The sequence below is a fragment of the Pistacia vera genome, unplaced genomic scaffold (assembly GCF_008641045.1).
Source record: "Pistacia vera cultivar Batoury unplaced genomic scaffold, PisVer_v2 Contig323, whole genome shotgun sequence".
Lineage (NCBI taxonomy): Eukaryota > Viridiplantae > Streptophyta > Magnoliopsida > Sapindales > Anacardiaceae > Pistacia > Pistacia vera.
Genome location: NW_022196139.1, coordinates 981,223 through 1,125,401, shown reverse-complemented (window position 1 = coordinate 1,125,401; position 144,179 = coordinate 981,223). Strand labels below are relative to the sequence as shown.

At 36.3% G+C, this 144,179-nt stretch overlaps 7 protein-coding genes, 1 long non-coding RNA gene and 2 pseudogenes across 10 annotated transcripts in view; 7 read left to right on the top strand and 3 right to left on the bottom strand.

Annotated features, from left to right (window-relative positions):
• LOC116137328 (protein RMD5 homolog) overlaps positions 1 to 1,279 on the top strand; it is a 4,656-nt gene extending 3,377 nt beyond the window's left edge. For both annotated transcript variants that reach the window (XM_031423016.1, XM_031423015.1), the window contains exon 2: positions 1 to 1,279. This exon is cut by the window's left edge and continues 292 nt beyond it. In XM_031423016.1, coding sequence (XP_031278876.1) covers positions 1 to 889 — 889 coding nt within the window. In that variant the 3' untranslated portion in view covers positions 890 to 1,279.
• Positions 1,280 to 25,405: 24,126 nt separating this feature from the next.
• LOC116137403 lies at positions 25,406 to 26,113 on the bottom strand. The gene has a single exon (XM_031423091.1). The coding sequence runs from the start codon at positions 25,966 to 25,968 to the stop codon at positions 25,507 to 25,509; it is 462 nt and encodes a 153-aa protein (XP_031278951.1). The 5' UTR covers positions 25,969 to 26,113; the 3' UTR covers positions 25,406 to 25,506.
• Positions 26,114 to 64,313: 38,200 nt separating this feature from the next.
• Positions 64,314 to 72,451, top strand: LOC116137362 (annotated as a pseudogene).
• A 14,353-nt stretch (positions 72,452 to 86,804) lies between these two features.
• LOC116137361 (pentatricopeptide repeat-containing protein At1g20230-like) lies at positions 86,805 to 89,102 on the top strand. The gene is given in 5 exon segments (XM_031423043.1): positions 86,805 to 87,347; positions 87,350 to 87,427; positions 87,429 to 88,564; positions 88,566 to 88,975; positions 88,978 to 89,102. Coding segments are annotated over 5 exon segments (2,292 nt in total).
• A 1,935-nt stretch (positions 89,103 to 91,037) lies between these two features.
• LOC116137397 (phosphoglycerate mutase-like protein 1) lies at positions 91,038 to 97,277 on the top strand. 2 transcript variants are annotated; one of them, XM_031423084.1, is made up of 10 exons: positions 91,038 to 91,092; positions 92,556 to 92,623; positions 92,778 to 92,885; positions 92,978 to 93,057; positions 93,589 to 93,751; positions 95,849 to 95,923; positions 96,012 to 96,100; positions 96,696 to 96,815; positions 96,957 to 97,001; positions 97,087 to 97,277. In XM_031423084.1, the coding sequence occupies exons 2-10, from the start codon at positions 92,564 to 92,566 to the stop codon at positions 97,211 to 97,213; spliced, it is 867 nt and encodes a 288-aa protein (XP_031278944.1). In that variant the 5' UTR covers positions 91,038 to 91,092; positions 92,556 to 92,563; the 3' UTR covers positions 97,214 to 97,277. The 2 variants fall into 2 exon arrangements, with proteins under 2 accessions (XP_031278944.1, XP_031278945.1); XM_031423085.1 differs by lacking the exon at positions 91,038 to 91,092 and having other exon boundaries at positions 92,701 to 92,885.
• Positions 97,278 to 99,917: 2,640 nt separating this feature from the next.
• LOC116137371 lies at positions 99,918 to 101,623 on the top strand. The gene has a single exon (XM_031423052.1). It carries the CDS (start codon positions 100,038 to 100,040, stop codon positions 101,460 to 101,462), a length of 1,425 nt encoding a protein of 474 aa, XP_031278912.1. The 5' UTR covers positions 99,918 to 100,037; the 3' UTR covers positions 101,463 to 101,623.
• Positions 101,624 to 107,211: 5,588 nt separating this feature from the next.
• LOC116137311 lies at positions 107,212 to 107,978 on the top strand. The gene is made up of 3 exons (XR_004129170.1): positions 107,212 to 107,377; positions 107,454 to 107,553; positions 107,732 to 107,978. It is a non-coding gene; the product is annotated as an uncharacterized LOC116137311 (long non-coding RNA).
• Positions 107,979 to 126,364: 18,386 nt separating this feature from the next.
• Positions 126,365 to 128,754, top strand: LOC116137326 (transcription factor GTE7-like). The gene is made up of 4 exons (XM_031423011.1): positions 126,365 to 127,839; positions 127,934 to 128,147; positions 128,239 to 128,383; positions 128,479 to 128,754. The coding sequence occupies exons 1-3, from the start codon at positions 126,484 to 126,486 to the stop codon at positions 128,295 to 128,297; spliced, it is 1,629 nt and encodes a 542-aa protein (XP_031278871.1). The 5' UTR covers positions 126,365 to 126,483; the 3' UTR covers positions 128,298 to 128,383; positions 128,479 to 128,754.
• A 1,196-nt stretch (positions 128,755 to 129,950) lies between these two features.
• On the bottom strand, positions 129,951 to 130,898 carry LOC116137359 (uncharacterized protein At2g29880-like). The gene is made up of 3 exons (XM_031423042.1): positions 130,557 to 130,898; positions 130,416 to 130,471; positions 129,951 to 130,350 (listed from the first exon to the last, which is right to left on the bottom strand). The coding sequence occupies exons 1-3, from the start codon at positions 130,896 to 130,898 to the stop codon at positions 129,951 to 129,953; spliced, it is 798 nt and encodes a 265-aa protein (XP_031278902.1).
• A 2,542-nt stretch (positions 130,899 to 133,440) lies between these two features.
• LOC116137376 lies at positions 133,441 to 141,061 on the bottom strand (annotated as a pseudogene).
• Positions 141,062 to 144,179: the final 3,118 nt, after the last annotated feature.

Here is a 144,179-nt window from a genome sequence, read left to right as displayed (position 1 = left end):
ACTCCTGGAAAAGTTATTTAATCCTGACATATCCAAGGCGTATATAAATGTTGACTTTGATCACCACATAGTGAATCAGATAATTGCCAATCATTTTTACAGGAATGGTTTGTTTGATCTTGGAGATTGCCTAATAAATGAGGCTGGAGAACCAGAGGTATCTGCACTAAAATCTCATTTCTTGGAGATGTATAAGCTACTTGAGGCTTTGAGGATTAAGAACATTGAGCCTGCTCTGAACTGGGTTGCTGCCAACCGTGAAAAACTCAAACAAAATGCTTCAAATCTGGAGCTGAAACTTCACCGGCTTCAATTTTTTGAGATTTTGCAAAAAAGAGGACGGGCTGGTGCACTTAAATACGCCAGAACTTACCTTGCCCCTTTTGCTTTGTTTCACCTAGATGAAGTCCAAAAGCTTATGGGTTCTCTCTTGTGGGCCAGAAGACTTGAAAAATCCCCTTATGCCGAGTTGCTGAATTCTGCTCATTGGGACAAACTCACTGAGGAGCTCACCCAGCAGTTCTGCAGTCTGTTGGGACAACCCTACGAGAGTCCTTTAACTGTTGCCATAGCAGCTGGTCTCGAAGGATTGCCAACACTCTTGAAGCTGGCAAATGTAATGGCAGCAAAGAAGCATGACTGGCAGGCAATGAAGCAGTTGCCAGTGCCAGTGGAACTGGGAAAGGAATTTCAGTTCCACTCAATATTTGTTTGTCCTGTAAGTAGAGAACAAGGTAGTGAAGAGAATCCACCGATGCTGCTGCCATGTCTGCATGTGCTTTGCAAGCAATCAATCATGAAGATGTCAAAAACTAGCTCGCGCATACTCAAGTGCCCTTATTGCCCGTCTGAGGCTTCAGTGGCACAGTGCAGGCAGCTTTATTTTTGAACCTCGTGATATTTCCTTCACTTTATGAACTGAATTTTGGTGGTGGCGATAAGATATATATATATATATATATATATATTGCATTAAATTTACTTGTATATAAAAATTCTTTATACATTGATGTTTGGTTTAGGGCTGAATCACTTAGATCAAAATCTAGTCAACTTGGTTATCCCTGGTAGAAAATGTTGCAGAAGATCTAGTGAATTGGTGATCTCATTGTGTTCACACTGTAGTGATGAGATGATGCATATAAATTTCCAGTTGAAATGTGCTGGAAAATGTCTCATTCTGTAGTTGAATTGACTAAGCAAAGCACCTAGATTTGCACATTACAATATTTTAGCATTTACAGTGAGGTGAACTTCACATGAAAAGTCATTCAGCAATATTTTAGCATTTTTTCAACAATATTTGATTTTTGTTGAATAAAAATAAAATGAACCGTTACCCATGTAAATATATAATACATATCTTCATATATCCAATACTAGTAATATATATATAAATTGTACATTAATACTACTGAAACTATTGGATATTAATAACATTTTATTTTGATTTTGATTGTACATATCTAAACGAAACATACCCAGAAAGAAAAGAGAAAAATTTCTCACAAATCAAACGACGAAGATAAGTTGAATGGCGATGGAGACGAAGAGGCGGCATCACGGCGAATAGAAGTTGAATGGAGAACGGTGAAGTCGATGGAGACAAAGAGACGATAGGCAATTCGAGTGGTCGGTTGGTCGTGGAGGAGGTTTAGCTGTTTAGGGAATTAAGGTTGATCTGGGGAAAAATCAACTTATATATAGTAAGGGTAAATCAGTAATTAGCTTATTTTGCGAGGGGACATTTGTCCCTGTCTTGTCTCCTCCTATTGCGAGGAATCCTTACCCTGTACGGGGTCCCTGAAATTCCAAGGACCATTGCCATCTGTAGGTTATAAGCATGAGTGAAGACGCTAAAATATTTTTTTTTTATCTTAAAAGAAAAAAATAGGTTAGGAATGTCTAGTGTTGGGGGGGGGGTATCCACCTTTTTTTTAAGAACCAGAACTGGTTGGTTCCTTTGATTTGAAATCAGAATTGGAACCGATGGTTTCAATTCCTAAAAAGCTAGAACCGAAACACAGATTCTGGCTCTAGGTACTTAGAAAAATATCAATAATCCCCTATTTAAAAAAAAAATGATAAATAAACCCTTATAAAATTACAATATACCCTAATAGTTTTTTGAAATGACAATACACCCTGCAAACTTTACACAAACATTACAACTATTCCAATATCCATTTCAACCTCTTAAAATTAAAATTATATAACACTTTCAAGCTTTAAATAACACAAGTACAACAACATAATAACATATCAACCATCAAGTTTCATCCTTCCAAAATTAAAATTACATAACATTTTAAATACCACAAGTACAACAACGTGATAACTGCAATACTATGACTAAGAAATTTATAAAAATAGCATATGAAAATTCTTTACTCTAATAAATATATCTCCCTTATATTTTAAATGAATTGTAATTTTTGGTATATATTATCAGCAATACTATGACTAGTAAATATAGGTATATAATAATAGATAGAATAAATATAGGCTGACAAACACTTTTTATAAATTTCTCTCACAACGCTGATGTGATAGCTCGCAATTAGTCAATGGTATTTGGTCAAGCGACACCCATTGTTAGGCACGAGAGATCTATTATGAATTAACAAATTACAAATTGATACGTCGTGTTTGTGAGAAAAAGTTAGTGAGAATGATTTATGAGTGGAGAGTTAGTATAATAGTTAATGGAATTTAATTGAAGTTGATTTAATTTAGGTAGGGGGGTAGAGTAGGTGAAAAAAGGAATTACAAGCGGGGATAAAAATTAAAGAGGATTGAAGTGCACGCAAATAAAAACATGATTTTCATAGGGAACACCACCACAATGTCCGTGCATGACATGCTTATCAAAGAACGTATTGGATACTCTGCCATGCAATTTAAACTTGTAACTCTTTTTTATTTTATTTGAAGCATAAAATATTTGAAAAGCCCTCATATTTTCATGAAATTTCATTTAAATATCGGTTTCTGGTTTCTCCTGGTAGGAACTAAAACCGAGACCACATAGTATCCATTTCCCTTTTTTTTTTGGAACCAGAACCAACATTGTGGTAGCCGGTTTTGGGTAGGAATTGTAATCGAAACTCGGGTATCCAACGGTTTCGATTTTACCCTATTTTTTTGTCGACCCCTAGAGCTGGTCAAGGACTAGTCCCAAGCAAGCCTAGGCCTGGGCCCGTTTGGGACTGGTCCTTTTGGGATCGGTCCCAAATGGGACTAGTCGCTCATGGGCCTAGGACCGGTCCCAGGCTCATGAGCAATATTAGGACCCGGACCAATCCCTAGGACTGGTCCTATGGGCCCAAGACTGGTCCTAGGACCGGTCCTGTGAGCCTGGGTAATTTCTTTTCCCTCCTGATCTTTTTTTATATTTTAGAGGCGAAATGAAATTTTATAGGGGGGTTTTTAGTATTTTTTAGGGGTTGATTAGTAAGTTTCTAAAAATTTAATTAATTTGAAAAAATAATAAAATAATAAATAAATTAATAGTTAATTTTAATTTTTAACATAAATGTAATATTCACATTTCACGCATTCACGCTTTACAAATAAATAATTAAATAATTTTTTTTATTAAATTATTCATCTTCAATTTCATCGTCAACAATATTTATATCATTCAAATCTGTATTCCTAAAGAGTTCGAGTAGTTTGGGATCTTCAGGGTGCTATTGTAGTCTTCTTTCTGCATGAGTCCAATCCCGTAAACACGTTATCACTTCAATCATCTTATTGGTTAAAGAACATCTTATATCTTTAACAATCCGACCACCCGTTGAAAATGTTGACTCAATGCAATTGTAGAAACAGGCATAGATAAAATGTCACGTGCCATTTGGGCTATAATGGGGAATTGACTTTCATGTTGGTTCCACCATTGAAAAATATCCATGTCAAGTTGCTCCTTCATCGTCATAAAGGACATGTCCACTTGTAGGTAGCGATTCAACTCATTTGGTCCATGTATGTACGAGCTGGAGCCGCTACTTCCGCCACGTTCCACATACGTCCACTTGCTTGATCCTTGACGGAGGGCTGCATCAAGTTCCTAATCCTCTCTCTTGAACGTTCCACTTCCATTGTACCTGCTCTCATATAAAAAAAAAAGGCTATCCAATTTTTGTTTAAAGTCAGTCAAATAAGACGTATAATCATGTCCTAAATGCTAGCCTAACTTAGTAATTATACAGTTAACTACGTGTAATTTAAACATAGGATCTAGAAAAAGGTCTAATCCATATAAGAATGGAATATCTAACCAATATTTCTCATATTTTTCTTCCATCTTTAAAACAATTTCCCTTAAAACGTTATTATATCTATATTTAGCAAAAGTTTTAGCAATTTAAAGTAAAATATCTAACACTAAATTAGTAGTCGGATAATAAATACCACTTAATGTATTAGTAGCATCATAAAAAATTTTAAGAAATGAATAAAAAAGTGCACAAACCGCCCAATCATCACAGTTGACAACTTCCTCTGGATAGTACTTCCGGTTGACGAAATCTGTAATTTGTTTTGCAGTTAGCAAAACTTTTTCCAACATCAAGTAGGTGGAGTTCCAACGGATAGGCATGTCCACACATAACTTCAAAGGTCGAACTGGTGGCTCCTCTTGCTTACAATATTTTACTTACTCTTGCCATCTTTTATTGCTACCGCTGACAATAAATCCGATAGCCACGCGCACCCTCTCCATCTTCGAATGTATAGCATCTAAACTTGCTTTAACTATCAAATTGATGATGTGGCAAACACATCTCTGGTGAAAAAATTTGCTCACCACGTGAATCCAATCTCTTTTCAAATAAAGAGATTGTCGCGGTGTTAGTAGCTGCATTATCAAGCGTTAGCGCTACAACTCTATCAGTTAATAAATATTCTTGCAAAACTTAAAGAATTGTAAAATAAATAGTTTCAGCACTATGTTTTTCATATAATGGTTTAAAACCCATCAATTTTTGTTGTAAACCCCAATTAAGAAATGTACTGTGACAGTTAAAAAATCGGTTTTTGATCTACAAGCCCATATGTCTGATGTAAGTGCAATAGATATATTCCTAAAATTTTGAAATTCGTTTTTAGGTTTATTATTTATTTTGCTATAAAGTTTTAGTATATCTCTTCTACTTGTACTTCTACTAATAGGGGTATATGCTGGACAAAATGCAGTTTTAATCATGTGAATAAAATAAGGATTTTCAGATAAACAAATGGGAGAGTCCGTAGCAACTATGAATCTTGCTATTTCCTCTCGTGCAACATGTGCATTGTATTGCCATGTTGAGAGAGTTGAGGATTGTGAATTAAAATTAAGTTGAGTTTGAATTTGTCTACCTGATTCGGATGAAGATGTACCGGGCAACTGCATTATTTGGGGGTGCTTCTTCTCCATGTGTCGTTGCATCATCGAAGTCCCCTTTTCAGCGTCAATAATGGTTCCACAGAAATTACATATCCCACACGATTCTTCCCCCTCCCCATTTGTCTTTGGCCATTTTGATTTGGTGAAATGTCGCCATACATCGGACATGACCCTCTTTGACGATCAGGGGGTTGGACTATGCCCGTGCCCGTTGACTCGCAGCTTGCATATGTTTGGCTACACCTCGTCCCGATCAAATGTGGTTGTGGAATTGCAACTGTTGCCTCTATAGGAAATGGTGAAAATGGATTGAACCCTTCCATTTCTTCGGTGGATGGAACGTAAAACTCATTTGGGAAATCCATTATAAATTTATGATAAAATAATAAATAATTAAAATGAAAAGAAATTAAATAATAATTTGAATAAGAGATGATATTGAAAAATAGAAAATTTGAATAATATAAATAAATAAATAATATGAATAAATTATAAATATAAATATAAATTGAATGAGAATTTGATTGGAGATTTGGAGTAGAGAGATTGAGAGAATGAGAGATTGATTGGTGTGGAAAAAATGAAAGATTTTAGGGTTATTTATAGTGTAGTTTGGGGAGACGGGGAGAGAGAGGAATAAAAAAAAAAAAAAAGGTTATAAAATTATAACCTTTGGCTGGCATGTGACCGTTGGTAGCAGCCAACGGTTAGTAGAAAAAGTTAATTTTTTTTTTTTTTTAATAAATTTTGTAAAATTTTATTTTAACCCTTGTAATTTATGTTTATTTTAAAATTTATAAGGGGGTTATGTAATTGCACATGGGACTAAACTGAAAAAATGCAAAAAGATTTAGGCCCAAGCTTGGGACCTTGGAGGAGGGCCCAGTGGAGGGATCAGGCCCTCCTCTTTAGGCTTGGTCCCGTTTTGGGACCAGGACCAGTCCTAGGACCGAGTTTTTGGGCCGGGTTTTTGGACCCAATCCGAAATGCCCACCTCTACCGACCCTTAAGAATATCATAAGAAAAAAAATTAATGATAACATTTTTAAAGGAGCGTCTTAAGAAGTGAGGCTTTTTAATATTAATGTCTATTTGTAATAAGTTTTTTAAAATGAATATTAATGGAGACGAAGTCAAAGGATATTAAGAAAATAAAAATAATTTTGGTAAGTGTTGTGTGTGATTTTTCCATCAAGCTCGGAGACGTCAGAGGTAAGTGAGGTTATAGCCCGATCCAGAACCTGTTCGGCTTAATCAATTGTCTGACCTAGCATAAGCTCGTTGAAATGTAGCTTAACCTAGCATAAGCTAGTCGCGAACAATTCCTACAGATGTTCAACCAACTCATAGATAACCTTAGATCCCGGATCTCTTGGAAGGGATCAGATTGACAACAATCTTGGCATAATCTCAGTGCTCAATCATGAATATCGAAGTTGTATTTCAATCTTAATTGTAATCCCTTTATTTTCGCTCTTTCCTTTGTACAAAATCTATATATAAACCCCTCCAAAGATAAGAAAGGGGTTAGCAAATTGTTCTAGGGATATCATTGTAAGCTCTCACAACAAATATAAAAAACAGTAGACGTAGGCTCAAGATAAAAACTTGTCGAACCACTTTAAAAAATTTCTTGTCATTTTACTTTACTGCATTCTGGTCATAAATTGCTGATTATCCTTAATCATCCACACATCTGTTTCGATTCCGTCAAGGTCAATCAGATTGCTCTAGTTGGTGCAAATCATGTATCAATATTTTGGCACTAGAAGGAGAGCCTTTGCCAAATTTCAAAATTTTTGGCAATCAATTTCAGTGACCCGATCACCTAAAAATTCCAAATGGCATGTACCAGATCAAAGACCAACACAGGAAGCCACGACAACGTGGGAACCACCAATCAGGAGGTTCATCAGACCATGCCTTTAAGTCGACAACCAGTGCCATCGGTGCAATAGACCGTGAACCAGCAGGAGGTAGGGACATCGAATCCTGAGAATGGGCAACTGGTGGAGATGATCAAAACAATAGTTGCACAGGCGGTGCAACAGAACGTGGCTGAGTTAAGAAACCAACAAACGACCCCACAAGACCTTGACCAGCCACGCTTCACCAACATAATGCCAATAGGTTGGAACTCAACCGACGATTAATCTGGTTTGTCGGCACCAAGGAATGATCAACATCCCCAACACCGTTGGGTACATTCCACTCATGAACGAGAGTCTTGCGGGCAAACTAACCTTGGGAGACGACCGAGTAAACCACCCATGGGGGATGATGAAGGTAATGACCGCTAGAGGGATACTCTACCTGATCGACGATATCCCCAAAGTCATCGTGTTGGTTTTAACCCACGCTAAATGTAGGCTTAGACCTCACAAGCTCATGAGACGAGCCTCGCATGCCAATCTGGCAATAACCGATGTTTTGGTTTTAACCAACATCACGAGAAACGTATTGATGAGCATGATAACACCTACCAACCTAGCTATCATGATTCAACCTCACACATCAATGCACACAATGGAGGGTTCTCACAAGCAACATATCTATGAATTCATTTGCTCGAGGTAAGGCTGAATAGGGCCAACTAAAGTAATCCCCATAACAAAGACTTAGATCGGGTGCAAAGAATGCTTGACGACCTAAGAGCCTACCAGAACAATACGACATACAAAATAGTGAGTTCTCCATTCACGGAGGAAGTTCGCCAAGCCCCGCTTTCCTAAGGATTCAGGATGCCAAAAAGCAAGTTCAATAGGAAAGGGGATCCCAGAGACCACCTTGACTCTTTCAACAACCTGATGGAGCTACACCAGGTATGTGACTTGGGAAAGTGCTGCTGTTTTGCGATCACATTGGTAGGGGATGCCAAAAGGTCGTACAAAAGGCTCAAGGCGAACTCGATTAAGTCTTGGCAACAATTCTCCTTGTTGTACCTACAACAATTTCAAGCGAGGAGACAATTTGCAATGCCGTTCAACTATTTGAGCAATATTCATCAGAAAAGAGATAAAACACTGACATCATATTTAATGAGGTCCTAGAATGAGCAGGCAAAGGTCGCGGATGCACATGAAGAGTCGATCCGGACTTTACTAATTGCAGGAAAAAGATCACAAATGGAGTTGTGGAAAGAACTTTAAAGTGAAGACCATGTGAGCTTGGAAAAATTCTATCAAATGGCCGCTAAGCATTAGCAAGTGGAAAGCTAGCTAGCTGCCCTAGCTAGAATCTCACTAAGAAGAGCCTCAAATAGGCGACAAGATCGTCCAGCAGATAAACGAGGGGTTAAGACTACAATGACAGGGACTAGAACAGGTTCCAAAAGAGGCAGAAAACTAAAAATCGTGGGGAAAGGAAACCTTTCCCGTAATATGTAGAGCACACCCCCCTTACTCAAGACATAACTTATATATATAGAGTCTTTTGTAAGGCTAAGAGACTGCCCGCTCCAAAAAGGATGAGGGGGGCCCCGAGCAGAAGAGATTGCCAGAAATATTATCGATATCACTAGGACATTGGACACAACACCAATGAGTATCGGGCCCTAAAGGATGCCATCAAAGATTTGATACGAAGGGGCCACCTAAAAGAATTTGTCAAGGAGGTGCCAGCTCGTGAAAATACTTGCGAGCAGAATAATCAAATCTAGCAAGCCTAGACCAATAACAAAGTTTTGGTAGGCATGATCTATGGGGGTCCTGATGTTGTAGGGAGCTCAAGGTGCTCTCGCAAGCAATATGTGTGAGAGGCCAATACAGACTCGGTCCCTCGAGTAATGAGTTGTGAAAAGAAGCTACCAAAGCGGCCCAAGCAAGAGAGTGAGGTGATAGGATTCACCATGGAAGAGTGTGAAGAATCTCCTTGCCACAATCATGATGCGATCGTAATCGCAGCAAGGATCGGTAACGCTCGAGTACTCAAGGTAATGGTCGACAATAGCAGTGTAGTGAACATCATTTTCTTGGAAGCTTTCTGAGAAATGAGGTTCACAAAGCGAGACTTAAAGGTGTGTCCATCACTGCTATATGGATTCACCGGGAATAGCTTGGTCCCCAAAGGAACAATTGACTTGCCCATGACTGTAGGGGTAAAACCCAAGATCAGTACGGTGATGACATAATTCTTGGTGGTGGATTGCCTAACCACTTATAATGTCATCTTTGGAAGACTGATCTTGGATGATCTGAGTGCAGTCATCTCAGTATGTTGCCAAGCAATGAGGTTCCCAACTCCAGGCGGGGTCGCACTAATCAAGAGTTGAGGAAAGAATCTTAGAAACGCTACAATCGGGCCATTCATGCTACACTAAAATGGTCGCTCTCGAGAACCATGGTCATCGCTGAGTCCAAGCCAAAGCCCAGACCTTTGGAAGACACCATAGATCTTCACATCCACAAAGAAGAGACAGCAGTAGGGCCAACATAAGAGCTACGAGAAGTATTTGTCAGCGAGGAAGACCTAACTCGCATGCTGAAAATTGGCAGTAGTTTGAGTGACGAATTGGCAAACAATCTTTTGGGGTTCCTAAAGAAAAACCTTGATGTGTTCACTTGGGTACATGTGGACATGGTGGGGATCAGCCCCGAGGTAATGTGCCATAGATTAAACGTCAACCTAGAAGCTCGACCAATTAGACAGAAGAAAAGATGTATGGATGCAGAGCGGTCCAGAGCACTCAAAGATGAAGTTGATAAGCTCCTTAGCACCAATTTCATCAAATAAGTAAGATACCCAGACTGGCTTGCCAACCCAGTCTTAGTGAAGAAGTCGAACGACAAGTGGTAGACTTGCGTCAACTTCACGGATATGAACAAGGCCTGTCCCAAAGATAGCTTTCTGCTACCCTAAATTGATCAATTAGTATATGCGACAGTCGGGAACACACTACTAAGCTTCATGGATGCATACTTGGGATACAACTAAATCCTGATGTACCAGCCTGATGAAGAACACACCTCATTTATTACTAACTAGGGTAATTACTGTTGAAGGGTAATGCCATTTGGCCTAAAGAACGTTGGAGCGACCTATTAGCGTTTGATGAACAAAATATTCATCAAGAAAAGACAATGGAGGTGTACATTGACGACATGCTCATCAAATCAAAGGTTACAAAAAACCACATTGAACACTTGGGAGAAATGTTCAACATCCTCAAAAGATACAGAATGAGACTTAATCCTCTGAAGTATGCTTTCAGAGTAAGCTCGGGAAAGTTTATGGGTTTCCTTGTTTTTCAGTGAGGTGTCGAAGCCAACCTAGACAAGATTCAAGCTCCCTTGAACATGAAAAGTCGGTCTAACATAATACAAGTTCAGAGCTTGACAGGGCATATGGCCACACTTAGCAGGTTTGTCTCTCCAGCTATAGATAGGTGCCTATTTCTTTGAAACCCTAAAGGGAAACAAGGGTTTCAAATGGATAGAAGAGTGCGAAAATATTTCAAGAACTAAAGAAGCATTTGGGGAAGCCCCATTTGTTGTCAAAGCCCATCTAGGGCAAGCCCCTGCTGCTATATTTATTGGTATCTAAGTCCGTGATCAGTGTAGCCTTGGTACGCAAAAAGGGGGGAGTGAAATGGCTGGTATATTATGTAAGTAAGAGGTTGCTCGACGTTGAGACAAGATACCCCGAGATGAAAAAGCTTGCCTATGCACTGATCATCACCGCTCGGAAGTTGCAGCCCTACTTCTAGGTGCACTCTATACATGTGCTGATGAACTTTCCACTGAGAAAGGTAATGCGAAAGCCCAAGGCATCAGGTAGATTGATTTAGTGGACCATAGAGATGAGTCAGTATGATATCAAGTACGTCCCGAGGACAACAATTAAGGGGCAAGCTTTGGCAAACTTTATTTCAGAGTTTTCTATTAGCCTGAGGAAGAAGTAAGCCTGCTAAAGGCGAGCACCGTGGAAGCCAGCAAACCAAAGAAACCAAAACTTGACAGTTTATGGCAGTGGACCTTGTACGTAGACAGGTCCTCAAATGAGAAAAGAGCAGGAGCTAGACTCTTGCTCGAAAGTCTTGAAGGGAACCTAATCCAAGCTGTAGTCAAATTCAGGTTTTTTGCCTTGAGCAACGAGGCGAGTATGAAACAATGCTCACGGAGATCTGCCTCACCAAAGAAATGGGGGCAGAGTCTATAAAGATCTACAACGACTCTTAACTCGTGGTCCACTAGATTTTTAGGGAATATGAAGCAAAGGAGGACAAAATGGAATCCTATCTCCGGTAGGTAAAATTTGAGCTCGAGTAGTTCAAATGTTTCATTGTTCTTTAGATCTCAAGAGAGAAGAATTAAGTGGCTAACACTCTAGCTCGCCTGGCTTCAACAATGAGTCAACAAGCGACTGATTCAATTCCGTCAAGTTTCTCCCAAGTCTCAACATCCTTGTGTCACAGGAGCCAATCTTAATAACGTGGCAGAGGTATAGCTGGATGGATGCAATAGTTGCTTACTTAAGAGATGGGACAGTGCCGGAGGGTAGGAGTGAAGGTTAGACACTCCGAGTAAAGTCAACTCGATACACACTCATCAACGACAATTATATAAGCGTGGGTATAATTCGCTGCTCTTGCAGTGTGTTGATCATGAGGACACGGAATATATCTTGAGAGAGATCCATGAAGACATTTGTGGGAACCATGTAGGGGATAGGTCTTTGGCATACAAGGTGCTTTGCCAGGGGTATTAGTGGCCAACAGTTTTTGATGACACATTGGTCTTTGTGCGCAGATGCGACAAATGTCAAAGATTTGCAAATGTTTTGCAAGCTCCACCACAAGAATTAACTACTCTGACAAGCCCTTGGCCATTTGTGATTTGGGAAATCGATTTGATAAGCCTTTTGCCTCAAGGAAAAGGGGGTGTTAAGTTTGCAGTGGTCACAATGGATTACTTCACCAAGTGGGTAGAAGCCGAGCCTTTGGCCACCATCACTTCAAACAAGCTGAAAGATTTCATCTACAAAAACATCATTTGTATATTCAAAATTCCCCATACTATAATAACCGACAATAGAGAGCAGTTCGATTACGAAGACTTCAAATCTTTCTACGAAAGGCTCGGGATCAAGAAAAGTCTCACTGCTATTTATTGGCCTCAAGCCAACGGCCAAGTACAGGCTGTAAACAAAGTGATCAAGCACACCATAAAAAAGAAGCTTGATGCCCTTTGAAGGAATATAGGCTGAGGAATTGCCCGAGGCCTTATGGTCTTACAGAACAACAACCAGAAGCTTTATAGGAGAAACCCTGTTCTCACTTTCATACGGGTGTGAAGCAATGGTCTTAGTTGAAGTTAAAATTAGTTTGTTTCAGAGAGAGGTCTTTAATGAAGAAACAAACGAAGATCTTCTCTGCCTGAGGATTTGTTTGTGGCTTCACATCAATTGCATTTATAGTTCCATCAGACACGATTTTCCATCCATTTCAAAAGTAGGCAATTGAAGCGCTGAATTGAAATCCTAATACTACTAAAATATGAATTGAAATCCTAATACTACTAAAATATGAACTGAAATCCTAATACTGTATTATTAAAACATGAATTAAAAAATAAGAAATCAAAACCATAATTTTTGTAACTACAACTCCATTAAGTTGTAACTTCCTCATAGTAATAAAATTAGTTGGTCCCATCATTATGACTATAGAGAGGTTTCACTGTATATGCCTACAATAATTATGTATGAGTTTGCCGACAATTGAAGGGGAACGATACCAAACCATTCCAAAATGTTGGCGACGAAGAAATGAGGGGGAATGGACATCCCACACCTCAAGAGGGTATCAGAGACCACCATACAATGGGTGGGGGAATTTTTCCGAGAGAAGCCTCTTGAAGCTCTTAGGGAAATTTGAGGTGCATAAACTTTAGTTATGCACTCAATATCCTCAACCCCAATCAAGGAACGTGGTTCCTTTCGGGGCCTATGAGCTGGAAATTTCTTCGGTGAAAGAGTCTTTACGGAAGCATGGTTAGAAGAGCTCGAAGCATCGGGGTCCAAACTCCATACAACAACGTCCTCAAAAATCTCAAGGATTATGTCCCTAAGAATGGTTGGGCCCATTGGAGAGTTTAACATGTGATCTATACTATGGCTACTTGACGAAGACATGGTGAAAGCTCGCCTCTGGGTACCTAAAACATAAGTGAACAAGTGTCAAAGCTTGAAAATTTAGTGACCTATCCACAATTTGCTTTCAGTTCAGGCACCTAGGGTAGCTCAGGTTGAACAACAGACACTAGCGAGCTACCAGGATTTTGGCGGCCGCCTTTGTAAACCCTCCTTAAACCCAAAATCGATGGAAACACTAAAAAAACCCTAAAAAAGCCCTAAAAAGCTCAATGTGGCCATGGCAATGGCCACCCTCAACCACAGAAGGTGTAAAAATAAATAAAAGAGGAGAAATAAGCCTTACTGAAGTATGAAAGTGGAAGAAAATCGTCGTGAAGTAGGAAGAGTAGCGACGAAATAAGAGAAAAGAAAGTTTAAGAGTCTTTTACAAAGTGTGTAGGATTTTGATGAAGTTGCCCACTTTTATAATGGTTTGCATGGGAGACAAAGGGGTTGGATTCAACCGTAACTGTCAATCTATAGTGAATCTTAGCCCTCCATTCGTCGAGCAATCCTGGCCATCGGATGTGACCACGCGTCAATCATCCATGAAGGTCAATCAACCGTCAATGTAAAACCCCATTCTAATTATATATATATATATTCTCTTTGCTTTTGTTTATAAGAAGGGACTTTTCTATCAAATTTTAAAGTTTAGCTGGGGATGAAAATGAAGAAATGGAAACTATTGGGTTTACATGTAGCAAGGGCACAAAATCTGGAGGTTTTTGCAAGGAAAAGATAATGTGGCAAGGTTATACTAGAATTAAAATAATTTGGGGGCTGTTGTGAAAATTAAAAAAAAATTGTTTTATATAAATCTGGGCTGCTCGCCCAAATGAAGAAGAAAAAAAAAAGGGAAGAAGAAGTGTTTGCCGTGAGGTAGAGTGAGAGAGAAATGGAGTAAAAATGGAGGTTGAGAAAAATTTGAAGCAGATCACTTCGATCTGAGCTCGGGTAACTCATGCATGGGGGTTAGGAAGACAAATTTCTTAGTTTCTTTCTTGTTATAAAGGGTGGAAGATTGATCTTGGTTCTTTGGTGTAGGTGTCGAGGAAAGGAGTGCTTGAGACTTCGAGTGGAGATCGGTTGAGCTGAATTTTTGTGAGTGGATCAACGAAAACTTATTTTCTAAAAGCTTGATTCTTTATTGCATGTAATGTGTTAAAGTTATTGTGGTGTCTGATGCATAAATCTTGATGTGTGTGATACATAATTTTGCTTCAATTGTTCGGTCGGTTTGGAGTTTATGTGTTGCGTGTTCAGTTCGTTTTGTTTTTTTTTTTTTTTTTTGGCTGAATACTTGATGAAAAGCTGGAATTTTGGTGAAACTTTATGTTGGAAATAACATAGAATAACATATATCCTAACATAATCCCAAGATCATAGTCACCATTGCAATTATATTTGTATATAAATGAACTACAATGAATTAACACAGCATAAATACCTCTTTTCCTTATCTCTGAAGCAACAAAGTTAATCTGGAAGAAAACCACGAAGTGTATTTCTGTTTTCCAAATTCTAGAGAGAGAAAGCGTATTTTTCTTTGCGTATTTTTTTGAGAGTGACAATGAGTAACTTCTTCTAAAAGGAAAAGTTTTCCTTTTATATGGGAGCAGTTCATGAGAAACTGCCTTTGGCAGTTTCCACTTCTCATGTCCTTTCATCATGGGTGGAATTATTTTAAAACGAGTTTAAAATGAAACTCCACGGGAACTTATCCAATATCTCCCACTCACACATGATGTGACTACTCTCATATCTTCTTTAAGGTTCATACCTTGTAAATATGCCGTGTGACCATGCTACTTCGAGAGCACGTTGTCATATATTGTTAGGATATATAACTTCTCGAATTGTGAAACTCAGGTTGTATGTTGTATGCAATACCCTAGATTACTTATCACATTTTTCTAACAATCTCATTTACAAAAATATCCGTTGTATCATAATTATGTTCTATCTTTACATAAAAGTAAAACATAATTGGTTGACCAATGAATACACGTAATTATAGTGTGATAATGCAAAATCGTAATGTTCCCTTTTCTCGATTCTTGCAACTTTCATTTAACTTGCTTTTCTAGAAATGTCCCAACAGATTGAATTTATCTTATCCTTTGGTAACAGTCTAAGATAGCAATTATTAAATGAAGTTTTCAAGAAACAGAATAGAGTAATAAGGGTATTCTATGAGATTTTATCTTAAAAAACTCAGGATCTCACACAATGTTAAAGTTGAGATTTTGACTTTCATTACCCTTCTTTTGGTCAATGTTTGCACTGGTATGAATCACATGCTACAGCATTCCTCCTTTCCCATGGAGTGCATGTCTCTTTTCTTGTAAATGCTGTATAGATTTTAGTTCAGACATACCTATGTCTAACTTAGTTCACTTTACATACTTTTAATTCATCAGAACTCTAATCTGGCAATTAGACAGATAAAGTGATCATTTATCACTTGTGGTCACATTTCATTATGACATTATTTTAATTCTATTTTCTAGGTGACATTAAACATTTTAAGCTTGGATCTCTATTATCACCTAGATAATAAGCTTAAAATCGTCTCATCTCCATTCCTCGAAGTAGTGGAGGCGATTGCCTGTGTGAGAAGGCCAATCTTTAACTGTCCGACATGCTTTCAAAATACACATATTATAATATTTACATAACTATATGTTATATTAATATATAATATATATATATATATAATATATATATTTATATATTATATATATATATATATATATATATATATATATATTATATATATATATATAATATATATATATACTTCTCATGTAGTTCCATAATAATCTAAATTAAGCATTGACACTATGTTTATTTAATATGATATGACAAATGTGAACAATTTTGAAATCTCAAGTATAAGTACATCCACACCTACGTAGCCTAGAGATCTAACATGTCTATTGAAAGTATCTCTTGGTATGCTTTGTGAATGGATCCGCAACCATGTCATGCGTAGATATGTATTCATGTTCACCTCCTTTATGCCAACAAGTCTCGCACAAATTATATTTGATATCTATGTGTTTCGTTTACCATGATATTTGGATACTTAGTGTATGTTATTGCTGCTTGACTATCACAGTTTATTCTTACTGTTCAATAGCAACATTAATTATTCCCAGATGATTCATGAACTGACTAAACCAAACGCTTCTTGCACTGCAACTGAAAATGCTATCAACTTAGCCTCCTTGTAGATAAGGCTATGCATGATTGTTTCTTACTGCTCCAAGATAGGCCCCACCATTTATAGAAAACAATCCAGAGTAGATTTCCTTTCACTAAATCTCCTCCCCAATCAGCATTGGTGTAACCTCTCAGTGTAAATCTTTTCCTTGATACATAATGAGTAATCAGCTGTCCCTTTTAGATATCTTAAGATTCTCTTCATTGCTTTCCAATGTGCTTATCCTGGGTCGGACTGGTATCTACTTACCAACCCAAGGGCATAACAGATGTCGGCTCTATGCACATCATGGCGTACATGAGACTTCCAAAAACACTTGTATAAGGACTTCTTCATTTGTTCCTTTTCTTATAGAGTCTTCGGACACATTTTACGACTTAAAGTCTCGCCTTTCGCGATAGGATGTTTTAGGGTTTACAATCTTGCATATGAAATCGTTCAAGAATTTTCTTATGTATAGTTCTTGTGAAAGAGATACTAATTTTTTTGAGCGATCTCTTGAAATCTTGACTCCAAGAATAATGCAGCTTCACCCATATCTTCATCTCAAAATGAGATGATAACCATCCTTTGATTCATTGACATCCTTATCATTTCCAGCTATAATATATCATCAACATATAATGATAATATAACAAATTTGTTATTGGATCTCTTTGTATATCCACATGATCTCATTTATCATTTTGAAATCATACGACATTATCACATTAGAAATCGAATATACCACTGTCTTGAGGACTTCTTGAGGCCATAAATTGACTTTAAAAGTCTACACACTTTGTGTTCTTGACCTTCTCTAATAAAACCTATTGGTTGATCCATATAGATTTCCTCTTGCAATTCTCCATTGAGAAAGCAGTCTTTACATCCGTTTGATGCAATTCAAATCCATGCTAGCAACTATAGCTAGAATAGTCAGATTGAGGTAAACCGCACAATAGGTGAAAAAGTTTCTTCAATCTATTCCTTCTTGTTGTGTATACCCCTTCGAGACTAAGCGAGCCTTTTCATCTTCATACTGCCATCAGCTTTATGCTTGATTTTGAGAACCCACTTGTTCCCAATGGCTTTGCGTCCTTTAGGTAAATCAACCATTCCGATACTTGGTTTGATTTCATAGACTCCAATTCTTTTTCCATTGCTTTCATCAATTTTTCCTTAGAAGGCAATTGAGAGCCTCATTTACATTCCTTGGCTCATCATCATCTGTGGAGTAACTAGAAAAAATTTCCCCCTCATCTCAAATCGTCGACGTGGAACTTGTTTCCTGTTTGATCGATGTATTGGAGATTGATTGGTGTTACTCCTACTTGGACCAGCTATCATAGTTGGATCGCCAGTAGTGATGGAGGATCTGAAACTGATTCATCAACTTCCATATTGCTCCCACTAGGATGTAGTAAACCAACTGATTTTCGACAACAGAATTGCCTTGGTCTTGTGTTCTTATAGAAACAAGTCTTTACCTATCTCGCCCTTCTTAGGAAAATCGGTTTCTAAGAATGTGACATCTAGTGATTCAAACTCAGTGATGCTACCACTTTCTTGTTCTCCTATGAAGACGTATCCCTTTGAATGTTCTGAATATCTATGAAGATACATTTCTTCCCCTTTGGACCTAATTTTCCATATTTAGGGAAAGATCATGAACATAGGCAGCACATCCCCATGGTTTTAGGAGACTCAAATCGGGTTTCCGATTTGTCCATAACTCATATGGTGTATAGTATAGATTTGGATGGTACTCGATTGAGGATATATGTGGCAGTTAAAGGCATCACCCCAAAAGGTAGGGCAAGTTTGTTTGTCCATCATAGACCTCCACCATCTCAAGTAGGGTTCGGTTTCTTCATTCTGCAACACCATTTTGTTGTGGAGTTCTGGGAATAGTTAATTGACGTTCTATTCCCATTTCCCACAAAAATTTCTGAATTGATCAGATAAATTCACGTCCTCAATTGGTTCGTAGAACTTTTATCTTTTTATCTAATTGATTCTCAACTAGTTTTTAAACTTCTGAAAGCATTCTAAAGCTTCTAATTTTTGAGAAATCAAGAAAACATAAACATATCGAGTGAATCATCTATAATGTGATGAAATAACAGCCCATGTCTAGCCTCACATTCTTGGACCACATATGTCAGAATGAATTATTGCAATAACTTCAGCTCTTATCGCTTTTCCAAATGGTTTTCTTGCTGTTTTTCCAGCTAGGCAATGTTCACAGTAGTCAAGTCTACTTTTGTAAGGATCCTAACAGCCTTCTCTGCTAGTATATTCATTTGTTTTGGCCATATGGCCAAGCCTTGCATGCCTACATTCACATCATCATTATAGAAGATGTAATAAAGGAAAAACAAACATTCCTATTATTATAAGCAACATCAAGTACTATAAAACCATCAGAAAAATAACCACAACCATAGTATGTTGTTCCAAAATAAAGGACACCAGTACTGGAAAATTTAAATTAACCCAAGTTTACAAGTTCTAACACGGAATCAAATTCGCGAATATCAGGTGCATATAACACGTCATGTAGGTATAGGATTCGACCTCCACGCATGATCAATTTGCATGTGCCGATCCTTTAACTTCCACTTTTGAATTGTTACCTCATAATTCCATTTGTTTCCCATGGTATTCGTCGAAACTCCACGAAAGCACTCTTGTCTTTGCTGTGGTGTCTGTTGCTGCTGATCTACAGTCCACAAAGGATGAGACTCAGTTAGAAACAGAACTGGAACATTTAATAACTTATTTGTGCAAACAAGTAATTTACCTTCATCGGCTCGCTACAATCGCGAGCAAAATGTCCCTTGTTACCACAATTATAGCATTTCACCTTTGCCATATTTCTCTTCTTGGCAGGATGCTTTCCTTTTTCGTGTTTGAAGAACTTTCTCTTCTTCCCTTGAGCCTTATCAGTATTGCCTTTTCTTTGGGATCCACCTTGGAATTTACGTTTAAATCCCTTCCCACCATGTGAACTGGAACCAGCCATATACACATCAGTATTTGCGATACTCGCATTAAGGCGATCTTCTTCCAGTTCCAAATGATGTATGGCATCTTCTAAATTTCTGATGCCCTCATTGTGGGTAAGGTATATTTTCATATGTTCCCAATTTTGAGGCAATGATCTTATGACAGCTTGAACCTATTGTTCATCAGTTAAGACATGACCTGCATCTCTCAACTCACTTATCATGTTTGACAAATGTCGTAAATGTAATCTCATAGTATGTTCATGCTTCTTTTTATATGTGTCACATTTGATAGTGAGTGACCGGAGTTTGGTAATGGACGTACCGCCAAACTTTGTAGCAAGTGCAGACCGCATGTCCTTTGCTAATTCGTAATCCCGGTACTTTTTCATTATATCATTGTCCATGTTGTTCAACAAAGTTATGCGAGCAGTGAAATTCTTCTTCTTCCATATGTCATAAGCTGCACGGTCTCGTCTATGTTGAGCCGTGACTCCTTCTTCAGGCTCTTCCATGGTTGTAGTAAGGGCTTTAAGAACCTCTTGTTCTTCCAAAACATATTGGGTTTTCATGCTCTATATCTCATAATTGTCGCTGTTAAATTTTTCTCCTTTGTTAAGTTCGGCGACAATGTTCTTAGATGCAGATGCCAGTTCTAAACAAAATTACACGTTGGATAATGCATGTTATTCAATGCTCGAAACATACATATTCATTTAATTAATTATACCAATAATAATTGTATATTAGATTTGGAATCAAAAGTTAACAATGTCAACAATCATCATCCAAAATTTCCAATTTCCAATTATCATAGATATAATTAATTGCAATTCTAAAAATATATTTAGACACAATTATATAAATATAAATCAACATCAATTCACATAAAATTTTAAATTTTAATAAACAAAATTAATTACATTATGTAAATAGAATTCAACTTGTAATAAAATTAAAACAAACAAATTCCAAAACAACAAAAAAAAAAAAAAAAAAAAAAAATTAAGTGTACAGCCACATTCCTAAAACTGGGAAGGATCTGATAATCCTTATCCTAAGGTCTTTATCTAACTTGTAATTAACCCTAGGTAGGGGAACTCCCAGTTTCTTGTGATGTCCTTTACGAGTGGAGACTCCTATAGATGCCCCAGCTGTCCTTTTTGCACCCCAATCTATGTACTCCTTGATATAGTTGTTGACCAAACGTCTATAATTTTTATTGTCATCTTTAAAGTTATGAACTTTCAGCTTGGTCCAAACCATATCAAGGAGACCAACGAGATTAGGGTAACCAAGAGTCTCTCTTAGAACTTGGAATTTCGACTCATCTTCCTTTAATCCCCCTATCCAGACAATTTCCTGAATCTTTTCATTCACATGAATGAAATGATTTACGAGTTGCACCAACTCAACCTCTGTGTCTCTTAAAATCAATGTGTGAGTTTGTAGAGTTCTAATCATGTTCATAACCCTTTCCCTTTGAGCGGGTGTTCTAGCAACCATTGCACGTCTATAACGTAACATTTTTCTGTAACAAATACAAAAAAAAAAAAAAACTATTTATTTATCAAATAAAGGTTGACTATATTTGATAAATAATATATATACTTGTTTATGGTTCAATAACAAAATTAGACTCATAACAATATACCAAGTATGCATTTATTTTTATTCTTTACAGCAAAAGAAAAAAAAATTTAGAATATTTCACGCGCCCTTACGCATCTGTAGGAGCTTCCACGCGCCGCCTAGAAGCGGCCACGCGCCTTCAAGCACCGACAGGGAGCTTCCACACGCCCTAAAGTACCAACCCGAGTTTGACCCGTCTGACTTGTTTGACTTTACGGGTCGGGTGTTGACCGAGTTTGACTGACCCGTTTGGTCTTACGGGTCAGCCGTTGACCGCGTTTGACTGACCCGTTTGATCTTATGGGTCGGGTTTGACTAATTACCGAGTTTGACTAACCCGTTTGGTCATATGGGTCGGGTCCACAGGTCAACTTGACCCATATTTTGGTTATGGGTTGGGCCGGATAGGAATATATTGGGTTTGTGAATATAGTTAACACAAAACAAAATTAGCCCCGTGGTTAGGGAATTGGGCTTCAACCATGGAGACTTGGGTTCAAGTCGCAGCAACCACGCTGATTTGAATTTTTTTTTTCAAAAAGAAGTAAAACAGGAAAAACGACATGTCATTCATAAGGTTGGTTCAAAAACGACATGTCGGTTCTTGTCGTCTTCAACCTTTGTTCGGGTCTATAACTGGGTACCCGACCCGGAAATTAACCCATACGAAACCCGAAACTTCAAAGAGGCATATCTAAGTCATTTTAACTCCATTTTTTATGATTCAAAAACCATTTTCTTCATAATTTCATAAGGAATTTAATAGTCTAATTATCATTATCAGAAAGACAATTTTTTACGTACAAAATTTGAAAAAATCAGAACTGCATTTGATAAACCAATAACATGCTTCAACATTAACAGTATGAATTTAAAACTATATGAACCACGGCTCTGATACCAATGTTGGAAATAACATAGAATAACATATATCCTAACATAATCCCAAGATCATAGTCACCATTGCAATCACATTTGTATATAAATGAACTACAATGAATTAACACAGTATAAATATCTTTTTTCCTTTTCTTTGAAGCAACAAATTTAATTTTGAAGAAAACCACGAAGTGTATTTCTGTTTTCCAAATTCTAGAGAGAGAGAGCGTATTTTTCTTTGTGTATTTTTTTGAGAGTGACAATGAGTAACTTCTTCTAAAAGAAAAAGTTTTCCTTTTATATGGGAGCGGTTCGTGAGAAACTGCCTTTGCAGTTTCCACTTCTCACGTCCCTTCATCATGGGTGGAATTATTTTAAACGAGTTTAAAATGAAACTCCATAGGAACTTATCCAATACTTTATGCTAATTTGAATTGCATGTGTCAGCTGAACAAAAAGAGAAGCTTGCATGTTGGTTGATCTTAGCCAAAAACATTGGTGGAAAACTGGAAAATTGGGTGTCTTGTTATGCAATAATCTGACTTGTTTTTGGGTGATAATGGGGCAGTCCTGGCTTGCATGTCTCGGCTGTCTTTTTATTTATTGAAATGGTTGCTGGAAGTCTATGTGTGTATATATATACTTGCATTTGGCTGGGCAGTAGGTGGGAATTGTGCTTGGGTTGCGTTTTAATTGAAATGCTTGCTGGGTAATACATTACGCACTTATTTGGAATACCTTTGGAAAATTGATTGGTTTGTGTTTAAAAAGTGTTGGAATTTAAGGTAACTTGGGAGGAAGTGTATTCCGTATTGAGTAATATTTTATAGGAAGTATGAAATAGTGAGTCTTGGAAGTCAAAGAAAGTACTTCTCATTTATGATTGTATGACATTCCTTGGGATTAATGGTTTCTTTTATATATATGTCAAAAAAATTTGAGTGTTTTATAGTATGAAAGTGATACCTACACAAGAGTGGCATCGGACGTGCCATTCTGATGGGTTGTTGAAGAAATTCTAGATCTGGGTTAAACTGTCAGTTTTTGAATCATGTTTTTAAAAAAAAAAAAAATTGATGATTCACCCTTGTATGTGATTTTTGAATATTATGTCATATATGCATGATTTATAAGCACTTATATAATATGCTCNAAAAAAAAAAAACTTTTAAATCATTATAAAAATGAAGAGGAAATATTCAATTTTATTTGTATTTAAGTATAGGAAAAGGAAAAGAAAATAAGATTAGGGTTGGTTCGCATGAAGAGACATCTATCTAAATTCTCCTCCAAACAACAAATTAAATATATTTTTTTGTCCTATATCATTTAAAATAAAGTAAACGACTTTTTCCACCCAAATAATGGCTTAATGACAATTTCTCACCCACAAACTTTTAAAATATCATTTTATTACCCAAATTTATACTCCATCTCTAATTCTGGTATCATTGCGATGCCATATCACCACCATTCTCTTCCCTGATTATCACTCACCAAAACCCCTCAAGCTCTACTCCGGCTGACCCTGTCAATCGCCGGCAATTGAACGATTAGGGTTTGCATAGTTGCCCCTCCCAAGTCAAATTCTGATCAATCCTAACCTTTAAAATCCAATCCAAAAGACTCATCGGCATCTCCTCTTCAAAAACCCCAATATCCTAGACTGAGTTTGCTCTCTATAGTCTGTTTGCTGCTGGAATATAAATTTGAGTAGTAAAATAATATTTTAAAAGTTTGTGGATGAAAAAATGTTATTAAAACATTATTTGGGTGGGAAAAAGTTGTGAACTCTTTAAAACATTATGATCTTCAAAATTTGGTCTTGCTTATTAATGAAATTGATTTATTTTTAGTTATATATCTTTTAATAACAAGTAATTTTCAATGTTTTAAAACCCGGGTTGGCTTGACCAGTTTAATCGGTTGGAACAAGAACTGGCCACTGAGCCGGGACGGTCAAGGTGAAAAATCGAGGATAACGGTTCACCCAGTTTGACCTGCGGTTGGACTGGGGTTACTGTAGCGAACCACTAATCCAACCAGTTTTAACCCAAAATCAGATGAACTCTTATTTCCCTTCCCCAATTCTAATAGTAAACCCCAAATAAAAAAGAGTAATGCTAGTTTTACAAAGACACATACAAAGAGGACATACAAAGACAATCCCCACCCTTAATTTTCATAATTTCTCTCTCTTTCTTTTTCCGTTTTTTCTTTGTTTTTTCTTCTGGATAATGTCACTTTGTAACCCTATTTGTATAGGTCTTTGTAAGTATAACATTTTTCAATTAAAAAAACCCATATTCGCATTTGCAATTTTGTATTCGAATCTTCAATCTTCATTTCGCATACGCATTCAATATCATTTCAATTTGCTTGCATCATTCTTTCAATCTTCATTTCGCATTCAATCTCATTCGCATCCTTCAAATCTCATTTCGCGGTCAATCTCATCTCAATCTTCTTCTTGCATCATTCTTTCGTCTTTCCCTCCTCTCTCTTCTTCTCTCCTCCTCTTGTCTATCTTCTTTCTTTGGCCCTCATCAGTAAAGGTGTTTCGGCGGCCAAAGCTAGTCAGCCGGCGGAGGGCCTTGCTGCGACCAATTCTGGCCAGTCGCCTGCACTCTCTGGCTAGTCAGATCTCTGCAGCCTACCCAACGTTAATATTTTTTTTTTGTTGGTTGTGGAATTGATAGATGGTATCTAAGTGTTCAATCAATACATCTTCGGTTTGATTGAAGAAATCTATTTGTGTTTTGGGTGTTAAGAACGATGAAGAAATTGATTTGGGGTAATCGATTTGTGGGTTTGATTGAAGAAACTGATTGACTAATTTGTGGATTTGGTGGAAGAGATTTGATTAATCGATTTGTAGATTTCATCAAAGAAATTGATTAATGTGATTGAAGATGATGAAGAGTTCGAAGCTCTCTTGTATTTGTGTTTTTGTGTGTGTGAGAGAAAGAATGAGTGCTGAAGGAAAGAAGGGTGAAGTAGATGCGGAAGGAAGGGTTTATTTATTTATTTTTTTAATTTTCATGCTGAATGACGTCATCGATTCAACCCATCGACCAGTTATTAAAACATTGGTAATCTTTTATCAGGAAGACAGAGACAAAAACAAAAGCTGCAACATGATCGTATCACAAATTCAGTAATGTAATTATTATTATTAGATAGAATAGTTGACATGACATCAATCCAATTGTAAACTCATTAATCCTCATATAAAATATAATACTCTCCAAACCCTAATCTTCTGAAAACCCTAAAATTCTCTTAAAAACATTACCAGAACTTGTAAATGGCTTTTCTTCAACTTGATGCAAATACTCTTGAAGCAGTTCCTTCACCGACCTTGCAGATAAAGGATGAAAATTCACACTCCATTCACTAACAAACCCTTCAACCAAATCCCACTTCTCCTCTTCCTTAATTTTCCTCCATTTCTTCCTCGCATCCTCTTCTTTCAGACCCAAGTACTGGCAAAACTCAGTGAACAGCAATTCTTTGCTTTTCTTCATGGCTTCTTCTTTTTGTACCAAATGGGTGTTCATCTTTGCCACTTCTGTTGCCAAATCTGATGCCAGCTCCGCATCACTGAGGTTGTTCTTGGTGCATAGCATCTGGATTTTGGGTTTGGCCAATTGGGGCTGGAAGTTTTGAGACTTTGGGATGGTGTTTGGGGGCAAAAAATTGATTCTTAGAGCCATTTTAAGGTCTTGGAGAAATGGGTTTGTTAGTTCTTTTTTTTTTGGGAAAATTGAAGTTTTGATGCTGATAAGAAGATTGAAGTTGTATGAAACAACAAGAGAGGGAAAGACTTGTCAATTGTATTAGTTAGGGTTTGGAGTTTAACAGTTAAAAAGATCATTGATTTTTATTTTTATTTTTTTCTAAAACATTTGCTAACATGACATCGATTGTTTGTATATGCTATAAGTAATATTTTCTCATTATTATGATAGGATGCTCATGAAATTAATATATTTACAAAGACTTACAGAATTAAAGATTCATACATCATACATGAGATGAAATTTTCCTTTTAATTTATAAACATGAAAAAAATATTGTGCTCTTCTCTGTATGATAATCAGCCCATGATCTAATTATATTGAATAATTGTTCCATTAAATTATTTTTTCTTCCAATATATAACTAAGTGATTTTAGCAGGCAAATTAGCACATTTCTACGATAAGCATTAAGTATAGAAGTTTGCAGAATTGGGTACTGGAAATATACTTGTACAGAAGGCCCATCTAGCCAAATCATTTGTTTGAGATCCACTAAAAATTTAAGGTTGGCTTGTTTTTATAGAACAAGTATTTGTCACAAGTTCAGCTTCCAACAATATATTAAGAATGGACATGAATTCTAATTTCATATCTGTTCAAAGGATAAAAAATAATCATCAAATATATTTCAAAGGTTAAATCATAAAAGAATTGGTGAAAGGATGGTTCAATCCTGCAGTGTTTTCCAAGTTCCAACCACCTTCCAAAAAATCAGTACTTTATGTAAGGTCCAACATATCGCTATATTTGTTACAATTTGCAAAATATTTGGAGTTACCTGGCAATGGTTATAAAACTCAAATACTTAAATAAAGAAAACAGAAAGCTGCTTCCATCTGAAGATTCTATTCTCATTCATAGCACCAGGTTGAACTGCAGTGTTAGCTAATGTGCTCCGGTACCAAGTTTCTCTACTTCGTTTCTTCGACACGCATGGTAAGAGGCAGCACAGCATTTCCAGACATATCTGTTAAATTATATAACAACTTGCCTAGTCTAATAGCCTACAAAGCATTTTTAACCTAAAACATAATTGAATGCAACCCACATTTAACAATATCCGTAAAAGCGTGGTACAAATGACTAAAGAATAGATCAAACTAACTAGCCACGGTCCCTATACACATAAGTATACAAACAAATCAATAACAAACTACTTAAAAACAAATCAAAACAGTAACGGCGTGTGTGTTTATTAGTTTTTGGAGTAATATTTTTGAAAAAGTTAAGTCTGGTTTTATTACAAGCGTAGAATTTGAATTAACAAAACAACCATAGGTTTGTTAATTTGAAGCCAACACCCACCATATAAAAAAGTTTATAAATACACAAAAAACACCTCAACCACCAATTGCACGATTTTGGCACACTGCGGGAGCGTGGATAATCTGACGTGAATGCGCGTCAAGAACGAACGGCCGGCCCCCCCCGGCTGGTATCTAGAGATGGGCTGTTGATGGAGGCCTTTCTAACATATCATAGGATAGATTGGCCGTCAAACAACCAGATACTTTGGTGGTGGATCTGGCCGGAAATAGATATATCTTGTTCCAGCTATCGAGCCATGGTGGATTGCTGAAAAGGTAAGCTCAGTGCACTACTAGCTAGATCTAGCCGATAGGCGCCATTATGCACAATTTTTTTGTTTGACCACTTGCTTAGCATTGGTGGTCGGAATCTAGCAATATAAATGGATGGGGGTGTTTTGTTAATTTATAAAACTTTTTGTGGGGGTTTGTGTTAGTTAAATTAACAAACCAGGGGGTTTAAAAATAGTTGATTAGTAGGATTGATGATTTGGGAATAGAGCAGAAAAAATATGCAGTTTGGGTAGGATAGGGCAAAAAAATAATATAACAAAGGGGCCCAACACTTTAAAGGTATTGCTATAGCAAAACAATCTGGCGTGATTAGCTGTGATCTACCAACGGCCTACATATTTAGGTGCCTGACCAAGAAAGGTTTATTTTGGCACCGGTGGCAGATCAAATTATGATTTATTTTATTTTAAGGATAAGAAAAAAAAAACAAAACAAAAAATCTCTTAATATTATAAAAATGATATGGAAATATTCAATTTATTGGTATTATTAAGTATAGGAAAAGGAAAAGAAAATAAGAGTCAGGGTTGTTCGGCATGAAGGACATCTATCTAAACTCAGAAATAATGCTCCTACAAACAAGCAATTAAATATATTTTTTTCCTATATCTTTATATTTACTAAATTGAAAAATTGATGTATCCCAGTATAATTGTTCTATGACACTTTTTCCTACCAACATATGGCTTATTAAATTACCAAATGAACCTTCTAATCATTTTACCCAATTTATACTCCGTTAATTTGACTCCTAATCTGTTTGGTATCCATTGGATTCCCATACCAACTTCTCTATCTGACTTTAGGATCAACTACACAATTAACCCCTAATAGCCTTCTATCTCCGTTGACCCTGTCAATATGCTCTCGTGTAAGTTGAGCCGATTAGGGTTTGCTTAGTTGCTACCCTTCACCAAATTAATTTCCGATCAATCTGAAATCTCAAAATCAAATCCAAACAAGACTTCATCGTCTTTCATTCCCCCATCCTCTTTAAAGAACTATTAATGATCCTGACTGAGTTGCCCTCTTATAAGTATCTATTTGTGACTGGAATATAAAATTTGAGTAGCTAAAAATAATATTTTAAAATGTTGGAGTGGAAAAATGTATTTAAACATTTATTTGGGTGGGAAAACTTCTGTAAATCTTTTAAACATATAGTGATGCTTCACGAAAGTTGGTCTGCCATTAAATGAAACGAGAAAGAAATTGATTTGGGGTAATATTTGTGGGTTGATTGAAGAAACTGATGCTAATTTGGGGATTGTGTGGAAGAGATTTGATTGATCGATTTGGGGATTTCATCAAAAAATGGATTAATGGATTGAAGATGATGAAGAGTTCGGGAAAGAAATGATGGGCGAAGTAGATGTGGAAGGAAGGGTTTATTTATTTATTTTTTTAATTTTCATGCTGAATGGACGTCATCGATTACAACCATCGACCAGTTATTAAAACATGGTAATTTTTTTCAGGAAGAAGAGAGACAAAAACAAAAACTGCAACATGATCATATCACAAATTCGTAATGTAGGGTGCGTTGGTTTAGGATTTGGTCTAGGATTTTAGGGATAGTATGGGGATTGGTTATGGGGAGTATTACGAAGTAAAATTTAAAAAATTTATAAAAAAGGCCTTAGGTTTACTAATTTAACTAAAGACCCTAACATGTAAAATGACAAAAACACCCACCATCTCTGCATTGCAGTTGTCAGTTCCGGCCACACACCGCCGGAATCTGGCTGGAAATTTCGTTACGGCACAGACTTGTCGGATCTGTGCCGTAACACGGTCGTTATGGCCTTCCGGCTAGATCCATGGTGGATCTGGCCGGGAAAAGGCCAGATCATACGGTTTGTTTGGCCGTCGACGGCGGGAAAAGGCCAAACGACGACCATTTCTTTGGCCGTCGCGGACGCCAGATCTGGCCAGTTTTCCGGCCAGATCCGTGGTGGATCTGGCCGGAAAAGACCACAGCGGTGAACTTCCGGCCATTCTGATCGGAAGTTTGGCCGTTGTACAGATTCCGGCTATCACCGACGGTGGTTGCCGGAAATCTGACAAGTGGGTTGATGGGGGTGTTTTTGTTAATTTTAAACTTTTTTTTTAGGGGGTATTTAGTGAAATTAATAACCCTATGAGGTTAAAATGTAATAAAAAAATAGAGTAATATTTTGAGAATAATTTACAAACGCTATTTAAAAAATAGGATCTAGAATAGGGATAAAAATATTAAACCAAACACGCAGCCGTACATTAGTTGTTATATTGTCATGGTGATCAGCTTCGATGTTTCCTCTGTTTCCTCTATTGATATCAATTAGGACCGCTTCTTTGTCATTTTCTCCCCAGTCCAAATCAGCTATAATGGCTTCATCATGACTCTTGTCCCGACTGTTTTCTTCTTCAAACTTCACATCTCTACTTACTATTATCTTCTGAGAGACTAGATCATATAATCTATATGCCTTTAGCTCCTCACTAACTCCAAGTAGAACACATCTCACACTCTTGTCATCAAGCTTAGTCTTTTTACTATCAAGAATATGAACATGTGATATGTAGCCAAACACCCTGAAGTGATCAACTAATGGTTTAGATCCACTCCAAGCTTCTTCTGGAGTCATGTTTTTTACTGCCATAGTTGGACTTCTATTTAGAACATAGACAACCCAATTGACTGCTTTAGGCCATAAAGTTTTTGGAATTTTTCTTCCTGAAAGCATGCTTCGAACCATATTTATAATAGTTTGGTTCTTTCTCTCTACAATACCATTCTGTTGTAGAGCATATTGCCGTCAATTTTCTATGTATGCCATTTTCCTTGCAAAAATTTGTGAACTCGTGTGATGTGAATTCACCTTCACTATCAATGCAAAGGCATCTTATATATGAACCAGTTTCTTTCTCAACACGACTCTTATAATTCTTGAAAGTGATGAAAGCTTCTGACTTCTCTACTAAGAAAAACCCAAGTTTTGCGGCTAAAATCATCAATGAAAGTGATCAGGTACCTTTTCTTGCTATATAAAGTGGGGTTGATTGGGCCATAGATGTAGGCATGCACTAGTTCAAGAATTTGAGAAGCCTTCCATGTGCTCTATTTTGGAAATGGATATCTTCATTGTTTTCCTACCAAACAGTCTTCACACAACTTCGAAAGAGCTTGAAATTATGGCAGTCCAGTCACCATTCTTTTCTGCTGAAGAGTTTTCAAGCCATTAGAGCTTAAATGTCCATATCTAAAGTGCCAAAGCCGAGCTTGATCCTCTGTAAGGGAAGAAAAGCATATTTCTTCTTTTAGATGTTTCTGAGTAGGTAAGATGAACATTCTGTTTGAGGACATTGCAGTTACCATGATTAATCCTCTCTCAGGATGATAAATCTTACATTTCCCACGTTGTATGAGAATTGTAAGCCCCTTCTCTTGTAGTTGTCCCACACTTAGCAAATTATTCTTCAATCTCGGGACATAAAACACCTTAGTGATGACCTGCACAATTCCATTCACTAGTATTCGTATATTTCCTTTTCCTATCACAATCATGCTTGAATTGTCTCCTAACTTTACAGAAGGGTTGAAACTTTCATCAAGCTTGGAGAAAAGCTTATTCTTGCCACACATATGGTTGCTGCAACCTAAGTCAAAAAACCATAACTGCTCTTTACTAGCTTCCTTGACATCCACATATGCCATTAACAACATTTCTTCACTAGTTTCTGCATAGTCTGCCTTTGTCTTTGTCTCCTTGTTTGGACATTCATATTGAAAATTTCCAAGCTTATGACAATTGTAGCACTCAATGGTAGAATTGTCAAAGCTTTGTCTACCTCTACCTCTACCTCGTCGTCTTCCTCTAAATCCGCCATGACCTCGTACTCTTTCTCTTGACTGATCTTCATAAATAACCTTCAATGCTTGTTCTTCCACAACATGGCCATTCATGCGTTGTTCATGCACTAGAAGACTGCTTTGTAGCACATCAATGCATAAGGTGTCTAGATCATTAAACTCCTTAATAGATCACACAACATAGTCAAATTTAGGAGTCATAGATCTTAGAATCTTTTCAATGACCACAACATCCTCCATCTTCTCACCATGAACCCTTATCTTGTTGGCTATAGTAAGGGTTTTAGCAAAGTACCCATTCACAGATTTCCCTACCTTAATTTTGAGCACCTCAAATTCCTTTTGAAGAGCTTGTCGTTGTGCACACTGCATCCGTGTAGTCCCTTGGTACTTCTGCTTCAAAGAGTTCCAAATGCTTTTTGTTGTATCCTTGTTCAGAATGGTCTCCAAGATTGATCGATCAATGGCTTGGAAGAGATAATTCTTAGTCTTCAAATCCTTTAGTTTTGCATCGTCAATCACCTTCTATTATCCTTCAGTGAGTTATGTCCATGCTTCTGCTATAGGGATCCCTTGCTTTATCAAGCTCCAATGTTTGTTTGAGCGTAGAAAATTCTCTATGAGTATACACCGATGATCATAGTGTCCATCAAACTTTGGAATTGCTAGTTGCACAAAGCTACTTTCAGCTGCCATCCTTACTACTACACGATTAGAAAATTGTTGCTTCTCAAGTTTCGATCAGGCATATTGATAGAGCTTTGATACCAAATGTTAAGAGACCTATGTATTGAAAGCAAGAATCGGGAGAATATCTTATTCCTTGAACAAAAACTTATTGGCTTATAAATAGCCTTACAAAGATAACTAAAACATAATTGAATGCAACCCACATTTAACAATCCTAAAAACGTGGTCAATGACTAAAGAATAGATCAAAATAACTAGCACGTCCCTTATCAATAAGGAATACAAACAAATCAATAAAAACTACTTAAAACAAATCAAAACATTAATGGCTGTGTTTGTTTTATTATTTGGAGTAATATTTTTGAAAAAGTAAAGTTGGGTTGTTATTACGAGGTAGGATTTGAAATTAACAAAAACAACCCCTAGATTTGTTAATTTAGCTAAACACCCCCTATAATAAAAAGTTTATAAGTTGAAAAAAACACCCCGACCCACCCACATTTGCCAGATTTTGGCCACCACTGTCGGGAGGTGGCCAGAATCTGTCGTAATGGCGCACGACCGGCTGGATCTAGCCAGTCGTGCGTCGATATGGCCTTTTCCAGTCATATCTAAGGCTAGATCTGGCCGTCAACAACCAGATCTTTGGTTGTGGATCTGGCCGGAAGTAGATATATCCTTTTCCGACCAGAGCCATGGTGGATCTACTGGAAAAGGTTAACATCAACGCACTACTAGCTAGATCTAGCCGATAGTGCGCCATTACGCCAAAATTTTGACCACCTTCTAGTAGTGGTGGCCGAAATCTGGCAAATATAAATGGATGGGGGTGTTTTGTCAATTTATAAACTTTTTTGTTAGGGGTGTTTGGTTAAATTAATAAACCTAGGGGGTTTAAAAATAGCTGAATATAGTAGGATTGGATTTTGAGAATAGGGAAACAAATATGTATTTTGGGTAGGACAAGCAAAAATAATATAACAAACGGGCCCAACAACTTTAACAGTTATTGCCTATTGGCAAACAATTTCTGGCCTGATTAGCTTTGATCTACCAACNCTAGTTTACCCAAATTACTATTTTCTGAATTATTTACAGTTTTATCCTTTATGAAAATTACTAAATAAGACTCAAAAGTACAATTTGTAGGCAACCCATCTAAAATCAATATTTTGCTATTAATATAAACTTTCTATTTCTTTTTCTATGTCATAAACCCAAATTTTATTTAGAATACTCAAAGATGAAATGAGTGGTTTAATTTATGATGTTTGTTTCTAACTTTCAATTGGTTTGCACCATTACGGAATTTCTAAGTTAGTTATTATTATTATTATTTTTTTATTTAAAAGAAAACACATGTGATGTGAATGTGCACAACTATTTATATGCTTGATTAATACATTAAATATAGATTAAAAACAAGAGTATATATAAACAAGTATTAAAAAATCAGTAAAAATATAATGGTAAGTTAATTAGTAAATGGATGAGATTTATCTAGACATTTAGATTTATTAAAAAAATTTAATGGGGTAAATTTAGAAAGGGGGTTTATTAATGAAATATTGAAATTTCGCTCAAGTTTCAATTATTTTGGAAAATTATATGGAAAATACTCTCAACTATAACAAATATTTATGATTATGAAGGGAGCAGCCCACCCAATTCGACACTGAGGTAGACAAAGGTATGGAAGCCGACAGCGAAGCTGAAATGGTCGAGTCAAATGTAGAATCAGATACAGTCTCGGTGATGGGTTTTTTATTTTTTATTTTTTTTTGAAAGGGTGAAGCAATAATATGGATATAGCCGTAGGAGGCTCCAGTGGGGAGGGAATGGTAATCCCCTGAATGCCAATCTTTCCAATGAATAAAATTGCCTGTTGGAATATTAAAGGACTAAGTCAGCCCTGCAAGCAAGCAGAATGAAGTCCATAATCTTTTGATAGAAAAGGATATTGCTTTTTGTGCTCTCTTAGAAACTAGAGTCACCCGTAACAATTGTAACGGCATTTTTAGTGATGTCTTTGGAAGGTGGAAGTGGGTGTCTAATGCCGACTATGGGGCCAGAGGTTGTCCTATTGTGATTGGATGGAACCCTGATATGTATAATGAATAAGAATTAATCACCAAATCAAAACATATATCAATGCATTGAATCATAAAGATTAAATTACAAAATCAATATATAATATCAATGCATTTAGATCTCAATAACCCACATACTAGTTTATAAAATACTGATATTATATTAGGAATAAGACAAACCTGATTTTGCTATTATTTCTGATTCTTGAAGGAGATCGATTATTAATCAAGAAGTCTATCTTTCTTTCCAAGAATACGCAAATATGACTGATAATTTAATGAGAATAATCAATCGTACGTTTGGAAAGAGAACTTGTCAATTTATATATCAGTCTATTAGGCTCCTCCATCAAGGGCCTAATAAACCCTGTAACCCACACTAGTGGTCTTAACCCAAATCAATTAAGTAGGCTTTAAAAATAAACGATCACTAAGCCCATCAAAATATCTCATTGGATTATGTGTTTACCCGGTTTGATTAAATTAAAACATAATTCATGTTAGCCCATAATTAGAAAATTTTCCAACATTCTCCCACTTGGGCAACATGAATTATTTTTAGTTTGTTTTAATAAAAGAAAACAATTTTTGATTCTGGGTAAACAAACATTCTATTTCAAAATGGCCACTATTTTAAGAAAACAAATAATCCAAAGATAACACTTCAACCAACAATCCTGTCAATATGATTATCAATAATGAACCAAGGCAATCTTTACATCTTACATCGACATAAGATGAATCCTTGATTATAATTACTAATAACCAAATCACATGGATTAGTAATCTTGTAGTGTGGCAAGGATAGCACCCCAACAAGTGATCAAAACATGTGCTATTACCCTGTCAGTCCTAATTAAGACCTCTCTTTAATCTTTTATGCTTTAAGGAAAAGCAAGAGACGTCTTATAGCTTCCAACGAAGCTACACAACTTCCAATGAAGCTAGTATGTTTCAACCAATTATCTCCAGATACAAATATGAAACATACTTATACAACTGTCATTCTCAAGAGTAACCTTATTCTTGAAACACAATGTTGTATTTCATCATCCATATGTGCATATGTATATGTACGCAAATATATAAGAGCTAATGATCATGATCAAAATAAAATGGCATAAGTCAACAAAAAATATGTCAAACTCCCACTAACCCAAAATATCAAAAGACTTTAAAACGCCCATGTTCTATACATGATGTTTAAAACCACATGTCTTGGTCCTTTAGTTAGGGGATCAACCAATATAAAGTCAATACTGATGTACTCTACCTCAATCCTCAAATGTTAATATTAAACTATCACAATCACTTATTATGAAAACAAAACCATATGCATTCAAAGTGACAACAAAATACTTCCATACAGGAAAACAAGCAAACAACTCATATAAACAATGAGGTCAACAAACTTTAGTCTAGCCCATTACAGTGTAAAATATCTTTCACATGCATGTGACATTATATAATAACAATATCATATCATTTTTCATAATGTCATGGATCCACAAATACATATATGATATCAAGTTTATTACAAATACAAATGATATCATGTAATAGACTGAAGAAAACTCTCACTAACCTAGTGCATCGAAAACTCAAAACGCATGTTATCACATGTATATTGAAGTTAACAAGTTTAACACTTTGGTTAATGAATCTGCCATAACAACCACTGTAGCACGCATTCAACCGTAATCATAGTTCTTGACCATACTAATGAGGACATAAAATATATGTAATACTTCAAGTATTTATGCGAGACAGCCCCCAGAGTCATTTAAGACATACTAAAACTTATTAAAAAAGAATAAGACATTTGATTCAGGCAGCTCACCATTTCTAATTACCTCTCAAGAGATTAGAAATAACAAATGTGAGCATAAAACAAATAGTCTAAAAAAAAACATTCCTTTAATACCTCTCAATGATTTATACTTAGAAAACCTCCCACTGACCTTAAAATATATATAAGCATAAATATGAAGTTTAAGGTCAAAAAATTAGTGATACAAAAAACTTTACAAAAGGGCATTAGAAAACATAAGAGAAATGACATTTCTATGAAACAGATATACCCTTATGTGGAGCTCATAGCTAATAATTTAGCCTTAAAGCATTTCAATATGCTTTTTAATCCCTTTAGCTTTAAACACTCACCTATAACAAATGAGTACAACTTTATTAAGGGAAAACATAAGCTATCACAAACAATTACAATTCATAAAATCCATATTATTCCTCTTAACCTCTAATAACAATAATATTAATGAGAATTGAAAACTTGATTCAAAGCTTCCATGTGGAATATTTAACTATATCAACCTTATCAAACTTTAATAGCTTTAATAATCTTGACACTATGATACAAAGAAATAAACCTATAAAATTTAGAGTTTTCAAGATAGCTAATTTGCTAAACTTAAGTTTCCAAACAATCCAAAGATTAAAAAAGAAACTAGTATCAGCTTATTAGAAATTTCTAGCCAATGTGAGAAAAGACATTTTTCAAAATAATATAGACGAATTTTTCTAGTCGTCAATATTTCACCATACCTTCACAAGTGCAACTTTGTCTCTCAGCCATCTCAATCTGCTTAGGTGTACGAGACATAACAACTATATACAGTAGAACCTTTCTATAGTGATACTCTATATAGGAATAAACTCCATATAATCATAAAAAATTATGGTCCCAACTTGGGCCAGTTATAAATAAAAATAAATTTCACATTATAATAAGTTATAATTTTTCTAGGTTTCGTCCTAAGGAACTTGCCTCTATATAGTAATAATTATACGTATATTGTAAATAATATATGTTATGTTACATTAAAGGTTTAAGATAAAATAAAATATTTATTTAAAGTTGTTTGGGACAATGATTTATGCTTTAGAGTTGTTACCACATCTTTTATCTTGCGGGTATGTAATAAGTCACCAACATAGACACCTTCTTATTGAAACCAAAATAATTATAGTTTCTCAAGTATGTTTAGAGCTTCTTGGCACAAAACTTTTGGTATTTCCGTACTATCATCCTCAAGATTATCTCCTTACTCTTCTTGTTTAAGTCCAGTAACGAATTCTTCTTCAGTTAAAATATACACAACTTGTTACTCATTTAGATGATTGATGAAGACATTAATATCCATTTAATTATAGGGAAGTTGTTGAATCCGATCACACAATTTTGCAATGATTCTTTGATATCTATTTTCGTTACTATCTTAATGCTACTAAAACAATGAATTGAAATCCTAACACTACTAAAACATGAATTATAAAATAAGAAATTAAAATAATAAGTTTTTAATCAAAACAATAATTCTTGTAATTACACATCTATTAAGTTATAACATCCTCATAGTAATAAATTTAATTGGTCCCAATATTATGACTATAAAGAGGTTCTACTGTATAAATAATAGTTGCATGTTCGTCACAATACTTATTAACTCAAAATTTCTTTATAACCTTTAAAACCTTCAATTAAAGCTTTAAACAAATGCTTTGAAACTTTTCAAGAGTCATATATGAATCATGATATATATAAAAAAATATAGCAAAAAACCTTCCCCTTAAAAGAGATAAAGGGATTGTCAGGAATAAACTAAAGTTTTATTTATTAGAAAAAGAAAACTTTTATATGAGGAAAATTTTTAATCCTAACAATTTTTAACATCCTTAAAACATGGTTTCAAAAACGCTAAAACAAGCATGAAGAAAATCTTCATCTTAAAAATTCACATTTTCTTGAACAAGTTTCAGAGGTAGCCAAGGAAAAGAATTCAACTATATGCAGTGCATCAAGGAAGGAGTTAAACAAATTAAGCACTACAAAAATAATAAAAATAGAAAAACAATTTTCTTGTATCCTTCCTTCACACAAAAATGTATACCTTTTTATCCAGGGATCTCAATTTCAACATATTACCTTGATTTTCATTACAAATAGATTGACTCTTTAAGAAATCTAAATAAGACAAAGCTAATAAGGACAATCACACTTTTATCAAGAACAAATTCTCTTCCCCTTGAAGACAAATATAAAGATCAATTTATAGAATCTCATTTGTCTATTTATGTGTTAAAGATTATCTTTAACTAATCAACTACATAAGGAGAGTCGTATGGTAAGATGAAGAAGAAATAACTCAAAAGGAATATCAATACTTTATTAATAATACATCACCATAGGTATTATTCTTACAGGATCTCAAGTTGAAATATTAAATACTTACCTTATGTGTGGAATGTAACAAACAACTAAATCTCATAACAAACCAATCAACAATCACGCCCAACTTTCAGATAATTAATCTCCTTTAGGATGAAAAATTACCTTGGCGGTACACTACTATTGATTTACCCATGATTTCACTATAAAATACACCCCTTTGGGTAGATCACTATATAAGGAATCAACCTTCCCAAATTAAAGACAAAGAAATTTATGAGTATCAATAAATTGACTGCTTTGGCAATTACCGTTTATCTCACCCATAAATCCTTCAAACATGAAATTCATGTACATAACAAAATGCACATAAATTCACTTTAGTCATATTCCCACAAATATACAACCATTCATGCATATGTAAAACAAGAATAATAATAAATTATAAAACATGGGAATTATGAAATTTCGTTATCAATAACATGACTTATGGAACATTCTCAAGGCTGACTCAATATCTTGATTCCACCACTTAAAAAAATGATGCAACTGTTCAATATTAGAAGCAACAAATAATTAAAATAGCTATAAAATAAATAATTTATAAGTTGTTTTTCATAGGGATTCTTAGTGCATCACTATTAAGTCCCATTTGGGCAGAGAAAATGACATGCTATTAATATCTCAAGATCAGAGACAATAAATAATTAAAATAGCTTTAAACTTCATAAGCTATTTTACATAAGCACACTAGATGCATCACCATTAACTCCCCCTTGGGCAAAGAAAGTGACATGTTAGTTGTATCTCGAGTATAAAACTATAGGCAATAAATAATCAAAGTAGCTTTAAACTTTGATAAGCTACATCTTATAGGAATTCCTGGTGCATCATCATAAACTCCGCTTTGGCAAAGAAAATGACATGCTATTAGGACCCTACACATAAGGTTATCAAAATTAACTAGTGAGAACATATGACATTCAAAAGACTATCGCCCTTTTGGACAGATAAAACTTTCTAGGTCATAATTCATCCTCCACTTAAGAGGAAAATGCATGGCAATTGAAAAATCATCCACTTAAATGAGTATTGAATTTTTCAGGACCAGTGCATTTCCCAAAATTCAACCTTATGCAACCTTTAATTTTAATACAAATAATAACCTACTTTGGCAGGAAATTATGAGCATTAAAATTGAAGAATGTATCATTTTCCAAATGAATAATTTTACAAGTTTCAATGAATGCTCCGCTTTGGCGAATAATCATTCTGACAACTCAAAAATATTCTCATGATACTAAGTAATATTGCCATAAACTAAAATAAGGTATCATTTATCTAATGAAAAATCTTACAAGCTTCAATGAATGTATTGCTTTGGTGATTAAACATTCTGACAACTCTCAAAATTGTTCTAATGATACTAAATAATATTGCCTTAAATATTAAGATTTATGAGATACACACTTAATTATCTCTAACAATCTTAATTCAATATGGATTTTAATTTTCATGATTAAGATTTCATGAGATATGATACCCAATTATCTCGGACAATCTTAATTTTAATCATGTTGTATCTTAATTGCATTAATTAAAATTTCATGAGATATAATACCCTATTATCTTTGACAATCTTAATTTGACAATTGTTCCAACCAAAAGAACAATCACTCCTTATAAATTATACTCTATATAATTGTTGCACGTAGATGGAATATAACTTTAACAATAATAAAAGGAAATATGATTTAAAGGTAATTTCATCTTCAACGTACCATAATAGACTCACGCCCAACCACATGTGTCGAAAAATATTCACATGTTCTCATGCGCTTCGGAAACATCACATCATTTGTTGACATGTTCTCATACATGCTCGCATGTGTTGTCATGTGTTGGAAGATCACCTTCACGTGCCAGAAAACACAATCACGCACCTAAAAAGAGTCTCATGTGCATTCACGCCCCAGGAACACCACTCACACACTTCCACGTGCCCATACACACTATCACGCGCCGGAATATCATTGCCACTCGCAGAGAAACACTACCACGCGTCTTCATGCACTATAAAACTGCATCCATGCACCACCACACAGACACACGCACCAGCAAGTGTCACCACGCACTGTCACGCACCCCACACGCGCAAAGTCAACAACCTGGTTTGACCAAGTTAGGTTGACCCGACTTTGGTAAGTTCGAGTTGACCCGAACTGGTTGGATGGGTTAACCCAGTTTAGCCAAATCAGGTTGGCCCTTGTTGACTGGGTCAAGTTAACCCTTGTTGATTAGGCCAGTTTGACCCGCGTTACCGAGTCGATTTGTGTGACTCTTTCTGACTTTTCGGTTTGGTTTGACCCTGTCTCACAGGTTGAGTTGACCTGATTTGACTTAGTGGGGTTGGCTAACCCTAATTCTATAAATATCAGAATACACCCTCAACTTTTATAAAAAATTTTAGCCCCTAAAGGCTTGGAAAATAGCAATTTCACCCCTACAATCTGGAAAATTCCAGATCTGTATTTTTCGACTCCAACAGCAAAAAATAAGTCTTTCCACTTTCCAATTGCCAGAAAAGTATTTCTAACGGCCGAAAAAACCATATATGGGTTTAAAACATAAAAGCCCCAATTTGGGTTCCTTATTTATTCAAGAACCCTAATTTTCAATATGAACTCTAAAATCAATTTTGATTTTGATCCCAATTATAACCTCAAAAATCAGATCTTATAAACTAATATGTGCGGCTCTGATACCACATGTAAGAATTAATCACCAAATCAAAATGTAAATCAATGCATTGAATCATAAAGGTTAAATTACAAAATCAATATATAATATCAATGCATTCAAATCTCAATAACCAATATGCTAGTTTATAAAATACTAATATTAAATTAGGAATGAGACAAACCTGATTTTGCTATTATTTTTTATTCTTGAAGGAGATTGATTTTCAATCAAGAAGCCGTCTTCCTTTCCAAGAACGCACAAATATGACTATTAATTTAATGGGAATAATCAATTGTACGTTTGGAAAGGGGACTTGCCAATTTATATTTTAGTCGATTGGGCCCCCCATCAATGGCCTAATAAACCCTGTAGCCCACACTAGTAGTCATAACCCAGATCAATTAAGTTTGAAGTGTATAAGGCTTTCAAAATAAACGATCAGTAAGCCCATTAAAATATCTCATTGGACTATGTATTTACCCGGTTTGATTAAATCAAATTCATAATTCATGTTAGCCCATAATTAGGAAATTTTCCAACATAATGTTAAGGTAAGGGGATGACAGATCAGAATGTGTTGTGTGCGACCAATTTGGTGGATGAGGAGATGTATCTTCACTGTACGGTGCTCTATGCAGCTAATAGCGATGTTGATAGAAGAGATCTCTGGAGCACTCTGCGAAATCACAAGGAGTTAGTTGGTAACAACCCTTGGTTAGTGCTTGGAGACTTTAATGTGACCTTGAATTTGAATGAAGTTTAGGAGGCAGTTCAAACCTAACTAGGGGAATGGTGGAGTTCAGAGAGTGTGTAGAGGACACTGAAATTGGGGATGTGAACTAAGCTGGAATTTTGTTCACATGTAATGGCAAGCCTCATGGGGTCAATGGTGTGTTAAAATAGCTTGACAGAGTTACCGGGGATTTTAGTTTCTTCAATTGTTTACCGAGAGCTAATACTTTCTTCCTCCCTCATAAGATAAGCGATCAGGGCTACTCTAGAACATTTGTGACCCTAGGCAAGAGTTACTTTGGGGGCCTTCTAATAATATAAGCATATATTTTTCTTGCCTTTTGAGATGCAAAATCACTAAGAGAGGTGGACGACAACTTCTGGGCTAACTGGGTTACGTTGGTGGGGGGGGGGGGGGGGGGGGGGGGGGGGGGGGGGGGGGGGGGGGGGGGGGGGGGGGGGGGGGGGGGGGTGCTGCCCAGAAGAGAGGGGGAGGGGGGGGGGTTTGGGAAAGCAGATGCTGGAGAAGCGATGGGTGGTGAAATGGGTGATTTCCAATGCCAAGACTAATCGGAAAAGGATTGAGAAGTAGCAGCCCAAAAGGTATCGGTGGTCGATGATTGGCACAGTAAATGGATGAGGTATGATAGGGGTTTTGGTGAGAGGGCTGAGGGGAGGTAGATGGTGGTGTTGGGAAAGGCCAACAATGCCAAATACATGCCGAAAAGGTTAGAAATGGCTGTCACATGTGGTGGAGTTGGGTTGTGAGATTCGTTAAAAATCGGCCAAATCGAGGGCTATCAAGGCTGGGAAAACACTTGAGAAATGATAAAGTGATGATTCTGATCGATTTTGGTGAGAAAATCGACCAGAATCAGTTCCAAAGGGCTAGCAGCAGAAGAGGGGTGAAGATGATTTATGTGAATGTCAAATTTTGGGATTGAATTGGGGGTGAGTAATTTGAGACATATAATTGACTATTTTAGTCTTTCATTGTTAAAAGAAATTCAATATGTTAATTTAGAGGTGTAAATTGGAATATATGAAACTAGAGGTACAAACTTGTTATTTCATCAAACTTTGGGTGGAAATATATGTAAAAAGTTTATAATAAATTTTGGTTTTCTTGGCTTTTTTTTTTCTTTTTTTTGGGGGAGGGGGGCATGGGCCTGGATAAGAAATTATACACCATTTTCATTTTTGTAATGTATTCAAAAAAAATTATAAAGAATTTGCCTACCCCTTGAGTTGGCCCTAAAGCGATCACAGCCCCTCAGTTACGGCGTTTCCTCTTCATGTGATGGTTCATCTTACGGGACATTTTATTAAGAGGCCATATCAAGTTCAAATTTAATTAAAAAGCCATGAAGTTTGAAAGTGTTAAGTAAATAGCATTGTTATTGATTAAGGTTAATTAAACATGATTAGTGGTTAATTAGGATTAATGAAGTATTGTGTAATCTTTTAAAAATTGTAATATGTCCCCAAAAAGCCAAAATTCTTGCAAACAAACCCAAACACCTTCTTCTTCTTCCTCCCGCCATTAACGCATCTCTCCCCTAGTTGTTGTTTCTTTTAAGCTTCATCTACATCTTCTTCTTGGTCTACATCTTCTTCTTCCTGTACATCTTTGTAATACCCAAGATGTCAAAGGTATTTTCCTAACTCAAAATAGTCCTTTAGATGTTAATTTTATGTTAGAAAGCATAAAATCTAACTAAGGGCAAAATAGTCAATTCATTTAGAACGGTATGAATCAATTATCCATAGAAAGACATTAGGGGCAAAATAGTCATTTTGCCTATGGATAAGCATTGAAAAAGTCAAGGTTGAGTAGGCTTAATTGCATTTAATGGCATTAATTAAGTAATAATTGTGTTTAGTGCGAAATGACCAAAATGCCCTTATATGAAGAATTAAGGACTTATGAGTTATACAATTAAAATAATTGGGCCAATAGTATAATTTTGAAAAATTAATAAAATATTTTCCTATAAATGAGAGGAGGTTCGTTCATGCCAAGGGAGAGAGAATTTCTTCAACCTTTCTTCCATTTTCTCTCAAATCTTCTGTGAAACAAGCCTTCTCTCTCTATGTTTTAAAGGAGTTTTGCATAATTTTTCAAGGAGAACAAGATAGGAGCTTTGGATCTTCAAGTTGAAGGGTTTAAGGTAAGGATTAAAAACCCTAGTTTTGATGTGATTTGAAGATTTGAAGTAGATGTTGAGGTATAATGTTATATATGTAGAATTACGGTGTAAAAGAAGACAAATGCAAAGGATTTGTTGGAGGAATTCTTTAAAAAGGTAGGGAAAAACCTCCCATGACTTTAGGGATTATGCTAGGGTTTGTAGATTTCTATGAAACCTTAAATTAAGGCTTTAAGACATAGAATTAGTTGATGGCAAGTGTAGTTGAACTCATTTATTCTATTTATTGCCTTGAATTCATTATACATGAAGTTATTGCTATTTATGTTTTATGACTTGTTGTGTTTGATTGAAGAAAATGAAGTGTGGATGCTAATTGTGGCAAAACTTGTAGTATTGGAGGCCACATGGTGTTGAATGGTTGCTATTAGAAGTGTTGATGTGTTGTTTGCATTAGCTTACAATGTTATAACAATAATGGATGATTATGGGAATGAATTTTACACTTCCTTTAAGATGTTAAAGACTATTAAGGGGAGGTTTATTTGATCCATAAGTTGACCTATTGTTTAATTGTCAATAGGAATTGATGTGGCATAGTTTAATATGAAAAATGATTTGGTAAGCTTAGGGGTTATGTTAAACATTTTTCAGTATTTCGACCATAACTTGAGTTATAAAAATCAAAATGAGATGATTCTTGAAGCAATAGAAATTTAAGAGATAGACCTACAACTTTTTTGTTTATGCCAAAGCCAATTCATTTTAGAAATGGATGGAAAATGGCCTGAAGTATAAACTTCTGGTTAGTAAAGTTCAAGATTTAACATGATCAATTCTTATGATTATTAATTGATTATTAATGTATTATTGTAATTATGCCATGTACTAATGTTTACCCATTAGTTAGATGATCTTTGAAAGATATACATGGTCATGATGTCAATGCATGATTAATGTTATGAAATGGCATGAAGATGCAATGTAATACATGTTTTAAGATGATGTATGCGAGCAAGAGGTAATGTAAATGGATTGATAATCCATAGATGAATTAAAAGTATTAAGCTCACCAAAATATGTATTTACATGCCATAAGATGTTAGAGATGCATATAGACATGATGGAAAACGCGTAAGCATATCCTTGTATACCGGTTGAGAAAAGATGAATATATGTTTTAGATGCTAAATAACGCGTAAGCACGCCTTCCGATGATATGAGCTCTAGATGAATTTGAGGCTAGATGATATGAAGTGCTTAAGACGCTAAGAAAAGTCTGACCAGCTACACATTAAATGCTTCATATGCATTTAGTAACACTACATGAGTTATGATGTTATTTACATCATGAGATGATTTATACTCATGTTAGATGATATTTAGATGTTATATCATGACATGTAATATGTGTGTACTATGTTTACATATTTATTTGTATGTGTATGCACTGATATTTATATAGCCATGGATAAAATGATGAAAGACATATGAAATAGAAAAAGGGAAGTATACCTAGATGTAAAAGATAAGTGGTGTGTTAACAAATATGTTTAAATGAGGGTCAAATAGCAAATTTAGAATGAAATGGATCATTCCTTACTGAGTGACTAGCGCTTACCCTTTTATTGTTGATTGCTTTGCAGGTAGACCAGAAGCAAATAATGCTAGAGACAGTGGGGCTACACGTGAGGGGAGATGATTCATTGTCATCTTGATGTAAATAATGTAAATGATAAATGTTTGTGAAACACCTTTTAGAAGCTTCCACCCTATAAATATGTTTTGATTGTGTAACTTCCGGATAAATTCTTAAAGTTTTTGAAATTATAAGTTTCGATCCTGCGTGACATCTTATATGCATGTTTTGGATATTATTATTATTATCTTTACACAGGTTTTTCTAAATACAACTCGTTCTCCAAACATGTATCCCTGAGATTCTCATTGAGGGATATTCAGAGGATACCTGACTGGAAAGGGGTTTTACAATCTTCTTCTTCCTCCGTCCTGTACATCTTCTTCTTCCTGCCATTAACATTATCTTCTTCCTCCGCAATTAACATCTTCTCTGCCACAGATCCTCCTCCTCCTGACATTTCATCCAGGTATGTGTATCTCCCCTTTCCATTTTATATTTTGATTTACAAAGATTTAATGATGGATTGGGTTTAGATTATAATTTTGATTTAGTTGTTTAGGTTGTTGGGTTGTGTTTGACGTAATGGAAGTTGAAAGGAGTGAAATTTGTTGAATATTTTCTTGCATTGTGGGTAGCTGGGTGTGATAGCACCGATTGTAGTTGGAGATAACTGAAAATGTGTTCTGGATATGATGGATTGCTTAAGCGATCTGGTGTATCGCTTAAACGATCTGGTATATCTGGTTTAATGCAGCAGATCGTAGATCGCTTAAGCGATCAGGTATATGGCAGAAGATCGCTTAAGCGTTCTGCTATAAGTCTAGTGTATGGCATTAGATCGCTTAAACAATCAGGTAAATGGCATAAGATCACTTAAGTGATCAAGCTTATTTATACTAGATTGCTTAAGCGATCCAATAAACGATATACCAGATCTCTCAAGCGACTCTGCATATGCTTTTTAAAATCTTTCAACCCTTAATACATCAGTTAATATATATTTTTTTCTTGCATTATAGGTACTTGGCTATTATTAGACATGGGACAAGTTGTTTTGGGTGTTGAATATTTTGGTAAGTGGGTGGAGGAAGAAAGTTGCTAGAAGTGGATTGAGAAGAGCAAAGAAGTTATACCAATTGTTGTGAGCACAGAGGTTAGTTTTGATGAGTTGATTGATGAAATAATTAGAAGAGGTGATTTGAGTTGCTCACGTAGTGATATAGTTGTGAAGTATGTTTTAAGCAGACTTCCTGAACATTATACGGTACCTTCTGCTATATTAAAGTCGGATAAAGGTGTCAAGTTATATATGATTGATGTGGCTGATAATGGTTCAAGGCTGATTTTAAGGGTTTCTTTTGTAGATAAACCGTTGGAAGTTGGTTCAAAGGAAGGGGATAACGAGGAAGTTGGCAGAGAGAATGCTGGTTTTAATTTGAACTACGAGGGCATTGATTTGTTAGTTGAAAAATCAACAGTAAGCGGTGATTTGGGTGGTAAGGAGGACACTGTAGAAGAGGTTGGTCATGTGCAGCAGAATGAAAATGTTGAGGAGGAGGACCCCGTATATGGTCCTGCGGATGTAGAGATTTCTTTAAATACCGATTATGCAAAAGGTGTAGTTTGTGAGGAAAAGAACACTATGGTCCTTTATGCAGGTTCAAATGGGGCAATTACAGGTAGTAGTGAATCAGTTCATGTTTTTACGAATGGATCAGAGTTGCACATAGGGTATTTATTTAACAACAAAGAGGAAGTGGTGAGGAAGCTAAAACTTATTGCCGTGAGAGGTAATTTTGAGTTCATCACCAAAATGTCTAATTCATTGGTTGTGACGGTTGCATGTCATGACCGAAAGCGCAAGTGGCAAGTTTATTGTAGAAGGTTGGCAGAGTTTGGAAAATTTATTCTTAGCACATATACCCGTGAGCACACATGTGGTTTGGGACATATTTCAGGTGAGCATTAACAAGCCTCCACTGTTGTTATTGGATAATTTGTCAAAAGTCAGTTCGTTGAAGGGAAAGGTCCATCTCCTAAAGACATTCAGAGACCTGTGTGCACAAAGTTGGGATATGTTGTTAGTTACTGGAAATGTTGGAAAGGGAGATAACATGCACAAGATTTTTTGAGGGGCGCATCGAAGCACGAGTACACAGTATTAGAAGCGTACCGTTATATGCTTGAGTTGACAAACCAAGGTAGCAAGACGACTTTGAAGTGGGACAAGAATACGATGTTTAAATATTTTTCTGTTGCTTACGGTTCTGCTATAAGGGGTTTTGTAAACATGAGAAAGGCGTTGGCTGTTGATGGTTGCTTTTTGACAAGAAAGTATGGAGGTACATTGTTGGTGGCCATTGCACATGACAACGAGAATCACACATATCCCTTTGCATGGTGTGTGGTTGACTCTAAGAATGACAAGCCGTGGACTTGGTTTTTTCAGCAATTACGTATGATAGTGCCTGATAGTGATGAGTTATGCATAATATCTGATAGGCACAACCCTATAAAAAAATGGATTACCACTATTTACCCTCAAGCACATCATAGATTCTGTATGAGGCACCTTGGTGAGAACATAAAACAAAAGTTTAAGTGTGCTGGCCTCCTTCAAACATACTACATGGCAGCAAAAGCTTATTGAGTTTATGAGTTTGAGGAGCACTTCCGACAAATCCGAATTAAGGATGATAGAATTGCTAAGTATCTTGAGCATGATGTTGGTTTTGAGCGAGGCAGTAGAGCTTACTTTCCTAGAAGAAGGTTTGATGTCATGACCATGAACATAGCTGAGTCCATAAATTTGAGGTTGTTAATAGAAAGAGAGATTCCAATAGTTGCACTTTTTAATGCAATCCAGAGAACATTGTCACGATGGTTCTATGAGCGTCGTACGGAGTCAGATAATTTTACCACAACCCTTGTTCCGTCAGCTGAAAAATTATTGCGAGAACGTATGGAACTATCAAATGCACTATTTGCCTATCCTCTTAATGCTCAAGAGTTCACCGTATGCGGTATGGTCTGGATGCCGTAGTTAACTTTTAGTAAAACTTGCAACTGTAAAGTGCTTGACATTCAATGTTTACCTTGTCCTCATGCACTAGCAGCACTGAAACACCAACAAAAAGCCAGATTTTTGTTCAAGAACTTACATAGAACTTTGTTCCCCTCTCTATATGGCAAATCACTACATACTAGCTTAGTCGGAAACGATATATCCATTTTCTCCAGAAGAGCAGTAGGTGGTGCTGCTAGAGTTGGTTCACATTATCATCCATCCGCCATTCAAGAAGACAGAAAAAGGGAGAAAAAGAGTTACATGTATTTAGACCTGGCAAAACGGGCGGGCTGGGGCCGGGTACGGGTCGGGTCTCGCGGGTACGAGTCTCACGGGTACGGGCCCAAAACGGGTCGATTTAAATGGGCCCAATATTTTGGACCCACACCCTACCCTATACGGGTATGGGTGGACCCGCGGGTGCCAGTACTGTTCACACCAGTTTTAGATTTTTGCAGTTACACCCCCAAATCTTCCTAAAATCTTCATTTTTAAGCAAAATTTGTCACCAACCAAACAGAAAAAAGAAACCCACGTTTTCTCCCAAGTTTTCTCACCAGCCAAACAGAAACCCAGAACCTAACAAAGAAAAAGATTAAAAAACTTTATTGATTGTCCTTTCATTCCTCATCAACCAAATAAACCCACATAAAAAAATCTGAAAAAAGAAAAATATTATAGAAGAAAAGCAACAGTTTGAGAATGAATTGACTTTGCAAACAAGCAAAATTGAACAAATCTGAGTATCCTCTTTTACTGTTTAGTTTTTGAAACTTCTACTGTAGATTCTCCACTCTTTAGTCTTCATCCCAATCAAAACCTAACTTTGACTTTAATCACCTCCACTCCACCCACTTCCACTCCCTATGTCCCACATGCCACCTGCTGCCCCTGCCTCATCACTGATCACTGCCCTTGCCTCATCATTGATCACTACCACGAATATCAACTTCTGAGTTTCGCCTCTCTCTTCACAAATATAATACAAGAGACTTACAAAAATACACCTCAGATTATACACAACTATCGAAGATGTCTGAAGGTAAAATAACGGAGCCAGAGAAGAGGAAACTGGGGCAAAACGACGACGGCGAATCTGGGTCATAAAAAAATGCGCGAGAAGTTAACAGAGAAGGGACGATTGTGACAGAGGAGAAGCGAAACAAAGACAGGAGAAATGGCGACGATGAGTTTGAGAGGAAAAGCGGGGACGATGAGTTTGAGAGGAGAAGCGGCGATGATGAGTTTGAGAGAGTTAGGGATTTTGTGATTTGGGGCAAAAACACGGCCAAACCCCAATTTAAAATTTAGGGTATCCCTGCAAAATGAAAAGGGTAAAAACAAACGGGTACCCGTGGGCACACGCGGGTGTACCCGTTTAACTCATTGGAAAACGGGTTGGGCCGGGTACGGGTAGAAGAAAAACGTGTCTAATATTAAAGACCTATACCCTATATTTTTTACCCGGGTTTAGGGTCGACCCGTGGGTCCAGACCCATTTTGTCAGGTCTATGTGTATTCCATCAGCCTCTGAGGTTCCCCAAAGGATGAATAAGTGCTCAATTTGCAAGCAAGCTGGCCACAAGAGAAGCAATTGCCAGAATCGATCGCATGCAGATCCAGAAAATTAGGTTCGAAGAAGGATGAAATCGAGAGGCTTGTCAAGACCAACCGTTGAAGAGTTGATGTTTTCAATTTTTTATGTTTTAAATTTTATTTTTACCTTAAATAAGTCATCCTTTATATTTAGTACTCTTTTCACATGGCATTGATATGTTGATGCAATTAGGTTATCAAATTCAGGAGAAAACATGGAATTAATATGTGTTGGTGATTTTAGTTTGTCAAAATTCAGGAGAAAAGCTGGAAAAAATATGTATTGCCCATGATCGCTTAAGCGATATATAAGCGACTACATATATCACTTAAGCAACAAAGGGTTTTCCATAAAGGATTGCTTAAGTGAGACAATAAATTGCTTAAGCGATCGTGCATCTGGACAAATGTTTATACTGCCATGGACTTGATCGCTTAAGCGATTTTGTATCACTTAAGCGACCAAGGGTAAAAGCGAAGAATCGCTTAAGCGATAACATAAATCGCTTAAGCGATCGTGCATTTGGGCAGATCTTGATTCTACCTCGGACTTAACCGCTTAAGCAATCCAAAATCGCTTAAGTGACCAAGGGTAAAAGTGAAGAATTGCTTAAGCGAGACCATAAATCGCTTAAGCGATCATGCATTTGGGCAGATCTTGATTCTGCCTCGGACTTGATCGCTTAAGTGATTTTGTATCACTTAAGCGACCAAGGGTAAAAGCATAAATCACTTAAGCAAGAAAGTAAATCGCTTAAGCGATCGTGCATCTGGGTACATATTGATTCTGCCTTGTACATGATTGCTTAAGCAATCATTGATTGCTTAAGCGACCAAGGGTAAAAGTGAAGCATCGCTTAAGTGAACCTGATCCTTGCTTGTACGTGATCGCTTAAGTGACTAAGTCAGAACATACTAGATCGTTTAAGAGAGATCTAGGATTGCTTAAGCGATCCACTATAGTCGGATGACCTTTATTTTGCCTTTGACAAGATCGCATGAGTGATTTATTATCACTTAAGCGACTAAGGCTAAATAGACAGGATCTCTTAAGCGAAACCATATATCGCTTAAGCGACCAAGGCTAAATAGACCAGATCGCTTAAGCGACACCATATATTACTTAAGCGATTAAGGGTAATTTACTTTAATATTTCTTTTCTAAGTTTATGTACCATGTTTAATATAGACGTAAAAGAACTAATTTAATTAAAATATAATCATGGTCATGGTCATGGTCCTGAACTAATCGTACACCATATATGTTTAATATAGACGTAAACATTCTACATCATATATGTTTAATATAGACGTAAAAGAACTAATTTAATTTAATTTTAAAAAAAAAAATCGTTTAAGTGATATAAATAATCAAATCAATTGACACAAGACAGATTATGGTCCACTGAACTAATCGTACACTATATTTGTTTAATATAGATGTAAACATTCTACACTATATATGTTTAATATATATGTAAAAGAACTAATTTAATCTAATATAATTTAATTTAAAAAAAATTAATTAAGTGATATAAATAATCAAATCAATTGACACAAGAAAGATCATGGTCCACTGAACTAATCGTACAGTAAAAAGTGAAGCTTATTTCAATATAATCATTCTCAAATACATCATCCATATTTATGAAATCAGGTGCGTTTCTACTAACGTGTCACGCTAGTGCGCTATGACATTCATCCATATATCATACAGTTGTAACCTTTATATGTGTTGATAGAATTAGGTTGTAAATAATCCTTCTTAATTGGCCTTAATAAGTGTTACTAACCGATGTCACATAACATTAACGTTAATAATCATGTGATGTTGTAAAAATCCGAAGTTCACATTAACGTCACGCAATACAGGACAGCCCATTCCAAAAAAAAAAAAAGGGAATCTCTTAAGCGATCCTGTGAAAGGTAATAAAAATAATCTGAATACACTGGATCACTTAAGAGATTTCATTTCTCGCTTAAGCGATCTTGTGTATTTAGCCTTAGTCGCTTAAGCGATCTGGTACCGTCGCTTAAGCGATCACGTACAAGCAAGACTCAAGATCACCCAAACGATGCTTCACTTTTACCCTTGGTTGCTTAAGCGATTAATGATGATTGCTTAAGCAATCATGACCAAGTAGAATCAATACCTGCCCAAAAGCACGATTGCTTAAGCGATTCTTCGCTTTTACCCTTGGTCGCTTAAGCGATTAAGTCCGAGGTAGAATCAAGATCTGCCTAAATGCACGATCGCTTAAGCGATGCTTCACTTTTACCCTTGGTTGCTTAAGCGATCGTAGATCGCTTAACCGCTCAAGTCCAAGGCAGAATCAAGATCTGCCCAGATGCACGATTGCTTAAAAGATTTATGGTCTCACTTAAGCGATCCTTCGCTTTTACCCTTGGTTGCTTAAGCGATCAAGTCCGAGGCAGAATCAAGATTTGCCCAGATGCACGATCGCTTAAGTGATTTACGGTCTCACTTAAGCGATCCTTCGCTTTTACCCTTGGTTGCTTAAGCGATCAAGTCCGAGGCAGAATCAAGATTTGCCCAGATGCACGATCACTTAAGCAATTTATGGTCTCTCTTAAGAGATTCTTCGCTTTTACCTTTAGTCGCTTAAGCGATCGTAGCAGAATCAAGATCTGCCCAGATGCACGATAGCTTATCGCTTAAGCGATTTATGTTATCGCTTAAGCGATTCTTCACTTTTACCGCTTAAGCGATACAGAATTGCTTAAGCAATCAAGTCCATGACATTATAAACATCTGTCTAGATGCACGATCGCTTAAGCGATTTATTTTCTTGCTTAAGCGATCCTTTTTGGAAAACCCTTTGTCTCTTAAGTGATATATGTAGTCGCTTATATATCGCTTAAGTGATCATGGGTAATACATATTTTTTCCAGCTTTTCTCCTGAATTTTGACAAACTAAAATCACCAACACATATTAATTCCATATTTTCTCCTGAATTTGACAACCTAATTGCATCAACACATCAATGCCATGTAACACTAATACTAAATAAACTAAAACTCAAAAGAGGGAGAGAAGTACTGAATTGCTTTTGTATTAATCTAAAATGTGTCAATTACATTCAATGACAACATTATATACAACAAATAAATCTCCTATATACACCAAAAACAAAGCAGTGCCAGTAACCTCCATCCCCCCTCTTCATCATTCTCTTCAGCCACTTCTCCATCCTCCAAAATTATCTGGCACACCTTCAGTATCAGCACCACAACCCAAGTATCAACAACCTGATGCCTAACAACACCAGCTGATCCAATTCAAGACAATCCAATTATTCAAGACAACCCAATAAGACAACATCACATAAACTACAAAATTCTAAGTCCAACTTCCATACCTTTTGATGACAGCATCTACAATGACTTGGATTAGGTTCTGGTCAGTCAAAAAGGATCCATATGCCCATAGAAGCACTCAACAGCCCAGCGCTCCCAACAGTTGCTCATTGTTTTGTCATTCAAGCCGTCTATCGGGGTGTTAGTCATGTCGAACTCAATAAATTTCAGTGCATATGCCCCACAATCAGCACTACAATAGGAGGAAGACATTAGCATTAGAATTAGCTTATAGAACAATTGTATTATGTAAGTTTTATACAAAATTAACCTTGAGTCATTTATCGGGACGGGAAGGCGCTTGAGTGGCCACTTTCCCGTTAGTACTTCATCACCAAAATGTTGAAATATCCCACTGTCGCGCAATAGTTGCGGGAACAATACGCATAGTGGCTCTAACTCCATCTCCAACTGCCTCTCTCGACAAATACTTGGGTTGCAGTCAAGGATCTTTAGTAAGCCCTCCTCTAGAAGTGCGACAATGGTTATCTAGTGGATATCCTTGATGTTGATGATGCAGTATACTCTTTTAACCTTTGCCCAACTATGGCCATGTTTGGGCCTTTCCCCCTGTATATACTGCATGATCCTGCCATCAAAATAAAAATCATGAGGGACGCTGTCGAAGTCATTTGTGGCCAATCTTTTTTCGCTTGCCTCCTCTTGCTGCATTCTACCAATGGCCTTTTTCATTAAAGTGTCATATGTCATTACTAGCGTTTAGCCGAAGGCCACATTAGTGATGGCATAATCGGGATACAATATATCACCATTACTGCTTTGTCGTAGCCTCATAAGTGTCAATACTTCATCGATGTGCTGCATCAAATAAAAATAACATGATAAGTATACAATACCTCAAGGAAAACATAAGCAAAAATAAGGGAAAATAACTCACCGAGTCGTCAAGCCACCTGCCCATCGTCAACATCTTTTCAAACCACTCCCGAGGATAATCCCCAGTCTTGCACTTCACATAGGCATTACTTCCAGATTCATTGTAATAGGCATCGAAGAGTTTTTTCTTTTCCTCCTCTATTGGCCTATACAAATCGACCTTTAACTCCTCCGTTTTCGTTTGCCCACTTCCTCCCCCTTCCTCCATTTGCACATCCCCACTTTCTTCGCGTCCCGCCTCACCCTCCTCCATTATCACATCCCCACTTCCTCCAGCAACCTTCTTAACCTCCTACATTTTTGCTTCTCCACTTTCATGGACTTCCTCAATTTTTTTCTTCATTTTCCTCTTCTTTCCATACGTTACTACAGTGTAAGGAGATTTGACAAACTTACTCTTTTAGCTCTCTTTTCAGTTCAGGTTGCACTTCAACTGCTTTCAATACTCCACCAACTTCCTCCTCCACCCAACCAACTTTCTCTGCCACCTTATCAGCTTTCTCCTCCACCCTTTTCATCTGCTCTTCCATCTTCTCAAACCTCTCATAAAAAGTTGTTGTAATACTCTCAAACAAACCGTTTATGAGGTCAACCACCTCATTCTCCCGACCCCGATGCCTCGGCAAAGCGGTACTTGTTGTACCGATTTGCTAATTGCGAGAAGGCATACGAACCTCTTCATCCTCCTCCTCCTCTTCCTCCCTCCTACCGATTGGAGCTTCATCATCCTCGGCGTCATCAACATTCTCAAGCAGTGACCCTACAACTGCACTCACATACTTGACCCCTTCTAGATCCCACATTAGGCGATCTATCCCTTCATCTGCTTCATCCTCCAATGCCTTGAAGGATGTAACATACTCCTCTCCCGCTTCATCCAAGTAGAGGTGAGGAAGGGACGGATGACTCCCTGCAATAAGAAAAAAAAAATCAATCAAATTTAAGCCAAATTTAAAAGCAAGTGCATATTCAAAAGCTTCTTTAATCTTACCCAAGCTACTTGAATTTCCATGTCTATTTTGTCGTAATCCCAATGGGTACACTTCTTAATGTGCCACCGCAACATCCTAGGAAATTGCGGTCGCTCATCCAAAGTCTTCAGCCTCCCCCCTCCCCCCGCCTTAGTTAGGATAGGGACGACCTCATACATCCAAGCCTACACTGTAAAAAAACAGTCCATATCATAATTAAAACACATATAATACAAAAAATATAACAAAAAGCTATTAATATTTACCTGCATTGCCCATGGGAAGCCAAACAAATTGTACATGCTCGGTCTATTCTTCTCGACAGATTAACGCTACTTTAACACCATGTCTTTTCCTTGCAGGGAGTCCATGGTTAGTTGAAATGATACCCGTCCCCACGGATAAGCATTAAAGAAGTCCATGTTGCTTGCAAACTTCACCCAATCCATATTAACAGCTTTTGTTAAGTCAGAAGCCATTAGGATCGAATGCACAAACCATACTAGGCACATCTTGAACCTCTCTTAAGAGGTATACCCATCTTCTTCTTCTTCTAACCTCTCCTCTAAATCGCGTCCTGTAATAGATGCCTTCCCCCCCCCCCCCCCCCCCCGAAACCTTTCTAGCCAAGTTACCGGCTGCCCTACTTTTCTTTATTCTCTCTTACTCTGCTGCATCTGGAAATTCCCCACATCTTAAGCCTGTCATCAGGGCATATTCCATCATCCTAAAACGTACTAGCTTTCCATCCACCACGAACGACATTTTTTTTTTTTTTTTTTGGTTTTTAACTAAGTGCAATAACATATGATGCACTTCTTGCCCCCAAAAAGCTTTTTTTCAATTTTCTCCAATGTTCACAAAATGACCGAAACAACTCTCTTTGAATCGGTCTAAACCCTTCTTCTGTTCTCGTAAAATATCCATTATTCTCTTAAAAACTTGCCAACTCGACCTAACTGTCACCCTTACGGGGAAGTATGGTACCTTATCATTTACAACCTTCAACCCATAGTCTTTATAATTTACACTTCGGAAAATCTGCACAGTCCATATAAACTAAATATCAGCACAAAAAGAAACCAAAACAACTAATAGGCTACCAATTTGGGGGATATGGGCTTCAAGGGCATCTGGGAGTGGGTGTTTTTGGCCTCTGTAGGACCAACATACTTTGTAAACAAAGAAAAAGTATCATACAATGAACTTTTCAACTAATCTTTTCAAGTGTATCAGAAAAAAAAAAAAAGGAGCATCATACAATTTAAATGAACATAAAAACCACACTGCACAGCTCATTACTAATCCTGCCATCACAACAGTTAACAACTCAAAACACATCTAAAACATCACTGTAATAGCTTCTTTCTTCACTAATATACTTAAAAAATTATACAAAGATAATATATATAAGTATAAATGAAAAGTAAATGGGCCCAAATTTTTCTCTTTACTTAACATATAATCATTTACAAATACAAAATAACATATGCAAAAGCTTTAACAACGGTGGACAGTAGTGCCATTTCTCTCCACTTCTCGACGTCCATCCGACCGCTTCTCACCTATTTCCTGTAAAACATGGAAAACAATGGGATGAGCACAAATTGCTCAGTAAGTAAATCCTCTACTCTTTCATCCCCGTGACTTTCTCTTGAATTATTTCCTTACTCTATTCTTTTTCTTCTTCATTATCTCTTTGTTCTTTCTCTTTTCTTTCATTGTTTCTAGTTCCCTCTGTTCTTTTCTTTCTTTCTGTTCTTTCTTTCTTTCTTATTCTAACTAACCATGAGGGAAGTCATGGTAACATGCATGAATGAGATGCACATGCACAAATGCAAGGAAATGCAATTTCTCTCTTCTTTTCTATTTCTTATTCTGTTTCTTTTCATTTCTTTTCTTTCTTTTCTTTACTTCTTTTTCTTTTCTTGCTTGCTCAAGCTCTTCTTTTCTTTCTTGCTCAAGCTTTCTCATTCTTTCTCATTCTTTCTTATTCTTCTTTCTTATTCTTATTCTTTGATGATTGGAACTCGGTTGATGCATGGATTCGGAACCCTAGCCGTATGAGTGAGTACAGTCCTCATCTACATGCACTCTTATGGATTGTATAAATTCTTTCTTCTTCTTAGGCCACTCAATTAAGGTGGCGTGCATGTAGGAAATTCTTCTTAGTACAGCCCTCATCCACATACACTCTTACGGGCCGTACAAATTCTTTCTCTTCTTATACCGCTCACTTAAGGCTGCGTGTATATGGGAATTCTTCTTCTTGCCAGCCATGGGTTCCCCATCGCAACAACCTATTCTTTTCTCTTCTTTAGCACTTTTCTTTCTTTAATTCTTTATTGCTTTTCTTTCTTTCTCTTTATTCTTAAAGTTCTTTATTCTTTCTCTTTCTTTAAGTTCTTATGCATATGCAAATATATGCATGTGGATGGCTCATGTTTATGTTTCTTTCTTAGGTACAATTATGCAATACAAATATGCAATGTTGCACAAAATTAAGTTTCTCTACTCATGCATATGCTTCTCTTAGGCATTTCATCAAACAACAAGCATGCATACTTAAATTCTACTTTAACTATAATTCTCCTTCTTTCCTAAACCATCCATAATTGGAGTAAAACTCCCTTGAATCATCACAAATCCTGGCCAGGAAAATACTCTTCAAATATTCTACTCAAATTCTTTCTAATTCAACCAAACTTCACTTGGTCACCATCATACCAACTCCACTTCTCATGGCTTAAATCTACTCATCAAAAGCCATATACTTAACAATAGCATCATTCTCAACAATCAATCTCAAACTCATAAGCATATACATGCATATCAAATCATTTTATTACTTAAATCTTAGCTTATGTTGGATTTACTTACCTTATGCTTGAGTAAGTCCACAAGAATCCCTCTATCTTTGGTAGACTTGTTCTTTCTCTCAAACCTTAAGCATAAACTTAATAAGAATTCAACACTTACACAAATTAATCTTATAACTAGAGCAAGAATCTTTACCTTTTAATGCTTATGATCAAATCCCTATCAAAATCCAACCAAAAGCCCTCAATTTCCTTTAGAAAATTGGTGAAGAGATGAGAGGAATGGAGAGTGGAAGTGGTGTATGGGGTGTAGAGAATGGGAGGGTTTGTAAGGCTAAACCCTTATTAGCTCATATAAATAAACATTCTTTCTCATTTTGCCCTTACACTTTCTTAGAAATTCCATTTTTACCCTTTTATTCTTTACAAATACAACCCCATCTCCAATGCATTCTCCATGAAATTTTCTTAAATTTCACTCCCCACTTTTCCTGCTAATTAGGGGTAGAATGGTCACTTTACCCCTATAGAAAATTCCTCTAGAAACTTCTCAAGAAATTCAACCGAGTCTTCGCCCCGGCGAAGATTTTTCTTCGCCTCAACGAAAAAATACAGAGCATACGTCGCCGCAGCGAAGCTTATTCTTCGCCCCGGCGAAGTCTGTAATTCTCTAATTCACCAAGTCTTCACCAAATTCAGGGCAACCACACAACAATATCACCATACCAATTTAACTAAGGGCCAACAAACAATATTTAAAGGCAAATAAACATGAATAAGCTATGTACCTCAAAGTGGGCATTACAATCACTAAACTAAAACTCAACTGAAGCATCAATTGAAAAGCAAGCATTTAACATTTCTAACACAACAATCAAACTTAGTCTTCCACTTAATAATATTACCTCCACCACCATCATCAACAACATCCATTCATTCATTGTTACAAACTAATAATCTAAACAATCACTCAATTAAAACCTCACCAACGTATGAATTAAAAAACTTTCATTTCACACTTCAAGCACAACCAACAAACATTAGCATCACACCTAACAACATTAACATAACACCAGCACCACTGTTCCACATTCATTCATAGCATACAAATTCATAAGATCACTAATTTAAGGATCACCAAAATTAAGAACATTATCCTCACAACTCAGAAAAACACATCCAAATAATCACCAAAGCTAAAACCCCACCAACATATGAATTAAAAACCCTGCAATTTAAAACTTCTAACACAACAATCATAGCCAGCCCTGCAAATACAAGCCCTACAGGGCTGGCCACGCACAACGTTGCGCGCACTGTGCGTGGCCAGCCTTGCTAATATGCAGGGCATCCCTGTAGCCCCCTATTCCCCCACCTCCTGCCATCCCTAGCCCACCAAACTCCTACAAACAGCCTCCCTACGGCTTCCCTTGCCTTCCGACCCCCATCCTCTAGAACCCAAACAAAGCCACTCCACCAATACCCGCCAACTTCTCGACAAAACGCCACAACAATCATAACAATAAAACCAACTACATCTCCCCCAAATTTGCACAAATCAATCAATTTTTTCATCCAATTAAAAAAAAAAAAAAGTAAAAAACGTACCCTTTCTTCACCGACATCCTCCTCATCACCTGAATTTTAGTCGACGTCCTCCTCTTCATAACCGTTTTTCGATTCTTCTCTCTGTTCTTGTGTCGCCGTCGTCTCCTCCGCCTCTGAACCACCTTCACTCATCGAATGATCCACCGGAGCATCTTCTTCGACAGCCTTTGAACTGTTGGCGCATCCAGAGTCTAGGATTTAGAGTGAGGTTGGGTTTTCCTCCTCTTTGTGAATGTCAGCCATAGTTTTGTGTAAGGAAGCTTTAGGATCGAAAATTTGCCGGAATTAAGGCACTGTAGTCGCCAGAAATCGCAGAGAAATGAATAGTATTCGTTGATCGTTTTTTGGATATATGGCTTGATTAAGCGATTTTGAAGGGTGGGGGCTCATTTTTAAATTTTAAAATTTAAACAAACTTTCGTTAATTATGATTTTACCCACATATGTTTAAATCTTTTCAGTTTAACCCGTTTTACATATTTAATGAATCCTAAATGTGTCATGTCAGCTTTTCTAAATTAAAAAATATTTTCAAGGTCTTTTTTTTAAATGCAAACTTGGGATGTCCGGAGAGTTAAATATCCTCCTCATCTTACCTCTAAGGAAGATTTTTGAAGCATTGTTAAGAGGATTTGGGACTATGATTTTGGGGGTGTTCCCATTTTTACAGTCGTAAAGAGGCTTAAGGAGATGAAGCCTGCTTTCCGGGCCCTCAATAGAAAGCAAGGAAACCTCATGCAAAAGGTGATTGTTTTGAGAAGGAAGGTGGAGAAGATCCAATATGCTCTTGATACGGATCCCCGCAATAGTGATATTCGGGGACAAGAGGCTACTTTTTCAGGAGCTTTCAGAGCAGCCTTGCTGGACGAGGAAAGGTTCCTAAAGTAAAAAGCTAAAGTTCATTGGTTGAGTGGCCCTTTTCCACAAAGTGTTAAATTCCAACCATAATTCAAGGAGGGTCGAAAAGATTGTGATGGAGTGAGGTGAGATTGTCGAGGGTAAAAAGTTGATAAAGGAGTTTGTTGCGTATTATGAGAACCTTTTAGGCACAAGTCATCCGACAACTAGTTTGGAAGGTCTTGAGGATATGTTTGTTAATCAAGTCTCTGAGGAGCACATAACTTGTATGGTTCAGCCGGTTTCTAGAGAGAAGGTTAGGAGAGCTGTGTTTACCATTGGAGATGATAAAGCGCCGGGGCTTGGTGGGTACTCGACAAAACTTTTCACTGAAGCCTGGGGAATTATTGGTGATAAGGTCTCTGATGCGGTTATAGATTTTTCAATAACGTTAGGTCGCTTAAGGAGCTAAATGGTACTGTTATAGCTCTAGTCCCAAAGCTTGAGGTCCCAAAGAGAGCGATTTTAGGGCCAATATCATGTTGCAATGTGCTCTATAAAAGTATATCTAACATTATTGCCAACGGAGTCAAGGGTTGTTCAGAAGACTTGATTGATGATACCCAATCTGCCTTCGTCCCAGGAAGTAGGATCAGTGACAACTTCCTTCTTGCACAGGAGCTGTTCAGAAATTATCAAAAATTATCATAGAGATGATGGGGCTCTGAAGTTTGCATTTAAAGTTGATGTCCAAAAGGCTTATGATTGTGTGGACTGGAATTTCCTCCTTCAAAGTCTAAAGATGTTTGGTTTCCCTCTTAAGATGGTGAGATGGATCCGAGAATGCATCAGCACTACTTCCTTCTCGGTTTCTATCAACGGTCACCACCATGGTTTCTTTATGGGGAAAAGAGGTTTAAGGCAAGGTAATCCCTTGTCGCCGTATCTTTTTACATTGGTAATGCAAGTCTTCTCTCTCATTATTAGAAGGAGAATCCGGGATGAGGCAGATTTTAAGTTCCACCATCTTTGTAAGGCCAGGAAATTACTCGCTTGAGCTTTGCAGACGACTTGTTTCTTTTTTGCTATGGGGAACCTTCTTCTGTTCAGGTTTTGAAAGATGCGTTACTGAGTTTGCTGACTTGTATGGCCTTCACCCTAATCTATCAAAAATTACTCACTTGAGCTTTGCAGACTACTTGTTATGTTGGGTGGAGGATGTTGTGATGGGATTTTTAGAGGATGGAGCACATAGTTTTATGTTCGTATCAAGGCTGTGCTGTCCCCATGATTTTTGGGCAGCAGAGTGTTGATTTGCTGGTAATTTTAAGATGGGGTCCTGTCTGGTTGGTTGTGTTGTTTACTTATTTGGGGTTAAGGTTTCTGTCACAATAGGCATCACGAGGTGATATGTTGTGCACTGTTGGTGAATCTCTCGTTATGGTGATTGACTGGTTAATGAGTTGTTATTGAGCAGCAGATTAACGGGAATTTGCAGATGGCCGCTCAATTTAGAAGCTGGCTATGCAAGAATGTTTGAGTTGAATGCTGGCAAATAGGTTTGCTACATGTCCTGGTGTGATTTTTCTGGGGGACTGGTTGGATTTTTTTTGGGCTGCCTGTTTGGTTTTCTTTGTGGGCTCATCTTTCTTTTGGGCTGAGATGTTTTTTGCCGATCGTTGGTGGGCTGAGATCGGCATGGCTGAAAAGGGTTGGGCTGTATGGTTTTTTGGGTTCTTGTTTTGCTAAGGCCCTCTTTTTTATCTGGGCCTAGGTTGTAAAGGTTTTTGTTCTGGGCTCTTTTGTTTTTGGCTAGCCATGCCTTGGGCCTGTCCAAGATGTTAGCTTGACGGGGAGCCTCCTCTTCTGCTTTGTATTTTTTTTTTTTTATTTATTCTATTTTAATATCATTTGAAACCGATTATAGGTTATAACTAAGGATGTATACAAGCTGAGCAGAGCCAAACTGAGTATCTCGATACTCGAGCTCAGCTCGTGATAAACAATTGTGAGCTCGAACTCGAGCCGAGCTTAGTCGAGCTTTAATATTCATGTTCGAGCTCAAGCTCGCGAATATAAAATTACAGTCGAGCTCGAGTCTAATCGAGCCTAATCGAGCTCAGTACTAAATTATTGTATTTTCTCTTTCTCCACTCATTTTCTCTTTCTTCTTTTCACCTATCACCTCTTATTACCTCATCTTTTTTTTTTTTTTCTCTTTCTCCCCGTTCTCTTCTCTTTCTCCCTTATTCTCTTCTCTTTTCTTACTTCTTTAGTTAGATCTGCTCCTTCTCCTTCGTCTTTTTTTTTTTTTTTTTTTTTTTTCATTCTCCTCATCTTCTTCTCTTTCGTCTTTACTTCTTCCATATTCTGTTCTCTATTCTCACCTTCTCTTCTCTTTCTTCTTCCGCTCCTTCAGATTTTCTCCTTCATTATTTTTCTTTTGCATTCTAAGCTCAAATGGAACCGAGGATGAATGAAGGTGAAAAAGAAGATGAATGAAGTTGGATTTTTGAAGCTGAAAGAAAAAATCCCAAATGGCTTTTGAGTTTTTGTTTGAGCTTTGAAATGGATTTGTCGTTTTTGTCTGTGAATGGGTCATGAGTGTTGTCTATAATTTTAACAACTTAAAAATAAAACTTTTAAAATCTTACAAATTGACCCCAAAAGCTCGTTTAAGCTCGCGAGCTCGACAAGCCGAGCTCAGCTCAGATCGAACTCGGCTCATTACTGTTCACGAGTTGCTCGAGCTCGAGCTCGACTCGACTGGTTTCCAATCGAACTCGAGCTTACGACGAGCCGAACTCGAGTAGCTCGCGAGCTACTCGGCTCGCGTCTCATCCCTAGTTATAACTAGTCGAATGATATGTTGTTTTGTTGAACCCACGAAACAAGCCTCTAGGCCAAACGGGTTATTAAGAGTTTATGTTATAGGTTTGTATTTTCCCTTTTGCATGTAAACTGTTTGTCAAAATGCATAACTAACTGATGGGATTGTGTTTGAGGTTTTTTTTTTTTTTTTTTTTTTCTTTTCTTGGTAGTGATTTTTCTGTGGTACCACTTGTCATAAGATGTCCAGTTTGCTGTAAATGTTGAACCATAAGTGGAAACTCTTGAAGATTGTTGATTCTTTTTTACATAATGTAGTGCTTGAATAATTTGTGAATGGTTGTGGTGTTATTGATCAGACCTTGTAACAAAATGATTTCTTAAGCATATCAGATTAGTTTAATGTTTTTCAAAAGTTATTTGCCTGGTAATTGTATGTATAATATGGATATGGCACACTTGTCTTGGGTTTACATTTTTTTCCCCTGTAAATTAGCACTGTTACTTCTTTAATTCCTGGTTGCTTTCTTGTTCTGACATTAGAATGTCTGATCTTGAATACCAGAACAATGCTGCCTAGAGGAATTCGAAGCCTTGTGAATTTGCATGATTTGATTATGCAAAATTCTAATGCAAACATTATTGTTATAAATAAGTTAAAGCATCCTTGTGGTATGTACTCTACTGGGTCGATCCACCCAGAGTTCCCAAGGAAGCTTAAGAAAAATGAGCGGAAACCGTTGGTCACAAGTATTAATGAACTTAAGCGTTTAGCTAGATGGGAAAAGAAACAGCGGCAGATGGTGAAAGAGAAGATACTACGGCCTCCAGAAAATGGATTATTGATCAAGGAATTGATACCAATTGCTCATGAAGTTTATGCAGCCAGAACTGAATTATTTGCTTGTGTTTCAATAGTTGTTGAGAGTATCTCCATATATACATGCAGGTGAGCACTCAGCTTTCTTAATCACTGTTTAAGAGACTAGACTATTGAGTTGAGTATAGGAAATTGCGGATAGGCATAATCTTTTAATAATTATGCTGTCTCTACATTGGTTTGTGGAGTTTGTTTGTTTTTTTCAAATGAGTGCGGAAAGTAACAGAAAAGGTAGAGTATTGTAGATTTTGATCATCTTTTTGTGGTTTTGTCTGGTGGTCCTTTAAAGGACGAGTAATGATGTTACTATTTTGTTGGTAGAAATAAGTATGAATTTGTATAATCAGAATTTATAATTGACCTCTAATTATAATTTTGTATAACATGTTCTAGCTTGTTCTAGAAACAGATGCCCAAAGTTTAGAAGACTAACCATGTTACATATATATTTATGAGCCATATAAGAAAAGGAATGCATACGATCTGGAAGAATACTACTTCTCTTGTGAGCCCAATCTATTGAAGTCCAAACCTAGGAGCTCGGATAGGAAACAAAATTATATACAGTGGTAAACTTGAAAGTGGAAAGGATAAAGAAGTGTAAATGGAAATTCTGGTTTTTTTTTATTATTGATCTGATTGATAGTTTGACATAAACCTTTTTTATGATTGCTAACTTGTCTTTTACAGGTTATGTGGAGAAGTTCATGTTGGTCATTGATAAACCTACGGTGCATAAGGTGTACACCCTTAAGGGGTGTAATAGACAATAAGGAGGTTGTTACGGTGTAGGGTCCATAAATCACAGGTGTAATGTGGGTATGAGTCTATTAGGAGAATAAGAATTGTGTGAGTAAGGGCAATTATGGAAAGGGTTTAGTATATAAATAGAATGAGTCTTAGTAGCGGGATATATAGAATTTTGAGTGGTAAAACAGTGGAGGTTCCTGGCTCCTCGAAATGCTAGGATTTATGGCTACAGATACTCTTCATTCCATTATCATCTGATTCCATTTGTTTCCTATTATCTGATTAATATAAATATATTAGAGGTTATACAGATGTCTGTTTCTTGCATTACTGTTGTTGTGGTTTGGTTGTGTGTTGGGTTTGATTGCAGGTGAACCTATCAATTGGTATCAGAGCCAAAGTGGGGAATGGTAAAATCCAAAATGGAGAATAGAATGGATAATGTAGAGAAGGAGATGAAGACAGTAAAGGAAGACATAAGTACGTTAAAGATTGACATGGGTAGTGTTAAGGAATATCTGACAGAAATGCGTGAATTAATGCGCATGAGAGAAGAAAAAGATGGAAGAAGAGATCGAGAGAAATCTTCTTCATCAGCGGAGAACCAGAACTCAGGTGAAGATAAGGATCAAGGTCGAGAGAACAGTGGGGAAGTTGGGAAAGAGGAGAAAAAGAACATACGCAAACTGGAGTTGCCAATCTTTAATGGAGAAGATCCGTTTGGGTGGTCCTTCAAAGCAGATCGTTACTTCACCATCAACCGTTATTAGGAGACAGAGATGGTAAAAGCAGCAGCAGTTTGCATAGAGGGGAGAGCTCTGAACTGGTATCAATGGGTTGAATCCAGAGCACCATTTCAGTCGTGGGAAGCATTCAAAACAGCACTGATTGATCGATTTCGCCCATCATTTAAAGGATCTGCTTATGAGGCCTTAGTAGCCTTGAAACAAGAAGGGACAGTCACAGAGTACAGAGAACAGTTCAAAGCTAACGCTGCACCATTGAAGGAGCTGGGAGAAGATCTGTTAAAAAAGAGTTTTGTGAATGGGTTGAAGGAGGAAATTAAAGCAGAAATAAGATTAAGTCAACCAAATTCATTGTTTGGGCTGATGGACTAGGCCCACAGGGTTGAAGAAAGGAATAGGCCCAAAACAATTAAAACTCAAATGGGTAGAGGGGAGTCTTATTCATGGGTCAACCCAAACCTAGAGGCTTCACGTTTAAACTGGTGGAACTCCAGCGCAAAACCACCAGATCCCATTCAGTTTTCGTCAAACTCCAGCAAGGGTCCTAAGCGAAAGGAGAAATCGATTGAGTCTGTGGGGTCTAGCAACAGGAGCAACAACTTTCGACAACTCTCCGAGGCCGAAATACAGTATAAAAGAGAGCGTGGGCTGTGCTATCGCTACGATGAAAAATTTGGCCCTAACCACAAGTGTAAGAACAGATCTCTGCAAGTGTTGCTACTCCTGGATGACGAAGATACAACCCCACCGGAAATCGAGACAGAAACTGACGATGAGCCCAACAGTGAAGGTAAATCTTTAGCACTTTCGATGAACTCCATTGTGGGTATCTCTTCGGGAAAAACTCTGAAGTTAAAAGGGCAGATTGGGGATAAGAGTGTGGTGGTATTGGTTGATAGTGGGGCTTCCCACAATTTCGTTTCCCATGAGATTGTACAGAAGCTAGGGTTGAAGGTGGATAAGGGAAAACCCTTTGGAGCAATGGTTGAGAATGGATGTACCATTCGGGGAGAGGGAATTTGTAATGCAGTTAGGCTGAAACTCCAGGGGCTTGAGATCCAACAAGAATTTTTTCCGTTTGAATTAAAAGGTGCAGGCGTTGTGTTGGGAATTACATGGTTGAGTAGTTTGGGAGACGTGAGTGCTAATTGGAAAAGGCTAACTATGGAATTTGACTGGGAAGGAGAAAGGGTAAAGTTGCGAGGGGATCCTTTACTGGTGAAGGCTGAAGTTTCACTGAAAACTATGGTCAGATCCTTACAATCTGCAGGAACTGGATACGTAGTGGAGTTTGGAGCCATAGGTTTGAAAGAGGATTCAGTACAGGAGGAAACTGATCCCAAAATATTAGAGGTGATAGAAAATTACCACCAATTGTTTGACCAAAATCCTAAACTACCTCCCCATAGGGTCCACGACCACGCCATAGAACTCCAACCAGGTTCCAAACCCCAAATATCAGGCTATACAAATAACCGTACTTTCAGAAGAACGAAATCGAAAAGCTAGTTGGGGAAATGTTGACTGTCGGAATTATTCAACCTAGCATTAGCCCGTATGCCAGCCCTGTCTTATTAGTCAAAAAGAAAGATGGAAGTTAGCGATTTTGTGTAGATTACAGGGCATTAAACGACATTACGATACCCGAAAAATTCCCAATTCCGACCATTGAGGAGTTACTGGATGAGTTGACCGGTGCGACAATTTTCACAAAACTGGATTTAAAATCAGGGTACCACCAAATCAGGGTGCGAGAGGTTGATGTACCAAAGACAACCTTCCGAACTCATGAGGGGCATTACGAGTTCCTTTCTATGCCTTTCGGTCTCACTAATGCCCCCTCAACCTTCCAGGCCTTAATGAACTCAGTATTTAGAACCGTCCTATGCAAATTCATCCTGGTTTTCTTTGATGATATGCTTATCTATAGCCCTAGCATCTCCACCCACATCCAGCATTTACAACTAACATTTCAGATCTTGCAAGAACATGAGTTGGTTGTTAACAAGAAAAAGTGTTCGTTTGGCCAATCTAAGCTGGAGTATTTAGGCCACCTGGTATCGGAAAAGGAAGTGGAGGCAGATCTGAAGAAGATTGAGGCCATGGTCTCTTGGCCACGACCACTGAATGTTAAGGGCTTGAGAGGTTTTCTGGGGCTGACTGGTTATTATAGGAGATTTGTACAGGGGTATGGTTCCATCGCACAGCCCCTCACTCAACTGCTAAAAAATGACTCTTTCACTTGGAATGAATTGGCCCAATTGGCTTTTGATAGGCTCAAAGAAGCAATGACTACTGTTCCGGTGTTGGTAGTTCCAGATTTCACACTTCCGTTTAAGATTCAGACAGACGCATCAAGTAAAGGACTTAGGGCTGTTTTGGTGCAACAGTCTCGCCCCATAGCTTTCCTCAGCAAGGCCTTATCGCCTACAGCCAAGCTCAAATCAGTTTATGAGTGAGAATTAATGGCCATTGTCTTTGCGGTCAAGAAGTGGAGTCACTATTTGCTCGGCGGGAAGTTCATAATAAAGACTAATCAACGCAACCTCCAATTTTTAATGGACCAGAGAGCCAAAACCTCTGAACAACACAAGTGGATTTCCAAACTCATGGGTTTTATCTTTGAAATTCAGTATTATCTGGGGTCTTCGAACAGAGTGGCAGACGCTCTTTCAAGAAAAGAAAACGGGACTGAGTTGGCAGACCTTACGGCCTTATCTGCGGTACAATTTTTTGAGTATGAGAACATGGTGTCAGAGGCACAAACAGATCCGAAACTACGGGTAATCATACAAGACCTTCTCCTTAATTTTTCTAGTCGACCCACCTATCAACTCCGCAGGGGCTGCCTATTGTAAAGAACAGGCTGGTAATTCCAAAAGGGTCCAGGTTTGTTTCAACATTACTAGCTGAGTTCTATCAGAGTCCTAGTGGAGGCCACTCGGGTTTCTTTAGAACATATAAGAGAGTCTCTTCGGTGGTATATTGGGAGGGTAGATATTCAACGCTTTATCAAGGCCTGCACCACCTGTCAACTAAACAAGCAGTCATCATTAAAGCCAACTGGACTCCTACAGCCCTTACCCATCCCAAATCAGGTTTTTGAGGATATCTCTATGGATTTTATCGGGGGACTACCACGTTCGAAGGGAGTGGATACCATTTTTGTGGTGGTTGACCGACTTACTAAATACAGTCATTTTTTTAGTCTTGGTCACCCCTAAAATGCAAAGGACGCGGCTGCCATATTTGTTAAAGAGGTGGTCAAGCTCCATGGCTTTCCAAATTCCATTGTTTCTGACAGAGACAAACTTTTTATGAGTCAATTTTGGCAGGAATTGTTCAAAGCTGCTGGTATCGTCCTGAAGTTTAGTTCGGCTTACCATCCACAAACTGATAGACAAACGGAGGTGGTCAATAGGTGCCTCGAGGCTTATCTCTGCTATTTCTGCAGTTCTCGGCCACGAGAGTGGCCTATATGGCTTACATGGGCCGAATTCTGGTACAACACCACTTATCACGGCTCTATCCGGATGACCCCCTTTAAGGCCCTCTATGGAAGAGATCCCCCCACACTTTTAAAATTTACAGATTGCCCATCAGCCGTGGAAGATGTAAATGTACAAATGCATGAGAGGAATTCCATGTTAAAGGAGCTTAAGGATAATTTAGCTTTGGCTCAAGCTCACATGAAGAAAAATGCAGACCTTCATAGGCGAGACAATTGTTTCCAGCCTGGTGACTCAGTTTTTCTGAAGCTACAGCCCTACAGGTTTAAATGTCTGGCTCGGAAAATGAATGAAAAACTCAGCCCCCGTTTCTATGGTCCTTACACTGTTTTGGAACGAATTGGACCAGTGGCTTACAAATTGGATCTGCCTCCCACAGCTCGAATTCATCCTGTCTTCCATATTTCTCAGCTCAAGAGGAGTTTACATCAATCGGTGCCCATCCAACCCCTACCGGAATCCCTCTCTGAAGACCTGGAATTGATGGTCCAGCCTGCCGCTGTCCTATCTGTGCGCACTCTTCTGAATGGCTCTAAGGAGGTCCTCATCAAATGGCAGGATTTACCTGAGTTTGAAGCCACCTGGGAACCGTATGAAGTGATTAAAATGCAGTTTCCTCAGTTTCACCTTTAGGACAAGGTGACTTTTCGAGGGGGGGGAACCTACAGTGCATAAGGTGTACACCCTTAAGGGGCATAATAGGCAGTAAAGAGGTTGTTACAGTGTAGGGTTCATAAATCACAGGTGTAATGTGGGTATGAGTCTGTTAGGAGAAAAAGAATTGTGTGAGTAAGGGCAATTATGGAAAGGGTTTAGTATATAAATAGAATGAGTCTTAGTAGCAGGATATATAGAATTTTGAGTGGTAAAACAGTGGAGGTTCCTGGCTCCTCGAAATGCTAGGATTTATGGCTACAGATACTCTTCATTCCATTATCATCTGATTCCATTTGTTTCTCTTATCGTTTAATATAAATATATTGGGTTATACAGATTGTCTGTTCTTGCATTATTGTTGCTGTGGTTTGGTTGTGTGTTGGGTTTTGATTGCAGGTGAACCTATCAGTCATCCACCGCCTAAGATCAGAACATGCAACGTTGCAGGTAGCCCCAAACAAAGAACACACTTGGAGTATCGGGGATATGAAGCATGTTTTGCCTCTTGTGGAATCTTTCTATATGACAGGGTAGGGAGAGCTGTTTCTCATAATGAGAGGCTTGAGTGGATCGGATTCCAGCAGTTGTTGAATGTGCATCCAAGCAGGCATTGACATCCCTGAGTACCCTACTAGGAGAAGGGTTTTTCCTGCTTACAATATTGCTGGTAAAATTATAGATTTTGAGGAAAGTTCCCAAAGAAGTTGCACCTGGCAAAGGCATGGACACATGTGCATTTTGGGGAAAGAGAAAGTAGGCATGGCAATGTTCCTCGAGATTTCGGGGACCCGTCCCGCCCGCCCATATGGGATGGGGAAGCCCCAGGTTTTTTGGGAGAGGGCGGGGTGGGGGGTGTTTTAATCCCTGTCCCGGGGATGGGGCGGGGGTGGGTGATACCTTTCCCCCGGCCCGCCCCGTATATAATATAAAATTAAAAAAATGTATATAATATTTACTTTTCACTATATCTCTATATTTCATCTAATTACACAATTATCCTTCCTATATAAACCCATATTTTTCTAATTCCCTCACCCTAAACAATTAACAAGAACAAACCCTGACCCATATTTATGTAAATTAATTATGTTTAAACGATTAATTTAAGTGTTTGTCATGTGGACGAAAATTAACTATTGTGTTTGGTAATGCTCAAATTAATTTATGTTTATATAAAATTAACGGGGGACGGGCTCTAACATTCCCCTTTGGGGCGGGGAAGGGGAATTCTTGTCATCCCCGTAAGGGGATGGGGCGGGGGTGGGGAATGATTTTGAGGGTGGGGATGGGTACGGTGAATGAGATCCCCGCCCTGCCCCGCCCCATTGCCATGCCTAAGAGAAAGAAGTCAAGTGAAGAAACAAGCTTATGGACATGCTGTCTGATGATACACAAGGTTCTATTTATTATTGATTTCCTTTTTTTCTCCTCGGTATAAGTGATACTTACTAGATTTTCGCTTTTCATCCGAAATTAATTTGTCAAAATTTGGGCCAGAATTTGACTTTTGACTCTTCCCTGCAGTGCCAAAACGTATTCAGCGTCTTAGATTCCTCTAGTCCCCCTTCTTGTTGCTATTATCTTTTATTAATGACTTTGATAAAATCTTCTTCTTTTTCTTTATTTTTTTCCCAATCTGATTCTCTAGCCGAGTGAAACTGCATAGAATTATGTCCTCATTGTTTCAATGTTTTGTCATCTGGCTTAACGAATGTCGTTCAATGGAGGCATCCTGTTTTTTCTGACATCCATACAGATGTTGCTGTTAGAGGTATGGAGGTGTGGGAGAGAGTGCGGTCAGGAGCATCCAAACTCATGCAGAATTATGCCGTCCAAACCTGTGGATACTGTTCAGAGGTCCAAGTGGGGCCTAAGGTCACAGAGTGAGGAATTGCCAAGCTTATAAGCACCAGATGAGGGATGGGCAACATGCATGGCAGGAGGCAACAGTTGATGACTTGGTTCCTCCAGTGTATGTATGGCATGTTCAAGATCTAAAAAGCGGCAAAAAATTGGTTAATGATTTGAAGAGATACTATGGTATGTTGCCTGCTGTAGTGGAACTGTTTGTTCAGGCTGGTGCAAATGTAACTGATGATTACGCTGGCATAATGAGGGAAGATGTTGCAGTGCCTGAGTTGGATGAAGAAAAGTGGGTTGTCTAAAGTTGATTGGATCAGATTGGGATGTATGAAGCACGCTGGTGAATGGAATGTGAATTTAATTATTGGAATCATATGCTTTGCTCTGGCAATATTTGCATTTGACATTTGGATGAAAAATAGGTAACATATGTAATGATTATAGTTGGAGATATAGTCTTCGCAGCTGCATCGTGCAACAAGAGATGGGTAGTCAGTGATTTCTATGAACCGTGCTAGTGTTATGGTCATCCTTTGAGTTCAAAACTGGGAAAAGAAATTCGGGTATGATATACTTGATAATATCTTTTTGTAGGGTATAAGATGTGATTATATATGTTTGTTTTCTAGGTAAAGATGTCCAACACATTCCCACATTGGCTTATTTACCTGTTTATTTTTTATATCATAGGTAAGACTTGTCCTATTATGCTGTAAACATGAGACACATGCACAAGGAAAGAAGCAATCTCTGAGTCTAGCTTTTCCTAGCACTGCTGTTCATGTTCTGTCTTCCAGATGGAGGAAAACCTGTCAAATTGAAGATTTTGACAAACTCACAATCTCATCAATTTGAACTTTTTAACTGAAATTGTCATTGATATCTTTGTGGCTTGGTAAGTTCATCTTCTCAATTGTGGAGTGATATTTGATGTCTGTTTCTTTAATCTCGTTTCATTTTCTATTCGACGTTGAAGGATGGGTGTTACTATAAGCTAGGCCCTAGAATCACTTAGTTGCTCTAGTTTTGATTTTTTACCAATGGTCAGCTTGCAGCTTGCTTTAAAATTTATGTGCTATTTTTGTCCTTTGATAGTATGAGCTTGGAATACCATTTATTTGTTACAACATTGATTCAATTTTTGCTCAGTGCCTAGGTGGACAGAAACCTTTTGCAATCAGATTAAATTCTCAGTTCCGTAACTCAATATGAATTTAATTTGGGTGAAAATTTTTGGTTAACTAAGGCTTAGTTTGGGATTGTTGTAGCTTCTCCCATAATCACTTAGTTCATAATCTATGTCCTATAAAGTGTTTGGTAAACTAATTTGAAAAGTGATTATACAACAGGCTGATTATGAAATAATCTGTTTTATGAAAGAATTCCAAAAGCCGGTATTTATAGCTTTTAGAATTCAAAAGTTGTCTTCGAAAGGGTTAATCACCAAAAACACCTTAAGATGAACTTAAATTTAAATTTTTTATTATAAATTATTTATTAATTAAATAAATGATATAATAAATTTTTTTTTTTTTGAAAATTTAGGGCTCCATTTTTAATTGTTCACCAGCACTTTCTCTTCAAAAGCCTCAACATCCCAATCTTTAATTGTTCATCGATCATCATCTCAAATTTTAAGGTTTTGGGTGAATAGAGAAATTGTTAACCTGGCCTAGTGAAGCTCCCGGGTCTTGATTAAACTGGTCGGGCCAGGCCGAGTCGGGTTTTAAAACAATGGGCCAATCTACCCAATGGACCAATCAAAATAGCCAGATTCCACGGCGTTTCTCTACAACTAGCTAGAAATGTTTGGTCGAACCTTTTCCGGTTTGTTGCAGCGAAACACAATAGCATCTGGCCATTTTAACTGCTCTATTGGGTAGGTCGATTGACAAGGCAGTGTCGTCGAACGCACCACCGTGTCGATGTCTGACCACCACCAGCGGTTAACGTCCAGTGAATTTGCTGGCCATTTTTTAATTTTTAAGAGTTGTATTTAAACAATTATTTTTAATAGTAAAAAGCATATTTAAAAGGAAGAAACCTATTTTTGTCATTTTAAGTTTATCATATATCATTTTCTAAAAGTAAAAGTAAAAGTAATTTAAAAATTAAACAAAACAAACACCTATAAACTTATAACAAAAATTGATTATTTATAAAGTTTGAACAAAGGTGATTAAGAGAGAAGTTATTGCAATCTCAAACTAAACCTTAAACCTTAACTTGCTTTTTTTTTAACTTATTGCAAAAACTTAAAAATTTAGTTTGAGAAGTCCGTCTTATTTGATGTGTAGGTGTATCGCTTATGTTTGGGGTGAAGGTAGAGATATCTTTTTTAAATCAGGGTTGAGCACTTTTCCCCTTTATTTCTTCTACTTCTCCTAACAGCCATGAATGTTGTGCCTTCTTAATCCTAAACTTTGAGGAACAATCCACTGCTTTTATTAAATTTAAGTTGTGTGACCAGCCATGCTTTCTTACGGGTAGCTTAAAAATAACAAGAAAATATGTTATGCCTGAAAAAGTAGGGCTGATGCAGAGCCCTGTCAGCGTAAGTGGTCAGAGCTTAGGTAAATCCAGCAGCCATCCAGGCGCAGCCACGTCGCATGCTGACATAAGTGGCATGCTCTTGCCAGTGTAGTGGGTGCGCGCCAGGCTGATAAAAGGTTGGAGGCATTCCACATGTCCAATCTCTGCATAAGTCGCGTAAATCACTCGAGCAGGTGAATAACGGGACGGAAGGAAGAATTTGCACGGCAATCTGACCCACTCACAGATTCAGTAATCATTACCCCAACTCATCCCACTATAAATAGGTTGCTCCTCTCCCATTTGTGGGATTAGCTAATTTCTCTCTAAAATAGCATACATATTTTCTCTCTTTGTAATCACTTGTAAATCAGCTCGCTGAACGCGACCTGACCTCAGTATATTAATACAATATCAGTGGACGTAGGAGTCACTTGTTTAAGCATCCGAACCACTTTAAACACTATTCTCCATCTCTTAGCCATTCTCATCCCCCCATTCGCGTGTCTTCTGGGTCAACTCAGCATTTCACACGTGCATTTAGTTGGTGTCAAAATCAAACATCAACAGTTTGGCGCTAGAAGGAGGGTCTGATTTAGTATTCGTCATTCATCAGAAGAATCTCTGACTAATCAGTCCCACAATAGCAAATAGCTCGCCGATTCGAATCTGAGCGAACCAATCATGGTGATGGGGAGATCCCCCAGGTATAAGAGGACACTTCTCCCAAGGTGCCCTCAGTCCCGCAAAATACCTTGGAGGATATCCCTTCAAGCTCAGGCTTGACCCAGCCGTCATGAGCTACCTGGAGAGGTTCAACAATACTCTCCAAACGGTCAGCCAAAGGCTGGACCAGTTGGGTCGGGGCATGCCACCCGAATCAAAAGGGGCGGTGCAACTGCCAAAAACGCCTGCAGGTCGCGTGAAAGCGCGAAAAAATGTGAAAGCCCATGTCGCACGCACTACAACGCGTGAAAAAAAGGGTAAGCAAGTGGCAAACAGTCGGCCTAGAGGCTCCGAGGGGTCTGCAAACACCGACCGCGTCCCGGGTAGAATACCCGTGGCGTTAAGGCTCAGTGACATGTCGCGACCTGAGCCATCCCGTGCCACATCACGTGAGCACTCCCACAAAAGTGCAAGGCGGGGTGATTCCCATCACCGCCAAAATGACGATTCCAATCATTGTCGCGCTAGAAGTTCCCACACTCCGCGGGGCAGTTCGTACCACCACGGAGGTCGTGAAGATTCCCCATATCATTCATTGTCATCACATGACTCTAGCCAATGTGTGTCAAGACTAGTCGGAACTGCTGGCAGAGGCGAGGAGGAATCTGACCTACGGTCATTCCTCAACCGTAACTGCGAAGGTCAAACCCGCGTTGGGAAAGCGATCCACAAGTAGCTCTGCTACCTCAAATTAAGGAGCTACAACGAGCTCTGAATCAGTTAAAGGCTCAGCAAAATGAGCGAGGGCAGGTCGCAGAGGCGTCTCCCTTTTCTCCGACGGTACTAGCTGCCCCTCTCCCATCCAGATTCAGAATGCCCGATATGCAGGCATTCGATGGGAATTCTGATCCGCATGATCATTTGTACGAATTCAACGACCTGATGGAACTTCACCAAGTTTCTGACATGGCAAAATGTCGTTGCTTGGCAGTAACTCTAACTTCATATGCCAAGCGATGGTTCAGGTCGCTCCCTGTGGGATCCATCAGCTCGTGGAATCAAATGAGCTTGAAATTCCTGAGACACTTCTAAGTGAACAGGAAGTTCTCAATGCCTTTAAGCTATCTCAGCAACATAAGGCAAGAAAGGGACGAATCCCTTCAGTCTTACATCGACAGATTCCACAAGGAGCTCCATAAAGTAGCTCACACTCCCGAAGAGTCTGTTCGGACTCTCATCATCGCGGGAGTCCGTCCACAGACAGATATGTGGAAAGAGCTGCAATCAGAGGATGACATTTCCCTCACCCGCTTCTACATCCTTGCGGAGAAATACCTTCGTATTGAGAACTCTGTGGCGGCGCTCCACCAGCACGACCCCGACACTTCAGGTAGTGTACCTGGTCGGTGGGAAAATAGGAGAGTTGATCATAGATGGGCTAATGACGATCAACGAAAAGGAAAGAAACCAAGGTTCGAGCCCAAGAAGTATTATGCTCTAGTTCCTCGTCGCGATCGTGACAAGAATCAGTATACCCCTTTGAATGCATCCGTTTCGACCATTCTTTATAAGTCAGAAAAGGCCGGTCTGCTCGGAGAGTCTGAGCCTAAGCCCATGAAAGGTCCTTCCTCGTCCAGAAACAGCAAAAAATAATGTCGTTATCACAGGGACAATGGGCATCACACCGATGAATGTCGAGCTCTCAAGCAAGCAATCGAAGACCTTATCAAGCAGGGGCATTTCAATAAGTATGTTGATGATTCTGCTCCCACAAGGGAGAAAAATCGAGAGGAACCAAGTAAAAGCCGTCGTGATCGCAAGGGTATCTGCAGCATGGGGATAATCTTTAGAGGGTCGTACCTCACAGGAAATTCGCGAGGTGCCTAAGAAAGATATGCTTGCACAACCCATCACGACCCCATCAGTGTGATGAACACGATGCAGCGACCACCAAAGGTTCGCTAGGAGGAGGAAATCACCTTCTCCGAAAAAGACGCAGTTCGATTGCATCATCCCCATGATGATGCTCTCGCCATCACACCCCAAATAGGGCGCTTCGACATCCACAGAATGTTGGTGGACAATGGAAGTGTTGTGAACATCCTGTTCCAACCAGCTTTCAAGAGAATGAAATTGGATGAGGCCGACCTGAAGCCCGCCTCAATCCCGTTGTTGGTTTTACAGGGGATCATCTAATCCCCAAAGGAACGATCTCGCTTCCAGTCACGTTGGGTGACTCTGACGAGATGAACAAAATAAATGAATTCTTAGTAGTGGATTGCCCGTCCGCTTTCAATGGCATCCTAGGGCGACCTCTACTGTGGAACTTCAAAGTAGTCACTTCGATCTACCATCTCAAGATGAAGTTCCCCACCCCAACGGGGATAGGGGAAGTAAGCGGGTCTCAGAGCGCATCTCGCGACTGCTATGTAAAGGTAGTGCAGATGGCATGCAAGGGGAAAGGCATCTTGCGTGGCATTCCCAAACAGGCAATAGCGATCAGCCGGATCGAACCACAGCCTGGCCCAACCGAGGCTAACATGGATCCTCTCATCCAAGAATGCCCTTCCAATGGGCCAATTGAGGATTTATCTGAAGTGTCAGTCGACCAGAGTGAGTCGAGCAGATTGTTGAGGATTGGAAGCAATCTCAACCCCCAACTCGCCAATGACCTGACCAGCTTCCTTAGAGAAAATATCAATGTGTTCGCATGGATGCATGCCGACATGGTCAGGATCAGCCCGAATGTCATTTGCCATGCTCTGAACATTGACAGTGAGGCCAAATCGGTCTGCTAGAAGAGAAGAGCGATGGATCCGGAATGATATGTTGCCTTGAAACTTGAGGTAAACAATCTCCTTCGGAATGGATCCATCTGGGAAGCCCTCTATCCGAGCTGGGTTACCAACCCAATTCTAGTAAAGAAGCCCAACGGCAAGTGATGGACCTGTGTTGACTTCACCGACCTCAACAAAGCATGCCCAAAAGATAGTTTTCCCCTACCAAGGATCGACCAGCTCGTGGATGCCACTTCCTGGCACGAGTTGCTGAGTTTTATGGATGCATACTCGGGATACAATCAAATTTCGATGTATGTGCCGGACAAAAAACATACCTCTTTTGGTACAGATCGAAGGTTGTATTGCTACAAAGTTATGCCCTTCGGCCTAAAGAACGCTGGCGCTACTTACCAGCGGCTGGTTGACCGAATGTTTTCCTTGCAGATCGGGAAGTTGATGGAAGTCTATGTTGATGACATGTTAGTCAAGTTGCATGTCGCTTCAGTCTTGCTGAGATGTTCGACATCCTCCGAAAGTACAAAATGAAGCTCAACCCCCTTAAATGTTCCTTCGGAGTTTCCTCAGGAAAATTTTTGGGGTATATGGTTAACCAGAGGGGAATAGAGATCAACCCCGAGAAAATCCAAGCTCTCCTCGATATGAAGAGCCTGACCAACAGAAAGTAGGTTCAAAGCCTCAACGGGCGAATAGCGGCACTCAGTTGCTTCATATGGAGGGCAACAGATCACTGCTTGCTATTCTTCAACATACTCAAGGCCAATAAGAAGTTCGAGTGGACCCCCGAGTGCGAACAGGCATTCTAGAGCATTAAAGAGCACCTCGGGAAGCCACCTCTTCTGTCCAAGCCTCTCCCACAAGAAATTCTACTCCTGTATCTTCCATCTCCCAATACGCGATTAGTACAGCATTAGTTCGAGAAGAAAGCAAGGTTCAATGGCCAGTGTATTGCGCGAGCAAGCGTCTATTGGATGCCAAGATACGGTATCCAAAAATGGAACGATTAGCTTATACCCTGATGATCGCTTCTAGAAAGTTGCAACCTTACTTCCACACTCATATAATCCATGTAATGACAAGTTACCCACTCAAACAGGTCCTCTAGAAGCCAGAGGCATTGGGTAAACTGCTCAAATGGGCCATGGAACTAAGTCAGTTCGATCTACAATATAGATCAAAAGCAACCATCAAAAGGCAGGTTGTTGCTGATTTCATTTTGAAATTCTCATATCACTCGACCAAGGAATCTGAGCAACAAGCCAGCGAAGTCAACCAGGAAACTATTCAGAATCTGTCAACCTAGAGCCTATACGTCGACGGATCTTCGAACAGGAAGAGGGCCGAGGCAGGTCTTCTCCTCTTAAGTCCCGATGGGACTTGTATTCATGGCATCCTCCGATTTGGGTTCAAAGCGACCAATAATGAGGCTGAGTATGAAGCTCTGCTCGCTAGATTGCGGTTGGCCAGAGAAATAGGATCAACCGCGATCAGCGTCCACAGCGACTCCATGCTGGTTGTCAACCAGATTTTGGGGGAATATCAGGCCAAGGAAGAAAACATGATCAACTACCTGAAGAAGCTAAGGTTGCGCTCAAGCCATTCAAGCACTTCACAATCACATAGATTCCTAAAGATAGCAATTCTGTGGTAGATGCCTTGGCAAGGATACCCTCATCGCTAGACTCAGATGCACCGGAAAGTATTCCTGTTCGGTTCATAGAGGCCCCCAATGTCAGCTCGACCGAACAGGCCACAGCAGAATCAGTTTCTTGGATGACCCTTATCATTTATTATCTGTGAGATGGGACCTTGCCCAATGACAAGGTTGAAGCAAGGACCCTGCGAATAAAAGCTTTACACACTTATAGGAGACCACCTGTACAGGCAAGGGTTTAGCGCCCCCCTTCTCCGATGTGTAACCAGCGAAGAAGCAGACTACATCATGCGAGAGATACATGAAGAGATCTGCGGTAATCACACGGCCACACGATCTCTCACCAACAAAGTTGTTCATCAAGGATATTACTGGCCCCTGATCCAAGAAGACACCTACAACTTTGTCAAAAAGTGTGACAAGTGCCAGCGATTCGCGAACATACCGCGAGCCCTTTCCCACCAGCTGATAACCATGACTAGCCCCTGGCTATTCTCCATGTGGGGAATCGATCTCATTGGTCCCATGCCAGTTAGTAAAGGGGGAGTAAAGTATGCAGTGGTCGTGGTAGTTTACTTCACCAAGTGGGTCGAAGCAGAACCATTAGCCGCGATCACCACTAAAAAGCTCAAGGACTTCGTCTTCAAGAACATCGTGTGTCGCTATGGGATTCCTCATACCCTCATATCTAATAATGGGAAGCAGTTCGACAACGAGGAATTCAAGCATTTTTGCGACGAGTTGGGTATCCATAAAAAATTTGCCTCAGTCGCGAGACCGCAAGCAAATGGTCAAGTTGAAGCTGTCAACAAAACCATCAAGCACACTCTGAAGGCCAAACTTGGCGCAGCCAAGGGGAATTGGGCCAACAACCTTCCTGAAGTCCTGTGGGCATACAGGACAACTCTAAGAACATCTACTTTAGAAACCCCTTTTTTGCTATCATATGGCTGCGAAGCGATGATCCCTGTGGAGGTGGGGATCGATTCACTTCGAAGGGACCTGTTCAGCGAAGCCGACAATGAAGCGCTTATGTGCGCAAGTCTTGATCTAGTTGAAGAACATCGCAGCAAGGCTCAGCTAAGAATAACAGCCTATCAGCAACGCGCGAAAAGGTTCTTCGACTCTAAGGTCAAAAGAAGAGACTTCCAAGTTGGCGACTTCATTTTAAAGGATGTCATTCTCAGTACTAGGGAACTAAGTGCGGGAGTTTTGGGACTGAACTGGGAAGGCCCATACCGCATCGCCAAAGTAATAAGACCGAGGACTTACCATCTCAAAAGGTTGAATGGTTCCGAAGTACCGCGAGCTTGGAATGCTAAACATCTCCGACCGTATTATCAGTAATTCTGAACCCGATTTCTCCTTGTAAAAATTTTACTTTTCTCAATCTTTATAAATAAAGTGTATAATTCTGCTCTTTTGTAATCATTTTTACATATGTATAATCCTATTCGCATAAACTTGTTCCAATGTAATTGTAAACAGTTAGAGTGCGATCTCATGTATAACAGGGTACGAAAATTTTAAGTACTCATGAAAGATTAAAAAAGACATGTATTTATTCATTAATGATAGGGACTGCAAAAGTAAAAGCAATCATGGACCTTCATCCCCAATTCTTGGAGGCGCGACCTCATCGTCCCCAGACTAATCGCCGATCACCTAACCGGCTGTGGGCTCTTTGGGGACATACTACAAATGCTCCCCCAGGTTAGGTCCTCAGGCGGCCTCCGCTACATCCTCATCATCAAGCCGGGCCATGGATCTGAGGATGTCCTGGTATTCCTCCAGGAGATCGAATATATCCATTTCGGGATTCTTTGGCCGAAGGGCATAGATGGACTGAATTGCCCATTCAGCAGCCTTCTTCTCGATCTCTAACTCTTGTCGCTGCATCTTTCCAGTCAGCAAAGTGACTCTTCCCTGACTGGCTTTAAGTTCGGCCTCAAGCGCCCACCTTTGCTTCTCAGTAGTCTCCCATAGGTCGCCCCTTTCCCTCTCTGCTCGTAAGGCCTGCTCAGAGGTTGTTTTCAGCTCCTAGTCTTTCTCGCCAGCCTCCTTGGTGACTCTGGCCACTGTCCTCTAGAGCTCCTTTATCTCCTCTCTGTGCTTCTCTAGCTCGGCCTTCTGAAAGTCCACCGTGCGAAGAGTAGCATTCCTTTCATTCAGATACTGGTTTGCCGAAAGGTGGATAAATCTTTCTTTGCTTCAACGGCTTTTAAGTCCTGTTTGAGTCGCGTGTTCTCTTCTCTCAACGCAACCATCCCCTCAGCAGCTCCCAGTTGGACCTTTTGTAGGGACAATTGCATGGAGAGCAGAGCTTGCAAACGAAGAAAGTAATAAGTTAGTTTCCTTGCTACTGAAAAGAATAAAAGTCCTCGCCGAGGACAACTCGTTCTACCTTGCTCAGGTGCTGAATGGATGTGGACATCAGGTCCACAGGATTGGAAGCCATAAACTCCTCAAAAGTCTTCGCGAGCCCGCACTCCAGCAAGGTAAAAACCACCGGTTGTAGATGATCGGGTTGTCCCATTGAGTCAAGCATAGGAGTGTTCGTACCCGCGCCTCCAGCACGAGTCATACCGCCAGCCAGTTCCTTGCCCGGTCTTCTCCCAAGGTCCGCGACCTCGCTCTGTCTTGTAAGCCCTTGGGCTCGAACTCTGACTCTTCATTCTGAAGTTGCTTTCGCTTCTTGGACTTTTGGGCCATGGTCTTTTGCTTCGAGCGAACAGTCGAAGGCTAAGGAACCCCAGCATGTCATACCGAGACACTTGCCGAAGTCCCTCTGACGGGGGGACCGCTAAAAGCAGCTCCAGTCTGTCCGGTGGTGCCTACTCTGGGGAAGGTGAACTGCCTCGGTCGTGGCGATCTGGACACCTTGGGAGGCATGGTTGCTCCATGCGAACGTCGTTAGCAAAACAGTTCGCTGCATGCGAAATCAAAAAGGCTAAGGTTAAGAAGCTTACTCGGTGTGGTCTCTAGGGTCGCTTCTGAGTTGAAGAAACCATACTTCCGCAAATTTGCGGTTGTCACGAGCAATCTTGCGTCACGACTCTCTTCGAGCAGAAAGCCGAAGGTAGCGATCCTGTTTGGTTCCTCGAGGAGCTCTAACCTGGTCGTTTTGTTAACTGCAAGGAAACAAAGAGCTCGTTAGCGAAGAACAAAAATAAGTTCGCAAACTCACAAGAAAGGAGAACCTACTTGGCTCCTAAAAATGGCAAATGCCATCATGACTGAAGAGAAAGAATTTCATCTCGTATGTCCCTACGTTGCTCGGGTAACTATGTATTCCCCTTCAATGGTAGGTCGCTTAGAAAGATAGTAAGAATCCTTGTCCTTACTCTTTTTCAGAATGTACGAGCAATCGAGCTCTAGGGCGGTTAGCTCGCTCAATCCGTTCTCGTCGCACGCAATGTACATAGCCACAGCTATCATGTACGCGTTCGGCGTGAGTTGCAATGGTGTGATCCCGAAATGATCGAGGACCGACCTAACAAAAGGATGAAAAGAGATTAACCCTCCAATCTTGAATATGTTCTCAGAGATGGCAGCCATTCCTCGTGGCGGACTCCGAGCTGTGTGTGTCATATCTCGGAAGACCTCCACGCTGAGAGCATATTGGTCTACCACCTTTTGGATCTCATCGGCAGTAATTATCGACAGGATCTCTTGAGGGGGACCCTCCTCAGTCCTGATCGTTGGGGAGTCCATTCTTCTGCGGTCTGAAAAGAAAAGCGACATGCAAGGAATCACTCAGTCTTCGTACATTGTTTTGTACAATGACGTGGAGGAAAAAGTAAATACTTCCTCCCTTAAACCCTAGAAAAACCCTAACATAATACTTTTAGAGCCACCATCAATGGCTCAATCCCAAAGAGAATATTTCATCTCCGATCAACTACTGGCAGACTGTCATCGTCCGACAACTATTGGAAGCAATAAAAAATGATAAAAAGTGGCAGAAGGATCATCTTCACCTCTTGAAATTATAAGATTAGTCCTCTTGCTCTGGATATCAAGCGTGCACCAATCTGATAAGACAAAGAACCAAGGCTCACGAAAATCTCTTGCTCTCTCTGAGAAGATGAATATTGTGACATTGCCTAAAGTGAACTTGGGGTTTTATAGTAAGGAAATGGCGCTTTGGTTTCTCGAAGTCAAACGACATTTGGGCGGAAAACGCATCTCACCGTTTATCGCGACCACGTGTCACAGATTAGCGAAGAAGAGTGACCGTCACGCTTTGAGAAACCAAATCGTTGTTCTTTTCCATTGAAACACTCAAGCAACGACATGTTCTCCCTCCTCCACATTAAATACGCCCACGTCCATATTTATTGTTCTGATAGAAAATGTCGTTTCAGCATTGCTCGCATTTAATGCGTATGGCTGGCACTTATTACGCATAGGACACGTCTGTCAGAGCAAAGGGTACTACATTAAATATATCTGCTGCAAAAGTACAACGGATAACATCTGGAGAGGTCGTTACGCACAACACTCTTTGGCTCGTGTCTCGTGTCTCGTGTCTCGTGTCTCTTCGCGAAGCGACGTGGCTCCTCGATCTTGTCTAGTATCAATCGCGAGGTGATGTGACTCTTCAACTTGGATGTATATTGGTTACGAAGCAACACGATCTCCTACCTTCAGCAAAAAATTTCGCTGAGTGCAATCAAGTCGTGAACCTCGAATGAAGATCAAAGTCATCGTCGTGGCACTAGATATGGTCTAATACAGGTCACTGACCCTTAAAGTAAAGGCCATTTCAGGTCGCCTGCGTGGAAATGTTTTCTCGGCCCTCCACTCTTGAATATGTTCTCGGAGATCGCAGCCATTTCTCGTAGCGGACTCCGAGATGTGTGTGTCCTATCTCGGAAGACCTCCACGCTGAGAGTGTATTAGTCTACCACCTTCTGGATCTTATCGACAGTAATTATCGACAGGATCTCTTGAGGGGGACCCTCCTCAGTCTTGGTTGTTGGGAAGTCCATTCTTCTCCGGTCTAAAAAGAAAAGTGACATGCTGGGAATCACTCAGTCTTTGTACACTGTTTCATACAATGACGTGGAGGGAAAAGTAAATACTTCCTCTCTTAAACCCTAGAAAAACCCTAATAGAATACTTTTAGAGCCATCATCAATGGCTCAATCTCAAAGAGAATATTTCATCTCCGATCAACTACTGGCAGACTGTCATCGTCCGACAACTATTGGAAGCAATAAAAAATGATAAAAAGTGGCAGAAGGATCATCTTTACCTCTTGAAATGAAAAGATTAGTCCTCCTGCTCTGGATATCAAGCATGCACCAATCCGATAAGACAAAGAACCAAGGCTCACGAAAATCTCTTGCTCTCTCTGAGAAGATGAATATTGTGACATTGCCTAAAGTGAACTTGGGGTTTTATAGTGAAGGAAATGGCACTTCGGTTTCTCGAAGTCAAACGACGTTTGGGCGGAAAACGTATCTCACCGTTGATCACGACCATGTGTCACAGATCAGCGAAGAAGAGTGACCGTCACACTTTGAGAAACCAAATCGTCGTTCTTTTCCGTTGAAACACTCAAGCAATGGCACGTTCTCCCTCCTCCACATTAAATACGCCCACGTCCGCATTTATCGCTCTGATAGGGAATGTTGTTTCAGCATGGCTCACATTTAATACGCATAGTTGGCACTTATTGCGCATAGGACAAGTCTGTCAGAGCAAAAGGTATTACATTAAATATATCTGCTACAAAAGTACAACGGATAACATCTGGAGAGGTCGTTACGCACAACACTCTTCGGCTCGTGCCTCGTCGCGAAGCGACGTGGCTCCTCGATCTTGTCTTGTATCAGCCGCGAGGTGACGTGACTCTTCGACTTGGATGTATATCGGTTGCGAAGCAACACGATCTCCTGCCTTCAGCAAAAAATTCCGTTGAGTGCAATCAAGTCGTGAACCTCGGATGAAGATCAAAGTTATCGTCGTGGCACTAGATATGGTCTAATACAGGTTGTTGACCCTTAAAGTAAAGGCCATTTCAGGTCTCATGCATGGAAATGTTTTTTCGACCTCTTTGCATCCAGGTCGGGTCAACCAGTATCTTCAAATGCATCAAGTCAAGGTATAATATATAGTTTCCAAGGTTCGATTCTCAAACCTTAAAAACTAAGAGACTTCTGTTATGCCTGAAAAAAATAGGACTGATGAAAAAGTTATTAAAACTCTCTGATTCCAAGAACGTTGCCAGTAGTAACCGACAATTTACAATTGCTCTGTTTGTGTTTATATTCTGTTATGGCGCCTGTAGTTGGGTCAACCCCGGAATGCATCTCATTAGCTGCGCTGGTGCACAAGAAGGGGACACTTGCTTCAGCATTACTCAATCTGACTAAAGAATTTTTCGGTGAGATGAATACCAACCTTGACTGTATCAAGATCTTTGTTGGTGAATTATTTGCTGAGACTCATTTAAGTGCTAACTAGTTGATGAAGTGAACTTTATTAATTAATTATAACTCGGGGACAAATATGTGGAAAAATAGGAAAAAGAAAACATTTTTTTAAGTAATTATTTACTCCAAATAATCAAAAATAATTTTCATATTTATTGAAACTTCTTGTTTTGTTTCAAATATTTGTTTGTTAGATGAATTTTTTTTACTAAACTGAAGAGGGTAATTTTTGTTTTTTTTTTTTTTTTTTTTGTTTAAATAAAGAAGACTGATAATTTGGATAGGAACTAAAAATTACTTCCCAATTAAAATTGCGCGATTTACTTTCTATTATTTTTCGCTCTCTCTTTTTTTAAAAAAAAAAAAATTCTTTGCTGAAATGGCGGCGAAAAAGAAGGTTATAGTTAAAAATAAATAAACCGCATCATCATTATTTTTGGCTTTAATTTATTTAATTGTACGGGACCGTTTGGTATTTTCTTGCCTTTTGAGTTTTGAGGCAACCTTAACTTACCGCTGCGTGAGCAAATTACAAATGAGAAGCCTCTGATATAATGTTAATATGCGCTTGAAAAATGAGGCTGTAACGTATGATGAACTTGACGAAACAAGCTCTTCCTCTCTTCGAAGCCATTCAATCTTTCATACCCTCAACTCACTCGAATCATCTCTATCACAGACAAAGCAAGCGCATGCTCAGATTCTCAAAACCGGCGTCTCTAATGACACGTATCTCGCAACAAAGCTTCTGTCTCAATATGCAAATCACCAACACTTCGATGACGCAAACCAAATCCTTTCTTCTACTCTTGAGCCGACAACCTTTTCTTACTCTACTCTTATCTACGCCTATTCGAAACAAAATCTTTTTACTCAATCACTCCGTGTATTCGCTCAAATGCTCTCTCACGGTCTGGCACCTAATACTTTCTTGTTGCCTAATATTCTAAAGGCTTGCACTGGATTGTTGTCACTGGAAACTGGAAAACAAGTTCATGCAATGGTGTTTGTACACGGGTTTAATTTAGATTCGTTTGTTCAGTCTTCTTTGATTCATGTGTACATTAAATTTCAGAAGATTGGGGACGCTCACAAAGTGTTTGATAGAGATTAGCCCTACCGGATGTGAAAACTTTTAGTGCTCTGCTTGCGGGTTACGCGCGACAAGGGTGCCTGGATGTAGTGAAAAAAACTCTTTAACGAGATGGGTCGTTTAAGAGTGGAACTCAATGTGTTGTCTTGGAATGGTATGATTGCAGGGTTTAATCATAGTGGACATTATGATGAGGCGGTTCTTTTGTTTCAAAGGATGCATTTTGAAGGATTTACGCCTGAGGAGCATAGTGTTTCTACTGTTCTTTCCACTGTAGGCGACTTGGAGAATCCCAAACTTGGGATTCAAATTCATGGTTTTGTGATTAAGGAGGGTTTATTAGAGAACAATTGCATCAGTACTTCACTTATTGATATGTACGGAAAGTGTGCGTGTTCATGGAATATGTCCAAAGTGTTTCATGAGATGGAAAATTTGGATGTCGGTGCTTGCAGTGCTTTTGTAACGGGTCTCTGTAGGAATGGTCTTGTTGACAATGCATTGGAGGTCTTTAGGCAATTGCAGAGCCAAGGAGTGGAACAAAATGTTGTGTCTTGGACGTCAATGATTGCTGGTTGCTCACAAAATGGGAAAGGTATTGAAGCATTGGAACTTTTTAGAGAGATGCAGACAGCAGGGTTCAAGCCAGATCATGTTACAATACCTTGCTTGCTATCAGCCTGTGGAAGTATTGCAGCATTGATGCACGGGATGGCGGCCCATTGCTTTTCTATCAGAAGAGGAATAAATGATGGTATTTACGTGTCTGGGGCACTAATTGATATGTATGCAAAGTGTGGAAGGATTCAAATGTCACGACTTTGTTTTGATATGATGTCATCCAAAAACTTGGGTTGTTGGAACGCTATAATGGGTAGATATGCTATGCATGGAAAGGCTAAAGAAGCTATAGAGATTTTTCATTTGATGCAAAGGAGTGGACAAAAGCCTTGTTTTATTAGCTTCATTTGTGTATTATCTGCCTGCAGCCAGGCTGGCGTAGCTGATGAAGGCTGCAAATTTTTTGATAGCATGTGTAAAGAGAATGGTATTGAAGCAAGGTTGGAGCATTATGCTTGCATGGTAACCCTTCTAGGTCGTGTTGGGAGGCTAGAAGAGGCATATAATATGATTGAGCGAATGCCTTTCGAGCCAGACACTTGTGTTTGGGGAGCTTTGCTTGGTTCTTGTAGAGTTCACAGTAATGTGAGTGTAGGTGAGGCTGCTGCTAAACCTCTTTGAGGTGGAACCTACAAATTCTGGGAACTACATGCTTCTGTCCTATATATATGCTTCTGAAGGCATGTGGACTGAGGTTGATGCAGTGAGAGATATGATGAAAGCTATGGGTTTGAGGAAGAGCCCTTGCTGTAGTTGGATTGAGGTCAAAAATAAAGTGCACTTGCTTCTTACCGGAGATGAATCACATCCTCAAATGGCCCAAATCATGGAGAAGTTAAATAAATTAAACATGGAGATGAAGAAGTCAGGTTACTTTCCACATACTGACTTTGTGCTGCAAGATGTGGAGGAGCAGGATAAGGAGCAGATCTTGTGTGGGCACTGTGAGAAGTTGGCTGTAGTGCTTGGACTCCTTAATACTCCACCAGGAGCTCCTCTTCAAGTGATTAAGAACCCAAGAATTGCTTTGATTGTCATGCTGTTATAAAATTTATATCCAGTTTTGAAAGGAGAGATATATTTGTCAGAGACACTAATAGGTTCCATCATTTTAAAGAGGGAGTTTGTTCTTGTGGGGATTATTGATGGAAAAATGTTATGGCTGACTCAGAAATTTAGCATCACTCATTCACTCTTGAAAAAGAGGAAGTGAATTTGTGGAACTAAATTTCTTTGCTTGGGGTGCTTCTGTATTGGTGGAGTGGAGAACAGAAACTGGACGCAGTCATTGGTACTGTATAGTATATAAATTAATTAGCCTGTTTTCCCAATTATGACGAGTAGTATCAGTTACATGGAATTTATGTTACTGTATCACTTTGTTCATCAGCCAATACTTTGCCTAGCATAGATTTTTTTTTTTTTTTTTTTTCTTTTCCTTTAAAAAAGATAACAATGAAGCTTTTTAATTAAACAAAAAATGTTCTGCCTTATGAGGAGGGCTTGGCTCTTCCAAAATTATACTACAATAGTATAAACACTATAATCTTCAAGGCTTTAGGTAGAGTAGACAAGTATGTTTGATACTTAAAAATACAGGACAAAAAGAAAAAGAGATTCCTGTAGGACACTTTAGTTTTCTTTGTAGTCTATTTAGAAATTCTTTTGTGCAGTTCCGCAGTTCGAGCTGAGTTGAACTTGCTAGACAAATGGTGCCATGAACTTGGTTCCCTCTGTTATAATTGTTACAGTCTTTTAAATCATACTGCTGTTATTCCATTATAAAAGTTTCAACTCTTGTATTGTTTGTACTTTTAGTATCTGGTTTGAAATTTCTGTCATAGATCCATGCAGATATGTCTCTGCTTCAGGCCAGAACTTCACCTTTCTGTCATGGAAAAATGTTGAAGCTGGTCTCTGAAATAGAGAGGCTTTGCCTCCATGCTTTGGTCTTGGGTAGATGATTAGGCTAAATTTCTTGCATTAACTTCTTATTTTCAGTATGTGGTATTATTTTATATTTGTAAGTTCATGCATTGACACATAGGAGAAACTATACCTTTTGCCCGTGCCAAACCCCTCCAGATTTTGAGCTAATTTGGGGAACTGGCACCTATAATGTATTTACGTTCAATCTAATTGACTACTTATGTTTAGAGACTGGTCACATCATTTGTTAATTGTTAGATTTTGCAGGCTGATAATATTTTTGTTAGAGTTAGAACAATTATGGATTATGCTAATTCACAGGCCTTTGCTGACTATGTTGATTTAGTTGCTTGTTTGCAATTATTCTTCTCTGTAACTAGAAATCTAAAAGCTTCTTTAGTGTGAGGCAGCTAGATTTTGCTAGACTATTCTCATAGAATTTTAGCCCTTTATCAAACACAAGTAATCTATAACTTTATATGATGCGAGGGTTGGAAGCGTTTTTTACCCTCTTTATTTTTAATAGGTTTAATTGAGAATTAGAGGGTTTTTTAGTTTTATTAGTAATCCAGTAATTTAAAAGTTATTGATTTAACTCTTAAAAAAATCAATGTTTTGTATCTATTAATGATAAGAAAAAAAACTTTAAAAAATGAATAATATTGCACATACATTATTTTCATACAATATTTTCCATACAATATTATGTGGCAAGATATGATTGATTAATTTAAAGTTAAAATTAAACTTTCACTCAATCATATTTTGTCACATAATATTGTATAAAAAATATTGTATAAAAATGATGTATGTGTAGTATTATTCTTAAAAAATTAATAAAAAAACCATGTTAAAACTTAAAAATACCAGAGATTTTCAGTAGTTTAAAACTACAGACTTTTAAAGTTTTCTTAAGTAATTAAAATAACTTTACTTTTGTCAAATGACTGATATACCCTTCCAGCCACATTAAAATATCCTTACAAATCCTTGGAGTCTAAGCGCCAAATGAATAGACAGAAAGCATCAATGACAGCATTAGCAAATTGTCCAACCAGTTATTATCACGAAAATAAATTTATAACTCTAACATTCTCTTCTTCTTCTTCTTCTTCTTCTTCTGTAATTTTAAACAGGTCCTTCAAGTCAACAGCTTTTACTTCTCGATCCCTTCTCTCTCTTCGCTGCTTCTCCTCTCCTCACCCTGGTACTTTTACCCATTTCTCATACCTCCTTTTTCTGCTCAGTTTTACTCCATTTTACCTTTGTCTCGTAATCTCCATGTTTATATTACTGTTTGATGTTCTCTTCTTGAATTTTTTTTTTTTTTTTGATGTTTTGTGTTGTTATTTGATCTGGGTTGCTGTGCTTTCGTTGATTTAGAGTCGGATAAGTTGTTTCGGGCTATGATTTTGTTTGTTTCCATGTGGGTTTTTCTGAAGACTTAGATTCTTTTGATTCGGTGAACGATGGTTTTGATTGAGGTTCGTTGTGGAGTTTTATATATATATATCAATGCTAGTTTTACAAAGATAAATATAAAGGGGCATCCAAAGATAATCTCACCCTTGATTTTGATGATTTTTCTCTCTTTTTCTGTTTTTTCTTTGTTTTTTTTTCTTCTTACCGACGTCACTTTGTAACTCTTGTATGGGTGTTTAGCATTTTTCATAAATACATATATAATTTTTTTTTTTTTTTTATTACCGAAATCTATGGGAGGAGGTCAGATGGTGGTTACCCTTGATTTTGATGATTTCTCTCTCTTTTTCCGTTTTTTCTGTGTTTTTTTCTTCTTGCTGGCCTCAATTTGTAACCCTCTTTGTATGGGTGTTTAGCATTTTTCATATATATATAATTTTTTTTTTTTTTAATTAACGAAATTTATGGGAGGAGGTCAGATGGTGGTTTGATTATGTGGGTGTGATGAAGTTTGAGATTATTCGAATATTGAAGCTTGTTAATCTTTTTGAGTAGTTCTGTAGCTGGTCGTGCTGGTGTCTCGGATTCGGATATACTTGTTTGTTATTTGTGTTTTTCTGCTTTAGTCATGGTTTCGAGCAATAAATTGGATATGAAAATCTCTGTAATGTACTTAGGGTTACTCAAATGGAAGTTAGATAAAAGTACAACCAAAAGATTTTTAATGGAAGTTTTTAAGAACAAGAATTCATTGGTACAAGGGACATCAAGAATTTTCAGCACCTTTACTGATGCTTTATGTTTTATTGTTATATGATTAAATTATTCTTCTGAATCAGTAGTTGTGAAAGTGCTTAATGTCGGATGTATATGTGAGATGAAAAGTGATTAGCTATAAGGGTATTGAAGATATGTGAAGTGGATATTAATAATGTTGTTAAGGTTCTAATTGGAAACAATATGACATCTCCTCCCTCAATAAGCCATGAAATTGGGTTGGTGGCTGACAGAGTGATGTTGTAGCCTGTAGGTCCAATCAATGTTCATGAGTGTCATTTGCCTGGCAACAAAACAACACATTAGCAATTGATAGTGATGCGTAAAAGATATAGTTTAGAAGTGCATTACTAAACGTTTTAATATGTCATGACTCCTGAGTTATAATTATAAGAGAATGAAGAATCTTCACCTGTTAAAGATATATATATTTTATGCTTTCTATAGACAGCTAATATTCATGCGTTTTAGTTGAAGATATGGATGGTGGTGCTGGTATAAGTTTGTATCCGTCGCATCGCTGCAAGACTCTTTATCTGGTTGGTATCTCTCTTGTTTTTCAATTGATATACAATATCCATCGTGGATTTGAAGCTGCTACATATTTGGCTTGAAGGATGTTCAAGATTGCCTTCTTTCTTGGCTTTTGCTCGCAAACCAAGGCATTGTGGTCTTATGAAACGATACATCCAGGTGAGGCATGCACAAGGAATTCACAATGTTGACGGAGATAAGAACTTCAAAGCATATATGTCTCCTGAATATTTTGATGCACATCTAACCCAACTTGGCTGGCAGCAGGTCGGTTGCTGGTCATTTCCATTTTCATAAGTAGAGTAGTTGAAAGAAAAGCATTGGCTACATTTTGTGAATTTTTTTTGCAATTGATGCAGGTTGACAATCTGCGTAAGCATGTCCATGAAACTGGGCTCTCAAAGCGGATTGATTTAGTAATTGTTTCTCCTTTGCTTAGGTATTTCTGCCATACTTTCTTGTGGATATCTATTTTCTGACTTAGTATTAAAGTGTTTCTAACTGGCTTGCATAGGACCTTAAATAAGACAAAGTCGACTTGTAGGGTTGAAAGTGGAAAGTGTTGTTCATTTTATTGTTGTACTATTTTTTATTTTTGACAAAGAATAATGTGTGACTCTTAATCGTATTTTCACCCATCTATTTAACACTTGAAATTGATAACTTAATACTATGGGTTCAGGGGTGTTATTTTCTACGATTGTGTTCTTTGAACTCATCGTTTTGTTTTCTCCAAAAGATTTCAGCTCAGGATTATCAAGTATTTTTCCACCAAACGTAGAATTTAAACCTTCAAGTTGCACAAATTAGATTTCAGCTCTCGTTTTGGTTGTTTCACTAAACAGATTTTGTTGAATGTACTATTCTGGATGCTACTTTTAATCTGTTCCACTTTTTAATTTGTTTAGTTCATTTGCTATAACATTTAAATTTTCTCTACACTAAGTTGTAAATACTGTGATGTTTTTAGGACACTGCAAACAGCTGTTGGAGTTTTTGGTGGTGAGGGCTATGAGGATCGGATGGATGTAGTACCACTAATGGTGGCAAATGCTGGAAACAGTGGCCGTGCTGCAATTTCAAGTCTAAACTGCCCACCAGTCATTGCGGTAGAACTTTGTCGAGAACATTTGGTATGTCTTGCACTACTATCTTTCTCAAGATTGTGCATAATTACTTGTAACTTGTAAGCAATGATAACATCCTGTTGAGAAAGATTGTTGTTGAGCTGGATAGTTAGTTCTTTTAAGGTGTGTAAAGAAAATAGTTATTTCTTTTGTCAGCAAAATGTAGAATTAATTTTAGCTCTTCATTCCTTTTTCATCTTATTAGTTGCTTTGAATGTTTAAATAGTCAATAGCTATTGTAATGTCCAATTTTCCCCCATATAGTGAAAGATTAACAGCCAGTTCTTCCTCTACTGAAAGGACTTAGCGTACCTCATTGGGAGGACAGCAGAAATCCTGGCCTTCTACACGAACAAAACTATCTTTTCAATGTATTATGCACTAAAGGCTTGTTTGGGCTGATAAATCTTTGCAGAAAGTCTGTTAAATTGGGTTGTTAAAAATTTTTTGTTAGTGAGAGAGAAGTGAACTTACAGCAATCTTTTAACTGTTTCTCAAAAGTGTCATTTCATGTAAAGGTTCAGGGGTTTTCAGAAACATATTGGAGATTTGCTTTTTGGTACATGTCTCCCAGAGGATGATTCATTGCAAATGTAATGAATCATACCATGTTGTAACCTGTGTTTTAGCTATTCAGCATCATATATGTGCCATAGTGGCTAAGCATGAGTGCAATAATAACAATTAAGAGAACATTTAATGATATGCTTGCTATGTCCTTGTGACTTTAAAAATTGTGTTTTTCAATACCTTCAAGGGCTGGACATGCAAATTCTTACCACGAAGTATAAAATGGCTGGTAAATTCAATTTAGTTCAGTGACCTGAGTGCTTGGTTGAGTGGTCAATCCTGAGCCCTTGCTTTTAACCAAGAAGTTTGGGACTGCCTGTTTTGAATATTGTATCTTGTGAGTTTTTTGAGTATCAAGGTTGTAAGACTTGGCCATGGTCTCCAGCTAAAAACTCTTGTGAATCCACATGAAAGTTCAGTGGATTTTGGATATTGAAAGAAGAATACAATGTATTCTGGTTGAAGAAACACATAAATATGAAAATATGTAACCTTTTTCTTTTCTTTTTTTTTTTTTTTTTCCTTAATCATCTTGTTACCAAAAGTTAATGATAGAAGATTCCTTGCCACTCTAGCTTGTGGAAAATTGGTGTGATGTGATCTCTGCTTTACATGGCTTTGTTTGTCTATTCCTTAATTGCCAAATTCTAATTAATTTCAGATTTATCCTTGTGCAAGGAAAGCTAAAGCATATCATAAATGCTGGTGCTAATCTAGCTTCAAGTTTGTAGTTTGATTCTGGGAAACTTGGTGCCAATTATTTTTTGTTCTGCAATTGTAGAAACTCAGTTTACTTTTGTTTGAAGTTTCACTATTTGTTTGCCATATTAGGAAATTCCCAACCATCCAATCCACATACTTTTGCTGGAGTATTTCAGCTCCTGAGCTAGTGGTGTCAATTTAGCAATTTTTTTTTTCCTCAGTTGCTTTGCTATGTTATGAAATCCTTGTGTTTGGTTGTATTGCTGTCAGAAAGTTGTTTTATCTTGGTGTAAAAGATTATTTGTTGAGTATTTAATTGAAATTGTAAAACAAGAACAATGACAAAGAATATATGAATTAGAATAAAAGAAGGAACAAAGGTAGGAAGCAATAAGAATAAGTAACAGGAGAAAACAACTAGATAAAATGTGCTATGTGGCTCATAATCAACCTTGAAGCTGAAACCCTTTTTTAATCATAAGTCTTCGTCATGGAAACACAAAGAATTCAGCTTTTTCTATTGAATTAAAACCTAATAAGTCGTAACCCTTTGGTTTACTTTGACAGTTTAAGTTGTAGGGTCTATTAGTAATCTACATTTTCAAACCTGGTACCCACTGCTAGAAAAGGGCAAAATTAGCCAAATAATATTCTGATATAATAGTGTGAACAGTGTGCGTATAACATGTTCAGCAACTTGAATATTTCTTCTGACTAAAAGTAAAACAGTATTTATCTAAAATCTGGCAGTTTCAAACTAAAACTATTTGGAGGCTGAGGCAACTACTACTGGCATTTGTACTTACTGTTTCTTATTGTTACTTATTGCAGGGAGTTCATCCTTGTGATAAGAGGAGAAACATCAGTGACTATCAGTTCCTCTTTCCTGCCGTTGATTTTTCCCTGGCAAGTATTTAGATTCTAAGATACACCTAGAAAAATCTAGTTGGTTTCTCAGGTACTCTGTTGGATAACTTTTGACTCTTCTGCTCAGATAGAAAGTGATGAAGATGTATGGTGGAAGGCCAATGTTAGAGAGACAAAGGAAGAAGTTGCTGCCAGGGGATTGAAATTCATGAACTGGTAATACCCCGTTCTCCGGTGCATGGGGCTCTGGCTCAGAACCTCATGTACAAATATAACTTACAGAGACTGTTAACTGTGAACTTTATCAAAACCTTTTGTGTGAAATTTGGTCCTTCAGGATAATTCCCAAATATTTTATGTGTTGATTTTTGTTAAATATATAGCTGTAGACATTGTGATTGATAAAGTGGGATGGTCCTTCTATGTTATTATTGTTTTTGACATCTTAAGTTTTATCATTGTCTTCTTTTTGCTAATGTTAGTTACAACTTTTCAAAAGCAAGAAGATCATTCTAATGGATCACTTCCTCTTTTGAACTACTAGTTTTAGTCTTTGTTTGCATTTATGTACATCTCATCATCCAGTACATTCACCATTGAATTTTCTATTAGAAGCTGCATGATTTTGTTAATTGGGAATCATGTCAAGTGACGATTATTACCAATAAGTATGGAAAATTACAATCTCGTGGCTGATTATATGGTATAAGTTGTATAGTTTATTCTCATATAAAAGTTACTACATGCATTGAGATGATTTATTTGATGTGAATCCGTCTAGGCCTTAATCTTTCTCCTCCCTGCTTTGCAGGTTGTGGACACGTAAAGAGAAAGAGATAGCAATTGTCACCCATAGTGGATTCTTGTTTCACACATTAACTGCATTTGGAAATGACTGTCACCCTTCTGTGAAGGCAGAAATATGCAAACAGTAAGCTATACTGTTCCTCATTCGTGCATGTGTAATCTCGTTGCATCTTGCATGTCAACAAAATTGTTATTTTCTTCAGTCATGTACGTTTGTGTTTTAGACTCTTGCGCATGAAATGACATTTTTGACATGCACTTGCAGTTTTGCTAATTGTGAGCTTCGCTCCATGGTCATCGTTGACAGAAGGTTTGTGCAATTATTGTTTTTACGGCTAAAACAATATCTTGTTTTGTTGAGTTCAGGTTCTCATTAGTTCAATTTTTTTCTCCAGTATGACTGGGTCGGACCCCTCAACGGTAAATTATCCAGGAAAGTTTCCTTCTGGGTTGGATCTTCCCAGTGATGTCGCGGATAAGAAGCTTGAGAAAGAAGAAACCAGTTCAAATTCAGTAGAGTAGTCACTAGTGAAGGAAATGGGTATTCTTAATATACTAATCGCATTGTTGGAAACTCTGGCTTCTTTTCTCTACATACAGTAATGTTGTTTTAAAAAACTTATGTTTGCATGAAGATCTTGGTTGCAATTTGAATTTGGAAGACATAAAACCAACTATATTTGAAGTTTTAATTCTGATGAATATGATCCTTGGATCATTATATTTGAAAAGTTTCAGTACGTGAAGCAGATAGATCATATCATTTATAATAATATCCAGTGTTTTAATAACCTAACCCAGCAAAATTGTGAGGTCTCAGGTTGACCAGTTTAAGTGGTTTGACTCACTGCCAAAAGTTTAAAATTCAGCAAATACATCCCTAAAAATAACAGTTAAGTCTCAATTAGTTTAAAATTTAACAAACACATCCTGAATACAAATCGGTGGTTGACTAGTTGGTGGCAACGACACACAAAACGTAATCCCAATTTTCCTTGAGTCATTCCCCAAAAAATCTATCTAATATCTGTTCGAAATCGGTTCGATTTTGATTAGATCTCACCACTGTTGGCGTCGACAACCCTCCTCATCACTACGAAAATAGTCCCCTCAGTCTTTTGACCAAAACTCATCTCATCTCACTCCTGTTCATTTCGCCAATCGCTAGTAAAAGTCGGTTGTTGTCGCTACGAGTTTTTTTCGATTTTTGGTTGATTTACTAACTGGAAATCATCTTCGTCATCATTGCACTTAACGGCCCTTCCTCTTCAAAAGCCCCAACATCCCAGTCTTCAATTGTTCGTCGATCACCATTTCAATTTCTGAGGTTTTCGGTGAATAGGAAAATTGCTAACTCGGCTTGGTGAAAGTTCCGGTTCAACCGATCGGGTCAGGCCATGTTTTAAAACATTGATAATATCTCACCAAATGCAAGGTTATTTTCTCGTTACTTGATTTATATCCCAAGATGATGCATTCAGGAAACCGAGCTTGGATGTAGTCCTGCAAATAATAGGATAAATGTTAAAGAAACTTAAAACTTGAAATAGGAAACTAGAATTGCATATTCCATAGCCACTTTCTATCATATGGGAAATAAAACGTTTATCAATTTCAGTTATAAGGAGTTCATTATTATTATACCTAAAAAATCAAGGCTGACGTAAGCTTACATCAGTAAACACTAATCAAAGTTCAAGAAGGTTTTGCGCCGATCAGGAGCTACCACGTGACCCCAAGACAGAAAAAATACGATTGTCATCAACTTAACAGATTCAGGTTTTGTCTATAAGTGATTAAAGATCACACACATGTCCAAGCCCAAGATAATTTAAAGATATTTCATAAGTTATCAGCCAATAGAAGGCAAGGAAGGACTTGCACGACATTTACCCACTTGCAAATTTATAATTATTACCTTAAATTCAATTACTATAAATAGAGGACTCCCCCTCTCATTTTTGGAATTCTGATTCTGATTGTAATTTTTATTTTTAAAGCAAAGATAACTTACGAAAAAAAGACTAACTTGATATTCTCTCTGAATATTCAGTTATTATATCTCTACTTGTTATTCACTATACGCAACCTCTTTGTAAACTCTCATATATAAAAGACTCAATGGACGTAGAAATCGTTTTAAGCATCCAAACCACTTTAAAAATTATCTCTCTCATTTATTATTCAGTCTTTGTATTCGATTATACTGATTAATTCTTGAATCAATTATATCATATATAATTTCTAAAAACAGCTTAACACTTTATATGTGTAAATCATTGATGTTAAAATGACGTATCAATGATTATCTTCAAATAGTTTATGTAAATCCATAACGTTCACCGACAAGAAAATTGTACATTCTTCTTGATACTCAAAAAATGCCAAAAATATGAAAATCCTTGACCAACATCATCCTTCCATGATCAACGATCAACAATCAAGGAATCATTGTCAAACATTAATTGATTAAAGTGCATCAAATATTTGGGTGATATTGTCACCCAAAATTTCAGGGGTGACAATGTAATTATCCATAGAAGGAATCTCGTAGGCACAACCAACCATAGTTTGAACACATAAAGGCGATGCTTGAAATTATTGTGAGAGAGCATAAAGCTGGGTGTCAATCCATGGAATAAAAAACCCAACATATTTGTCAAACAACGCCGCCGTATTATTCCACGATATGCTCAGCTCAGCCGAGGTTAATTACAAGAAAACTCAATGTAAGTTGTACGTAGTAATGAATCTGAGATTCTCAAAAAATACATAATGAGGTTGAATTGAAATAAAAAATAAGTCTTTTGAGGAAGGTAATGGAATGGTATAATATAATTACAGCATTTTCCCACGAATTGTACGCGGGACGGGACACGTCACCATTCTCTAATTTATAAAATTCCCCTGCATTTCTTAAAAGAAAAAAAAAATTATAAAATATTTTATTTAATTATTACATGTTGAATATTATTGATAACATGTTCCACTTCCACTTACTACTTCATGTGTTATAAAGTCTACATAATACTGTTAGCTTGATAATAATCACTCTCTTATCCCATTCTCTTCATTGGCCCCCACCATTCCCATCTCTTTCCATTTATATCACCCTCTTTTCCATCCTCCCCTCTTCATCTTCCTCCACCTGTCCCATTTTCCATCCACCCTCCCGTCACTCTATCCTTCCCTTTGCCCTCCCTATACGTTCTACCAAGATAAAACATCACTCTAGTCTTCTTCTCCAACTCCATTTACTACCATCTCCTTCCTTCTCTCATGGATTGAGTGTCAAACATCAAAACGATATCGTTTTCTCTTTAGTTCTCTGTAAACAAAAACAAATATGGAGAATTTTTCTTATAATTCTTATCCTGATTCCGGCAACTCGTCTCCTCGTTCGCGCGAGATCGATTTCGAGAACACGGCGCCATGGGAGGATCAGAACCCTCAGAACATGAAATTCAAGTTCATGTGTAGCTATGGCGGCAAGATCCACCCTCGTCCTCACGATAATCAGCTCGCGTACATCGGCGGCGAGACGAAGATTCTCGCCGTTGATTGTACGATCAAATTCGCTTCCATGATTAACAAGCTCTCCGCGCTCTGTGGCGAAGCGGACGTCTCGTTTAAGTATCAGCTCCCCGGGGAAGATCTTGACGCGTTGATTTCGGTTACTAATGATGATGATCTCGAGCACATGATGCACGAGTATGAGCGGCTTTTTAAAGCTTCGGCTAAGCCGGCTCGGATGCGCTTGTTCTTGTTCCCGGCGGTTACTAATTCCAGTTTTGGATCCGATGGTTCCAAGTCGGAGCGTGACCGATTCGTAGAGGCTTTGAATTCCGGTCCGAGTCATGTGAGTGAGTCTAAGAAAATCGCTAATAATGTTGATTTCTTGTTTGGTTTAGAGAAAGGAATTCCACCGCACAAAATTCCGGAAGCGGTGCAGCCACCTCCGCCTCCGCCGCCGCCGGAATATCACGTTCCGGATGATCGAGGTATCGGACCGGATCGGGTCGTTTATGCGGATCATGCAGTGAATCCCGTTGAAATACAGAGACAACTTCAAAGGTTGCAGATGAGAGAACATGAGCAACAAGTTCAAGAAGCTATGTTCATGAGAAAGACTGAAGAAAATTTAGCCGGCGGAATTTACGTCGCCATGCCTGAAAAAGCTCAGCCGCCGCAAGGGACAGTACCTTTGTCCGTACAGCAAACGGCGGCGTTTCAAGTCCCCGGTCCGAGTTACCCGGCCACTGTAACCAGCACACACGGGCAACCGGAACAGCCGGTTTATATGATCCCTCAAGGTACTACTGTGTATCACGCACCGCAACCACAATCACAGCCACAGCCACAACCACCACCACAAATGATCCGACAAGTACCGGGTCAACCCGGTCAACATTACTATCCCAACATGCAAAGAATGGCTCCGGGCCCACCTGCTCATGATGTTTACCGGGAACAGCCGGTTTACAACATGGTTTTACCTCCGCAGACACAAGCGCCGCCGCCGAATCTGCCGCAGATGGGAATGGTGCGGCCAAGTGGTGGCAGCGGCAGTGGCGGTGGGGTGGCAGTGACGGATACGGGATACACGCAGGTGGCATATGATAGTGGGGTGGGGAGACAAGTATATTACACGGCAGCGGGAGGAATGGTGGTGCAGCCGCCTACGACGTACCAGGGAGGAGTTGGGGTGGCGGCTAGCGGTGAAATGAGGGGCCCGGAAGGGAAGGTGGTGGGTAAGGTATCTCAAAATTGATGAATATGAATGTGAGTATATCAATATGTTGTTGTATTAAGTTAAATTAAAATGTAACGTATGTTTAAGATGATTAGTTAGATTTTAAATTATGATATGGGTTATGTTGGAGATGAGTTTATCTTAATATGTTATTATAAAGTTTTTATATATTTGCATCAGCTTAGCTTTAGCCATAAATAATGTATAAACCCAGATAATAGTTTCAATTTTAAGAGATCGTCTTCTGAATCAATCATTTCTCCTTTTCTTAGTTGCCGAAAGTTTGGTGTATATTCTGTTTGCTATTTGATACATCCTTAAATGTTGAATCATGTTTGAGATCCAAAATAATCAAATATTATATCGTACAATTAGGTGATGTAGTTTTGATCCATCCATATCTTCTGGGAGTTATTGATGCTTATAAGGGATGTATTGTCCATGATTATTGCCTACATTTCCCAACAATTATTTTCCCTTAATACAACACTTACAATATTTGAATGGGATTATCTCACTATATAAGTCTTGCAAAGTGGCTTCATATATTTATTTATGACGTTATGTCTAACCATTTTGTGTGTACCTCAACTAATCGTTCGAGATTTTGTACTGATTGGATAAGAGCTCAGTGGTTAGTCCTATTAAGTGAGACCATGGTAGATCCTATTTTGTACTTTTACCATCATGTCATCCAGTGGTTGTTAGATAAGTCTCAATATATAAACTTAACTTTTTATTTAGAAACTTTTCAACCCATTATTAGCAAAGGGTTTATTTATTAACTCTTCATCCACTTTGTTAGAAAGTATTAAAAAACATCTATTATACAATTTTTCATAATTATGTAAGAGGGTTTTCAATATTTTTTAGGGATTTTTTTTTTTTTTTTGGGGTTAACTTGCTCTGGTCAATTTTTGTGCATCTCAATTAATTTTTCGAGTTTTAAAAGATAACAATTGGGTAAGTCTCTACTGGTCACCTTTATTAACAACTAAAGTGAATCAAACTGAAGACTTTTTAAGTAATACATTCAAGAGTCATAGTTGATCACTCAACTATTTGGAAGTGGATAATGATAATGGTGTTTAACAATATAATTAGAAAATTAATATTAGTTAGTTAAGCATGTAGACATAAAGAGAAGCAAAAGAAAAAAACAGGGGCTTATCTCAATCTCATCACATGCAAAACTAATAAAGAAAGAGAGGTGTCTAATCAACTTTGAAATGAAAACAAAAACACTCTGATATTTCTCATCTCATAAATCTAATTTTTCAAAGGAGATATCGATTTGGTTATTGACAAGTGTGAAGGGGAGTTACGGGTTCATCCAATTGAATGCAATGCCTGAAATTGAAAGCAAGAAAGAGACAGAAAATGATGACACGTACAGGTGTTCCATATATCTCAATCATCAATTATCATCAACCCCACTTCCTTTGAATTCAAGAATAAGGAGAGTGTCTTTTTCTTGGGGATTAATTTAATTTTCCCGGGAAAGTTATCAGCTACAGAAAATGTCACTATTTTTATTACATTATTTCAACTAGGCGTGGCGCCACTTTGTGTCGGGAGTTTTCTGACTATATTGCACCCATTCATTTGACTTCTCTATTCATCCCATTTATTTTAATATTTGTATTTATTGGTAGCTATGGTCAATTATCTTGGTTGGTATGATATTATAAATCTTATTTGATTTAATAACGTTATCAAACTATTTTAAAATATTCATGTGAAATGGGATACATGTACCTATTAAGTATCAACATTGTATGTATTATTTTAGAGGGAAAAAAGTTAATTCAAAAGTGAATAGATTTAAAACTAGCAATTACTGAAAATTAACTATCTCTGGGTGATCAAATGGTTCGATAGATTGAGATTCTTGGATGTATTACTCAAGAAGTTCTGAATTGGAGTCCCTCCTCGATTGCTAATAGAAATAGTCACTAGAGTTCTTACCCAGTCGGTATTTCCAAAGTCTTAGGAGATTAGTTGAAGTGCACTAAGTTGGCCCGGACACCCCCAATCATAAATATATATATATATATATATATATATTACTAGAAATTACTTTATATTACATGTTAATTCAATGAAGATAGATTTGATAGCTAATTATCCTTAAATAAGCAAATATATTGGCATGAATCATGTTAAAAAATTATTTAATGAACAAATAAATTTGATATAGGATTACTGTAGAACCATGTGTCTACAATAAGGTATTGACAATCTTGTATTATATATAACAAACTTAGTTGATTTTATTTAATGAAAGTCTATCTATCAGTCACCAAATTGATTCTACCAGGAAAATATGCAACTAATTTGATAGCAACAAGCTGAAACAGTCAAGAACGTGAGAGAAGCCAAATTAAGACTTAATTTCGTATAATCAACCAATCAATTTACAGCCGTAATGCATCTCATTAGTAATTATAGGATGGAGTACAACTAAAAAATGCAATGTGTTATAGTTAATTATGAAGTGGAGAAGTAAAGAATACCTAAACCTAATGTTCCTTCCCCCACATCAATTAAAATATCCCTTTCAATTATGCCAACAACTTCATCCTTATTTGACTGATATCATATTTTCACCACTTTATATATAAAATGGCATGTGAATGGACCAGAAAGCCCACTAGTTTTCAAAGCCAATCCAAATTCCAATCATGAGCCCAATTTACCTTTTGTATTATTGGAAATAGGACAAATGTCACTTGTATTTTATATCCTAATTAAGCCACTTTTTATTTATACCTCGTTGAAAATTTTAAAAAAGTATTTTAATTAATAAGTATATGACATTTAATTTCAAAACTATCATGCGTCAATTTTTTCCACCATACACATCTTTTAAATTCTCCAATATCTTTAGCAAAAGAGTAAACGACATAATCCCTCCCAAGGTGTAACGAAATGGTAAGTTGATACCCATGGTTTCTTTATTCTAGATTCCCACCCTTAATTGAATATTGTTAGTTATTATTAGGTTCTAACAAAAATATAAAAGGTGATATTATCAAACTGTCATTGACAAATAAATTAATAAATTACCTTTTTACCTTAAAATTAGTAGAATTAGAAAAATAATCATCTTACTTAAATTTTTTTTTCAAAAACACTCTCTTCTTCAACCTTCACATCATCCCCATCTCCAACCACCGAGCCACTGCCACTATCGTCACCACCTAACCACTACTGCCATTGCCACCACCTAGCCAAATTAATAAAATTCTAGGAAAATCCACTAAGCATCCTCTTCAATCCAAACACGCCCAACCCTTTGAATTTTCTTTTAATCCAAACAAACTACAAAAAACTTCATGACTTTGGCCTTTGTGGCAGGCACTACTTTGGGCTTCGATTTTCAACGAACAAGAAGTCAACAATGACAAAAATAAAATACCCACGCAAACTACAACAGAAGGAGAGTTTGTTCGTGTAGTCCGATCACGTCGTTTGCTCTCCAATCAAACAGAAAACGACCGAGAAGATACCCAAAATTGCAAGCGGGCAAGTGTGGGAGTAGCTAGAAAAGTGAATGATGACGGCAATTGGGGGTATGAGTTTTGTAGATGAGGTCATGGGGAATCCAACGGTGGTCTCAGAAGTTATTCTAGAGTTCGGTATTGGCCGAAAAAAGCCAAAACATGATGGCTTGGGTGATGCTAACGTGAGGCCAATTTCAACCAAAAAGGAGCATTGGCGCACATTAGCGTGCTAACGTGAGCCACACTATAATGAAAAGTTGGGAGAAATGGGAAGAGAAGAGAGAAAAAGACTAAAATGACCATTTTTGCCTTCAACTGTTAAAAATAAAAGAAACAATATTACTTTAAATGTGATAATTTATAATAAATGAAACCAAGAGTATTAATTTGGCATTTCACTAAACCTCGTTTGTTTTTAGCAAAATATCACATATGTTTGCTAAAATCAAGACCAAAAATATTAAAATTTCAATCTCATGCCTATACTTTTATACCCTTTTATGGAGATATATAATTTATACATATCGTATAATGTAATTCTAGGTCATATTGAACTCAAATTCTTTAAATGGTTGATACTAAATTTGACACATATCATCTTTGAATACATAAATTAACGATATAATAAAAGTTTAAAAGTATCTGCTATAATTATTATTGCCCATATGTGTGTTACTAATTGTTAACGAACTACTTTTAACTATATCTTCAAGTTCGTTGGATTACTCTAAATTTATAATTAATAAATAGTATTCCAATTTAAGTCAAAAAAATAAAATTCCTAATATTGCCTCTCTTCTACCGTGGATTAAATTCTATTGTAGTAATTATTCTAAATACTTTGCTTGTTGCCTAAACATTCCACATTCTCATTTTATCTTTTTTTTTTTTTTTTAAATAATTATAAGTTTCTTCTCCTTTACTCGTAAATTGATAGGTAATGTCAAATATAATTAAACTAATTATTATTTGTTTAATTTAATTTTACATCTCAAAAACATAATCTTATCAATAAGAAACAGAATAAATTCACTATGTATATGAAGAAAAACGAATCGTGAGACACTCACTCAAATTAAACCATAAATTTTTATTCCACTCCCGAAAGTTTTGATAGATAATTGAAAAAATAAACAAAATAAAAAACACAGATATTTTGATATATTCATCAATGGTAGATTATTTAAAAATATTATCGAGTAGTTTAATTTATACAAGTCTAAATTGTTATGGATTTGATAATGATAATATGAACCTAATCCAAGATAATTCTTGAACTATAAACTATACTTAGGGAATGATTAATGAACTACTAATCGATTGCGACCAAGTAAGGGATACTTTTTTGCATATGGTTGGTGAGTAATAAAGAATATGCAAAGATTAATACATTAATTAAAGGAGTATGAAAGGAATTAATTAAAGAATAGATGCAAAGTGCGTCAAGTTCATCAAATTATTTTAGGCATGAAGAAAAGGAAAATGCCATCAAGTCAGAATTTGAAAGTTACTTGCAACAATAGGAGAGCATAATTCGCCTTGTAATCGGGCCAGGATCCTTGATCAATGAAGAGTTGAATTAGATTCATAATCAAAGTTTAGATTTTAGATAGAATTTATGACCCAACGTCAGATAGAAATATGTTGGGTTTTGAGTCGAGTAAGCAGTGTAACCTATAATAAAGTTAGATTTTAGATAGTTGACAGACACCCGATCGACAGAGTTAGGGAAACATCCTCGACAAGTTTATTTAAATAATGTGAATAGGCTCGAATTTTATTTAAATTATGTGAAAACAGTAATATTGCATGTGAATGAATTTATAAAGAGAGTTTTAAAATATTAGTAATTTTCATTTGACTTTGCATGCTCAACGTTGAAATATAATTCGACCCTTTGGGCGCCGCAGTAGAACAATTTGCACGAATTCTAAACAAAAACAAGAAGCTGCTTAATGCAAATTAAAATATTCCCCAGCTTTCATTATAAAAACAAGCCTTTCAAAGTGTGCAAGGAATATTGGCTAATTAATTTATCAGAACAAAGTAAAACTGTAGATGGAAACAGCTAGTATCTATCTAAAGATCATGCTTATCAGAGCTTTAACTTTACTGGGGAAGTTGGAATCTATATCACCGCTGATTAAAGAATTGAATAACTTTAATTCTGCCACAACTTTACTAGAATCGAATAAATTTTTGATATTATGAATCAACCTGCAATATTAATACTTGAGGCTCCAGCTTCCCAGTATGCTCTATGGATGTTTCCTTCTGCCTTCTTCAACCATTCTCCTCTTCACTTTTTTGTCATATATATAAATGCATGCAAGAATACCTCAACTTTTATATCCACCAACTAATTCTATCCTGTTCCTGTTCCAAAGATGAATGATCCCAAGTATGGTTATCCCTATCCGGCCACAGGTATTAACAGAATTTATGGCATACATTATACCCATAATTTTATTGATGCTTACAAATTATGAAATGATATATGCAGGGAGTTATCAAGGGCCTCAAGTAGTGATGGCACCTCCACAGTATTATGCAGCTCCACCACCACCACCACCTAAGAGAGAACCGAGTTTTGTCGACGGATTGTACGTTTTAACTTCCTCTTCATTCTTCCATAAAATATATATCTATAAGATCTTCTTAATTATTTACATAATCAGATTGCATTATGGAATACAATTAAAATAATCAATAAACTAATATGGGGATGGTTAATGATCATTGACAACAATTCTAAATTGTTTGTGTGTGATTTTGTTTCAGCCTTGCAGCTTTGTGTTGCTGCTGTCTCTTGGATGATTGCTGCTGCGATCCCTCTATCTTGTTCGTTGCCTAAATGCAGATGCAGTTTTTCTTTTACTATGTCTATATACAACATGTTGCTTAATTAACATGTTGATGTTGTAGACTTTAAATTCTCTGAGGAGAGTGATTGATTATCTTATCGAGTTCATGTATTAAATTTGCAGTACTGTACAATAAGGCACCAAGCTTCTTCAAAACTTTTATATTCACAAACATGAAAATTATAACTTACAAAAGATTAAATGGAAGAGTTTTTATTTTTAAAACAACCATTGAACATATTTCCTGTACCCAATAAATCGATATGTATTAATTTTACCCTTTATTTTATAATTAGACTTTAATGAAGTCAGTACTGCTAATCTCTTCCACGTAAAACTCATGTCTCATCCATAAAACCTCATAGTCGATGGTAAGAAAAATACATAATGAAACAAAAATGTATTGGTATACTTACAACTCTCTACAAAATTTAACCATTTTCTCTATTATGCAAAAACTATTTTAGAGAAGAATGGTTTTCACAAATGAAAACATTGAGGTTCTAAACTTGTAAGCTTAAATAACTGAAACAATTTTGGTGTATTAAAATCAAGAGGATAATAAAGTATTTTATAAGTTTTATGTGTTTGGTCTACAAATTTCACGTTATGAGTTAATGTATATTGTTTTCGGTGTTTTACTGTAAGTTTACCAGTAAATATCACTTCTCTAGTGCTTTTCTTTTGTATATAAGATATTGTGCACTTAAAAGGGCCTTACAGCACTGTAACCCTAGTCTGTCCAAGCCCAACTCAACTTTTGTAAATAAAATATTAATATATTAAGTTGAAAAACAATACACATTTTCTTAAACTTAAGCAAGGATTGAAGGTAATATAATAGAATATAAGAAAGGTTCACAAACACAAAGGAAACGGAGAGCAGAGAGAACCGCTTAAATATAAAGAAGAAAGTAGAAACTAGTTTGTATTAAAACAAGTGTATTCACATGCTTTTCAGAATTCAACGACGTATAATATATCTTCTCTCATTATCAAATATTAATTTAAACACTTAGTATAAATATGTTACCAAACTCATCTTTCTCTCCAGTCTTTATCTATATAATTCAACTGAGTTTAAACTATGAGTGAACCCAAGTATGCATACCCATATCCTCCTCATGGTACTTAACAATTTCTCTGTAAATTATGTATTTGTAGTTCCAAGTATATAATAAAATTTGATGCATGCAGGTGGATATTATCAGTATCATCATCATGGGCCTCCAATGATGGCACCTCCACAATATGTAGCTCCACCGCCAAGAGAGTCGAGTTTCTTGCAGACATGGTATGCATTAATAATTAATAATTTGTTTTAATTTGCAAATAAGGCATAATGGATAGATTATATTTGCAGTCTTGCAGCTTTATGTTGCTGTTGTCTGATAGAGGAGTGCTATTGCGACTCCTTTATGCTCTTCTGCACTCTAATCGTTGAGAATTTTAGTTTCTCTAAACATCTTATGTTGTAATATACTAAAAGTTGTTTGCTGAATTCTTCTTTACTGCAAAAGGATTGCTTTTTTGCATTATTCTTTTTTGGATGAAATATCGTTTCTTTACTTTAACTATTCATATACTATAACACTAGAGATAAGTTAATATAGTTTAGAGGAGACTGCAAATAAGCTACACAAGAAATCTTTCTAAGTTTAAATATATTTTTTTTTAACTATAAATGTCCGAACCAATTTATGTATATCTCAGTTAATTTCTCACCACTTTATAATTACCGGAGTTTTAATATCTATTTTCTCATTAATTAACGATTTCCCTTCCGCTGTGAACGACTGCTTTTGGAAGAATCTGTCAGTTGACCCATTTTGACCAAGTCAGACACATTAATTAATCATCATCTAAACTTTACAACTTGCATTGTTTGTGACATTTTATCAAACATGTTTTGAGTGCATAATTGCGGGTATACTCATTAATGTTAGATGTTGTTATGATTGGTTTATTCATGTTCTATTTTTGTGCATCGATACAGAGTTGGTTATTTTTTTACTTTGATAAAGAAGCAATGGATCATTGTGGTTGCAAATGGAACCTAACACAAGACGGTGACGTATCACTAATGAAAAATGAGTAAAAGAGCAATGATTTTTACTTGTTTGAAAGAGATTTGACGTTTCGTTGTTTTGTTAGTTTACGAGTGAAGCGTTGGAAGGCTACTCGTTGCCTATTTTATTTAGAGTATACGACTTGTTCCCACCCATGGTTAAGCAAAATGGCAAGTTCTCACTCCTAATTTTATAAATTTCAGATTCTCATCCTTAAAGTAATCGTGTTAATGAATTTTAAGTTCTAACACAAATGTTGAGGACGCTATTACCAAATTGTCCTCCCATCTTCTTGTTGTTCTTCATCTCTCAATCAACTCCCAATTGCAATTGTCGCATGAGATCAAGGGTGGGTGGCGGACGGTGATCGTTGAGCAACCACTGTCCCCTGATATGAGGGTTTTGTTAAGGAGATGTCGGTGGTGCTGATGCTAGGGGGAAGGTGAAGTTTTTGGCTTCAAAAACCATCGGAATCTTAGCCAAGAAGCGAGAGTTCGTGCGAAAACAAACCTAGCTACAGTCGGCGATTGGCTGGAGCAGTGAGGTGGGGAATAAAGGGATTTTGGTGTGGAGGGGAAATGGTAGTTGATGGTGGTGGTGGGGGGGTCCAACGACGTCGAAACCAGGCTGATTGGCCTAAAAGCAATAGTAGTGCTGGTGATTTTGATTTTATTTTTGGAATTATTTGAGAGTGATTTTGCATGAGCTTTTTGTTTTGGAGTTTGTTTGGCTATTTATTGGAGTTCATTTGTTGAATTTTAGGAGATCAAATTGTTGAGAATTCGGCCATTTTTCCACTCACCTACCGGCGCCCACCATTTGTTTGTAAAAAAGCCACAACCAAATCCAGCCACACCAAAGGTTTGGTGAGATGAAGTTTGGATCGGGTGGAGGTCTAGGTGCCAGAATCGCACCTACCTAGATGTTATTCCGGTCGAATAAGATTAGAGATTTGGACTGACTATTTTACCCTTTAATCATGACGTTAAACAATTCTCGGTTAATTTAAGGGTGAAAAATTGGAATTCTAGGTTAATTTAGGTGAAAATTTGGAATTCTAGGTTAATTTAAAGGTGAAAATTTGAAATTCTATAAAATAGAGGTGGGAACTTGCCATTTCGCTCAACCTTTGGTGGCAACATGTCATTACCCTTCTATTTAAAGGTTTTCTCTATGTTGTCATCGTTGGGAGCAAACAAAGGTCCATTAAGGAATTGCCCACCTCTTCTTTTATACCCCAATAATTCTTTACCAAACTATGCAACAAAACAAACCAACTTTTATATATATTTTTTTTAATGGCTAGGGTGTTTTGGCTCCCAAGATAAGAGTCCTAATGACAACTTTTATTAGAGGTTGATGAGACTTGAACTCAGTTGACCATTCTTGTGTGGATCAATTTTTTATACTTTCCTATCTCATTTGATCAATCTTCAAATACTTACCAATAAAACTTACAATTTTTTTATTGGATCTATTTGATATATAATTTAAATATATGTTTTTTTTATTTTTAATAAGAGATAAAATATTTTATAAAAATGTATTTAGTAGAAATGATTTCAAAAATAGATTTCTGAAAACAATTAAAATTTATTTTCACAATATTTTTTAGTTTAAAAAATTTATTTTTAATCTCATATCAAACTATTAAAAATATTAAATAAAAGAATAATACTACACTTATAAAGATTTCCATACAAAGTGATGTGATAAAAAATGAATAAAAAAGTAAATATAATGAGTTTGACTTTTTCATTCATTTTTTGTTATCTTATAGTATTATCGTAAAATATAACTCCAAAATTTTGAATCTTATTTCAATTTTTTTAAATCATTTTTAGATTATAAATTAAAGAGACCCTTAATTTTTGGGTAAACTTTATTGACTTCCTGAGATTTGAACTGATTAAAAAAAAAAAAAAAAATTTAGTTTGAAAATTAGACAAATAAGTTCTAAATTAGAAGTTGCACCAAGGCACCAACTACAAAGCTTCAAAGGAGGGTAAATTCAAAAAGTTTGGAGAAGGTTACGAGGTATGTTTTAAATCAAAGATTTTTACGAAAAGTAGGTCTAACTTCAAACAATGGTCCATAAATTTCCTTTGATATTATGAGAAACTTTTTTTCTATTGACTTTAAAATAATAATAATAATAATAACAAGCATTTTTAATTTAAGGATCAAAAGTAATTTATTTTTATTAATTGGAATAAAATATTTTGACAATCAAGTCCTGACTCCAAGATTATAAGCAAACCTCAATTATGGGAATTGTGGGATTATTAGTTTTTGACGTCCTAAGTCTTTATTATTACTTTTTTTAAAGAGTAATTATAATTATATTTGGTGGAACTTATCTATTAATCAAAATAGTTTATTTAAAGTAATAAGTATTTTTTTTTTTTTTTTTTAGATTGATTAATTGTATCTCAAATGTGCATATACAATTTTAAACAACACAGCTTATCGGAGAAGCTTAAATTTTCTTTTCCTATAAGCTCTTTTTAATATTATTTAAAGTATTGAAATCCCAAAAAATATCCCCTACTATTTCATGAATTTGATTTATCATTTTTTGTATATTTAAAGTATTTTTTTTTTGGTAATGAAAGACTTCAAAGCTCTTTTACATTTTTTCAAAGAAACAGTTAAATTTTTTTTTTTTTCATAAAAGTTCTACTGGAATAAACTGTACTTTTATAAGTTTTATTTGAATAAGTCGTACGAAGCAGCCACCTTTGATATACGAATAAATTTATATTGAGATTATGTTCTTTAATTTTTATTTATTTTAAATATATAATGATTATTGGGGATTGGATAAGATCTAAGATAAGAAATCCCAAATAAAAACAAGAGAAAAACGACAGAAATGAAGGTCATTCATCCTAAGACAAAGAGGCATGAACACTTACACTAAAAATGCATAGTCAGTATCACCTTGTCGCTATTGACAAACCTTATAAGTCTAAACACAATTATGGGTTCAAGAATAAGTCTAAAGCTATTTATATTTATGAATAATGGCTAACAATAAAATAAGACCCATCAATTTGTTTACTGTGGTACTAGAATATCGCTTATCCCACGTCTATAATCATATCAATATTACTAGTGTAATTTTTCAAAATTTGGATCTCAACTCTAGCATCGCCAAAATAAAAAAAAAAAAAAAATTGTTGTTTTTCAACAAGGTCTTTATAAATGTAGTCAAATTTTATGGGAAAATATCAACTCTAATGTTATCGAGCGTCACTGACTTATAGTCATCTTTCGACAAAATTTGCATCATTGAAAAGGTAATTCATGACACAAACAAACGGAATCGTAACCCTAATTACTCCATGATGTTTCCTAAATGTCATAACATAATGAAATGAATAGCACAACATAACTTGGCATTGTAAGCATTCTGATTGCTTCCCGACACCGTTCCAAAGTTGCTAATTATATAATATATAACTAAGAAAATTTAATAAAATAAAATAAAACTTAAAAAAGTTATTATTTATTTTGTAAAATAAATAATATAAATTTGTTCAATTACGTCTTTACTCTTATACAGTGGAGGACCCATGGTTTTTGCCCAAGGGAGGGTCTCCACCGTTGTTTATTAATCAACTAGTAAAAACTTTTAATAAACCACCATACCTTGAACAAAGAAAAAAATACAATATCAAGCAGCTGAAAGGAAATGATGCAATAACATGATATTTTTTACTTGAATAAATTTATGAGAAGCAAAATCTTTAACAAATATGTTGAAAATCACATCCAATTTACAAAGAAACACAAAAAATTTTTGACATGGAAAAACCTCTTCAATGTGAAAAGAGCAAAAAATCACAAGAATCTAACGATTCACTTAAATCTAATATAATCAAGTGAGTTTAGAGCAACCATAACTACCAAAAATATTTCACATAAATTTAGAGTTCAATCACAACTCTAACACAAGTAAAATATATAAAAGTTTACAAAGAGATGGATTAAAATCATAAGAGAAGCAGTCAAACTTTAAGTTGTATAACTCTAAATTCAACCGTTAAAATCAAAACTTAACCGTTTAAATTAAAATTATAACAAAACTTTGTCTTATTTACTCATCAGTCAAACAGACTACAAAAAATATACTTAAATAAAAAAAAATTAGAATTCAGAGCAATATTACTAAACAAAAAGGAGGTAAAAAAAAAAATAAAAAAAAATTAGCCTCGTTTTCTTATCAACCTAACAAACTAAAAATAGATTAATAAAATAAAATAAAAACCATAGAATTCAGAGCAAATTGAAAAAAATAATGAACAAAACTTTACCTCATTTTCTCATCAACGAAACACATAACAAAAGTTAAACGAAAAATAACTAAGAGTTCAGAGCACAAAAATAAAATTAAAAAACCTGACACATTAAAAGGAAAAAAAAAAAAGTAGAAAAATTAACCATGCTCTTGGCAACTAAATAGGTAAGAAACACTTGAAAAAGAGCAAATACCTTAGAATTTAGAGGTTGAAGTTGAAGAGAAAAGCAAGCATCAGTTTATGTTGGTTCAGAGGTTAGGGCTCCGTTTAGTTCATTATTCTGATAGTTTTTAGAATAATCTTTCAAAAAAAATTAAATTGAACGGGTATTATGATGTAGGATTTGGAAATTAACAAAAATATTCCTTATGTTTATTTATTTACTAAACTCCCCTATAATAAAATATTAAAAGTTAACAAAAACACCCCCAATCCACCCATTAAATACGGACAGCCGGACACCACTGCCGATGGTGGCCGGAGTGTTTTTGCAATTTTTAAAAAAAATATTTGGGGGTATTTAGTTAAATTAACAAATTTAAGAGGTTTAAAAGAAATTGAAAAATATAGAATAATATTTTAGGAATAATGACATGTTACTGTTTCACTTTTTTAGGAATACTAATAATAGTATTCCCAAAAGTGAAGCAAACGAACCCTAAGTTTTTTCCAATTTTTTAAAATTTGATGGTAAGCGCATACCCTCAAAGGGGCTAAGTCTACCCTATTCTTATATAAAGTTAAATCTAACCCAAAATAACTGTTTATTATGCCTTAATTGAATAATTTATAACTTCAACCCTTGTACATAAAGCATAAAATATTTGTACCATAATTGATAATATCCCATGTATATACATATACCTGAATGAAAGGCAACATTTGAAATGGGATGTTGCATTTAAATGACGGTCAAGCTGCTTCGAAATCAAGTTGATAACGACATATGCCTTAACCTGAATTAAATTTGTCAAATAATTCTAATATTAAATTAATGGGGCCAACTACGTCGAAACCAGGCTGATTGGCCTAAAAGCAATAGTAGTGCTGGTGATTTTGATTTTATTTTTGGAATTATTTGAGAGTGATTTTGCATGAGCTTTTTGTTTTGGAGTTTGTTTGGCTATTTATTGGAGTTCTTTGTTGAATTTTAGGAGATCAAATTGTTGAAAATCGGCCATTTTTCCACTCACCTACCGGCGCCCACCATTTGTTTGTAAAAAAGCCACAACCAAATCCACCCCACCAAAGGTTTGGTGAGATGAAGTTTGGATCGGGTGGAGGTCTAGGTGCCAGAATCGCACCTACCTAGATGTTATTCCGGTCGAATAAGATTAGAGATTTGGACTGACATTTTACCCTTTAATCATGACGTTACACATTCTCGGTTATTTAAGGGTGAAAAATTGGAATTCTAGGTTATTTAGGTGAAAATTTGGAATTCTAGGTTATTTAAAGGTGAAAATTTGAAATTCTTAAATAAGGTGGGAACTTGCCTTTTCGCTCACCTTTGTGGCAACATCATTACCCTTCTATTTAAAGGTTTTCTCTTATGTTGTCATCGTTGGAGCAACAAAGGTCATTAAGGAATTGCCCACCTCTTCTTTATACCCCAATAATTTTTCCAAACTATGCAACAAAACAAACCAACTTTTATATATATTTTTTTTAATGGCTAGGGTGTTTTGGCTCCCAAGATAAGAGTCCTAATGACAACTTTTATTAAGGTGATGAGACTTGACAGTTGACCATTCTTGTGTGGATCAATTTTTTATACTTTCCTATCTCATTTGATCAATCTTCAAATACTTACCAATAAAACTTACAATTTTTTTATTGGATCTATTGATATATAATTAAATATATGTTTTTTTTTTATTTAAAAGAGATAAAATTTTATAAAAATGTATTTAGTAAATGATTTCAAAAATAGATTCTGAAAACAATTAAAATTTATTTTCACAATTTTTTTTAGTTTAAAAAATTTATTTTTAATCCATATCAAACTATTAAATATTAAATAAAAGATAAATACTACACTTATAAAGATTTCCATACAAAGGATTTAAAAAATGAATAAAAAGTAAATAAATAGATTTGACTTTTTCATTCATTTTTTGTTATCTTATAGTATTATCGTAAATATAACTCCAAAATTTTGAATCTTATTTCAATTTTTTTAAATCATTTTTAGATTATAAATTAAAGAGACCCTTAATTTTTGGGTAAACTTTATTACTTCCTGAGATTTGAACTGATTAAAAAAAAAAAAAAAAATTTAGTTTGAAAATTAGACAAATAAGTTCTAAATTAGAAGTTGCACCAGGCACCAACTAACAAGCTTCAAAGGAAACCTATGAGTAAATTCAAAAAGTTTGGAGAAGGTTACGAGGTATGTTTTAAATCAAAGATTTTTACGAAAAGTAGGTCTAACTTCAAACAATGGTCCATAAATTTCCTTTGATATTATGAGAAACTTTTTTCTATTGACTTTAAAATAATAATAATAATAATAACAAGCATTTTTAATTTAAGGATCAAAAGTAATTTATTTTTATTAATTGGAATAAAATATTTTGACAATCAAGTCCTGCCTCCAAGATTATAAGCAAACCTCAATTATGGGAATTGGGATTATAGTTTTTGACGTCCTAATTCTTTATTATTACTTTTTTTAAAGAGTATTATAATTATATTTGGTGGAACTTATCTATTATCAAAATAGTTTATTTAAAGTATAAGTATTTTTTTTTTTTTTTTTTAGATTGATTAATTGTATCTCAAATGTGCATATACATTTTAAACACACAGCTTATCGGAGAAGCTTAATTTTCTTTTCCTATAAGCTCTTTTAATATTATTTAAAGTATTGAAATCCCAAAAAATATCCCCTACTATTTCATGAATTTATTTATCATTTTTGTATATTTAAAGTATTTTTTTTGGTAATGAAAGACTTCAAAGCTCTTTTACATTTTTTCAAAGAAACAGTTAAATTTTTTTTTTTTTCATAAAAGTTCTACTGGAATAACTGTACTTTTATAAGTTTTATTTGAATAAGTCGTACGAAGCACCCACCTTTGATATACGAATAAATTTATATGATTATGTTCTTTAATTTTATTTATTTTAAATATATAATGAGTCCTTTTATATTCACAAACATGAAAATTATAACTTACAAAAGATTAAATGGAAGAGTTTTTATTTTTAAAACAACCATTGAACATATTTCCTGTACCCAATAAATCGATATGTATTAATTTTACCCTTTATTTTATAATTAGACTTTAATGAAGTCAGTACTGCTAATCTCTTCCACGTAGAACTCATATATCATCCATAAAATCTCATAGTCGATGGTAAGACAAATACATAATGAAACAAAAATGTATTGGTATACTTACAACTCTCTACAAAATTTAACCATTTTCTCTATTATGCAAAACTATTTTAGAGAAGAATGTTTTTCACAAATGAAAACATTGAGGTTCTAAACTTGTAAGCTTAAATAACTGAAACAATTTTGGTGTATTAAAATCAAAAGGATAATAAAGTATTTTATAAGTTTTATGTGTTTAGTCTAAAAATTTCACGTTATCAGTTAATGTATATTGTTTCCGGTGTTTTACTGTAAGTTTACCAGTAAATATCACTTCATAGTGCTTTTCTTTTCTTTATAAGATATTGTACACCTAAAAGGGCCTTATGGCACTATAACCACAAAGTCAGCTCAACTTTTGTAAATAAAAGATTAATATATTAAGTTAAAAACCAATACACATTTTCTTAAAGTTAGGATTGAAGGTAATATAATAGAATATAAGAAAGCTTCACAAACACAAAGGAAATGGAGAGCAGAGAGAACCGCTTGAATATAAAGAAGAAAGTATAAACTAGTTTGTATTAAAACAAGTGCATTCACATGCTTTTCAGAATTCAGCCACGTATAATATATCCTCTCTCATTATCAAATATTAATTTAAATGCTTAGTATAAATATGTTACCAAACTCATCTTTCTCTCCAGTCTTTATCTATATAATTCAACTGAGTTTAAACTATGAGCGAACCCAAGTATGCATATTCATATCCTCCTCATGGTACTTAACAATTTCTCTGTAAATTATGTATTTGTAGTTCCAAGCATATAATAAAATTTGATGCGTGCAGGTGGATATTATCACCATCATCATCATAGGCCTCCAATGATGGCACATCCACAATATGTAGCTCCACCGCCAAGAGAATCAAGTTTCTTGCAGACATGGTATGCATTAATAATTAATAATTTGTTTTAATTTGCAAATAAGGCATAATGGATAGATTATATTTGCAGTCTTGCAACTTTATGTTGCTGCTGTCTGGTAAAGGAGGGTTGTTGCGACCCCTTTATGCTCTTCTGGCTCTAATCGCTAAGAATTTTAGTTTCTCTAAACATCTTATATTGTAATATACCAAAAGTTGTTTGCTGAATTCTTTGCAAAGGGATTGTTTTTCTTGCATTATTCTTTTTTGGATGAAATATCGTTTCTTGAATTTAACTATTCATATACTATAACACTAGAGATAAGTTAATATAGTTTAGAGGAGAGTGCAAATAAGCTACACAAGAAATTTTTCTAAGTTTAAATGTTTTTTCTTAACTATGAGTGTCCGAACCAATTTATGTGTATTTCAACTAATTTCTTCCGACCTTGTAACTATCGGAGTTTTAATATCTATTTTCTCATTAATTAACGATTTTCCTTCCGCTGTGAACGGCTGCTTTTGGAAGAATCTGTCAGTTGACCCATTTTGACCAAGTCAGACACATTAATTAATCATCATCTAAACTTTACACCTTGCATTGTTTGTGACATTTTATCAAACATGTTTTGAGTGCATAAATGCGGGTATACTTAATCCCACTCATTAATGTTAGATGTTGTTATGATTGGTTTATTCATGTTCTATTTTTGTGCATCGATACAGAGTTGGTTATTTTTTTACTTTGATAAAGAAGCAATGGATCATTGTGGTTGCAAATGGAACCTAACACGAGACGGTGACGTATCACTAATGAAAAATGAGTAAAAGAGCAATGATTTTTACTTGTTTGAAAGAGATTTGACGTTTCGTTGTTTTGTTAGTTTACGAGTGAAGCGTTGGAAGGCTACTCGTTGCCTATTTTATTTAGAGTATACGACTTGTTCCCACCCATGGTTAAGCAAAATGGCAAGTTCTCACTCCTAATTTTATAAATTTCAGATTCTCATCCTTAAAGTAATCGTGTTAATGAATTTTAAGTTCTAACACAAATGTTGAGGACGCTATTACCAAATTGTCCTCCCATCTTCTTGTTGTTCTTCATCTCTCAATCAACTCCCAATTGCAATTGTCGCATGAGATCAAGGGTGGGTGGCGGACGGTGATCGTTGAGCAACCACTGTCCCCTGATATGAGGGTTTTGTTAAGGAGATGTCGGTGGTGCTGATGCTAGGGGGAAGGTGAAGTTTTTGGCTTCAAAAACCATCGGAATCTTAGCCAAGAAGCGAGAGTTCGTGCGAAAACAAACCTAGCTACAGTCGGCGATTGGCTGGGGCAGTGAGGTGGGGAATAAAGGGATTTTGGTGTGGAGGGGAAATGGTAGTTGATGGTGGTGGTGGGGGGGTCCAACGACGTCGAAACCAGGCTGATTGGCCTAAAAGCAATAGTAGTGCTGGTGATTTTGATTTTATTTTTGGAATTATTTGAGAGTGATTTTGCATGAGCTTTTTGTTTTGGAGTTTGTTTGGCTATTTATTGGAGTTCATTTGTTGAATTTTAGGAGATCAAATTGTTGAGAAATCGGCCATTTTTCCACTCACCTACCGGCGCCCACCATTTGTTTGTAAAAAAGCCACAACCAAATCCAGCCACACCAAAGGTTTGGTGAGATGAAGTTTGGATCGGGTGGAGGTCTAGGTGCCAGAATCGCACCTACCTAGATGTTATTCCGGTCGAATAAGATTAGAGATTTGGACTGACTATTTTACCCTTTAATCATGACGTTAAACAATTCTCGGTTAATTTAAGGGTGAAAAATTGGAATTCTAGGTTAATTTAGGTGAAAATTTGGAATTCTAGGTTAATTTAAAGGTGAAAATTTGAAATTCTATAAAATAGAGGTGGGAACTTGCCATTTCGCTCAACCTTTGGTGGCAACATGTCATTACCCTTCTATTTAAAGGTTTTCTCTATGTTGTCATCGTTGGGAGCAAACAAAGGTCCATTAAGGAATTGCCCACCTCTTCTTTTATACCCCAATAATTCTTTACCAAACTATGCAACAAAACAAACCAACTTTTATATATATTTTTTTTAATGGCTAGGGTGTTTTGGCTCCCAAGATAAGAGTCCTAATGACAACTTTTATTAGAGGTTGATGAGACTTGAACTCAGTTGACCATTCTTGTGTGGATCAATTTTTTATACTTTCCTATCTCATTTGATCAATCTTCAAATACTTACCAATAAAACTTACAATTTTTTTATTGGATCTATTTGATATATAATTTAAATATATGTTTTTTTTATTTTTAATAAGAGATAAAATATTTTATAAAAATGTATTTAGTAGAAATGATTTCAAAAATAGATTTCTGAAAACAATTAAAATTTATTTTCACAATATTTTTTAGTTTAAAAAATTTATTTTTAATCTCATATCAAACTATTAAAAATATTAAATAAAAGAATAATACTACACTTATAAAGATTTCCATACAAAGTGATGTGATAAAAAATGAATAAAAAAGTAAATATAATGAGTTTGACTTTTTCATTCATTTTTTGTTATCTTATAGTATTATCGTAAAATATAACTCCAAAATTTTGAATCTTATTTCAATTTTTTTAAATCATTTTTAGATTATAAATTAAAGAGACCCTTAATTTTTGGGTAAACTTTATTGACTTCCTGAGATTTGAACTGATTAAAAAAAAAAAAAAANGAAAATCTTTGTAAATATATTATTATTGTAAAATATAACTCCAAAATTTGGAATCTTATTTCAATTTTTTAAAATCATTTTTAGATCATAATTAAGGGGCCCTTAATTTTTGGGTAAAGTTTATTGACTTCCTGAGATTTGACCTGCTTACAAAAAAATCCTTTTTAGTTTGAAAATTAGACAAATAAGTTCTAAATTGGAAGTTGCACCAAGCCACCAACGACAAAGCTTCAAAGGAGGGTAAATTCAAAAAGTTTGGAGAAGGTTACGAGGTATGTTTTAAATCAAAGATTTTTGCGAAAAGTAGGTCTAACTTCAACAATGGTCCATAAATTTCCTTCGATATTACGAGGAACTTCTTTTCTATTGACTTTAAAATATATATATATAAAGTATTGATTTATCATTTTTTGTATATTTAAAGTTTTTTTTTTTGGGTAATGAAAGACTTCGAAGCTCTTTTACATTTTTTCAAAGAAACAGTTAAATTTTTTTTTTCATAAAAGTTCTACTGGAATAAACTGTACTTTTATAAGTTTTATTTGAATAAGTCGTACGAAGCAGCCACCTTTGATATACGAATAAATTTATATTGAGATTATGTTCTTTAATTTTTATTTATTTTAAATATATAATGATTATGGGGGATTGGATAAGATCTAAGATAAGAAATCCCAAATAAAAACAAGAGAAAAACGACAGAAATGAAGGTCATTCATCCTAAGACGAAGAGGCATGAACACTTACACTAAAAATGCATTGTCAATATCACCTTGTCGCTATTGACAAACCTTATAAGTCTAAACACAATTATGGGTTCAAGAATAAGTCTAAAGCTATTTATATTTATGAATAATGGCTAACAAGAAAATAATACCCATCAAATTGTTAACTGTGGTACTAGAATATCGCTTATCCCATGTCTATAATCATACCAATATTACTAGTGTAATTTAAATGATTACAAGAATCTAGCGATCCACTTAATCTAATATAATCAAATGAGTTTAGAGCAATCATAATCTATCAAAAATATTCCCCATAAATTTATAGTTCAATCACAACTCTAACACAAGTAAAATATATAAAGTTTACAAAGAGATGGATTAAAATCATCAGAGAAACAATCAAACTTCAAGCTGTATAACTCTAAATTCAACTGCTAAAATCAAAACTTAACCGTCTAAATTAAAATTATAACAAAACTTTGTCTTATTTACTCATAAGCCAAACAGGCTACAAAAAATATACTTAAATAAAAAAAAAAAATAAGAATTCAGAGCAATATTACTAAACAAAAAGGAGGTAAACAAAACAAAAAAAAGTTAGCCTCATTTCTCATCAACCTAACAAACTAAAAATAGATTAATAAAATAAAATAAGAACCGTAGAATTCAAAGCAAATTAAAAAAACAATAAAGAACAAAACTTTACCTCAGTTTCTCATCAACGAAACACATAACAAAAGTTGAACGAAAAATAACTCAGAGTTCAGAGCATAAAAATAAAATTAAAAAACCTAACACATTAAAAGGAAAAAAAAAAGTAGAAAAATTAACCTCATGTTCTTGGCAATTAAATAGGCAAGAAACAGTTGAAAAAGAGCAAATACCTTAGAATTTAGAGGTTGAAGTTGAAGAGAGAAGCAAGCATCAGTTTATGTTGGTTCAGAGGTTAAGGCTCCGTTTGGTTCATTATTCTGATAGTTTTTAGAATAACATTTTGAAAAAAGTTAAATTGGGCAGATATTACGATGTAGGATTTGAAAATTAACAAAAATATCCCTTATATTTATTTATTTACTAAACACCCCTATAATAAAATATTAAAAATTAACAAAAACACCCTCAACCCACCCATTAAATATAGACAGTCGGCCACCACCACCGGCGGTGGTCGGAGTATTTTTGTAATTTCTAAAAAAATTATTTGAAGGTATTTAGTTAAATTAACAAATTTAAGAGGTTTAAAAAAAATTAAAGAATATAGAATAATATTTTAAGAATAATGACATTTTACTGTTGCAAAGCAAACGGTTTTTTCCAATTTTTTAAAATTTGAGGGTAAGCGCATACCCTCAAAGGGGCTAAGTCTACCCTATTCTTATATAAAGTTAAATCTAACCCAAAATAACTGTTTATTATGCCTTAATTGAATAATTTATAATTTCAACACTTCTACATAAAGCATAAAATATTTGTACCATAATTGATAATATCCCATGTATATACATATACCTGAATAAAAGGCTACATTTGAAATGGGATGTTGCATTTAAGTGGCGGTCAAGCTGCTTCGAAATGAAGTTGATAACGACATATGCCTTAACCTGAATTAAATTTGTCAAATAATTCTAATATTAAATTAATACTAGTCAAGTCCTAAAGGGTCATCTAAGTTATAGTTAGATGTATTAGTTTGTTATTCAAATTAATCATTAATTTAAAGCCAATTAGTTAATTACATTTTAAAGAAAAATTAATAATATTTTAAGTTTGTAAAAGTTTTGTTTCTCAATCCATTGTTTTACTTTTGATTTACAAATTCGAAACAAAGAAGGAAGTTTATACGCAAAATTGAATACTATTTTTATAAAATGTTACCAAATAAACCAACTGCTTTATTAGTTATTGAATGCGAAGAGTTGGTGTGAAATTGAAAATTAATTAATTGATTTCTACGTAAAAAGACATGTTATCCAAAAGGATTAAGCTACCTAAACTTAACCCCATATATAATTCTAATTCAATTTATTAATTGAATAATCACCTTCATTAAACACTTGCAAATAATATAAATTATATCATAAAAAGGGTTATGACGTTGAGGCCCATATATTTCATTAAATGAGAACAATCTCCAATAATTTGTGAAATTAGACCATAGTTCTTATTTTGTTCAAAATTTATTAATAAATAATGAGAATCCGTTTAATTGGAAAATTACATTTTCACCCATCAACCTAAATTACATCAAAACTTTTCAACTTTTCACCCACTTCCAAAAATCTTATCAAATTTTTTTTTTCACCACCCTAACAAACTTTCTCTTTTTTCTCATTTACCAATCAATTTATTGAATTTATATTAAAATCAACCTCAAGGGTTGGCTTGCGATCGAGAATGTTTGCTCTCTTTATTGACTTCCTAAGTTCAAATCTCTTTAAAACCATTTATCATATTTGTGGTTTATTTTAAAACATTGGGCTTGTAAGATGTTCAATTAGTACTGAAAATTCGCTAAAAGCCTTCAAGGCCTTATGGTATCGTTGGGGAAAGAAGGGAAGAAGAGAAAAAACAAAGAGAAGAATGGAACAAAACTTTAAGACTTAAAAAAAATATCAAATTGGTCAATTTATTAAGTAATTTTTAGTAAATAGAAATACCACATTATATTATGCATATTTTGTGCACATGCTGTTATAAAAAATTATATTATTTAATATAGATATTCAACCATATATTTTCTTATCATCTCCGACTACTTAACCCATTTATTATTCATATTAAGACTATGATAAATTTTCTTAATTAGGTGGTTTTTTTTTTTCATTTTTTTTAATTATTTAAGTGATACTTTTTTTTTTCTTTATCAATGACCCAAAGAAACTTCACTTAAACTTCTTCAAAAGAATTTCTATTAACAAACCAAATCAATTTCACAGGTATAATTTGATAACTATTAAAATTCGTTAAAAAAATATAATAATTATATAGTAATTAAGTAACTTGGGTGTGAATTGAAAAATAACCCATTTATAAAAGTTTCCCAAGAATTAGTTTATTTCAAATTTCAACACCCATCAGACTAAATTATCATTTCTTAACTAAAAACTCAAAGTAATCAATGAATTCACCTATACACTTTAGGTTTTTAGTTAAAAAAAAAAAAAATGCATTTTGGTAAAATGAGTCATGAAATTTTAGGATAGAGTTATTTTCTTAAGAAACAAATTATGTTTCAACTAAGACCCAAAAAATGAATAATAATTAACTCGTAATTAGAGAAATTCATAGACACGAGGTTTAAAGAAGGGTTATTAATTTGATAGAAACTTTTAGATATATAATTTAAGAGATCTTTACGCTAATAAGAATGACTATTGAAATTCTTTCCCCAAGACTAGTTGGGAGCCCCTATCCTCAAAGAAAAAACAAAGAAAAGAGGGTTATTAGGAATCAAATAAAATCCTAGGAAGGACCACTTTGGGTTACTTATTTTTGTGGGTAGACTTACTGTTTTCAGTCTGATTTTGACAAAGACAAGTCATGATTTGGATTTTAATTCTGAACAGTGAGAAAAATAAAATAAAAACAGTGAATTCTATTGAATCAACCAAACCCAAGTTAAAAAGTTTTGTGAAAGTAGACACAACTCCCACACTCTCTATGAAATTTGGAACAACAATGAACAATTACTCCTATGCCCAATAAAGAAGATATGAAATTGCGGTAGAGGACAAAAACAAAAAACATCATCAATTTTAATTATTCAACCTCCAACTAAAATCCCTTTTTTATTTATTTTTCAACTACTTCTTATTAATTTCATCCTCTATATTTCTAAATATATTAACATACACCTTAATAAGAAATTTTAATAATAATATTTTTACCTTTTAATTTCATTAAATAAATTGGAAACTTCTCTCATATTTTTATTTCTTTTACACGTACAAGGATATTTAATGTTTATTGGTTTGGACGATGTGGATTGGGGGAAATTGGATTTACTACTTTACCCTTGGTAACGCCAATAATTTTGTAATAATTTTACGATAATGCCCTCTAAGATTGACACGGTATTCGGCAAGCGATTTCATTTCACAATCACCTCCACATGCGCGTAGCTTCTGGCTCACGCCGGTCCACCCAGTTGGCCTTTCCTTCCACGTCATCAAATCTGGGCCCCACGTCACACGAAAACCCTAAATTCACGCCACATGAAACCCAAATTCATCCCAAATGAAAATCCCCATTTCAAAATCACAATCCTCCCATCCGACGCTTAATCACGCGACACGTAACTATAACTTACCATCCGGACCGTCCATGACAGATCAGCCGGTCAGAGTCTCGGGCAGTTCCAAAACTACACAAACCGTTGGATCTACGAATTAAATTGAACCAAGGGGTTAGATGCTACCCGAGATCTTTACGGGCAGATCTGATCGTCTTTAAGAACGGAGGGTAGCCCTCTCTTGTTCTTCGCTCTGATTAGGGGAAATCCCAAACCCTACACTTAACGATTGTTTAGAAAATTAAGTTCGTGGTGGCGCGTGTGGTTCACGAGTGAGGAGACGATTGATGGTAAATCACGGCGGATGGCATCGGCGGTGTTAGCCAATAGGAGCGAAGGCAATTGGCCGATGCAACCGAAAAGTAGTGGTCCTAAATTCATGGGCAAAGTCCCAAACCCTAACCCTAAAAAGAGACAATTTCACCAAGCCCCAGAAATCAACGGCTGTCAGATTGATGAGTCACCGGCCGTCACTCAATCCGCCGCCTCAGACGACGCATCTTCTATCAACAGAAGACCCAACAACAATGATCATCTCCTCTTGGGCAATTACGTCACCTTCAATATTGCGTCGTATTCGAAGAAGGAGCTGATTGAACTCAAGAATCGCTTGATTGTGGAGCTTGAACAGATTCGTCAGTTAAAGAATCGAATCGAGACGTCGTCGTTCAGATCCAGCTCAAAGAAATCGTCTGCGGCCATAAATAACAAGATTTCCGGGAACAAACGTCCGTTCCCGTCAAATTTGAGTCAAGATTCGAAGAAATCGAATCAAGATAATGGGAAGCTGTTGAAGAGCTGTGCGCAAATCTTGAACAAGTTGATGAAGCACAAGCATGGGTATATTTTTAATTCTCCTGTTGATGTTGTTGGTATGGGTTTACATGATTATTATGATATTATAAAGATTCCCATGGATCTCGGCACTGTGAAGTCAAAATTGGCCAAGAGTTTGTACGATTCACCGGTGGAATTTGCAGCTGATGTTCGGTTGACCTTTACCAACGCCATGACATATAATCCCAAAGGCCATGATGTGTATATTATTGCGGACCAGCTTCTTGCCAGATTTGAAGAGCTGTTCCGTTCTGTAAATGATAAATTGGTTCAAGATGAGATCCAAGAGCGGGTTTATGATGAGGAATTGCCGGCGAATTCTTGGAATTTACATGAATTTAAGGATAGAGAGAGTTCTAAGCAGCAATTTGTGGCTAAATCTGAGCCAATGCGAGTTCCGCCAGCTGGGTCAAACCCTAACCCTCACCCTAAGCCAAACCCTCCGGCGGCTGCACAATTGCCTGTGAGAACACCCTCACCGCCTGTGAGGGCCACACCAGCTGTAAAGCCGCTGAAGCAGCCTAAACCGAAGGCCAAAGATCCCAACAAGAGAGAGATGAGTATGGAGGAGAAGCACAAGTTGGGGTTAGGGTTGCAGAGTTTGCCACAAGAGAAGATGGAACATGTAATTCATATATTGAAGAAGAGGAATGGGAATCTGAGGCAGGATGAGGATGAGATTGAGCTCGATATCGAGGCTCTGGATACCGAAACCCTTTGGGAGCTTGATCGGTTTGTGACAAACTACAAGAAGATGGTTAGCAAGATTAAAAGGCAAGCTTTAATGAGCAACAACAATGTGGCTGCAACTGAGGCAAATAGGGTAAATGAAATGGATAGTTTTTGTGATCTGAGTACTTCTAAGGAAATTAATTGTTTGGAATTCTAATTTGGGTGATTTTTGTTTTATGTTGCAGGAAACGCCAATGGTTGAGAAAACTGAGGCGCCCATGGAGTCAAAGAAGGCGAAGAAAGGGGAAGCTGGAGAGGAAGATGTGGACATTGGTGATGAGATGCCGATGAGCAGTTTCCCTCCTGTGGAGATTGAGAAGGATAATGGGCATAACAATAATGCCAGTAGCAGTTCTAGCAGCTCTAGTAGTTCGAGCAGTGATTCATCTTCGTCAAGTGGTACTAACCAAATTTTGATTTTTGGAGCGGTGTGTAGATTGAGCAAGTCTTAAGAGAGATGCTATATAACTAATGATATTAATTGTTGCAGATTCAGATTCTGGGAGTTCTTCGGGAAGTGATTCAGATGCTGATGATGCACGGTCATAGTAAGACCTTTAATTAAGGTTTGCGGAAAATTTTTGGAGGCTTTCCTGGAGAGAAGGCCTTAGTATGGTGGTTATGGATGAATGAAGGTACTTACTGCTTTTTGCTTGTTGTAAGTTATTTTAAACCGTAACTGAGTGATGTTATGTTTTTGTGCTGAGTATGTAATTTTTGATGCTTGCAGGGTGGTGAATTGAGTTGTGTTGTTGGTGCTTTTGTGGGAGGATTTTGATTGGAAATGGGAATTTGCAAGTTTAGCTTGGCTGGATTGTAAAGAGGGGAAGTAGAAACCATAAAAACATGGGAGAAAAATGTTTAGGTTAGGGAAGTAGAGAAATTGTAGCAAGGAGTTAGAGATTGGGTAGAAGAAGACTTGTTAGAGAGAGAGAGAGAGAGATTTAGAGGGTTGAAATACTACTTTGTACACATTATAACACTAATACAAGATGATTTTTAGCCATCCAAGTGTTTTGCAATTTTAGATTTTGATTTTAACTTAAATAAAATAATGGACCTAAAACGTTAAGATGCCTGCTGCATATTCGTTTCTAGGCAAATGAGAGAATGGAAAAACCCCATCTTTGTATGCTATAAAAGATTCAGGAATCAGGAGGAGATATAAAATGATTACGAACGTGAATGAGATTATCTGTAAAGCTATAATAATTCATAAAGAAGAAACATGTGAAGAAGGCTTGACAAAATGTTCTAATGTCTTTTTATCTCTTCAACTTTGAGCACATCATGCCCAAATACGAAGTTGTTGGTCCAACAAAAATCCGAAAGGTCTTCACTTGAGGTTTTTGTTTTTTATTTAATGGGTCATTCTCTTGTATTATATAATAGGATAGAGACGGGGAATTTTGACAAACAAAGAAGGGTTCTGCTTCTGCAGGCAATGCAATACTTGGTGCAGCCATTTAATGTAAAATTGTTGTGGTGTGATAACTAATATTAGTATTACTTGTAAAGTAAGTTGTTTAGCCTGAATAATGAAATTATATATGGTGGTGGACCCAATTCCCTTGCTGAACAAATTCAGAAAACATATTGAAGTAGTGCCTGCCTTTGGATTATGATTCAAAGTTTGACTCTATAACATTAACATATTGATTGACATGTTTTTAGTATGCTATTTTGCTTAGAAGATCATATCATTAACTAAGGGTAAATTATATACCTCATCATCATCTAATGAATAATTTATAAAATGTTGAATTTTTCATTGGTTTTCTTTTAGTGATCGAAGGTGTACTGATAAAAGTTTCGATAGTGTTACAACTTACAAATAAAGACACCAGAAATTTAGCAAATTAATTTCCCACAAATTTCAATACAATATTTTCAATTTCCCTCCCTTTCTGAAAAGTTCTTCTTCAGAATTCAGACTGTCTGATATTTTTCTTTATATTATTTAACTAGTTATAAAATTATAGAATTTTGATTTCCAATTTCCGATTTCATTGGCCAGAAATTGGAATTGGAGCTGTTAACCGGCTAATCACTTCAAGGTTTTAGAGAATTAATTGAAATACATACAAACTAACCTATACAATTGTCTGGCATCAAGTCTCAAAAACCTACATATTTTCAAAGTAAATAACTTAACAACCACCACCCTCAAGTATAAGTCGAACCCAAACTTCTTTAAGATCGTTACGAAGACCATAAAAAAACACGAAGTAACCCATGATCTCGAGCAATGACAGTAGAAGCTCTAAGTTTTTCCATCACTGTAAGTCTATCAAGCTTCATTAACTCTTTGCTAAGCTGCATTTGTTTCTCAATGATATCTTGACCTGTAATAGCTTGGCTCAACATTCTACATGATTCTCTCATTTCATTTGCAACGATAATTGCAGCATCTTTAATTGCCTGTCCAAGATCCCCATCATCTTTACTTGTTGGAGCTTTTTTTCTTTTCTTTGACAAGCCATTCGAAGAAGTTTCCCTTTTTGAAGTATGTGAACAAGACATAGCATCATAATCCACATCAACTCCGAGATTTACATCATTTAAGTTATCTCCTTCAATGTCATTGTTCGCTGCTTCTATCCTTTGAATATCTACAATAGCATCAACAGGGGTTTTTACATCTTTTTTAGTTGTTTGATCAAGCACAACTCTTCATAAAATGGGAATGTTTTGTGTCTAAAAGATATAGCCTCCTTATGACTCTACAAATAATCGAAATAAATAAATTAGTAAAGCACTAAACAATGAAGAAAAATGGCATAGACATTTAATAATAAAATAGCGTACCTGAAGGTAAGCATCCCACACTGGTTTCTTAGCGGTCACCATTCTCCTTTGTACATCCCAACCAAACCCATTGCAATTTGGCCCGGTTAACATTTCATCAACTGTTTGAAAGTGTGTCTTCAAAGTTTTTATTCGAGACTCAACGTGTGGTTTAGCCTTTATGTCACATCCTGGTAACTTTTCTGCCATTGATTTTTCAATATATCTCAAGTAGCCATTCTTGAAATTGCCATCAGCATAATACTTTCCTTCATGATACATCTCCAAAAGGATCTCTATTAATTTAGTATCCTCATCTTCAGTCCAAAATCTTTTGTTTTGTCCTGGTCCATGTGATTCCATCCTAAACTTACACACACACACACACACACACACACACACACACACAAAACAAAAAAATCAATACAATAAACTATAATTCATAAAAATTGTCCTTCATCAAGTCTTCAACAATAACTAATATTAATAAAATAGCATCCAAAAAGTTTTTCAAACAAAAAATTACAACACAATAAATACATATGAAAAAAGCAAACATCCAACTCCAACAATTGTCCCAAATAGAGAAAACAGCATCCAATGTCTTCATTCTTTCTAAACTATCTTCACGTTGCTTATCTACTTATAATATAGCATCCAATGGCTTTAGAAATTTAAAAACCATAAAAAGTTTATAATATTTGTGCAAGAGCCTAGAAATGAAAACAATAGTGTTGATATGTATTAATTAAATCTCAGGTTGGTTTTTATATGACCAACTAATATATCAAGATCGGGTTGGTTTTAATTTGGCCATTTTATTTGATCACTAAGCTAATCTGCGGGGAAGATTGTTGTATCTTGGATTAGTATAACAAAGCTTACAAAAAGTCATCCAAAAAGCCATCACAAGAATCTGTCATAGCAAAAAGCCATCCAAGGGAAATATCTCTATTTACTACAAATTCTTATAAACCATGTTCTCATAATTTACACAGATCACTAACTTATTCTTATTTGTTTCTTTCATAATTATTTTCATGATAACATGTTATGAATCTTTCTACTTAACTAAGCAGCCTCAACTAACACCCCAGCCTACCTAGCAAACAGATCATGTCAATCAATTATAAAACCTAGCTGATGCTAACTCAAAGCCATACTTAAGAGATTTCTTTATGTGATATAATCCACGAGGAGATGCAATCAACATAATAGAATACAACCATAACAAAACTAACAAAACATTTACCTAGTAGATATATAGAGATTAATCACATATATGATATATTAAATGAAAAAAAAAAAAAAAATTTACAAAATAGTTCTTGCCTCACTGTGAAATGCAAAAAAATATACATGCAGGGTATCACAAAAGTAGATATTCAACTTCCAATTTCTTCGAAACCAGCCAGACTTCTTAACAAGCAAAGCAGATCAACAGATGTGCAACAAGAAAAACATCTATATTCGAAACTCACATTCTATATAAGGAAGTTCTTTACATACTTGAGGGATAAATAAAATCGCAACAATCATGGCACTTTTGTCCAATAAGAAAGAGTGAAACGAGTAAATTACTCGGCTATGATACTATCATTTGTAAAGAAGAAGTCAAGGTTGATAGATTCCACTAACCAACCAATGTTAACAGTAAAAAGAACCCAAAAACGCAAAGCTGAAGATCCAATATACTAATTTTTTCTTCAACCATACTATCTAGAAATGAACTATATGAAAGCAGCTAAAAGGAAATGTATCCACAACGCAAAAATACTATCAAATTTCTAAAGCCACAACTGAAATAAATTCACAGCAAAACAAGAACATTATGAAAACAAAGTTTTGAATAAAAACAAATAAAAAAACTATGAAATTGAAAAGACAATCCAGTACTTTTTACCTTGTATCGCCAATTTGATGTAGAGATGCAATTGGAGAAGCTCGGTGCAGAACTCGGGAGGCGACAAGAGAGCCCTAGTTTGTTTTTGAATTAGGTTGCAAGAGAATTAGGGGTTCTTTTGTGAAATGTCTGAGAATTTGTGAAAAGTTTTAGCATAGTAATTTAGATAATTTGTAAAATAAGAAATACTACCCTTTAAAAAAAAAAAACAAAAATTAGGAATAACATTCCCCACATTTTGAAGGAATGGGAAATACACCAAGTAAGAAGTAAATAAGGGGATGGGAATCATGTTTGTTGTACGGAATTCAATGGGAATAGGAATGATTAACCCTCTTTTTTCCATACCTTGTAAAGGTGGAATGGGATTCCATTCCTCATATTTACTTAGAAATATTCAACAATTAAATAAAAAAAATGATATTATCCGTGTGAACAATGATTTCGTGAGATTTCAAATTCATGATGAATTAAAGAAGCTAAGACAAGTCGAGAAATTAAAAGAGTGAGAGAGAAAGAGACTGACTTTGGGCTTTTTGCTACTCTGAGCAGTCATGTTGGTTGAGAATCAAAGGAGACTGAGCTTCTTCTTCGCCAATTGGTGTAACTCTCGGCAAGTGAAAACCCGAATTTCCGTGGGGCTCCACAGAGTGATTAAGTTATTTAATTGGAAATTGGAATAAAGTGGTTCTTACACCTGTTGCCACTGTTTATAAATACGTAATCGCAGATCCTACAAGTTAAACATCTTTCATAATTTTAAGATTACATTTCAATTCATGTGATATTTGATTTAACATCACCAAAATAATTGTACATTAGCCTTTCAACTTCAAGATTATGATTGCATTTATGTGGAACTACTGATGATTTAATAAAATTCTAAATGAAGCCAAGCTAATCATTTGCTTCAAACATTGTACAACGAATGACAAAACAAATACCAGAATTATTACATAACACATTCAAAATCTTTTTTCACCATTATCAGTCTCTTCCTACATCAATAACAAATAAACCCACAAAACTTTTTAACATTTTTACCAACATCAAGTTTCATCACATGATACTGCAGCCTTCCTATTTCATTTTCTTTAAAAAGTGACTATCAGCACTGAAACCGTTTAGCAACGAAAATGCTGGATTAACTCATACATTTTGCCTTCAGTACGGAGTATATAGTGGTTAAATTCAAGTTTTCCAAGAATGTAGTATTCGAATGAATTTCGGTAAATATTTACTCTTAACCAATCTCATTCCACTTTCTTCAGATTAAGAAATGCGTCACCAAGTTCAGATTCACAAGCAGCGAGTGCATCAGGGGTCAAATCTTTAAGAAAGGACTTGGTTAGGTTAAGACTTGACACCATCTGAAAGATCTTAGAACAGAACTTACGTACTTCAGATTTCCTTGACTGCTTCTCAGGCATATGTGTCGCCAACTCCTTTATCAGACGACTGAGATTTCGGAGGCGGCTCTTCAAGGCTTTCTTTGATGCATCCTGGCTGGCTTCATCTGGCTTAACGAACCACTGACTTCAATTCTCCATCACCAAATCCAGTGCCTCAACTTGACGAAATCCTGATTTTGCACTGCCACATTTTTCCAGTATAAGCTGAACATTGTGCCCAATCCATGTTCTTCTTCGAAATATTCTTCTTCAAAAATTCAGATTTTATTTGAGACTTTTTACTGTCAAAATAACCAGCCAACACAGTTCGGAAAAATAATAAACCTTCTGCAATTCAGACTCAGAAAATTTTCTAGCCAATGATCTTCAGAATCCAAAGTTGAATTCTGAGCAGGGAGACAATCATTTGGTATCTGTTCCAGAAGCTGACCGCTTCTTCTTAGATGGATTAGCAGCAGATTTCTTTCTCTTGAATGGTCTTGCTGCCAATTTTAAGTTTCTCTCCAACAAAGATTCAAGAGTAGTAGTGGCACAGATTCACCCTTAGGAAGTCTTTCGCCTTGAATATTTTCTTCTGTAGATTCCCCATACACTTTGTTCAAGCTGCCCACTACCTTCAGCAGTATGTGGGTTAACAAATGCCGAGCCAAGTTTGAGTACCATCAGAACCTGGGGCTTCCCTGTGAAATGAAACAATTCCAAACCACATACCACAAATCAACCAGGAAAATAGTCAAAATGAAAAAATCATTGTTACATGAACATTGCAAATTTTTTAAATCAATTCTTTCTAAATTACCTTTAACATAAAACTAATCATTCCAAGGACAAGACATTAATTAAGTCCAAACACTGGTAGTAGAAGGCAGCTTTGATAACTCTTGAAATAACTTGATTATCACTGATATTTATTGCTAAATTCTCCCCTCTTTATTGATCCAAGTAAATGCCACTAAAAGGCAATTTTTTTTTTTTTTCAGAAAAAAGGCTAATATATTCCTAAGAGCTTTTATTTTTTATTTCAGACAAAACTGTTTGTGCAGCAATCTATGACAGTTACAGCTAACCTTAACTGAAGCAATGAATACTCGTACTTGCCTGGATTTTCATGCAGGTAATTTCCAGCAATGATAGAACACGAAGTTTAAACAGATTAAGCTGTGACTGAGCAGTTTCACTCCCAGCCTGATTCTTTTTCTCTTTGAAAATCTGGGCAAGATAAGTGTCCATGCGGAACATTGCCTCATCATCCATTCCCTATCAGAATCATCAGAATCTTTAGGAAGTTCTTTATCGCCTTCTTCAACACCATTTACTGCCTCTGAGTCATCTGTCTGCTCATCACTCTCCCCTGTTTCACCAGTCTCGGCTTCATCAATTTCTTCCTCCTCTTCAATACCAAGAAAATCTTCATCATCATCTTCACTGTCTGCATTGCGATGTCGGGCTGGTTTTAGGTCTCTCTTAATAACCCGCAGCATCCGGAGCAGTCCATGTCCATGACATCATTACAAAAATATTTGAAAACCTAACAACAGAAAAGATGCCAAATAAGCATAAATGTCTCCACTGGATATAGCAGATAAATTTCTTTTTTGAATAAAAATCTCCAAGTCCAAACATGTTCATATTCCATTTTCTTAATTCACTATCAACATCTCCATAAAAGCTACACCCAATTCTTCCTCAATATCATTTACAAATGATGATCCTATGATAGTATTGGAAAACCAGCAATAACTTGATCCAATTATGAAGAACCCATCCTAATCTTAGTATCGAAACAGACACCTAACACAACCTCTCCTATCTGTTTTTCATTTTTCAAGCTTTTGAATTTTTTGAAACACATGAACTAACTACAAGTCATCAAGCTAAGCTATGACAGGTAAACTTCAAACGCATTAAACAGTGGGTAACAATAATCATGACATTGTTGAACCAGTTTGCAACTTTACAAAATTAAAAGAAACTACAAACAAATGATTTTCAGCAGTAGATAAAACATATCAACATTACATACAGATTTAAATCAAGGCAGAAAAAAAAAATCTACACTTGCTATTTTTACAAATACCTGCTCTATGGCAGACCGCATAGGAGCCGATGACTGTGGCAGCAATGAAAGCAATGTATCCACCAGGACATCCATTACTTGGGTGCTGAATCATCACCATCACTCATTCACCAATGAGTTAAGAAGATCAGAAGATGCAAAAGCTTTTTTACAGCACATGATAAGTTCAGAGGCCGCTTCAAATATTCCCCTGGTCGAAGGAGCACATGGAGAAGCAACTGGATGAGCAAGTACCTCAGCATGCAATTTATTTGCGTCCATGCTGAGTCCACAGTTCCTTTCCTACAGAATTAAATGCATGCAAAATGCAGAAAATTATTTCATATGATTAAACAACAATACTATCTGAATACAATTTGAAATCAATCTGAAGCAGATTTAAAACAAGCTCAACTTTTTTATCGCAGAATTTTGAAAATTACACTATTCCCCAGTACTCCAAAAATAGCCCCATTCCATAAACATAAATTAAAGGCCACAGTTTAAAGCATGAAAAGGTGAATGCCACAAAAAACAAAATGGGTAATAAACTACCTCTCTAGAAAGCCTAGTTTCCATTTCCTGCAATTTCTTTAATGCCTTCTCATCATCCTCAGTTAAAGATCGAAACAGAGAACTGAAGGAATGTTGCGTAATGTACTAAGAAACCTCATAATATGATCCAAGGTCATTGTCTCGAGTCCATTTGGGAAAACGTGAGTTCTCCACCTTCTGAGCATTTGCCAGTAATAGTTGAAGCTGCTCAATCACATCCTGCAAAGAGCATTCGAGGTAGCAGCTTTAGGCCCACCTAAATTTCTCCTTAACTCAAAAGATGTCACTTCGGTGCCATGATGCAGAGAACAAACCCTGAACGGCTAAAAACTTCAAAACTTCCTTTGCACTGAACTTGCTTCAGATCCAGGTTCAAATATTTCAAAATACTGGGAGAGATTCTATGACCCAACTTTTCACAAAACATAATTTGCCAATGCCCCCACTGAATCCTTCTCTCCAATTGAACCTATCTCTGAATCATCTGTAGTTTGGCTCTGATCTGAAGGTTCCTCTGATGTAGGACCTTCATCCACAACATATTCACTAAGTTTTGAATGAAGAGTGTGCAACCTGATTCTGTTTTGAACTCTTGCATCAAATCCTTAACTGTTTTAGTCCTTGTGAGGAGTCAAATTTGCCATTACTGTGTTTTTGTAAAGCTACAATTACAGCAACTCTTCGGACATCATCATTCCCAACCCAATCCATAAATTTTTAAGAAAATCCTTTGCAACATTATACAGCCATGCATCCTTTGAAGGAAGTATTGTCTATCAGGCACTGGACAAATTTGTAGACAGAACAATTGAAACAAAAGATGCAGGCAACCTTGGGAAAGAAGGGCCAGTACATCAAATGCCAAGTTTTTACGTCATGAGATGAGAAAGAAGGGATCCTTCAACAATAACTTCGCGAAAGACTGAAGATTCTTGGCAACTTCTTCTTCAGAAGAGCTGGACTTGCGACTCTTTTTGTGCTTCTTTAAGGAACTTGAAACTGATGTTGTATCTTCAGCTTGCAAAACTGTATCAGGTAAGAGATTTTACCAGCACAGGCCACACGCTGTGAACTCGGGCTGACAGAAGGTGGATTCCTGCCATTTACACACAACAAAAGTATTTTTAGAAAACCCAATTTGTTACCCGCCATAGTAGAGTTGCAGTGTAAGGCATATCCAATAATCACCTTCAGCAATTGACAAGAGAGGACAAATGGTCAGCAGCAAAAAGTTTGCTAGAGCTGAAGGGAGTTGGCAGAAGTTTGCCAAACATTTTGCTGTTGACAGAGATTTTTTCCTGATTCTCAATGCTAAAAGCAGAGCATCAGGATTTCCAACTTCATTGGCTCCTTCAAACCACTCATGAGACCCGGAGCTTGAAGAACATGACTTACAAAGCGTCAAGGCAACTACAAACCATAAAATATCTCCTTAAGAATTAAGAATGAAAAGTGAAGTCCAGATCCATGCTATTTTAATAAAAAAAGAAATGAAACAGTATCCTTTCTTTAAGGTAATTTGTAATATATTAAAGTGCAAGGGAGAGCTGATCCATGTATGCCAAATGCCCAAGTCTATTAATGCGACAGTCACGCCCCAAGTAGTTTCAAACTCAGGCAAGGATTTTGAAGCCTAGCTTAGGATGTGAACTCTATAGAGGTTTTATTCCAAGCATGTTACTGCATATACGTAATGCAATAATAAAAGCACTGTTTACGAGGGAAAAGGGGAAAAAGGCCACTTAATAATATGGTAACATCAACCAAAGTATTTACAGAGAGAAATACAATAACTTTGAAGGCACGGATGACAAGGAAAGAAGGGTTGCAAAAAGAGCATGAAAGGCAGACATTGGTGAACAAATCAACCCAGACTAGTCAATCTGCCAACAGCAAAATTTTAATAAAGATGCCTTTTACTTGAGAAGAAATTTTATAGGAGCTAAATGAAAAGCAATATAGCAATAGGAAGTTAGTTCTTTAGCACTTAAGTTTCTTGTGGATTATATTGTTCAAAATATTGCCCTTTTTAGAAGAAACAAACTTTTTTAAATCAAGGATTAATAGGTTTCACCATTATTTCACATTTTACAACCAAAACCTAAAAACACAAGATGTTCCCTCGACTTTCAGACCAAAATTTTATTTGAGTAGAAGACCAATTAAATATTATATAATCCCGTCATATACACATTGAAGAGATTCAATATATATCCTCCCAAAGAATCTGGAAAAATGTTTCAGTTAAAGAAGCTGGACGATCATAATATTCTACAATATCCTTGTAATGTGCCATGTTATTAATTGGTCCACATAAAACATTACCTCTATATATATTATATATATATATACAAAATTAAGTCATCCTAGATTCCTGGCAATCAATCATCAAAAGTGAAAATTTTATCAGGGACTGATGAACATGATCCATTTACTATATACATACCCTTCCAATTAAGTCCAAAATAATTGACACGGCAGGCTCTTGCAAGTATCGCCTCTTTGCTGCAAGAGAGATAAGAAGACTGGTGAATTCCTTGATGTATGTGTGTTTTTATCAGAATTCCACTCTTTTAAGTCTTCCTGACCGGGCAATAGCACCATAGGCAAATAAGCGTCCCAAAAGGCAATCCCGAGCTTCCTGCAATTGCATAACAGCACTTAGATAATTCTATTGCTATTTTCACAATCTCATAAACCATATACAGCATTAAAAAATAAAAAGATTCTTGCCTACCAGACCCTTCATTGATGAAGAGACCTCTAGCAAATCACCAATTAGTTTCAGCAATGAGTCCACTTTGATGCTAGGAATTTTACTGACTAAAAGAGTCAGACCTAAAGAAAACCCTTGTCTTGCACACTGCAAAGCAATATCAGAACATATATTGCCAAAGTTACACAAAATTTCGTCTAATAGATAGCCCTATTTTATAACAATAACAAGAATATTGTGCAATCATCATAGTTTTCACTTAACAATAAATCCCACAAATTTTCATGACAAGAAAGATCACTGCCAACTGTAGCTCTAACTATACAATAAAAAATTTACAGCTTCTCATTGTTATAGGCATAACTATGATCAAGGACCAGGTATGATTAAACAAAACATGAACCTCAAATAACAGAAGAAATGCAAATTTCTGTGAACAAATGCATATAAAATAACAAGTAATAAGTTTATTTGCACAATAAGTGACTTAAAGCGAGAAAGCTACATAATTGTCTGACAAACAACACAAATTATCTTGCGACTACAAAGAAAATCCTAGTCTTTGTTGAAGATCTGGTTTGAAGTAAAATAATTAAACATAAACAGAAGAAAGGAATTGGCAAACTGTTGCAAATCCCATAAAATACAACCAGAGATTGCAATGAATCCAGCAATGGTAAACTTGAATATGAGATCACTCAAAGTTACCTAACCAAACCAAGAAAGGCCAACTTATTTAACATTAAAATTTATCAAAACAATTATAATTGTAATAATTGTCTTCATGCTATAAATGCAGTGATATGGAGCTAAAATTACTAGCCAGGGCATGTTTGCATCTGGACCCAAAGATGGTTGCAGTTTGCAAGTCTTTAGTTTCTAAGGTTCTACATCCCATGCAGCCAGGGGTTGACAGCAGAGAATGTCTCACCCATTATGTCTGGAAATGAGTTTTTCAATCAATTTTTGTCATCTAGAATAACCAAATAGCTATATTTTTCATTCCATACAATTAGAGCCTACAGTTGAAAATTCAAAATTAAGGAGACCAAGATATCACATTTCATGGAATATGGAAATGCTGAATATGAACATAGAGACACAAGAATATTATTGGTGAGAGCAGACGGATTGTGTCTAATAGTTAACTCCATAATGAACTACCATGTACAGTCTGAAGTCTTAAAACTCCAAAGCCCCAGCAAGGCTGAGCCCACAAAAATATATGAGATCCAGAAATTTAAATTGTAAGACACAAAAGTTTCAATCATATGTATTTGCCACACATAAAAATGGATAATCACACATAAGAATATCAATCAAGTTAATTAAACATACCTCTCTAGATGAAGAAACACCACGGATAAGTCTACGCACACCGTATGTCACAGAAGGTGCACAATCATTTAACCCAGCATCTTTATCAGCTTCCAATTTTATTCCATTCTCAACCAACTCCTTCCCACCCCTCTCATATGCCTTCTGCACTTCCTCCAACTCTGTCACCAGTGATTCTGCCGCAGCTTGTATCAGAGAAACATCAGCTGATGCCAAGTCCTCAAAAACACTAATATGGAACTCAGGCATATCACTACTAGATGAAAACATAGTCGATGACTGAGTTCCTTCACTTTTTAACGCTGCATCTGTTTGTTTGGGCTGAGACTCTTTATTTTCTATGGCGGCATGATGCCTCTCTTTGTCCATTGCTTTTCTCTTCTTCTTTCTTTCCATGGGTTTAATAGATGCATCCTCAACTGCCTTATCTCCATCTTTTTTCATACCCTTTTTTATTTTCTTTTTCAAAGGACTTGCAACAACATTTTCACTTTCTATATTTTCTACTTCCTCTACAGCATTGGAGTTCCTTTTCTTGCTTCCCATTGAAACCAAACTAGCTAAAACTTTCTGCAATAAAACAATGCATCAAAAACAACTATCAAATAACCAAAGCTATTTTACCGCTAAAGAGAAATACTAATGAGTGCGACAAAAAACAGAAAGAACACTGATAATTTCAACCACCACCAACACCAATTTCAACACAAAAGGAAAAAAAAAAAATGATTTCATGCCTGTCAAATAAAATCCGCATTCAAACAGTCCAAACAAACTCAAATCAGAATAACTCAATCACCAGAACAGACAACCAAAATTTAAAGGCATTAAATGAAATCAGAATAACTCACGGTGGGAAACTGACGAACTGTGGATGGAGTGGACTGTGGTCTGTGGATGGAGTCACGGTGGGAAACTGACGAACTAGAGTCTGGAATTTGGTCTTTGGAAGTTTTGAAATTTTCAGATTTGAACTTTGGAGAATGGAGGCAGAGAACGAGAGAAAGACGAAAGCGTGAGTGGCTGTCTGACTGAGTGCGTGACTGCGTCTGCGTGAGGGCGAGGATAAAATTTTTTTGCTTTTATATTTAGGGTTGAACTAAATATAAAAGCTATAGAAAAAGTAATCGCACAAGGGAATGAATCTGAATTTGAGGAAAGAAAAGCAAGTTTTATTTGAAATTAAGAAATTGGGAAAAAGGTGTGGACTTGAGGTGGGCTCATACAGAGGTTCAAAACAAGGCCCAATTCATATCTGGCCCTTTTCTTGGCCCGGTTCTTGAAACTAGAAATCTGGACTTTCGTTTATAGAACAAGAAAATTGAACAATTGCACTCACCAAAGTCCAAAAGGGTTGGCTTCTTTTGATGTGTTTCTTTAAACACCATTACCGAAATTACATGCGCAATTATCTATTAATTAAAAGAATTTTTAATATTGAAACATTTCTTAATAAACCAATTTTTTTTTTTTTTTCAAAAGGGTTATCAAAGAGTCAAAGGTTTTTCTCTTTTTATATTATAAATTTCAGAGTATTTGATTGAAAATTTGAAATTTCTTGTAACCTATAGCAGATTCTACCCAATAAGGCAAATACTTCAGATCTCGCATTTCTCGTGGACTTGTTAAAAAACATTATTTCTCAATAATATCATAAATATAAACTCCATATATGAAGCAATTAATAATCTAGAAGAAGCTATTTCTTCTTCTTTTTATGTATAAACATAAATATTAATGCAATTTTGCCTATGGGATTATTGTGAACCAATCACTTTTTTGGCCTTTTAGGTAAATCACATGCACAAGTCATATTCTCAATAACCTAACTCATCTTATCATATGACCATATTTAGCTGAAACATCAAAATAAACACACTTTTTACCAGAAAAACTTTATTGCACACTTCAATTACAAGTAACAAACAGTCCGAAGATGAAAAAACTACTTAGCTGAAATACTGAATCGATAATGTCGATAAAAGTGTTGGGTATTAATATAGATGTTAAGACAACAAAGGGGGGTGAAATGTAATGGATTAGAGAATAGGGTAGGGATTGGATGTTTTATTGTAGTACCAAAATAATAATAAAGGCTCAATGAATTGGCTCAATGGCAGATTCTTGGTGAAGTAATAAATATTAATAAGTGCATGTGCCATAGCCTGAGGAGTAATACTATATTTATATCACTCATTACATCGTTTTCATTACACTATCACCATTTTACTAATAATTATTTTATTATAATATTAAAAATTCAAAATAATTAAAAATTTGTGTGAATGTGGGATATGTCACATCATGGTGTAATGAAAATAGTATAATGGGTGGTGTAAATGTAGCATTACTCTAGCCTGAGTAGGTTGAATTATGATTTTTGCAGGATGACCTACCACATGCTTAAGTTCCAACTATTATTTGTTGCTTTTCTTTTCCTTTCCTTTTTTATATTTTTTGTTTCTATATTTAATTATTAACAAAAGGGTTTTTAATTTCTGTGACATTTCCTTTTTGTCGTAATATTATTAGTCAAGAGATGTTACATCGATTCAATTATAAACTCTCAATATCACATTCCATATTGTTATAAAATGAGTTTGATCAATTTTCAAGTCTAGGTCAATTAATAAGTCTTGAATCCCCTCGTCTCACTACATGTATTTTTTTTTTTTTTTTAGTGACTACAGTGTTCGAATCAGTTTGCTCTACACCTCAATTAATCGTTAGAATAAGTGACAAATGTGATAAGTGATCACTTGATAGGGCTCGAACACATGATTTTCAAGTAACATAAGGTATTATCATCCGACTACAAGTCAAGTGGTTCACTCGATGTATTTTTTTGTGAAGAATATTTGTATAAAGATTCAATAACGATAATTAGGGATTATACTATGCATGAATTGTCTATTCAAATTCGATCTATGCATCGGACAAATTTCTCTCTAACTGAAATAAAAAATGAAAAATCTAAGTATTAGAATAAGGCTAGGTAAAATAGACATATCTATGAAGGTGCCAACTATTTGCAGCTAGACAAGAAAAAACCCTATGAAGCTTCACTGTATTCTGGGATTGGCTTTTAGCTTTTCCTGCGTAGCTTATGGAAGGCGAAAAAAGCCTCCAAGCTCAAAAGCAAATTAAATCTAAAAAAATAAATAAACCCAATTTCTAAATGTTGGAAGAGAAAGTTGTCAATTGGGTAACACATAATATACAATATGTTAATACATTATTAATATATATTTAAATTCTTTGTCAATACATATGATCATATTATAAAATATTGATATACAGCTGGTAATAACTAACATAATATGAGCTTATGAGTCATGACCCATTGAATAGCGTAATGAATAGAATTTAGAATTTTTATATGGATTTACAGCTTCTGATATGAAAGAGCTTGGATCTATAGTGGTCCAATGACCATATTAATTTCAATCTAGTTTTGAGTATGTTTGTGACAGATTTTGGCCTTGTTACAACCAGCCAATTTAAACAATTTCAATTTTTTTTTTTTTTGGATTCTTAAAGTTTGATTAAAGATAGTTTGATCAAAAGTGCTTTCACATTATAATTTTTTTTTTTGTAATATGAAGTGCTTTTCTCAAAAGCAATATCTTTAAAAACGTTTTAAATGTACCCTTAAAATACATTT

What these genes read in the sequence shown, in the direction of transcription:
- LOC116137371 (XM_031423052.1), top strand. Translation starts at nt 100,038, where the DNA reads ATGGAGAATTTTTCTTATAATTCTTATCCTGATTCCGGCAACTCGTCT.
- LOC116137326 (XM_031423011.1), top strand. Translation starts at nt 126,484, where the DNA reads ATGGCATCGGCGGTGTTAGCCAATAGGAGCGAAGGCAATTGGCCGATG. An exon ending in CTGCAACTGAGGCAAATAGG is followed by an intron (nt 127,840 to 127,933) that starts GTAAATGAAATG and finishes TTTATGTTGCAG; the next exon opens with GAAACGCCAATGGTTGAGAA. An exon ending in TGATTCATCTTCGTCAAGTG is followed by an intron (nt 128,148 to 128,238) that starts GTACTAACCAAA and finishes TAATTGTTGCAG; the next exon opens with ATTCAGATTCTGGGAGTTCT.
- LOC116137403 (XM_031423091.1), bottom strand. Translation starts at nt 25,968, where the DNA reads ATGGCTCTAAGAATCAATTTTTTGCCCCCAAACACCATCCCAAAGTCT.
- LOC116137359 (XM_031423042.1), bottom strand. Translation starts at nt 130,898, where the DNA reads ATGGAATCACATGGACCAGGACAAAACAAAAGATTTTGGACTGAAGAT. An exon ending in TGTGGGATGCTTACCTTCAG is followed by an intron (nt 130,472 to 130,556) that starts GTACGCTATTTT and finishes GATTATTTGTAG; the next exon opens with AGTCATAAGGAGGCTATATC. An exon ending in TTCCCATTTTATGAAGAGTT is followed by an intron (nt 130,351 to 130,415) that starts GTGCTTGATCAA and finishes AGATATTCAAAG; the next exon opens with GATAGAAGCAGCGAACAATG.
- LOC116137397 (XM_031423084.1), top strand. Translation starts at nt 92,564, where the DNA reads ATGGATGGTGGTGCTGGTATAAGTTTGTATCCGTCGCATCGCTGCAAG. An exon ending in CTGCCGTTGATTTTTCCCTG is followed by an intron (nt 95,924 to 96,011) that starts GCAAGTATTTAG and finishes TCTTCTGCTCAG; the next exon opens with ATAGAAAGTGATGAAGATGT. An exon ending in AAGGCAGAAATATGCAAACA is followed by an intron (nt 96,816 to 96,956) that starts GTAAGCTATACT and finishes ATGCACTTGCAG; the next exon opens with TTTTGCTAATTGTGAGCTTC.